Consider the following 121896-nt stretch of genomic DNA (forward strand, 5'->3'; position numbering starts at 1 on the left):
GACGGGGGAGGAGGAGGGGGAGGGAGGGGAGCTACCCTGGGAATCATACTTAAAAAAGCGGCGTCACTGGAAAAAAATGCACTAGATACACGACATGACCGGAGGGAAAAATAAATAAAACACACAAACAACAACCCGAGACCACCGGTCAGTGGGTACATGAACAGGTGAAGGAGACGCCCAGGAGAGAATTTGCCCCACCGAGGGAAGCGGCAGGCGCGGCAGCAGCGCCGAGTCTCCGGAGGTCCATGAACCCAGAAGGGATGGGACGGCTCGGGTCGGCCTGCAGGAGGGCTGCTGACAACTGACGCTGACCAGACCCGAGTGCACACTCTGACTCGGAAAGAGAGAGCTGTATTTCTACAGACTGTCCGTCAATGGGGTTGCACAACATCAGTAACACAATACTGTTAGACTTTCATGAAAACAACAATTTACAGTAAATCTTATCCTTTTATCTCACTGTGGTTTCATATGGTGACTTCAATAGTAGGTAGACGAAAACTACAGGGTGGCGGGCGGAGATTTCATGGTAGGGGAAACACTGGTAAGAATGCAAACTATCATTTAATCTGTTAAAATCAGCTATCAAAAGGGGCAGTTGTGTGTTCCGACTCCATAATCTATATATTATCTATATCTAACCATGCTCATATGGTTTTAATTTATATGAAATCAATCGGCAGTTAGTGATTATTTTAGAAAGTGGGTATTGAGTAATTGTAACGATACAAAAGGTAACTACTTAGTTTATTTTTTGGGCGGTGAAATTAAACTGGTAATAATTAAACCCATTTCTGCTCAGTGTAAACAGTCTGAAATTCTAAATGTTATCCTAAAGTCATAATGCCATATATACCAGCTTTTAGTTATTTATTACAAGCTGCTTCAAGCTAGTGTTAGAAGAACAAACAGTTCTAATCATCCGTATAAAATTTAGCTGAAAAATACATTTTACAAGATTACATTTCAACAAATCATGATAACGTCATTTAAGCTAAGTCGTTAAAAAACAATTTTTTAATGTCAAAATCATCCGAGGACACCACGTCAACGATCTGGTTTCTCTACGGGAGAGAAACCAGAGCGTTGACGTGGTGTCGTCGGAAAAGACCGGGAAAAGTATGACATCATCGAACCTCGAGTAAGTATGTGTTCATACACACAGGCTACAAGGAGAGGAACAGAGACACACACACACACACACATCTGGAGTCAACGCTTTGCAGTGACATGATGGACGGCTTTGTCCTGCATCCACTAACCAAGAGATGCAGAGAGACGTATTCATAAACAGAAGGAGAGATTTTCTGGAAGGAAAAAAGGCGTTTGTAAGTTCTCTAAATGTACAAGTCATTCGATCCAATCTACTTGATGAGCCAAACATTTTATGTCCGTCCTCGCTTATATAAAAAAATGGAAAAAAACACAGGAAATGAACAAATTCAGTTTCCAGTAAAAGGTTGTTTATTATACGTGATGTTGGGTTAATGAGTTGCCGAAACGGGGCGGCAAATGTTGGGAGGAAAAAAAGAAGGAAATCAAATCTGTTGATAGCGTCCATCATCGAGATCCAAAACACCAGGCACGCATGTGGTTCAGCTTCCTGGCTTCAACACAGGTGAGACTTTAATCACCGGTAGCAGCACCAATCTCTGACCTGTCTGACTGACATCTCTCAGTGGATGTCTGCACACCACCTGAAAATCAACCCCGACAAAACTGAACTGGGGAAATGCTCTCCCACCCATGAACAGGCTACCCACGACCTGACTACCCACGACCTGACTACCCACAACCAGGTTACCCACGACCTGACTACCCACGACCAGGCTACCCACGAAGCTGACTACCATGACATCGCTACCCACGACCTGGCTACTAGTTTCAACAACTCTGTTAGCTCCGCCCCCGGCTGCCAGGAACCTCGAGGTGACACTCGACAGTCAACGCTCCCTGGCGGCTGCCGACATTACTGCGACAACACGTTCCTGTAGGTGCATGCTGCACGAGATCAGGAGAATACGTCCCTTTTCTGACTCGGAAGGCGGCACAGGTTCTGGTCCAGGTTCTGGTCCAGGCTTTGGTCTTTGCACGCCTAGACTACTGTAACTCCCTCATGACAGGTCTACCTGCTAAGGCCATCCGACCTCTGCAGCTGATCCAGAATGCAGCAGCTCGACTGGTTTTCAGCCTCCCTAATTTCACCCACACTCCTCGGCTCCCTTCCCTGATTACCACGACTACGACATCGTACCTCTACCCAACACAGGGAAGCAGTGCGAGCCACAGAGAGCATATAGAGGAGTTACCAACACCCCAGTGAGTACCATTAGTAAATATACCCAAACACAGAAGCCAGGCCTCCGCCTGCCTTCCAAAAGATGCTGCCAAGAAAATGCAAGCCAAATGTTACTGTAGTACAGTCATGTTGACATGGACATGTGTGTGTGTGTGTGTGTGTTTGCGTGCAGATGTGTGCAAAGAACTTTATCAAACTGGCATGCAGTGCAGTGAACATGTGTTTTGTCCATTTTCATCCACATGGGAGGGAAACTCGCTGGCAGAGACATAAAAAATATCTGGTTCTCCCAGAGTAGGATTAGTTTCTCTTTTTTTTTTTTAAACAACCATAAAACTGACATAGAACTCAATGTTAACGAAATTAAAAACACACCTGAGAGACTGAGTGACCAACCCACACACACACACACACACACACTGCGTGTCAAGAAACACAACTGTGTTTTCTTTTAACTTATTTACTGCAGTTATTTTACTCTGCTATATTACCATTGTTTCCTATCTATATGATTTGTATATTGTTATGTCTTAACGCTTTGGCTATTACTGTATTTGCAACATTCATGCCAATAAAGCAAATTGAGAGAGGTATAAAGTACAAAATGAACATTAATAATGGGCATTACAATCTCACTCACATGTTGATGCATCATTACTAATACTATAACACTTTGAACAATACTTTGAATGTGTAAATACAGTTTTTCAGGAAAAAAAATATTAAAATACATGTAAACTAGAATGGGCACTCGGTAGAGCGCATACCTTCGCATATCACAAGATTGGGCATTGAATTATGAACATTTTGGCATTAGTTGCATGCCAATTGGACAAAAATGTATCGTGCTATGGTAAAAAAAGAGTTTGACCTTTCCATGACCTTGACCTTTGACCCGATTGATCCCAAAATCTAATCAAATGGTCCCCGGATAATAACCAATCATCCCACCAAATTTCATGCGATTCAAGAACATTTTGACCTGTTCATGACCTTTGACCTTGACCTTTGACCCGATCGATCCCAAAATCTAATCAACTGGTCCCCGGATAATAAACAATCATCCCACCAAATTTCATGCGATTCGGTTCAATACTTTTTGAGTTCTGCGAAACATTTTGACCTGTTCATGACCTTTGACCTTTCACCCGATCGATCCCAAAATCTAATCAACTGGTCCCCGGATAATAAACAATCATCCCACCAAATTTCATGCGATTCGGTTCAATACTTTTTGAGTTTTGCGAATAACACGCATACAAATAAATAAATAAATAAATACACGGCGATCAAAACATAACCTTCCGGCATTTTCAATGCGAAGGTAATAAATAGACAGAAATAAATGATCAAATGATTGTCAAAATGAATGAAATTTGTTCTTCTTTTATATCTTAAAAAAAATCTATGTTTCATATTTCACTCTCTTACCATTTTTGTATTTACTTATTCCTTTATTTATTTATTCTCTCATTCTTTCCCTGATAAATGGCACTTTGACTTATATTGGAGTATTTCTTTTCGTCAGTATTGACACTTTAATGAAAAGCTTTCCACCACTCCGACATCTCTCATGTGACAAATAAAGATGATCTTTGAGCTACAGAAGAAAAAGAAGATCGTCTTGGGGAGTTTCACATGTCATGTTTCATATGAGATTGAAGTGTGTGCTCCCTTGAGGTTCACATGCAGCCACACAGAATACAATAGCTATCTGATGTTCTCCTTAAATGACCTCTAACCCCTGAAAATCATTGTTCCTGGAGAAGCAGCGTAGGAAGCAGGAGTGAAGCTACATTTCATGGAAAGCTGAATTTTGATGCATGCAACGAGCAGTTTTGGACAATTATTGACCCAAAATGAATTTTGATGCCAACTGTGGAGCCGTGTGCCAAAAGGGGCACCAGCGTTTGTCTTGTTTGAGGAAACTGATTTTTTTTTGTCACTTACATTTTTTTATTCTTTTAGACATATTAACATAAAACAAATAAAAAAAATGTCAGACAAACATTACAATATACAGGACTGTCTCAGAAAATTAGAATATTGTGATAAAGTTCTTTATTTTCTGTAATGCAATTTAAAAAACAAAAATGTCATGCATTCTAGATTCATTACAAATCAACTGAAATATTGCAAGCCTTTTATTCTTTTAATATTGCTGATTATGGCTTACAGCTTAAGAAAACTCTAAAATCCTATCTCATAAAATTTTAATATTTCCTCAGACCAAGTAAAAAAAAAGATTTATAACAGCTGAGTGTTTGTCAAGGCTCAGGAAACCCTTGCAGGTGTTTCGAGTTAGACAATTCAAGTGATTTGTTTAATACCCTACTAGTATACTTTTTCATGATATTCTAATATTTAGAGATAGGATATTTGAGTTTTCTTAAACTGTAAGCCATAATCAGCAATAAATCAGAATAAAAGGCTTGCAATATTTCAGTTGATTTGTAATGAATCCAGAATGCATGACATTTTTGTTTTTTTAATTGCATTACAGAAAATAAAGAACTTCATCACAATATTCTAATTTTCTGAGACAGTCCTGTATATATATACATATACAAAGGTGCTATTGACATGACATTTTCACCAGATGTTGGTAAGAACCCAAGTAATCCATACACATAAGAAACCAAAACAAATAAGCTCAGAAATTAAATTACGTGTAATAATGTGAAATGACAGAGAAAAAGTATGAAACACGCTACAGATATTTATTTAATACTTTGTACAAAAACCTTTGTTGGCAATGACGGCTTCAAGACGCCTCCTGTATGGAGAAACTAGTCGCATGCATTGCTCAGGTGTGATTTTGGCCCATTCTTCCACACAAACAGTCTTCAAATCTTGAAGGTTCCGTAGGCCTCTTCTATGAATCTTGATCTTCAGTTCTTTCCAAATATTTTTAATTGGATTCAAGTCAGGTGATAGGCTGGGCCATTCTAGCAGCTTGAATTTCTTTTTATGAAACCAATTGAGAGTTTCCTTGGCTGTGTGCTTGGGATCATTGTCTTGCTGAAATGTCCACCCTCGTTTCATCTTCATCATCCTGGTAGATGGCAGCAGATTTGTATCAAGAATGTCTCGGTACATTTTTCCATTCATCCTTCCTTCAATGATGTGGAGTTTGCCAGTACCGTATGATGAACAGCAGCCCCACACCATGATGTTCCCACCTCCAAACTTCCCTGTTGGTATGGTGTTTTTAGGGCGATGTGCAGTGCCATTTCTCCTCCAAACATGGTATGTATTATGGCATCCAAAGAGTTACATTTTGCTCTCATCTGACCAGACTATATTTTCCCAATATTTCACTGGCTTTTCCAAATGTTTTGCAGCAAACTTTAGATGAGCTTCAACATGCCTTTTCTTCAGCAATGGAGTCTTGCGTGGTGAGCGTGCGTACAGGCCATGGCGGTTGAGTGCATTACTTACTGTTTTCTTCGAAACAATTGTACCTGCTAATTCCAGGTCTTTCTGAAGCTCTCCACAAATGGCCCTTGGCTCATGGACAACTCTTCTGATAATTCGTTTCACTCCGCTGTCAGAAATCTTGCGAGGAGCACCTGGTCGTGTAAAATTTATGCTGAAATGATGATCTTTCCACTTCCTCATTCTGGCCCCAACAGTGCTCACTGGAACATTCATAAGCTTAGAAATGCGTCTGTACCCAATGCCATCAGAATGTTTTGCAACAATTAGCTTGCGAAGGTCTTGAGACAGCTCTTTGCTTTTACCCACCCTCCCTTTCTTCATGTGTTCAATTTCACATTATTACACATAACTTACTTTCTAAACTTATTTGGTTTGGTTTCTTTGTATATATGGATTACTTGGGTTGTTACCAACATCTGGTGAAAATGTCATACAATTCAATTCAGTTTATTTGTATAGCCCAATTTCACAAATTACAAATTTGTCTCGGAGTGCTTTACAATCTGTACACAGACATCCCTGCCCCAAAACCTCGCATCGGACCAGGAAAAACTCCCAAATAACCCTTCAGGGGAAAAAAAAGGGAAGAAACCTTCAGGAGAGCAACAGAGGAGGATCCCTCTCCAGGATGGACAGATGCAATAGATGTCATGTGTACAGAAGGACAGATTTAGAGTTAAAATACATTCAATGAATGTGACAGAGTGTATGAATAGTTCATAGTAGGCATATTCCACGATGGAGACCTCCACGATCCATCAGGCAGATGGCGGTAGAGAGGCGGAGTGGGCGGAGTCTCAACAGTGGGCGGAGTCTCAACAGGACAGTGGCGTAGTCAGGAGCAGGAATTCCACGACCCAGACCTCAATGATCCATCAGGCAGATATGATCTATGCCGTCTCATAGGGTCCGATGACCCCATGAGACGTGAAGTCAAAAGGACTCCGGGGAGAAAGCAGAGTTAGTAACGTGTGATTGAGAGATGAAAATTCATCCTTAAGGAGAGAAAAAAGAGGAGATAGGTACTCAGTGCATCCTAAACGTCCCCCGGCAGCTATAAGCCTATAGCAGCATATCAAGGGGCTGGACCAGGGCAAACCTGATTCAGCCCTAACTATAAGCTCTGTCAAAGAGGAAGGTCTTAAGTCTACTCTTAAACGAGGTGACTGTGTCTGCCTCCCGGACTGAAGGTGGAAGCTGGTTCCATAGAAGAGGAGCTTGATAACAAAAGGCTCTGGCTCCCATTCTACTTTGCAAGACTCTAGGAACTACAAGTAGTCCCGCATTTAGTGAGCGCAGCTCTCTAGTGGGGCAATATGGTACGACAAGCTCCTTAAGATATGATGGAGCATCACCAATCAAGGCTTTGTAGGTTAAGAGAAGAATTTTAAAAGTGATTCTTGATTTTACTGGGAGCCAGTGCAGAGCAGCTAGTGCAGGAGCGATGTGATCTCTTTTCTTAGTTTTAGTGAGAACACGAGCTGCAGCATTCTGGATCAACTGGAGGGATCTAAGAGACTTATTAGAGCAGCCTGATAATAAGGAGTTGCAGTAATCCAGTCTCGAAGTAACGAACGCGTGAACCAATTTTTCTGCATCTTTTTGAGACAAGATGTGCCTGATTTTTGAAATATTACGTAGATGAAAGAATGCAGTCCTTGAGATTTGCTTTACGTGGGAGTTAAAGGACAAGTCCCGATCAAAGATAACGCCAAGATTCTTTACAAGCACAGTACCTTGTGGAACTCCGTGATTAACGTTGGTGGTTATCGAGGCGTCATCGTTTACAAATACAAATTGTGATGTCAATAGCATCTTTGGAAATATATTTACTGAGAAAAATGGTGACGTGTTCAATACTTATTTTACCCGATGTATATATATATATATATACACACACAGATGCACATATATACATATACATAACCCCCCCCCCCCAAAATGATCATGCTTTGATTGAAATCAATCGTATCTTTTTCTTTGGTGTCATGGTTTAGAGGCCTGTCTTTAAAAAAACCAAAAAAAATGTACATCAGATTGTGAAATGGTCCGGCAGGTTGATGGGTGAGTCCCAGCTGAGCCAAGAGTCCCTGAACACCACACAGTTACACCGGATAGCCGGCTCCATCTTAAAGGACGACTCCCACCCTCTGCACAGGGAACCTCAGCTTCCTTCCTGGAGACGGAGGTATTTAGAATAGGGCTGCAACAACGAATCGATAAAAATCGATTATTAAAATAGTTGCCAACGAATTTCATTATCGATTCGTTGTGTCGCGCGATTAATACGGCGCTCAATAAGTCACGGAGTATAAACAAAGTTGAGTTGAGCGCAGAGCGGCGCAGGAGAAACAAGAGCCGAGGGAGAGACGGAGCGCTGCGTTGTGAGAGCCAATCAGCGCTGAGCTGCTGCGCTGTTGATGAATCTAATTGGCTGCTGCTGCTCACGTGGCGCTGGATGCGGAAGTCATTCACGTAGTCGGAGACATTCACGGAGCTAAGTGCGCCTACGGGTGACGTTATGAACCCAGACACCAGGGCGCTACATGTCACGACGTGTGTGGCATTTCCACAAGAGTATAACGTAGAAAACGTGGTTATTTATTCCGTGGCGGATAGCGGAAAATTATTTGTCCACGGAGAAAGGCAACGGAGATAAGCCACAACGCTCTTTGTGAGCGCTGCGCTGCGCATGCAGACAACATTTAACGGAGCGGAGCAGTGCGTGAGCTCTGATCGGGCGCTCTTTTAATTAAGTATCGATACTAAAAATCACATCGTTTTTAACGTACGGGTACTTTGTTAGTATCGCTACACCGTGCAGCGTGACAGCAGCAGATGTAGCGGACTAACATTCAAGCTAACCTAACTTCCCAAACGCTGTCGACATCTGAACGCTGATTGGCCGAGACTCGACACGTCCCATCAAAGATGTTTTATTGCGAGGAGCACCACTTCACATTTTTTCCGCGTCTCACTGCAATCTCAACGGCAGCGGGCCAGGTGAAGAAAATAATAAATCGGAACGCGTCTCTGATATTGTTCAGGGTGCCGGTCCACATGGGGACCACTGCTCAGGAGAGGAAAGCTGTCAGTCTGTTTGTGACGGGTTCCTCCACATGCTGACCAGTGGGTCTCCAGGACCTTTCCATGACTTTAAACCAAATTTCCATGATTAAACATTTTGTGAAAACTCTGTCTATACGTGACAAAGTGAGAAGATGTAGTATTTAAAATAACAATGATAATTCCAAAGTATACCGTATATATACCGTGTAAATTAACATTTGAATGAAACAAATTTGCATTACTTTTCCAAATATTTTGGGATTTTATTTTTTCAATTACTTTTCTCGGCCTGCTAATAGCCATTTAAAAATTCCATGACTTTCCCAGGTTTTCCATGACCCTACGGACCCTGTTTTGAATAAAGGGTTGAAAATCAATGTTTTTTTATCCGATTAATCGATTAAATAATCAACCGATTAATCGATTATCAAAATAATCGTTCGTTGCAGCCCTAATTTAGAACCACGGTGCAGAACAGAGCGCTATAAAAACAGCTTTATTCCAGCGGCCAGGTGAACACGTTAGAACTAGAACACTGATGTGTGGCTCTGTGAACTCTCATCATGTTTGTCTTGTTTTTTGTTGTTGTGTTGACTGTAATGTTTTGTCGAGATGAATGCCTCACTTTCCACTGCGGACCGAGTCTATCCACCTACGGGTACAGATAAAGTAACCTGAACGCACCAGTCCTGGCGGCGCCGGCAGACGTCCGTAGGGGATTGGATGAGGCGGTTCTCCATCTGTGACCGTGAGGTCCAGTTTTCCATCCACGCTGCCTTCCTCAGGTATTACGGCTCTCTCTAATTGACTCGGAGCAACAGGGCTCAGCCTCATAATACACACATTGTGCGCAATGACAACGGTTTCACAGAGCGGTTTGAGTTGTGACGTTGTTCCCGTGGAAACAAAAGAGACTTTCACCAGAATTAAGAACGGCCAAATAGAAATCAGGTCTGCAGTTTTCCAAAACACTGCATCATATGGCCTCCGGGTCCGACTGACTACGCGGGAACGTCTGAGTTTCACACACACACACACACACACACACACACACACACACACACACACACACACACACACACACACACACACACACACACACACACACACACACACACACACACACACACACACACACACACACACACACACACACACACACACACACACACACACACACACACACAAATGGGTTTCCAGGACTTTAAACCAAATTTCCATGAACAGTAGATCACCTTGAATGACACAAATAAATGAGAGACAGTAGTTTGATTAAAAGAATAAACATGGATGACTTTTTCCTCCTTTTTTTTTTTACATATAACCATTCAAAAATGTCAGGACTTTTCCAGGTTTTCCATGACCGTGCGAACCCTGTTTAATATGTTGGTGACCTGCCAACTGCATCCACTAAGCAGGCACACTGGTGCAGCCAGTCAGGAAGGACTAGGCGGTGTGGTGAAGTATGGTGGAACGTATTTGGGGAATTTGGACTTGTCCTGTCCATCATCCTTAAGAAGGTCAACGGGGCACTTGTGTCCTGCGCCATCACCACGCCTCCTTTACAAGATGATATGCTGACTAATGTCATGTGATGTCAAGTAGAAGTTTTAGAAAGAAAGGATTTTAAAAACATTTTCCTTTTTAAATATAATACATACATTATAGACTGTATATAAGAAGTGGACATGGCCTCCATGACATCACCCATTGGTTTGTGAAGCCTTGAGTTTGGAGTTTTGGTTGTACCCCATCTTGGTTTTTCAGGAGTGCCGTGTACAGCTCTGGTAGAGACCTGTCAATCACAAAGTAGCCCCGCTCTAAAGCAAACCCTAACTCTAAATAGACCGAAACTTATTAAATCAACATCATGCTGTATTGACGAATACTTGAAACTAGAAAATTTAGACCACAAACTGTCATTTTTCTCATAGACTTCTATACAACCGGAGGAGTCGCCCCCTGGTGGACGGTAGAGAGAATGCAAGCGTATGGCATTTCTGCATCGGCTTCACTTTACGGAAACAAGTGGGCGCTGCCTGGTGTACATGTGAACGGTGGCGGTTGTCATTCGATTCCAAACTCTCAGTGCGGTGCCGAGATGGACATAGTTGGAACATTGTATGAGGCGGAAACATCCGACACACGTCAGGCTGGTAAATCATTAAAATGGCTCCTGTGCTCTTTCGATCATTTTCAGGGCTTAATATCAGTTTTTTTTCCCAACAGCGGGTAGCAGATATCACAGCGGAACATTACAACATATGTAATTTCATCTTTGTAGTGCGGTTACCACATTGTGCGAGGGTCCAGGGACAGAGGATGTCGTCTGTTGTACAGATTGGGATTTTGGGGCTCTACCAAATAAATTGCATTGGCATTTGATTTGATTTTCTTGCACAACAGATCATATTCAGTACAAGCCATCAGGGCGCAATGCATGCTGCATAGGAAACTAAGAAAACCAATGTTTTTGGTCACAAATAACGGCACTACACCCAACCCATACTGTAATCCTACACATCTACCAACTGCTCAACACATGTGGGGGGGATGCTCCCCGTGGCATGTGCCCCCCCCCCCCCCCCCCCACGGTGCATTTGACGCTCAGTCTCCAACTTCTAAGAATTTCCAATGAATCTGCAAATTTTGTTGGAAACCATTTGAGTGTTGTCCACCTGACCATCAAGTCCAGGGGTCCCCAAACTTTTTCCTGTGAGGGCCACGTAACTTTTCCCTTCTCTGGTGGGGGCCGGGGTCAGTTTGTAACAGAAAAAAGTGTGAAGATCGCATGGGTGCCTAAAAATAATCGTTTGACCACTGCAGGTTAAATACCCTGCCTTCTGAATCTCTTACCTAACCTTTTCGCCATTATTCTGTTCCATTTGACAGCGGCTAGTCTAGGATTTGCGTGGCCAGACTGAAAAAAAAAAATCACAAAGCCTCTCTGGCAGGGCTCCAGACTAACTTTTTTAACTAGGAGCACAGTCGCTCCTAACTTAAAATGTTAGGGGCGCAAGCAGAAAATTTAGGGGCGCACTTTTTCCTCGGTCAAAATGGGTCTTGGGTGGTCCCAAAAAATTTGTTTGCGCGCTATGCGCGCACCTTCTATTCATGCAGTCGAGCTATTGAGTGCGTGATCAGCAGCTGGCCGCTCTGCCGTGATACGCGCACACAGGTGAGCACACCTCCTTGAAACATACTATTGAGAACATGGACATGAACCTGATGAACACAGTTATTTTTTGTTTTTTCAACGCAGACTTTTTTTTTGCCTTAGGCGCTCGGGATTTGTCATAGGCGCTCGGGAAAACGACTTAGGCGCGCGCCCAAATTTTCTCTGCAGGAAAAACCCTGACACACTATAAATCGACTTGCAAAGTTTTCCCATCATTTTTACTGTATTACTGATAAATAATTTGACAATATACAATCTTATGCCTGTTTGCCTTCATGAACTGCAAAACATTCACAACAGAGAACTCTTCAGAAGTTACTGTATTGAGTTTAAACATATTTGAAGAGAAAACATACCTTGAGCATGTGCATGTTGCACCGATGTGGCCAATCAAAACATTTGTTGGTTTCTAGAGATGCACCGATCAGGTTTTGGTGCCGATCACCGATCACTGAAATCAGTATCTGCCGATCCGATAATACCAATCACCGATCACGGTGTTGATTGAAGCATTCTATTTATTGTGTAGCATTATTGCCTAGGACTATGAGGAAATACATATATAAAGCAACTCAAACATTAAAGAAATTACCGATTTCTTTAAACATTTAGAACTTTACTTTGAAAAATTTCCTAATTGATACATTAAAATTGTTTGATTGCTATTGTAGGATTTCAGATATGTATGGAACACATCTGCATCATTCATTTCCTGGAACTCTTGGGGAAATCTATATACAGGACTTTTCTTAACATACAAAAGACTGACTAATTTTTATAAACTCTTCCTTGGTACAGTAAACATTTTTAATGTTAGCATAATTTAAGCTAAATCTCAGAAACTATCTATAAAGATACAACATCAGTTCATTGTTTACTTTTATATGTTAGTGTATGATTTGTCGACATCTTATTTTGATAAACGGATGTTGTTTCACGTGGTTCTTTCTGCTAACTTTGCAAAACCGGATGTTGTCACTTAAATCCTTCCGCTAACGTTATCAAAACCCTCGCGCTCCAGATCGAATGCGTTTACCGTGAACATCAGTCTATAAGGGCTCAGACATGTGAGAGTCGGCTGAGTTGACCCAGAGATTCAACTCGGGGGACGGGACGCCGCTCGGTGGTGAGGATCCCCTCGTGGACCTCTCACTCTGCGGCCCTCGCCCTCGTTGTGTCTCCGCTGCGGTGCGCCTCTTTTCACACATTAGCCCCCCCCCCCACACACACACACAGGCCAGCCTTCTGCTTCGGTTTTCGTCTCCTTTCTTCTTCTTCTGGAGTTAATGTCGGTTAGCAAACCAGTCATTCAGGCATTACCGCTAACTATAGTGGGCTGAAGTGTAGAACAAGTTTGTAAACAACAAAAATATTTAATAACAAAAAAAAGAAATCTGCTAATTTACTGGTCGCGCATGCGCGAGTTGATGAAAAATTTACTCGCACTGTGTCTAATTTTAGGCGCAAAATGCGACCATTTGGTCGCAGTCTGGAGCCCTGCTCTCTGGTATTGTTTAGGGGGCCGGGACAAATGTGGAGGCGGGCCGTATCCGGCACGCGGGCCTTAGTTTGGGTACCACAGATCAAGACTAACCAGACCTGAGCTGGTGTGCAAGACGTACCCTCTACGTATGGCTGAGCCAGCTGGCAGGAGCCACGTCAGTCCATCCGCTGACGGGACATGAGTCCAGCTGTGTGAGCCTCGGTCAATTCAACCCTCAAAGCGGCGAGTGAAAATACGTCCTCACTTTTGTATTCATATTTTGCTTTTTTGTTTTTCCTGTCGTTCTCCCTCCTTTGCCTCTTGGCACACTCTGAACTCTGCCATCTGGAGAGCACAGCTATCAAACATTTCTTTATTGATCTGCTCGTTAACTCCACTGTTTTGTTGTTGTTGTTTTAATCGGAAGAGACAACAAACAGTCATGGAAATCCGATTACTTATCAAGCTAAATGTTTTTTCGTCGGGATGAAAATGGATCGACTGTTTTACGTCTGCTGGCGATCACGAGGCGACTTGTTGAGAGCTGCCGAGGGTCGAGTTACATATTCCATATGTCCACCATTACTCAACGTTGGCTCCCACAGCGGTCCCTATGGGGCGAGCCCTCTGCAACCAGCCAACGCTAATGGGCTGACGGAGAGAAAAGACGTCAGAGCGCCAGCAAACTGATTCTTTCCATGATGTTGTTGATAAGCTCACGCTTACACACTCTTTGTTTTTCGCTCCACCGAGGTGTAGGTGACGCCGTCCATCTGCCCGGCCCAGAGCAACTACAACCTGCCAACGCATTAACTATCCACCTTTCTTTCTTCTTCTTTTTTAAAATCAGATGTCCCTCTCAAACAAGGGTGACAGTGACATCCCGTCAAGCTGAGGCGGTCGAGAGAGGAAGGCGGTGAACACAGCAGCCTCGGGCGGCTGGTCCCAGTGATGGAACGACAGCGTCGCATCGTGATGTAGACCAAACATCAAATTACCAGACTCCTTGACTGACACTTCCGACCCCCTGAAATCTTCCATTGCTAAATTATTAGTCAATTATTTGTCACGACAGCAAATCGCATAAATTACTTTTAGAAGCGTATATATAGATATATATATATATATAAGGCTCGCAGAACCAGTTACTTCTTTTTAATCACTTCTTAAAACCCATTTTTTTATAGAACTGCTTTGAAGTGATATCGTCCTTTTATGCAGTTCTTTGTATCCCCTAATTTAGTTTGTCTGTTGTTCTTTATTCTGTATTTCTACTGTTCTATTCCATTTGTTTTGCCTTGATTCTCTGTAGAGCACTTTGTAAACCCTGTTTTTAAAAAGGTGCTATAAAAATATAGTTATTATTATTATTACTTGCCCAGCGAGTTCTCATTGATGACGCCAGACAGAGCCTCAACATGTACTGATCATGCATGTTGCACTCCTACTAATAATGTATGATATTATCAGAGTACTAAAACTGGAGGTCTCGTGCTCGATGGAAAATGAGGATCTGAATGCGTTTAAGTTTAAGAATATTTAACGGCGAGAAGTTTAACCAACAAATTGAAGCTACGATCGTAGGGCCGGAGGGAATATTACGCCACAGACTAAAAGCAGAGTAGCAGATAGGGAGCTGTCTTGTAACCTTCAGAACGTCTAGAGCACAGGTGTCAAACACAAGGCCCACGGGCCAAATCCGGCCCGCTGCATCGTTTTATGTGGCCCCTGACGGCTTTAAAGACGTGTGATCCCCTTTTCTCAAAGAAATTAAAGAAACATTTCCCGTGCTTTTATTTTTAAGGTTTCAAATTAAATGGATTTATGTTGTAATATAAGAGACATTTTCTTTTGTACAACATTTTACAATCAAATAAACAATAATCTAATGCAAAGACAGTTATTTAACACTATGTTTGAGGAGTTTAGAAAGTGTTTCCGGCCCTTTAAGAGGACGGCCATGATGCTGATGTGGCCCACGGTGAACATGAGTTTGACACCCCTGGTCTAGAGAAAGAAACTCACCTTTTACACGCGCATTTATTAGTAACGGCAACCACACCTCTTAATCTTAAAAGTTAGTTCCATTTGTCAGTCCAGCGCGCTACACTTCTGTTGGCTTACGGCCAGGTAATAAAATAGAAGGGTCAAACGTTGTGACCCCGCGACCGACATTACTTCCGGTCAGTTGTGTGAAAAAGTCCCCTTTCACAATAAAAGTCCCACGTCACTCTCCGGATTCAAGCAACGTCACAGACTTCAACCGGCTGCCAGTTCACGTGACAACATTGAAACAATAAACTAACTTTCATTCTCATGCGGCATGCATATAATTATACACAATACTTCTGCCATTAACATTAATCATCTAATGCAATCAATACAGTGTCCTTCTCCTTTGCTTCATGATGCATTCATAATACATATTAATATCCTCCCTAATATTTCATAGTTATAATATCTTGCTTTATGTATTAATTTAAAGCATAAGTCAAGAGTCAAAATGACCTATTACAACTTAACAATATATAAAAAAAGAAGGTTCTTTCAATAAGCCCCCCCCCCCCCCATTTAAATGTGCACCCCAGCCAAATAAGTACTCAAAGCTCTCTGAGCCTTGGTCACTAAATTAGCACCCTAAGAGCACAGGGTGTGATATTCACTAAACTCTATAAACCCCGTGACATCAACACCCGGCCGCTCGATGTTGCCTCAACAGAGCCGTCCATTTATCAAAACCTTTGCATGCAGGCCTCAGTGCGGAGGAATGGAGGTCGATCCCGGGGGTAACCGAGCCCCTGACCGGGAGCCATGTGAGCCAAATATGATTCGACAAGGCCCGGAGCTCCGGGGTCAGGCCGCATGTGTCCCTCGGAGGGGGAAGGAAGGCCTTGTTGCTCCCTTGGCCCGGTCCAAAATTCCAGAGTTTGTGCAACAAATCTTAATGAGGCTGTTCTCTGTTGGGGGGAACCAGGGCCCTGTCCGAGGGGATTCGTCTGAAGAGCTAAACGACCAGGAACATATTCTGTGAAGCAACCCCACTCGCTCTCTTTGTCACGCTCACACACACACAAAACCGAGAGAAGCCAAACGGAGCTCTGCAGGCCGAGGCACGGCAAAGGAATTCGTAAATGTGTCCACTCCGAAAGTCAAGGCGTGAGATATTAAAACCGGAAAAAGTTCAGGCTGATATGCAAGCGGTGGCCCATGACAAAATATGTGTTTGGTTAAGCTACCGGCGGTAGGTTAGGAAACCATAAGTCCACAAAAGAGAAGTTGGGTACTCCACAACGTAAGCCTGCGGTTTAAGATTTATGTGCACTTCAAATAAGTGGGATTTTACTGCTGCAACAACAAGCAGCGTTGCACTGTCGAGAAAGAGTGACTCAAACTGCAAGGATCATTTCAATGTTTAGTTTTTTTCGTACAGGGTGGTGGACTAACATACTTCATGTCAAGAAATTGGACACAAATGTCAAAAACCAAATATGGAAGTTTCCATCTGCGGCTAGTCTCAAGTCCGAATGAGAGGAGCCGACGGAGCGGAATAAAGGGGTCGATGTTCAAAGGCATTCCCGTGTTTCTGATGCGTCTTTGGGTCAGTCCACCTGAACCACATTAATTCGGTTTCCCTTTCCGTGCCTCTTCTCTTTTCCTCAGGAAACACTGAAGGCGCTGCTTTGTAGCAACGCTCAGTTAAAAAAAAAAAAAGTCAAGATTGCCATAATTACAGTGAAACACTCTGGCAACTGACCACAGTCCACTTTTCAAAATATCCGGGGGGAGGGGGTTTCAGAATAAAATAGTGACACTAATACGCAACACCTGCTCCTTGTCAGTATCCGTCAGTATATCAAATATACAAACAGAGACAGCTGTTGCAGGTAGTGATATGTTAAGATGCAAGGCTCAGAGACGGGAGGGGGGGGGGTGGGTGGGGGGGGGGGGGTTCTCACAGCCCTTCTTCCCACACAGGGAACCTCTCCAGGTCAAATGCCTGAAAGCGAGGAGTGTAGACTGGCCAGCAGAGCCTGTAATATTTCACATGTGCTTTTAGAGGAGCGCCAGGCACCATCGGCGTCTTTAATCTAAAGCCCAGGAACTGAAAGGAGAGCGCTCCGTCGGGCTCGCCTGCTTTCAATTACGAGGTCCGTGAAAGAGACACTGAGATAGGGATTGATTTGACGGATGGCGGGCCGGGGCAATAGGAACCCACGCCTCCGTCTGCCAAGGCTCACGTTCGCCCGGTGGGATCGTCCACATGCCAGAGACACACCCGAGACTTAAGTCTAGCTACAATCAGAGAAGGGGTGTAATCAAGGATTCATTAGAAGGATCTTGCTTGAGCATTAAGTATTTGATTGTATACCCCTTTTTACCTGGGTGGCATTGCAAATACCTCAACGATGAGATCATTAGTCAAAAGGGAGCACCATCCAAACAAGACGAGGATCTACGACGATGCTCGCAGCTCCGTGAGGCTGCTTGACAACAGATATAATATTATGTTCATCGTCTGGATTAATCCAGCCCGTTAGGATGCTATTATTTGCTCTTTAGCACTAAACACAAAATACAGCTGAGGCTCATGGGAATGTCGTTAGCTTTCTATTTAAACATAAACCAGAATATACACTACCGTTCAAAAGTTTGGAGTTACTTAGAAAAAGAAAAGAAAAAAACTTAGAAATGTCCTTATTCTTCAAAGAAAAGCACTGGTTTTTTTAAATACATTGCTAAGGTTTTAAGTGACTATTCTAGGTGCAAATGTCTAGTTTTTAATGAAATATCTACATAGGTGTATAGAGGGACATCTCCAGTGCTCTACATTGTGTTTGCTCATCGCCTTTATTATTATTATTTATTTTGCACAATTCAAGCAATAAAACAAAATAAAAATCACAACAGAGATAAATAAATATCACAGTAATTTCACTTTAAATTAAGTGAACTTCTAAGATTACAGATCCAAATGCTGGTTCACAAGCTGCAAGTTTGTCACTTAAAAGGTTGAAAATGTGAGTTCAGCACAAATTCACCAACTTTCTTGGGTAAAAAGTCACGATCCATGTTGAATGCAATCCTACAAGAGGTTGAGGACCCCAGATTTTTGGATTATTTGCAGAAAAATACGACAATTTGTTCAGCAAGATAATCTCCATCAATAATCCCTTTTTGAGCCTGAAAACAATCAAAGTTTTTTTTTAAAGCTTCAGGTTAGAACAAATGACTCACACAGTCACATGACTTCATGTAACCGTCAAAAAGCTAACGGCGGACTAATTAGCGTTTAGTCATATTTAGCCACTTGTTAGCAACCGCCATTTTTTTTTTAAGACGCATAAAAACTTCAAAGCTCACAAAAGAGGTATTTGCTGACGTATTTTATCTCGTAGAATACAATTCTCATCAGCTGGTGTTAACCACATCTAACCAAAAACACACGCATAAAAAAAATTCAAAGAGATGCCGACTCATTTGCAGGTTTTAAGACTCATTCCCGCAGCACTTCATTTCCCTCAGGATAAAACCAAGCATAAAGAGTCTATGAACATTACTCATCCATTAACCACCTGCTAAGAAACACTCATTTAAATAAACAACAGTTTTTCATATGAACTTAAAAGTTGCCAATGATGTGTTCACAACTCGTTTCTGCTGCCCCCTTGAGGCCAACAAGTTTTTGCAGGTTTAGATATGGACTTAAAACAGTGTTCATACACCTGGTGACCAATGAACAGGTTCATCCACATGTTGACCAATGAACAGGGGTCAAACACATGACCAATGAACAAGTTCATCCACATGTCCAATGAACAGGGTTCATCCACATGACCAATGAACAAGTTCATCCACATGACCAATGAACAGGTTCATCCACATGACCAATGAACAGGTTCATCTACATGACCAATGACAGGATTCATCCACATGACCAATGAACAGGGTTCATCCACATGACCAATGAACAGGTTGATCCACATGACCAATGAACAGGTTCATCCACAAGACCAATGAACAGAGTTCATCCACAAGACCAATGAACATGTTCATCCACATGACCAATGAACAGGTTGATCCACATGACCAATGAACAGGTTGATCCACATGACCAATGAACAGGTTCATCCACATGACCAATGAACAGGTTCATCCACATGATCAATGAACAGGTTCATCCACATGACCAATGAACAGGTTGATCCACATGACCAATGAACAGGTTGATCCACATGACCAATGAACAGGTTCATCCACATGACCAATGAACAGGTTCATCCACATGACCAATGAACAGGTTGATCCACATGACCAATGAACAGGTTGATCCACATGACCAATGAACAGGTTGATCCACATGACCAATGAACAGGTTCATCCACAAGACCAATGAACAGAGTTCATCCACAAGACCAATGAACAGGTTCATCCACATGACCAATGAACAGGTTCATCCTCATGACCAATGAACAGGTTCATCCACATGACCAATGAACAGGTTGATCCACATGACCAATGAACAGGTTGATCCACATGACCAATGAACAGGTTCATCCACATGACCAATGAACAGGTTCATCCACATGACCAATGAACAGGTTCATCCACATGACCAATGAACAGGTTCATCCTCATGACCAATAAACAGGTTCATCCACAAGACCAATGAACAGGTTCATCCACAAGACCAATGAACAGAGTTCATCCACATGACCAATGAACAGAGTTCATCCACAAGACCAATGAACAGGTTCATCCACATGACCAATGAACAGGTTCATCCACAAGACCAATGAACAGGTTCATCCACAAGACCAATGAACAGAGTTCATCCACATGACCAATGAACAGAGTTCATCCACAGGTTGACCAATGTGTTTCCATGACTTTTCCATGACTTTAAACCAAATTTCTATTAAAAAACATTTTGTGAAATCTCGGTGTATTATAAGAGTTCAGAAACTGGGCACTTCGCAGATGATGGAAATCAGGCTCCGGATGCGGTGAATTAAGTTTAACAATATTTAATGGCAAGAAGTTTAAACAAAAGTTGAAAAAACAACCAAAAGCTCACCATCGTTGGGTTTCGTGGTGATACAGACTCAAGACGGAAAGAAAAGAAATGTCCGCACTGACAAAAAACAGATATCAGACGGAGACGAGCTAGCGCGAGCTACGAGCTAGCGTCTGCCACGAGCTGGCGCGAGCTACGAGCTAGCTTAAACATGGTTATAATGCCTAATTTATTATTTGTTGGACTACTTTTATGAATGCAAGTCTTGCAATCAGCGTTACGGTACTTATACAAGTTTGTTGGATTTGCTCCATGTCGCATTGTTACAATCTTTTTTTGAGAAATACAGCTACAATTTTGACCGTTTACCTTTCTAGCTAGCTACTGTATCTAAATAGAGGTTAGGCTGCTGACTAGGGCCATATTGGCATATAGGTACCCAACCCTATTCAACTGTCCTCCCACAAAGGGAACAAAAAAATATTGAAAATTAATTTGGGTTGGATTTCATCCCCACGGAAAGCGACACATTAATCACACGCTAATCTGAAGGCGCGTCCCTGACGGAGCAGAGAGGCTCGGACAACGTCTCTCGTTCTCGGGGGGGGGGGGATCTTCTGTGGAACTGGCTGTCTACACCAACACACACACACACACATCCATGCTGTGTGGCAGTATGAAGAACTCAACAAAAGGCAGACAGAGATTAGGCACGCCGGTGCCACGGGCTCCCCGAGATCTGCCGGCGTCTCCGTCCCCCTCGGCTCAACATCAAAAGAACGCAGTGCAACAGTTTGAATTATGGACGGCAAGTGTGCAGTCATGTCTCCGGTGGCCGGCAGCCACCGATTAACCCCTGTGCCACAAAGATATAAGAAAATGAAGGAAAAACACGGGATACCGACAACTGCACATCAGCAGCAGCACAAGACGTCACCGGGGGTCAGCGGGGAATGTGAGTTCTCCAGTTTGAGGCCATTTATAGAGATAGTTACAGGTTAAGCTTTTCAGACAGCTCCACCAGCAATGACCTCTTTTTCCAGCTCCATCATATATGTTTTAAGTCTGCCTGTTGGTGCATTACGTCACTTCCCTTTATTGCCGTTGCTTGGGGATTTGTTCCCCTCCACTGAATGCCAGAGGGTTTCTACCAGGGAAAAGGTTCCTGCACGTTATCAGCAGGATTGAGACCAGACTGTTACAGCGCAGGCGACCAGCGGACTCATTCGGAGGAAACGGGGATGAATACTGGTGTCAGACAGATGTGGAACGTCACCATTTTGTTCACTTTTACTGGGGGGGGGGCTTAACAGTCATATCAGGTTATAACAGCAAATGGAAGAGTTATAAATACTTCCGACATCAATGCCGTGTCGAACTTGTGGCTTGTGCGCAACGAAGACGGCACAAAGGGCGAGAAACGAGAGAGAGAGAGAGAGAGAGAGGGGACGGCGCTGAGGGAAGAAGTTGCCCAGAGATGGAGATGAGCCAAGAACCAGAGATGGCGAGCAGCTGTTAAACGTCAGCTGTCCGGGGCCAGTTGTTCAGAAGGGGCCGAGAGGCCAGGATGCAGGGATTCAGAGACATTAGGGGAAGGGGATGTGTGGGGTTGGGTGTATAGGCGGGGGGGAGGGAGGGAGTGGAGGGGGGGTATGGATATTATAACAAGCAGACGGGGACAGGGAGTGGGCGCTGGCGGCGAGAGAGAGAGACGAGTGAAAAGAATTCAAAGTAAATGAAAGTGTGGGGCGTTTTGGGAGAAGGAAACGTTCATCTGTGGGAAGACATTTTATCTTCTTCACTGGCCACAGGTCACATGTGGAAATGGGGCCGGCCAGGAATTCCACGTGATCAATCTAAAGTCTGTTTTAGCGGATTCGTGTTGTGATGAAATCATACATCGGGAGATGCACGACGACGTCATCTTAATTGATAATAAAAACCAGCACAGAACTCAAAATGTCTCGGAACATGGGATTATTTGATTAAACTGAGAATGCACTCTGTACGTTTCACTTGTTCAGGGTGTGATCCACACAAGAGCAGTGATGTCACAGGAACGACTTAGAAGGTATCCATTGAACTATCGATGAAGAGAACATGCTTTTTTTGTGAGAAGTGTTATTATTGAGATATTAAAATAACCTTCATCAGGGAAGAAGATTTTGGCCATATCATCCAGTCCTTTATGGAAAAATACTTGTGACAAATTGCATTCCCATGGGCATGTTGACTTGAGGAAGGCAGTGATGAGTGCGCAGACGTATATCTTTCTTTACACATCCAAAACTTCTGTTCAGGGTGGACTACTGGGGTTGAAGTCAGTGTAGTAAGCGCGAGGCCTCCCCCTAGTGGTCGGTTTCTGAGCGCTACATGGAACCGCAAGAGCAGGGATCACCAAACCTTTTCCTGTGAGGGCCACTTAAATTTTTTCTTCTCCGATGGGGGCCGGGGTCAGTTTGTAACAGAAAAAGTGTGACTATGGCAGGGGTGCCTAAATGTAAACATTTATTGTTTTCCAGACAGCCACACATAACCAAATATTAATAACCCTTTCCGGGATCTTCACAGAAAAAAAAGTCAGGAAATAAATAACATTATTTATTCTGTTACCTAACCTTTTCGCCATTATTCCGTTCTATTTGACAGGGGCTGGTCTAGGACTTGCTGCGCGTGTGTGTGTGTGTGGGGGGGGGGGGAACATTCATTCCATTAAATTAAAGTATAGACACACTGACAAATGCATACATCATTTTGCTAATGCTAATGTTGCTCTTCCAATAGAATAGAATAGAATATACACTTTTATTAATCCCCAAGGTATATTAGTGTGTGTGCATTTAACCCATCCAGTTATCGGGAGTGGGCTGCGGTGACGGATGCCGACTGAGCAGGTACTCACAGTGATCCGATTGGCTGAGCTGTGTTCGACTTGCAACTAATGGGGAGACGGATCGAAAGCCTCCGACACCAACTCTGATCGAGGAAAGCATCGACGTCACTTCAAAGAAACGTTCCTGCCAGACGACCCAACATCTCTCAAATTCTCTCACGCCAATGAGAAATGAGAGTAGGTTTCTGCTGACTCAGTAAACTGAATATGTTTAAGTTGTGTACCCCAAAAAATAATGTTTTTGTTTGTTACATTACATAAACCAAACGAGCACGTAATGGATCGATGGGGGGGGGGGCATTGTAAATGGTCCTCTGTTGTCTGGAGGTCACGCAAGTCGTCAATTGCAGTTGAGTGAAATAAAAATACAATTCCTAATTATTTTAACTTGATCAGATCCCCGCCTCAAAAAAACCAACTAAATAAACACTGGTTGACTAGGAAACAAAAAAAACACATAACTGAATGACGAAAGGAGACAAAATAATGGAATAAAAACAAGAAAAGTTAAATTTGTGAATGAATGAATAAATAAATAAGTGACTCATGTAGACTTCAGGTTACGGACAAAAGAGGAGAACGAGATGATGATGTAATGTTTGCAGAGACTGAGAAGACATTAAGAAAGCTGGATTATATATCATGGATGTAATGAAGACACAGGTGTGTCTGATTGAGCCGGTGTTGGAATCAACAAGCCGAGCGTGACCGCTCCACTTTTCAGTGAGCCGACGTTTCTTTCTGCAACACTACAAGCGGACACAGTCAGAGCGCAGGAATGTTTAAAAAGCAGCTTCGACATATACAAATATATATATATAAATAAATATATATAAATATATGTGTATATATACATATACACATCTACATGTATATTTATATATATGAACATATACATATATACAAATAGCTATATATATATATATCTATATATAGATACATATATTTATGTATATATATACACACACACATATATATATATATATACACACATATATATACACATATACATATATCTATATATAGATATTGATATATATGTGCGTTTTATATTATGTATAAATATTTATATTAAAGCGTGACACGTTTTATTCGCACTAGGTTAGTTCTCCAGTTAGCTAGAACCAACCACGCGCTCTGCAGAGGAGGCGCTCCCCCGGGAGTTTCTCCCCTTTGCTCGCGGGCTGTGACCGGTTCTCGTGCCAATTAAGGTGACGTTATCATTATAGCTTCGGCCTTTAATATTACGTCAAATCACGGTGGACTCGCATCACCCCGAGCTACTGTATAATACAACAATAACGTTACCGAAGCGTCACTATGCGAACTACAAAAAAAACCATGCAGGCGCCGTTTCCGATCCCCACTGTCCAAACTCTGGACAGTGGGCATCGCGTTGACGACCCACGCCGCTACACCGGTGCCCCGTTCGCTGCCACCCACAGACTGCGTGGGGCTCAGCCGAGCTAGCTAGCTTAAGTTGGTGTTAGCCGGCTGCTAGCCGCTCCCGGCTAACCTCGCTGACCAAAACAGCTGGCCGGACATCCGCGGGTTTCTCCACGTTGAACCGCACGTTGGAACAACCGAGCCGCCGCAGATACTCACACTCGCACCCTCCGGCCGCGGAAGCAGAGCACGCGCCGAGCGATACGAGGCGATGAGGAAAAGTTTTCCTGGTCACTTGAGGTTTTTTTGCCGGATGCTGATGAATCCAGTTTCCAAAGCATCAGACCATGTTGGGTTAGGCAGCTGCGCACTGAGTGCTTGTTTGCACACGAAAGCCTTTTGGAGGGTTTCTGGGAAAATGTAGGGAACTTCGAAGGGCACTAGGAGGAGGAAACGATATGCCCTAGTTTCTTACGTCCTTATAGTCCATGTCGTATACTTTTATATTATTTTAGAGTGTATCCCTTATAGTATTGGGAGCCTACCCTTCTTGTTATTTTAAAAGGGGCCATATACATGAGTAAACATAAGAGATACATTCCTGGCTATGTGAATATGCCGATTAGATGGGTCAAAACTAATTCAGAAATCACTCTGAATGTCCCTTTTTGCAATTTCATGTTTAGGTTATTTAACAATTATTTTGTGATAAAATAATACATTTCTAAATCATTATATTTTTTAAAATGGAATGGATAGAAGCAAAGTAAAAGAGAGACAGGTGTTTGAAAGTACTGTATATAATAAAGGGATAAGTAAGAGTGACTCAAGAGCACATGACCGCCTTCATAAAGCATGTGTACAGTAGCCGACGTGACATACGAGCACATGTGTTAAAAAATCCAGTTATATTTATGTTTTCATATGTGATGTGTATTCGCAATACCTCCACACCAATGCTGTGTAAAAAGAAAATCTTAAGAAAAACACTTGATAAACACAATGTTAGCATTTTCTTTCATATAATTTTTTTTTAAACTGCCATTGACTATTAAAAAAATTAAAAAATGATACTGTTAGAGTAAACTCGTGCCAAATACCATGATTCCAAGACTTTAGACCAATCAGAACAACAACCTTTTTGTCCTTCTCATTCTGGATATAGTATTTGGTGTACGATTCAGCTGTTAAGAAAAATATGTATATTTATCTTAATTTCTAACAAAAGATAACTTAATTGTGTATATCGGATCAGTCTAATCCTTTACGGAACGATCGAACAACACACAACGTCCAAGTACAAACAAACCTGTTCGATGTTGTCACATGGGGGCAGTGTGATTACCGTGCACTCCTTTACAGAAAGCGTGGGGCTCCATCCTCCTTGGAAGCTGCGATGTGCCTCACATCGCCGCCTGTAAACATGGCATCACTCCCGCCTAATATGATGAGACCATTCTGTATTATTCATGGCCGCCGGGACATGTGCTCTAACAGCAGCACCATTCATCAGTGTGTAGAACAAATGTTTCACACCCCCACTGCGGTCGATCAGGTCGAGACAATTAGCACGGTTCCCCCATGACACTAAAATGTGTTCTCGACCCTCTCTGAACATCACTCTCAATGTGAGCATCGATCTGGACCGTGTCTTTGACACCAGGGTGACGAGGGAAAACCTTTTCACTGAATGGTCTCGCCATGAAACGCGATTAACATCAGTTATTCAATATACCGAAATTAAGACACGTCTTTGGTTTTCACTTACCAGGTTTCCTGATGTGTTGTGAACATTGGATAAAGCTATAGCAAAATTATTTTGTCATTCTGTTGACGTGTTGGAGTCAAAGGTCTTTTACAGAGGGGGCATTTTTAATATCTTTTCTACCACTTTAGAAATCAGAAAATACAGCCAAAACAGCCTAAAACAATCACATTTATCCATGTTCTTGGTCATAAAATGTTGTGTAAAAGAACAAACCCCTCTGTATTATTTAGGAAGTGGAACATTTGGTCGTGACTACTGAAGTGGAGATTTCTAACTATTTAAGATATGTTTTGCTAAACTACAGACATTTTAAAGACACTAAAGGTGAAAGGGTCACCATGAAACTCCCCCATTGGTTCCTCACATTATGACTATTATCTTTTTATTAAGTGTTGTGAAAAGTGATGTTTAAATGAGGTATTATCTAATGGCAGCTGTTGGTGAAATCTAGAAAAGCAAAAAGACAAAGTAATAAAATAATGTTTTTTTTACTAGTCCAAAAGAGGACGTGTTAAATAATTAAAATAGCCTAATATCTTTAAATTAACCAGTGCTTTAAAAACATTTGTTGTTGTTGTTGACTGTAGAGTCTCCCCTTAAAACCCACTCTTCCGGGGGTGGTGGGGTTACTGCAGTGGTTCTCAAAGCGGGGTCTTTCGGGGTGTTCCAGGGGGCCCTTAGGAAAAAAAAGGGAATTTTATATATTCATTGTAATTATACACAAGTAATATAATGAGAAAATGGGTGACTATTTTGGTCATTAATTTTCTACACTTTCTGTAAGAACTGCAAAAACATCATGTTGAGACTCCGCCCACTCCTCCTCTCTACCTCCATCTGCCTGATGGATCGTGGAGGTCTCCATCGTGGAATATGCCTACTATGAACTGCCATATTATTGAATGTGTTTTAACTCTAAATATGTCCTTCTGTACACATGACATCTATTGCACCTGTCCATCCTGGAGAGGGATCCTCCTCTGTTGCTCTCCTGAAGGTTTCTTCCCTTTTTCCCCCCTGAAGGGTTATTTGGGAGTTTTTCCTGATCTGATGTGAGGTTTTGGGGCAGGGATGTCTATGTGTACAGAGTGTAAAGCACTCCGAGACAAATTTGTAATTTGTGAAATTGGGCTATACAAATGAAATGAATTGAATTGAATCATAAAATGCACCAAATTAATGAAGAGACAAATATTTTTTATTGAAATATTTTAAATTAAAAGAAAAATGGCCATCAGCTTGATTTTAAATATGGCCACCCACCACTATTCTGTTTCCAAACTCCAAGTACATATTTGGGAAATGCCTGAACACATTTTCAAACCTTCTGGCAGTTTAGGTGTCTGCTGAGCTGGTACCTGGGTGGTACCTGGGTGGTCCCACCCCCCCACCCCCAGCGGCGGGCCGAGGGGGAGCCGGCGGCCGCATTATAAACTGCATCGCCCTTCGTGACAACTGTAGATCAGGAGCCATCAGCTCCCCGTCTCGCCCTCGTTTCGGGGACTTGTAGTTTTTAGTGTAAAAGAACGCCGCCGCACGGCAGAGGCCCGTCGTGGGAGTAAAACTACAGTTCCCTCGTAGCTCCTCGGAGGTGTTACTTGTCAATATGGCTGTTGTCAGACAGACAAAGCGGAGGAGGCAAATAATTCGCCTCTGATTAGAAATCCTTGGATAGGGGGTCGGGACAGGCCACTCGTCAGACCGCGTTACTGTTCCGCTGCGGTGAAAAGACGCCGCGGGTCTTTGCTCCAGTTGACACAGTTAAATGGTTAAAGTGGACGATTTGAACCGAGGTAAGTCGTGTACTTGTAGAAATAAAACGGTGAAAGTTGTGTTATTAATATTAAACGCCCGCTAGTAAGCGGCAACGGCTGCGGCGGCTAACGTCTGCTAGTGTCGGCGCGGCTAGCATGTTATGCTAATTCGCTCCACAGCGCGAGCGCTACCGAAATAGCAGCCGTTACGTCGCGCGCCGTCTTCCGCGATGTCGCGGGTGTCCAACGGCTCTCCAGAAAGCGATGGGCACCAGCCCGGGTGTCTGCGGTGGGTTGCGAGCCGGGACTCGTGTGAGGCTACGCCGGGGCACACTGCCTGTCCGTCGGCGGCGGAGACCCGCGTGCTAACGCTAGCTCTCGGGCAAAGGGCGTGAGAGCGCCGGCGTCACCCGGCGGCTCTCCCGCAGCGGCGGCCGAACAGCCACCCCGCTGCGGGGCCTGCGGTCTCTGCGGTCCCGAGCAAAACAAAACCGCGTGGACGGGGAAGCGGGGCCAGGAGCTCTGGTCAATGTCGGGACAATTTTAACTGCCAAAGAAACGAGTTAGCTTTACACTGGGAGTGTCTGATGCAGCATGCATGCGCCCTGTAAGACAATATATATATACATATTTTTTGGGGGCGTGATACAAAACCTAACCTGATTTATCGGTTATCTATGATTTTTTTTTTTTTTAAAGCTTTGAAAAGTTCTAGAAGTTGTTTGCACTGTTAATCGCGTGATGATCAGATCCGTGTGCCGTCCGTCAAAGACCCGCACGTGGCTCTTGTCTTCTAATTAGAGAGTAGAAGTAGGGTCACTTATAATTAACTCATCACCCGTGTGTGTTATGTCATGTGACCTCCAGTGTGTGCGTGTGTGTGTGCCAGCCACCTTAAACCGCCCTAAATGGAATAGTTAACTTAGTAAATGCTTGACCCTGGATGGCTAATGAGTCCAAGTGCTCATCTGGTTCAGTGACCCTGCCATTCACAATAACTTCAGAACAACACACGCACGCACACACACGCACGCACATGCTCTCATTTCTCCTTTTGTCCCTGTCCTCTGCTCATCTTGGGCTAACACAGAAGTAGAGCGGAAGAAGAAGGGATAAAAACTGCCGGCGACCTCTTTTTAAACCGTTTATCATCGGGGTCGGTGGTGGTGGTGGGGGGGGGGCGGCGGCACTGGAGATGGAAAAAAATCTGCCGCAGTCTTGATTCCAGTTGCATTGATTTTGAGCAGTGCAAATTGCTTATGTAAAAACACAAAGCGTGGGTGGCACACGCGAGAGCCGGGGATACGTCGTGTCGCGCTTAAAGAATGGCGGTCGGGACGTTAAGATGGCATCAGCTGTCAAGGTGACTCTGCCGGCTGGTTCCCGAAAATAGCAGATTTTTATGCCCGGCCCCTCCCTCTTTCTTTCACACTCTTATCTCCCGCTGCTCCTCCCGTCTTCCTTTTCTTATTTGCTGCCTCTTTATTTTCTTCTTGCCGTTTTCACCATCCCTCTCTTTCCATCTGCCCCCCCCTCTCCCGCTCTGACTCTCCTCCGCTACCTCTCTCTACCTCCCTCCTCCTCTTCCCATCCTTTCCTTCTTTCTGTGACGGCGTTCCCTTTTCACTCATTTCCCACTTAATCTTCTCGTTGCCTCCGCCATCCCTTCACCCGTCTCATTTCTGCGTGACTTTCCTCCTTTTTTTTCCCCTCTCCATCTCGGTTCATTTCTCTTCTTCACTTTCTCGCCGTCTTCAACTTCCCCCTGCATTTCCTGTCCCCCCCCCCCCATCCCCCCCTCTGTCTCACAACCTGTCTGGCTTGTCTCTCGTCCAGCAGCAGGATGTCTGAGTTCAGCGAGGAGCCGCGCTTCACCATCGAGCAGATAGATCTGCTGCAGCGGCTGCGTCGCAGCGGCATGAGCAAGCCGGAGATCCTCCACGCGCTCGACACTCTGGACCGGCTGGACCGGGAGCACGGCGACAAGTTTGGCCGCCGCACCTCTTCCTCCTCCTCTTCCTCGTCCTGCTACGGCGTGGGCGGGGCAAACGGCTGCACCAACAACTCTGCCTCGAACGCCAACAATGGCAACACTGCCTCAGCAAACGCCGCCGCCGCCTCTTCCTCCTCCGCGACGTGCAATGGAGGCGAGGGCGTCGCCGTCGACCAATCGGCGGCGGCCGCCGTCAAGTCCAAAATCTCCACCGCCACACAGACGCAGTTCGTCGGCAGAGGCGGGCTCTCGCCGTCCCACAGCTACGACACGTCCCCGCCTCCGGGTCCGCCGCCGCCGGCCGCCGTCCCGCCCTCGCCGGTGTCGCTGGTCGCGCTGTCGCAGAACGGCCGGGACAGCCTGGCCGCCACGCCCAACGGGAAGCTGTCTCCGCCCAGGTACCCGGTGAACGGCGCGGCGGCGGCGCGAGCGTTTGGGTTCGAGGCCACGGAGGAGGACCTGGACATCGACGACAAGGTGGAGGAGCTGATGAGGTCAGTGGGGGGGAGGGGAGGTGAGCGCCAAACTTTGTTCGGGAAACTTAGTCGTCCAACTAAAAAGACGCAATCTGGTCGAAGATGGTCATCTCACGAGAGCAGATAACATGTGTTTCTTGCAGATGATTAAAAAAAAAAAAAAGTATTACGGTGGCCACTTAGTTGGAGTCGGCGTGATCGTGAATACAACGATGAGGCAGACGGCAGTTTATCTGAGGGGTTAAGTGTGTGTGCGTGTGTGGTTCATTCTTAACGTTGGAAAACGAAGATGAGAAAACAATCTCACCACAAAGTATATTTAGTTCCTGAGCTTTTCATCACATCCCAATTTTTTATTTCTGTCAAAATGTCTTTTTTCTTATTTTTTGCTGATGTTCAGAGTTTATTCTTGACTTTGGAAACAGAAGTTGAGAAAACATTTCTCGCAGCCGTGTTGTTGTGCTGAAGCTTTTTGAGTAAAAAAACAATGGAACACAGACACTAGCTCAAGTGGAAGTCATCATGAAATTATTTGGGTTTCTCTGATTGCAAATAATAAGAATAACTATTTATATAGCACCTTTTAAAAACAATGTGTACAAATAGCTCCACAGAGAGTCAAAGCACAATAAGTGGAATAGCAAGAAACCAATATTACATTTAAAAGTATATTTTAAAAACAGACAAACTAAATTAGGGGAACCGAAGTTCTGCATAAAAAGACTAGATCACTTAAAAGCTGTTCTATAAAAATGGGTTTTAAGAAGTGATTTAAAATTAGTTACTGATTCTGCGAGCCTTATCCCCTCCGGGAAATGCAGCTGGAACATGGTGGGGGGGGGTTACCTTTTTCAAGGTGCAGCGATGGTGTTCCAGTGGTTGTGCCGTGGGAGACTGTCTGTTGTTGTTGATGCCACAACAAAGGCAGAATGGAGCGTTCACTCACTTCCTGTTCACGTCTTTGTTCGGCAACCAGTGAATAATTGCACATGGCCACTAACGGTGCAAACAAATCGAGAAGAAATCGAAAAAGTTGCAAGTTGTTTCGTGCGACGCGTGCCGGATAAACGTGTACATCCTGTGGTGGTATCAGGACAACAGAGACGGGCGCGAAAGGCGTTGTTGTTGTCGTGATTGTTTTATTGCATTAAACATTGGAAGTATTGTTTGGCAAACGTTGAGGGGGGGGAATCCTCCCGGGGTTCACGCTGACCGTTCAGAAGACTTTACAAGTGTGTGCACCTCTGGAAACATTGGAAGCACGTGAGGAACATCCAATAATATTTAGGTTTGGAGGAAACTTGGAAAAGTGGAGACGACGCTGAAGGGACTCCTCCGGTTGTATAGAAGTCGACGAGAGAACGACTCGACTTCTCGCTTGATTTATTCCCCGAGCAAACATTGTAAACGTGAGTTTACGGTCTCAATCTGTAGCTCCATGGTGAGAGCGGTCGTCCTGTAACCACGAGGTGGCCGGTTCGATCCCCGCTCTCCCCATAGCTCCGTGTTGAAGTGTCCTTGAGCAAGGCACTGAACCCCCAGTTGCTCCCCGGGCTGAAGCCCACCGCTCCTCAATAACTGAAGATGGGTAAAATGCAGAGAAGAAGTTCCCCATGGGGATCAATGAAGGATATATTATTATTATTAATAAAGTCTTCAATACTAATATACAATATTAAAGTCAATTCTTCAATCCTGGCAAACTCAGCACTTTACTTCATTTTCCCCCTGTATATTTAGTATTTGTTTTTTTTTGTCTTGTTATTGTGTTTTATATTTATTTTCATTGATGCTCTGATGTGCACCGCTGCTGGGATTTTTTAAATGTCCCCACTGTGGGACGAATAACGGAATATTATATTATATCATAATACAGAATGATGTTGATTTAGTAAATGATCCATTTAGAGTCCAGATATACTGGGATTGACAGGTCGAGTTGTCCCTGTTTTTGTTTCACCCTTTTATTGTTTCTTTCAGTAAGTGACGATAATATTGTAACAGTTAAGTCGCCTAAAAATGTCGCCGTTGGGTTGTACTTTGCGCCGACATTTGCGTCACTTCTGGTTGTAAAGAAACAAGATGGCGACGACCCAAAAAATCTCGTCGGTTACGGCCTCAACGCCGTCTCGATGCTTTTAAAAACCGTCGTCCACCAACCGACGGATTGAGTCCCAGTGACTTCGCCTGCTTCTCATCTACAGTCTACGGGTCCAAATTGAGGAAGAGATGAGCCGGGCATCACATCTTCTTTCCGTCGGCGTTGATGATCAGTCAACGCTCGTCTCCTCCGCTCGTCTCCTCCGCTCGTCTCCTCCGCTCGGCCTCCCAGCTGCCCCGTCTGTCGGAGTAAGAATAGACGTTCTCTGTCCTCGCCATCGCAGGTCTGGACTCGTCTACCTTCAGATTTCTGTCTCTCTGCAGGAGGTTCGGCCTTTTGAGTTGGCCTCCGACGACATCTCCTCCTCCTCCCTCCCGCTCTACCCTCTCCTCCTCCACGGTCTCGTACAGTGGCTCGTGCTCCATTGATTCGGCGGGTGTCGATACAAGCGGCTCTAATTTTAGCTGCGCCGCAAGAGCCCGGCGTGGAGGATATTGACGCAGGATGTCAAGGAGACGTGACGCATTCCCGTTTCAGAAATACATCGCCGGAGCGCTTCGAGCGCCCGAGTCTGGGATACCGACCGGTTCAAAGGATGCTGCAGTCGAGCACCGAGGTTATTAAAAAGAAATACCACAACCATACGTTTGATGATCCGACGTCTATCGGTTGAACAATATACTAAACTCTGTCGTGGTGATGTCACTTTAGTGGATCGATATTGCGATGGGAACCTGGAGAACGTCATTGTTGGATTTCTTCTCGTTTAAATGTTTTCTTTCATGCTGGATGACTGAAACATCTGTTAAACATTTAAAATGATTTGTACAGATGAAATATTTCAGCCAAAAGGAATGTTAGTCAAATAAGTATATATTTTCTTGTCCAGGACAGCCCTAGATTTTGGATTACGTAATATCGTAACGTGTTTATAAGTGTTGTCATTTCCTCACAAAATTCTCATTGTGTAAATATTTGAGGAGACGCCCATGTGACCGATCCCGGTGTGTAATCAATAAGCTGTTTTCCTCAGTGTGAGGAAGGGACTGGGCTCATAATGACACAAATAAATAGTTATACATGTACTGAATTTAATTAATGATCAAAATAATACATCTTACAATTCAACGGAAAGCCTTACGGTTTAGTTTTTAATTGATATTGTATTTAAACACACAAGTGACTAATCCACATTGTCACCGTACACATATTGCACCCTCCAATGGCGTATTAATATCGCTACATATGGTCAAACATGCTGATATTTGATGATTCTGATCCGCAAAATTTAATGAAGCCATACTAAAAATAATACTAACTTTATATATCACCTTTTTAAAAAAAAAATAGGTTAACAAAGAATCAAGGCGAAACATAACGTCAATAAAAGTGAACGTTTCAGAAAATACAGGAGGCAAAAGAGACCATGCCAAACAGGCAATGACCATAATAATAATACATAACATTTCTATAGCGCTTATCAGAATACTCAAAGACGCTTTACAACACATAATTAAAAAATCCTAAAAGCTATGCATTAAAAATAACTCAAATTACAATAAAAACAAACGACAAGAGCGTAGAGAGCACACAATCACACATTAGAAGCAGTTTTGAACAGGTGGGTTTTGATTTGTGATTTGAACGATGGAAGTTCGGTGCGGTCTCGGATGATTTTGGGGAACAAGCATGGCAATAGAAAAATGCAAAATAAAGAAGAACAGACAAACTAAATCACATAAAAGGATGACATCACTTCAAAGCAGTTCCGTTAAAAAAAATGTTGAGATTCTGCGAGCCGTTTCCCCTCCGGCAGGTCGTCCCAAAGTCGAGGGGCTCTGATGTCACCCTTTGATTTAGGCCTCGACTTTCGGAGGATCTGAGGCTGCGAGCCGGCTCATATGTGGAGGCCGGACCCAGGCGTGCTTTAAAAGTGATCATCGAAATCTTAAAATTAATTGTAAGACGAGCCGGTGGAGAGTCGTGTGACGCCGTCTGTTGAAACCAGGCAGAAGCCTAGCTGCTGCTTTCTGGGCCAGTTGGAGGCGGGTGATGGATTATTTTCAGTTTATGCTGGAAAGGAGGGAGTTGCGGCGGTCGAGTCGGGAGAACATGAGCGCATGAATGACTTTTTCAAGGTCCGAGCGTCACCGTACGGGTTTAATTTGTGAGATTACCTACGCGCCGGCGCAGATGACCGAGGACGCAGGCACGCCAGTCGGACTTGACTCGGGCCGTGACTTGTAACGAGCACGAGAAGTTTGGGGCAGATTCGACAAAGTCCAGTTGAGCCAGTAGGTGGCGCTTTGAGTCTGTGAACATATTCATGCATCATGTGTCCCTACATGAAGTGTTGACCACGTCATGTAAATTCAATGTAAAAAAAAAAAATTGATGAAAAAAAGCTGTCTTTTCTTGGAATCGATCACGCATCTCCGGGTCTCCAGTCAAACACTCATCATGCTGAGCTATAGATCTAGCTGGATTACAGGCAGCCGTAGGCGGTCACATTATTTTGGGCACGACGAGGGAGTGAATGTGCACCGTTGATCAGGGGGGCGTAGCCGGAGCGTAGTTCAGCACAGACGTGACATTTTCTCAGGGATTTTGTTCTTTATTTAATGTTTGTTCATTGTTGCGATCGTTGTTCTGTTTATTTGAAAGAAATTCAGTCTTGCAGGGCAAAATAGCGTTTGAAAGTTGAAATTCCGTTTTCGTGCAAAATCGTTGGGGATGGCGCCACGAGTGATTCTCACCTAGGGCGCCAAATGTGCTAGGGCCGCCCCTGTGCGAAAGTATGCGCTCTACCGAGTGCCCGTTCTAGTTCTTAATATATTCATGTTAATAGCGAGAGAATAAAAGCTGAATCTCGACATTTGTTCTGCGCCATGTATCTTTCAGGTATTCTAGATTTTAGTTGGTCTTCTCCTCACCTCACTCCATGTACTTTGTGTCTCCCTGTGCATAATCCCAGCCGGGCTCTGAGCTCAGTGCTGTGTGTGTGTGTGTCTGCAGGAGGGACAGCAGCTTGGTGAAGGAGGAGATCAAGGCGTTCCTGGGCAACAGGAGGATCTCTCAGGCCGTGGTGGCACAAGTTACTGGTGAGTAGCACCGAAACCCGGCCATTCATTTTAAGGGGGATTCCTGTCCCTCGTTTGCATTTGTTTGTTATTTTTCATGCCGTACGATACATAGAAGATCAGATGGGGAACAGCGAGACAATGTGCCTGTGTATAGTTTAAGAGTTGAGCATCACTTCTGGGTCTTTTAATGGCAAATCAGAGGTTTTTGTTAACATTTTAGAATTTGATCAAACCCTATAAATGTCATTTAGGCCACAAAATCGTTAAAAGGTCACATGCTTTGGCCAAATTTCAAGAATTGTGTAGTTTCTTTTGTCCCCTAACAAAAAGAAAACCTTTGAAATGCATTAAAATTGAAAGAAAAAGGGGAAAATGTTCTGCTTTCAGGGCCCCAAAGTATTCGTGTTCTCATACTTCCAGCTACAAATGTAGTATTTGGTTGTTATGCCACAGTTCAGGGGAATTTACATAAACGGAATAAAACGAGCTGCAAAATGTCGCTGTGAGCATTAACACCATGTACACAAGTGTGACATAAGAGTCCATAAATATGGTCTTCATGTTTGAATTTAACAAGATGTGATACTTATTATGCGCTCGATTACTATTTCACAATGCAAAGATTGAAATTCAGAGGTCGAAGTTGGTTTTCTTGTATAACAACAGCATATCCCCCCCTCTAGTCTGTCTGTCCGGAACGCACACTTTGTGTTAATTGGACGTCTGGCTGCTTTCCAGGCATCAGCCAGAGCCGGATCTCCCATTGGCTGCTGCAGCACGGCTCCGACCTGAGCGAGCAGAAGAAGAGGGCCTTCTACCGCTGGTACACGCTGGAGAAGACCACGCCAGGTGGGGCCCAGACCTCAGGACAGTAGCTTCATCTGGATGCTCTGAATCCTTTTAAAGCAGGAGTTGTTGGGCATTTTAAAAGTTGGATCTTAAGATGGCAGAGGAGTTTGCCTCGCTAATCGCATCAGAGGAGGGGGGGGGGGGGGTGCAAAGAGAGGGAGGCACAGTTGGAAAACACTCTGCTGACAGCACTTTTTATCGAGATAAGTAGACGTAGACGGCGTCATGGCCTCTGTGTGCTGCAGTGAGATGAGATGTGCGACGCCTCTGCCTCCTCATGCAGGATGTAAGTAGGAAGCGAATGGGAGGTGGAGACTAAGGAAGATGATGTAACGGCTCTTTGGAGGAGCTGAGTACTTTTTAAGTGTACTTTTATAATGTACTTTATTCTACTTGAACTCCAGCCTTGAGGCTTGGTTGCACCCAGGAGGAAACCTCCATCCTTTCTTCTGATGGCTTTCAGGGGGAGACCTGTACGGAAGTCTCTGAGAAAATACTTTGTAAAATATTGTAAACATGAGTTTATAGTTCAAGTCATCAATACAGCGTGATGTAAATATCAGACCATAAAGCAGGGTATGCTTTAGGTTGTTCCTGTAACCAGATCTACAAAGAGTCTGTCACAACATCAGTCCACAAACCAACGGGTGGCATCACCATGACTACGTCCACCAACGAGGTTCCTTTTTAAGAAGTCAAACAAACTTTAAATCATGTTGCACCAAACTTTAGAACTATCTTAAAATGAAAGATGACATTCAAACCTCTCCTGTAAACTTCAGTTTGAGTTTTTACTGTAAACCTAGATTATATTTTATTCTGTTGCACCGAAACTTTAAATTGTTATTAACCTTTTTTTCTTCTTTAAAAAAAAAATGGTTTCCTTTTTAAATGTTTTTTAATTATCGATAGATTGAGTGAAATGATAAAGTTCCTTGAAGAAAGTGAAGTGACCTAATAGAGTTTTATGATGCTGCTGATCCCGGAGTACAACCGGAAACTCGTTTTTGTTCCCCCGAACTGTTTTGTTGTCTTGTCGTCCGTCATTGGTCCGTCTCGCTGCATCAATCAGTCCAGCCAATTGTCCCTCAAACGTTGTGTTCAGGGACACGTAGGAGCGCCAGAGTTGGCGTGCGGTCGACGCCCCATCAAAAGACGAGCGTTGTCTCTCAAAATCCACGCTTTGCTGCAAATGATAAACGGCGACAAACACAGCGGGCCCCGACGCCGGCATCGGCGCCCCGCTGTGCACGCACCGACCCAAACTCGGGCGCCGCCGCCATCATCCCACACTTTCATCCTCTGCGGCACGTTCCTCAGTTGGAGCCCTGCCAACACCGTTGGCGGTGGAAAGTGCTCGGTGCTATTTCTGGCCAGAGGGAGATGCCCCCCCTGCCACACACACACACACACACCTCCATAGCAGAGGAACGTGACGTCCCGTTCATGCAGCTCTCAATAACCCAGACTGTTGTTACAGGAGTTTTTTAAGTTTTTTTTTTTTACTGCAAATCAAATCTTCTGTGTGCTTTTTTTCTTTTCTGCCGCGGTCGGGATTTCAGACGAGTCGGCACTATTCGGTCGCTCTTGTGATCAGAATGTATCGTGAGATTTGCAGAAGGCGGCGTGCAGAGACGGGCTCCCCGGCCGCCGCCTGCCACCGCGCACAGTCTGACTCCATTGCGTGACTCCGCCTGCCTGCCGTGTGACTCCTCCCCCTCTTTCTAATGCAATGCGCCGCTGCCGCCACCAGGTGCCACGCTGAACATGCGGCTGGCCCCGTTGCCCCTGGAGGAAATGGAGTGGAGGCAAACCCCGCCCCCCATCACTACCGCCCCCGGGACCTTCCGGCTGCGTCGCGGAAGTCGCTTCACGTGGAGAAAAGAGTGCCTGGCAGTGATGGAGAGGTGAGAGGGGGAGGGGGGGAGGGGGGGGAGCGGCAGATGACAGATGATGCATGGACGGTTTTTTTCTTTTCATAACTTCTCGCTTTTTTCCACATGGAGTTAAGGTAACATTGCCTCTCTGCAAATAATAACTTGACCTGTCATCGTTCACCCATTCTCAGCCTGATGGGAGGGGCTACAGCTCCACCTGCACATGAGCAGTAAATAATAGAGATGCACCGATCAGGTTTTTTGGTGCCGATCACCGATCACTGAAATCAGTATCTGCCGATGCGATAATAGCGATCACCGATCACGGTGTCGATTGAAGCATTCTATTTATTGTGTAGCATTATTGCCTAGGACTGAGGAAATACATATATAAAGCACCTCAAACATTAAAGAAATTACCGATTTCCTTAAACATTTAGGACTTTTAATTTGAAAAATCTCTTAATTGCGACAGTAAATATGTTTGATTGCCAGGCTAGGGGAAGTCAGGGACGTCCTGAACACATCTGCATCAGTCGTTGCCTGGGACTCTGAGGGAAAACATATCTAGAGCGCCTCAAACATTTAAACATGACAGATTTCTTTAACCATTTAGGACTTTTACTTTGAAAAATGTCCTAATTGATACATTACAATTGTTTGATTGCTATTGTAGGGGATTTCAGATATGTATGGAACACATCTGCATCATTCATTTCCTGGAACTCTTGGGGAAATTTATATACAGGACTTTTTTTAACATACAAAAGTCTGACTTATTTTTATAAACTCTTCCTTGGTACAGTAAAAATATTTTAATGTTAGCATAATTTAAGCTAAATCTCAAACGATCTATAAAGATACAAATCAGTTAATTGTTTACTTATATATGTTGGTGTATGATTTGTCGACATCTTATTTTGAAAAACGGATGTTTTTTCACGTGGTTCTTTTCGCTAACTTTGCAAAACCGGATGTTGTCACTTAAATCCTTCCGCTAACTTTATCAAAACCCAAAAAAATGTAACCGGAGTGACTCTTCTATCTTTAGCTACTTCAACGACAACCAGTATCCAGATGAGGCCAAGCGGGAGGAGATAGCAAACGCCTGCAACGCTGTTATTCAGAAGCCAGGTAAGCCACCGACACCGGGGACTGTCGGAGCAATCCAACTTCAAAGGGCTTTTTGGGGGCGTTTGTGATGGATGACGGCTTCATTTGGCATATGTAATGTAAACGTTACCACGGAGATTCCCGTATCTACACAGCCCTTGTGATCCGGCAGCCGTGCATCTTTGACCTCTACACACCTTGTGTGTTATACATGCTTATATGTGTGTGTGTTACGAAGCAGAATCGACTAATTAGGTCTAAAATGTATCTAACAATTTAGCAAAAAGAGAATGGGATGTGATTATTTGCTGGGGCTCTTGTGTTAATATTAATCTGATTTATTGAATTCCAGGCTGTTCCTTGTGATCTCACGTTTCTCGGACTTGGGCTGAATTTTTTCATAAACATCTGTGCTCTCTGTGACGGAATATTTTATTTTTATTTTCAACATCCATATTTTGACCATGTTCACTCATGAAACAATCGCGTTGTAAAAGTGGAATTCTCAGCTTGAGTGAGCAGATGGATAAACAAACAAAAAAGTCTGTAACTGTCAAATATTTTTCACATTTTAAAAGGGCGTCATTGTAAATGGCGAAAGTGACGGGATTGTTTTGTGATTTCTGTTTCAGGGAAGAAGCTGTCCGATCTGGAGAGGGTAACCTCCCTGAAAGTTTACAACTGGTTCGCCAACCGTCGCAAAGAAATCAAGAGACGTGCCAACATTGGTAACGTGACTTTGGGGAGGGGCCACAACTATTGAGACCTTTAAAGGCATCCCTTTGTGGTCAACGACTATGTCATGTTTATTAACAGCGGTTATTATGTTTATATATGCATTTTTAGATGCGTTTACAACAGTTCATCATTAATTAATTTCATCATTAGCTCAATATTTGTTAATTGGTCTCCTAATATTTGGAAGGACTTCTGGAAAAGCATCATCATAACCGCTGTGAACCGAGAAGGAAAATAATCCTCTTGCCACCCACATTTACCTACAGACCTCGACAGCAGCGGTTCCCAACCGCCACAGTCCAAAAGATGAGCTTTTTATCCATGACTTTTAACTATCTATTTTAACCATTTATCCATGACCTTTAACTATCTATTTTAACCATTTATCCATGACCGTGAGCTAACTATTTTAACCATTTATCCATGACCTTTAGCTAACTATTTTCACCGTGTATCCATGACTTTTAACTATCTATTTTAAGCATTTATCCTGGACTTTTAGCTAACTATTTTAACTGTGTATTCATGACCTAATGCTAACTATTATAACTCTCTATCAATGACTTTAAGCTAACTATTTTAAGCATTTATTCATGACTTTTAGCACTCACTATTTTAACTGTATTCATGACTTTTAACTAACTACTATCCATGACTTTTAACTTTCTAATTTAAGTATTTATCCATGACTTTTAACCATCTATTTTAACTGTATATTCATGACTTTTAACTAAATATTTCAACCATTAGATTCTTGAATTTTAGCCAACTATTTTAACTGTATCCATGAACATGGGCTAGCGTGTATCCATTACTTTTTGTTAACTATTTCAGCTGTTTATCCGTTTCTGACTAGCTATTCTTTTTAACTGGTTCTCAACATGCCGATCCCGATGTTGTGACGATAGTTACAGCTGAAGAGGTCAATTAACACTCAGTGACCACTTTTTTAAAACTAAAATGAAACTTTGCAATTTTTTACCAGTTAATAAAAAATGTTCAGTTTAAAAAAAATAGAATTTTAGATCCTATTTTTTCCGATGCATTCAGTGACTCATCGTGAATCTAATAATCCATCCTCTTCCTCCAAGAAGCCACAATCCTGGAGAGTCATGGGATAGACGTCCAGAGCCCGGGGGGACACTCCAACAGCGACGACATCGATGGGAACGACTTCTCCGAGCAGGTGAGGAGCGTCTAGGACACATGAAACCACTTTATTGTTACAGGCTGTGACGGGGAAGTCCGATTAAAGAGAGAGAGAGGTCACTTCTTCGTCTGTTACAGATTCAGCATTTTTATCGTCGCATTGAAAATGCGGAAGGTTATGTTTTGATCGCCGTGTATTTGTATGCGTGCGTGCGTGTTATTCGCTAAAGTCAAAAAGTATTAAACCGAATCGCATGAAATTTGGAGGGATGATTGGTTATTATCCGGGGACCATTTGATTAGATTTTAGGATCGATCGGGTCAAAGGTCAAGGAAAAGGTCAAAATCTTCTTTTTACCATAGCACGGTCAATTTGTATCCAATTGGCATGCAACTAATGCCAACATGTTGATAATTCAATGCCCAATCTTGTGATATGCGAAGGTATGCGCTCTACCGAGTGCCCGTTCTAGTTATTTTATATCATGCTGTGGTTTTTATTCATTCATTTCTATTTCATTTAGTTTTTATGGGTCGGCCTCTTGCCAACCGTTCACATCCTCGGCTCACTCTGGTGTCACAAGTCAGATGTTTTAAATGTTCACTCAATGTCTTCCTTCTCTTTGGTTGAAGGTAATAATTGAGATCGGCAGCAAAGAGACATCCAGGAATATTTGAACAGCGTTTTTTCTTCCAAGTGAACACTAAATATATTCACCCCCCCGAGTTTAGAAGGCACCTTAAGTTCTTTTATTTGTTTCCGGTTGAACATTAATAAAGAAATCGCCCTGCTCTTTTTCTCCTTTTCCACAGGAACAATGGAAAGTAGCAACGCTCTGTGTCGTTTAGACGTTTACATTCGGAGGTCGCCGTTCAGTTTGAGCCGCCTCGTTTTACTCTTGCAAAACCCTCCTGTCGACTCCCGGCTGCTGAAAAGAAACATTTTCAGCATTTTTTTTTGCTTTGCTAAATGAAGACCTTTTGTTTCCTGCAGGCATGTGACCTGCCCTATTTTGACAAGAGACCTCTCGGCCGACCTTTTGGCCTTTACCGACTCGAGCCCACCTCGCCAACACAGGTACATCCGCACAGACACACGCCAACCACAACGCTGAATAGGAGGTTCCCCTTCACAATATTAATTATACAGCCCAATAGCACACATTTTCCTCAGAGGGCTTTACAGTCTGTACACATACGGCATCCCTGACCTTTGACCTCACATCGGATCAGGAAAAATTCCCAAGAAATAGAAAACCCTTTATGGGGAAAAAAGTGAAGAAACCTTCAGGAGAGCAACAGGAGGATCCCTCTGCAGGATGGACAGAACAATAGATGTCATGTGACCAGATGAACAATAGATGTCATGTGATCCGAAGGAATCATGACAGAGTAACAAAATATTCAATGAGTATGACAGAGTAGGGTAGAGTATGGTCAAGTAGATTATGGTAGAATAGAGTTGAGTAGGGTAGATAAGATTAGAGTAGGGTAGGGTAGAGGAAAGTAGTGTATGGTAAAGTAGATAAGGGTAGAATAGAGTTGGGTAGATAAGATTAGAGTAGGGTAGAGGAAAGTAGGCTAGGGTAGAGTAGGTTAGGGTAAAGTAGGGGAAGGGTAGACTAGAGTAGGTAAGGGTAAAGTAGGGTATAGTAGAGTACAGTAGGGTTGAACTGCACACATGCTGACCCGCGGGTCCCCCTCTCCCTCCTCCTCCCCCTCTCCCTCTCAGGATGACAGCGAGCACCAGGACCCCATCTCTCTGGCGGTGGAGATGGCCGCCGTCAACCACACCATCCTGGCCCTGTCCCGAACCGGAGGGATCCCCAACGACATCAAGACCGAGTCCCTGGAGGACGAATGACCTGCAACGGGGTCGGTGGGAAACGACACAACGACACAACGACAGTCGAGAGGAGGGGAGTCGGCGGAAAGAGACGAAAAAGAAAAGAGACTGAAATAATGCTACAAACCTCGTGAATCTGTCCCTCAGCCGTCCCCTCCCAGCTGTTCCTGCCCCCCCCCCCCTCATATACAGACAGAGCTGGCAGTCGGATCACCACAACCCAAAAGAAAAATGGTGGCCCTCATCTGGGATTTGTTTCTCTCTTCACAGGATACCTCTTCTCTTCTCTTCCTCTCCCCGTCCAGCCAGGTTGTCTGAGCGACCCTCAGTCTCTCACCTCAGAATAATAACGTGTACTGTGTATATATAATATATATATATCTACATATATATATGGTTCCTCTGGCTCTCAGTCACACTCTATCTACCGACACAGCCCTCGAGGTCCCCCCCCCTCGTCGGCCTCCGAGGGTTCTCCTGCCGCTCTGGGCGGAGCGTCTCATTTCCTGCTGTTGGATGAAAACCTCGATGAAGAAGTAGCCTTAAACCTTGAGGCTGGCCTTAACAACTGCACCTTTTTACGTTTTTGCAGGACACACACAGCAGGTTTTAAGTTTATTTTTCTCTCCCTGACAACAAGGAACAAGATGTTTTTTTAGAATATAAAAAAAGTCAACATGTTAAGGTTTATATCCAACAGCAGCAGCAGTAGCATTTCTTCATCCCCCCCCTCCCCTCCCCCCAGATGGCGACTGGGTAAACAATCATTTTGCCTCGTTGTTTACGAGACTGTTGAGGACTCGAAGATACGAGGATCAGATTTAGGGTCAATGTGATAATCAAGCAAACTATTTAATAATGAGATTTGTGATTATGTCATCATGCCAAAGGAAAAGAGGCCCGTGGCCGAGGCTGACGCCGTTAGTTCACGTCCGTATTAGCAGCCACAAGTATAACGATGAAAAAAAAACACGCTATCTACTACTTGCTGCCTCCTTCATAATCGCCTAAAGAATGTGCTTTCAGGAGATTTTTATTTATTTTTTATATCTGTGGTATCAAATTAGACTAAATTCCACACCGGACATGTTTTAGAATATTTTAACTTCCCAGGTGATTTTTTTTTCCTCTCACTTTCATCAATATTAGCCTCAAAAGGTAAAAGCACCACTTTGGAATCAAAGACATTGAAAATCCCATTTTCAAAATGGGACTTTTCCAAAAGCGTGTTTGAGGACCGATCCTCGTTGCGTCTGTATGTTTAATATGAAGCGAGAGCCGGCAGACCGTTAGCTTAGCTTAGCTACGGTAAGCCCGACTTTGTCCAACGATTGAAAGAAATCTGCCCGCTAGCACCTCTGAAGCGCTCTAATGAACCCTTTTATATCTCGTCTTATTAAAGCCATACAAACAATGAAGTAAAAGAAGTTTTTTCAGGAGGTTATGCCTGGGCAAAGTGACTCGTTGAGCCCCTTTTTTATACTCATACAGACGATGTGACGTGTTCATTAGTGAGCTTTTGAGGTGCTAGTTGAAAGAAATAATCACTTTTGGACAGACTAGCTGCTTTTTCCAGCTTTCAGTTGCTACGCTATGCTAAGCTATGCTAACTGCAGCTATTATTTAGCATACAGGCATGTGGGGTATCAAACTTCTCCGCTCACTCTCGGCAAGAAGGCAAACATAAGCTTAGTTCTCAGAAAGTCCAACTATTGCTTTTAAAGGGATCCGCTGCCTTCGTGACGGTTTCGGAGAACGGTTAGCCGGGGACTCGTGTAACGCCTCGTGTTTTCAAATAGCCAAATACGGACATTAATGGTGTTTCAGATAATCTGGATCCTGCTTATAGAACAGCTCCCAGTCCTGGCTGTAGTCTAGTGAAGCTCTATTTTAATCTTCTGCTTCTGTGTGTGTACGAAGCTGCGAATACAGGGACTCGGTACTGAGGACCGTTTCAAAAAGAAAGGGTTGAAAGATGATAAACTATGTATTTATACTCTTTTTTTTTCTCGCCTTTTTTATTTTTTAATGGTAATGTACAAAAAAACCGATGTTTTTAAATGAATCATGCTTTTATTGTTAAACTAATCATGTTTTAAAAATGTCCATGATCATTTAACCCCCTATTGGCCTGAACAGCAGCCCCACCCCCTCTGTTTGTTTTGTGGACAATGAAAAGTGATGCACCTTATTTAGAATAATAATTACTGATGATGAAGCTTCAAATGTAACCTCCCCTTCCTGTAAAAAAGAAGGAAAAAAAGGCTAATGTCCAGTGTGCTGTGATGGGGCTAATGTAAAATAAACAAAAAACAAGGTACTCCATCAGCCCCAGTATGTCACACCTAATCCAGATTAAACATGGCCCAGAGAAACGGTTACATTTAGAATGAACACTACAATTACATTATTTATCACAGGAGACCGACTCCACGGCCATTTATTTGATCGTTTATTCCTGAAGTCCTCGTCGGTGTTGCAGCGACGCGTCCGCTCGAGATCCGGTCCGCTTCCCGCTCGGCGCCGGGCTTCCTCGGCTCCTCGGCAATACACCCGCCGATTTTATTCAGTATGCCACTCAACGTGACGCGTCCCACTGCATCCGATCACGCGTGTCATGCTGTTCTCATCCCGAGCTCATATGTGAGCCAGAGGGTCTCATTGGGGGTGGTGACGCGATGACCAGGTGTCACGTTCCTATTCTGAGTCCGTGTACCTGAGTGACGGAGGCTGCACCCAACATGCGGCGGCGTGACGGTTAATCTGGGTTCGTACGTCATGGAAAAGTGTATGAACCCTGTTCATTGGTCATGTGGATGAACCTGTTCATTGGTCATGTGGATGAACCTGTTCATTGGTCATGTGGATGAACCTGTTCATTGGTCATGTGGATGAACCTGTTCATTGGTCATGTGGATGAACCTGTTCATTGGTCATGTGGATGAACCTGTTCATTGGTCATGTGGATGAACCTGTTCATTGGTCATGTGGATGAACCTGTTCATTGGTCATGTGGATGAACCTGTTCATTGGTCAGGAGGATGAACCTGTTCATTGGTCATGTGGATGAACCCTGTTCATTGGTCATGTGGATGAACCTGTTCATTGGTCATGTGGATGAACCTGTTCATTGGTCATGAAGATGAACCTGTTCATTGGTCATGAGGATGAACCTGTTCATTGGTCATGAGGATGAACCTGTTCATTGGTCATGTGGATGAACCTGTTCATTGGTCATGTGGATGAACCTGTTCATTGGTCATGTGGATGAACCTGTTCATTGGTCATGAGGATGAACCTGTTCATTGGTCATGAAGATGAACCTGTTCATTGGTCATGAGGATGAACCTGTTCATTGGTCATGAGGATGAACCTGTTCATTGGTCATGAGGATGAACCTGTTCATTGGTCATGAGGATGAACCTGTTCATTGGTCATGAGGATGAACCTGTTCATTGGTCATGTGGATGAACCCTGTTCCCCCAGAGACACTTTTAGAGGGAGCAGTCGTTCTAAACGACGTGGTGGTCGCGTGTCGGGGTCTCCATGCCGACAGCTCCTCCTGTAATTCCGCCCACTTCATCCCAATATCGCTCTGAAGAAGAAGACTGAACTCTGTTGTATCTCAAGATCGTTAAGTTCAACATTTACTGTTTTGCCCATTTCTGAATTTAGTGCCTTTTTTGGACAGTAGACTGTTCTGTAATTAAGATGTAGTATATATACATTTTTTTTGTACAGTTTTTGTTCATTTTATTATGATATATATATATCATATATATATATAATGTACAAGAGAATAAAGCTATATCAATGAGACTTCCTGTGTTTACTGCATCTTCAACAAAGATCACACATTGGAGCAGAATGAGATTTATTTCATATAAAAAGGTGATTTTTGATTTTCACCATTGATATCGTGTCTTCATCATTCAATAAATAAGCATTCAGGCATAGTAACAAAATATCTACTTTACTACACAAATGAATCCTAATTCTTTCCAACATGATCACTCGCCCCCCACGCACACGGCACAATTCAAAACTCGCTTGTGACATTTTTTCTCCATTTAAAGTAAATTAAAATCAATTTTGACACAAGTTGATTAAAAATACTGCAAAGATTTCAGTAGAATGACAGAAAAGTGAGTGCAAGGTTTGTTTTTGGTTGCTAAAACAGTAGACACATTCAAGAGCCCAAAAGAAACTCCAGTTAAAAACAGTTTCCAGCCTGTCAGACGCAGCTCGGGGTTTAACCCGCAGGCACGAAGGCGTCGTTATATTTCAAGGCACGAGAGGTATAAACGCCGTTAGGTCAATCGGAAGCGTCCCGCGTGCAGCTGTGTGATACGTCATGAGTTATTGCTTGGCCAGTGTAATAATACATTTAAAAGAACGTGATGATTTTTGAGACGGCGCTTTTGAAATTAATTACTGAGAAAACGGCGTTCGCTGCATCGACGGGCAATTAAAAAAATAAAAAAACATTTTCCGATAAAACCCCCAAAAAAGCAAACAGGTTTTCTCCCAACCGCCCAGACGTACAGAACTCACGTCGTCCCCATCTCAAAGCGTACCCTGTAACCACGTGGACCAGCTGATGCATGCTGGGAGTCCCGCAGCGGACTCAACTGTTCCACGACTTGCGGTCCTCTCCTTTCTGCCGGCCGCTCGAAGCCCCGCCCCCCTCGCCGCCTTTGGCCAGAGCGGTGAGCGCCGCCAGGTTGGGGCTGGAGCCCGACAGGTTGGCGGTGCGCCGCTTCTGCTGCTGGCGCCGCCACTTGGCGCCCCCGCTGCCGCCGGCCCGGCTGACCCGGTGCGGCCGCACCAGCACGCCGTAACCGGGGTTACAGTGGAAGTAGTGTTTGCCCGCCACCGAGCCGTCGTTCTTTCCTGGGGAAAAGACGGAAGGAGAAAAAACGTGTGAGAGTCGGAGGGGGCGGTGGAGCCCAGTAGAACGCACCGAGAGGTTCTGCTCACCTGCCGGCACCTCCAGCTCCACGCCGACCCAGACGCCGTCGGCAAAATCCGCGGGTCCGACGTAGCGGACGGTGCCGCTCTTGTTGCTCCCCACGGTCACAAACTCTCCTTCTTTCAGCCAGTCGGGGAGAACCGTGTCTCCTTCCTCCGAGTCGGAGATGATTTCCAGGGTTTCCAGCGGCACCGAGAGGTTCAGGTCGGACCCGAGGCTGCTGGCCCGCTCCGGCTCCGCCTCCTGCTCCGCCTCCTGGCCCACAATACGCTGGAAGGACTTGAGGTCCGCAGACTTCACTTTCTGGATCTTGAAGGGGTTTGCCACGGAGGCGTCCGGTTTGAGGGTCTGAACACTGGGAGGAAGAGGAGGAGCTTCCTTCGATGCGCTGGTCGGTGTTTCCTGTTGGACTTCTGTGGTTGAGGATGACGTCGCCGTGGAGACGCCACTCGGGTTTGAGGCCTCGGGAGCGGCTTCCTCTTTAGGCGGAGCTGGAAGAACCAGCTCTTCCGATGGGGTTGGCGCTGGAACCGAGACTTCGGACGCTACCGGGACCGCTACCGGGACCGCTACCACTACTGGGACCGGGACCACTACCGGGACCGCTAATGGGACCGCTACCGGGACCGCTACCACTACTGGGACCGGGGCCGCTACCGCTACCAGGGCCGCTACCACTACCGGGACCGCTACCGGGACCGCTAATGGGACCGGGGCCGCTACCGGGACCACATCTGGAGCGCTGTCGAAGGGCGTTTGGTCCCGTTCGGGCTGCTGTGGGTTGACTGGTTCAGACCCGCTTTGAACTTCTCGCGCAGACGGTTCAACTTGTGGCTCGTCCGTGGCAGCTAGCTGGAGTTCTTCCGTCAGAGGGGGTTCTGGTTCTGGGGCATCCGTTTGTGAACATTCCGGCTGCTCGGTTTCTCTCTCTTGTACCAACACGGACTCTTTAACTGGTTCTGTGTCGTCTAATAGTTCTGGTACCATCCGGCTGATGGTGGAGTCTTGCTTGTGTTTGGTTTGGCACATTAAATCTGATCCCGAGTCCAGATCGGCTCGCTCCATCAACTGGACCGCCGCGGGCCGATCAGGATCTGGACCCCGGTCGGGATCCGACGGCGTACCGTCTGCTTCTGACGAGTCGGACCTCTCTTTGGCCGTCTCGTCGTCAAAGACCGGCTGTGACTCCCGAGGCTCCGATTGGTCCACGCGAAGAAACTCGGAGTAGGAGTCGTATTGCGTCACGTCTTCATCTTCTCCCTCCTCTTCGTCCAGCAGCGCCTCAAAGCCGTTGGTTCTGCCGCCGGACGACGCGGGCAGGTCCCAGCTCAGCGTGTAGATGTCCGACAGCGCCGCCGCCGACAGGCCCGTCGACGCGTAGCCGCTCGCCGGGCCGGGGGCGGAGTCTTCCGTCTCCGGGACGATCGGCGGTGGGAGGGGCTCGGTTTGGAAATCGGGAGGAATGATTTCGTCAATGGGAATCTGGAAGGGGAAACCACGGCGACGAGGGTGGGAATACACTCACATTGATCTGTTCTTTAAATGTCACACATAAATAAATGAAGAAATACGTGTGGACACAGACATAAATAAATGCTTAAATACAGAAATAGATTTATTTAACGATGTCCTGTTGATTTATAACTTATATTTATTCATTCCTGTATTTATACATTTATTTATTTATTCCTGTATTTATTTATTTCTACATTTAGTTAAGCATTCATTCCTGTATTTATTTACACATTTATTTAAGCATTTATTTATTCCTGTATTTATACATTTATTTAAGCATTTATTTATTTACACATTTATTTAAGCATTTATTTATTCCTATATTTATTTATGCATTTATTTATTTATACTTAAGTCATTTTAAGTCCTCCATAGAAGGAGTCAACCAAAAGCTGTAAACGTGGGATTCCGAGCCCAGAGGCAGTAAATATTTTTCTGGGTTTATCATTTTTCGATAACTTCGCCGTTCCTTCACATTAAGTCTCCTGATGCATTGTTCATTTAAACGTATTGATTACGGCACCTTGAGAGATCTCTACTTCCTGTAAAGACGACAGGGAGTCACACTAAAGCTACTTAGAAGAAGAAAAATAGAAAACAATAGAAAACAGTGCTAATAAAAGCGAAGACGAGTGTCTAGTGTTTGCGCTAAAACGCGATGAAGAGCTTCGGGGGACTTACCGTCTGTTTGCTCCGGCCCTCTTTGACGCTGGCCGACTGCACGACGATGCAAGGCACACTCTGCGGCGGGAAGGGAACGCGTCAACGACATTTCAAAATAAAACACGTCGGGAGAGCTTGTCGAGCGCGGCCGCATCATTCGGGTCCGGTTCCACCCGGAGAGTCCAGAACCTGCTCACTGGACGCCAAGCGTGTGAAGGGACGAGGCCGCCGACAGGAAGCGAGAAACACAAACAACTAGAACGGGCACTCGGTAGAGCGCATACCTTCGCATGTCACAAGATTGGGCATTGAATTATGAACATGTTGGCATTAGTTGCATGCCAATTGGATACAAATTGACCGTGCTATGGTAAAAAGAAGATGTTGACCTTTCCATGACCTTGACCTTTGACCCGATCGATCCCAAAATCTAAGCAAATGGTCCCCGGATAATAACCAATCATCCCACCAAATTTCATGCGATTCGGTTTAATACTTTTTGAGTTATACAAATAAATAAATAAATACACGGCGACCAAAACATAACCGGTAAAGATGTCTCCGCCCTGGAGGCTGAACGTCCTCCTGGACCGACCCACAGAATGCCGAACCAGCAGAACTAGAGAGTACCTCCGTGTCGACTCGGGAAGACAAATTTCATTGTTGATGCGAGACGCCGAACGCGCAAACACAAAATATTCATCAAATCACAAAGACGGAGAACAAACAATCAGGGTAATTGCATCGTGATGATGATTACGCCCGCGAGCAGAACCGCCGTCAGAACGCCCGTCGCCGCCGGCTGATTGGACACGATGTGTGATGAGCTTCTCTCGGAGTTGTTCAAGAGGGTCTGACATCTTGAGATACGCTTCAGAAGTTTAATAAATCAAGACGCTCGTTCGGCGGCGAGCTCAGGAACACGACCGCCCGCCAGGTCCACTTCCTGCCGGCGGGGTCACGCGTCGGGGCTTTTTGTTTCTGCGTTGACCTTCACAAACATCCGGGGGAGGCGCGGTGGAGCTCGTTAGCGCGCCGCGAAGAAAAACAATGCGGCGGCGGCGGGGCTTGTCCGACGCCGCGGCGCGAGGCGGCTTCCCTGATTGGCAATCAGCCGAGCCAGATGGCGTGGCGCTCGGCCGCGCCGCGACGACCCGGATCTCAATTGGAGAGCAGTGGCTGCTCCTAACGAGGGGGGGGGGGGGGGTCAGCTTCATGCTCGGATCTCGTATATCAATATTAATCACTTATGGCGTGTGTGGCGTTAGTTCCAGTAGGAATGTGTGTGTGTGTGTGTGTGTGTATGTGTGTGTGTGTGTCAGAGCCTGCACTTCTCTAATTGGATGTTTTCCGGAACATTTGAAATGATCCAAAGCGCCGCGTGGTATTCCTTCCTGCGGTTGGTCGTGATCTCTCACGTGTATCGCCTGTTTACACCTGACGGCGCTTATGTTGCGTTTTTAACGTCGACCAATCGAATGGGTTCTGGTGAAGCTCGGGCGTCACCGTGACGACGGCGAGACGGGAACCGACGGGAAAGGTTCGTGGAACGCGGCGTGAGGTCGGCGCGGTGACGCTCTTCACCTCCGCCGGGGGCAAACTTCTGAAAGGCCCGTCGTCTCGGGCGCCGAGGCGTTCGCACACGTTATCTGTGAAGTGCTCGCGTTTCCGTCTACGTGAGCCCTGTTTCCACGGCAACGAGGGAGAAATAGGACCAGCTGCTGATGAGTAGGGGGGATATTTAGATTGATGAGCCTCTAAATCCCCGAGAAGACGGTGTGTGCGCAGCACGGGCCGAACCGAGTGTGACTGTACCTGCTGATGAGGAGGATGATGATGATGATGATGATGAGCCGTCTGCTCCCGACCGTCTTGCCTCCCACCGGGAAGCAGCTTGGGGTCGGCCTTCACTGGAGGGAGATGAGACACGGCGAAGTCTGAATGCACCGACGGAGATAGCGGAGCGGGGAAGAGAAGAAGAGGAGACGGAGAGGAAGAGCAGGGTGGGGGGGGGGGTTCTATTAGCCATACCCGTCTCTGGGACCGGGTTCAGGTTCTGCCAGAAGGAGCTGGGCAGGGTGCGTCGAGATGAAAGGTCCGGGTGGCTCTCCCAGCCCTGAACGTACAAGAGGGATGACACGCATCCAAGTAGTCTGTGACCTTTGACCTTCAACGGCCTCGATTGGCGACCAGAAAGCACCGGAGACAACACCGATAGATGTATACCAGTGGTCACCAACCTTTTTGAGCCCAAGATCCCTGACCTCCGCCTTCATGACGACAAGATCTACCTATTGAGGCGTTGAGAGAAAACGACGGTCCAGACTGGACTCATGACTTTTTATTTGGCCTAATTGTCATTTTGGTCCAGCGTTCAAATTGATGAGACCAGGTACACAGAATTTAAGTGTAATATAACAAGTCAGATATTTGTTAACCGCACACAATATAAACAAGAAAAAACACATTTGCAATGAGCAGCTGGATGAACTACCAATATAAATGTTGTATTTATTTACATTTCGTTGCTTCTGTACCTGGACTCTAGCAATGACAATAAATTGAATCCAATCCAATTACAGCACAACACTGACAACATGATCAGTCAGTGCAACTCATGTAAGTTCAGCTCTCATCATAATGCCATCAAGTCATGTGACTCCAGTCAGTGTTATGGGAGTGACTGAACTCTGTCTGTGAGCTTGTAGTTAGTTCATAATCACAGACAGACAGTCTGAGGCCGTCTGTCAGCTGTCTGTCATTAATCCAGCTCCTGGTCTTTGATTTGGTGATTTTCTCAACTTCACTGACGAGTTTTTCGGGGCAAAATTGGTATTCATGAAAGTTTTCTCATCTGGGATTGGTTCTGAACTCAGATCTTTGGTGATTACGTTCACATCAGCTCTACAGACATCCTCAGATTTAAAGAATTTTCATAATAATAAATATGAGAATCACCATTTGTGACTCCTGCATCTGTCCCTTTTCAAATAATAGTATAAATGCAATTGCAATCACTTTCAAGTAAACCAGATTGCTCTATGACAAGAAAAAAGCTCAATGTTGAGCTTTTGTTTTGAAGGACAACAGCAGAAAAGCCCAACTCACGGAGGTAAGACCTGGCAAGTCGCCAAGAATCTCGGCTGTCGCGCAGGCGTAACCTGTTAATGCCGTAACGTAAACATGTACACGAAGGTACAGGCATTTCAACATATATTTATTGATGACTTAGTTTTATGTCGGTGTACTTTGAGCTTGTGTAATATGTGAAGTTTTCAGGCGTTCATGAATCAGGCGGAGATCTTTTCTGACGTCAATCTTCCAGTCAGAAAGAAAACATTTCAGAAGACACTTCAGAAAATGTTCTAAAACAAGGAACAATGTGTTTTTGAATTTATTTTCATTTTATTTTGGAGATCGACAGGGAACGTCTCCGAGATCGCGATCGACGGGTTGGCGACCACTGATGTATACATACATATATACATACAAATATAAATCTACATATTTATACATATATGTATATATACGTATATACATCTACATATTTATACATATACGTATATATATACATCTACATATATATACATACATATACATGTATATATATATATATATATACATATACGTATATATACATCTACATATATATACATACATACAGGACTGTCTCAGAAAATTAGAATATTGTGATGAAGTTCTTTATTTTCTGCAATGCAATTAAAAAAACAAAAATGTCATGCATTCTGGATTCATTACAAATCAACTGAAATATTGCAAGCCTTTTATTCTTTTAATATTGCTGATTATGGCTTACAGCTTAAGAAAACTCAAATATCCTATCTCTAAATATTAGAATATCATGAAAAGTATACTAGTAGGGTATTAAACAAATCACTTGAATTGTCTAATAAACTCGAAACACCTGCAAGGGTTTCTGAGCCTTGACAAACACTCAGCTGTTATAAATCTTTTTTTTTACTTGGTCTGAGGAAATCTTAAAATTTTATGAGATAGGATTTTAGAGTTTTCTTAAGCTGTAAGCCATAATCAGCAATATTAAAAGAATAAAAGGCTTGCAATATTTCAGTTGATTTGTAATGAATCCAGAATGCATGACATTTTTGTTTTTTTAATTGCATTACAGAAAATAAAGAACTTCATCACAATATTCTAATTTTCTGAGACAGTCCTGTATACATGTATATATATATATATACATCTACATATTTATACATATATATATATATCCATACATACATATACATGTATATATTAGGGCTGTGAAACGATTACAATTTTTAATCGGATTAATCACAGGTTTTTGTGGATTAATCATGATTAATCACATATTACCGATATTCTCGGTATATTTTGTGAGAACATAGAGATTTATGACAAAAGACGGATATATACATTTATACATTCTTCTATACAATGGTGCTGCAACTCAGCAGTTATTTAGCAGTTTTCTTCCATATGGAACATTAATACATCTTCATCCTAAACAGAATGTTTAACCCTCCTGTTACCTTTCGGGTCCATTTGACCCCATTCAATGTTTAATGTCGTTGTTCTTTGTGGTCAATTTGATCCCAGGCTGTTTCACTGTGTCAAACATATAAGAAATATCAACTTTTTTATTTATTTAAAGGGCTATTTAGGCAGTCAACAAACAAACATAAAGTACTTCACACTTAAACTTGGGAAGCAATATTAATTCTAATAATTTTCTGGAGGTTTTAATTGCTGGGGTCAAATTGACCCGAGGTAAAATATGTTAGTAAATGTAAAGGTAACAGGAGGGTTAAACAGAGCATTTTCTCTTGTTTGTCAACCATTAACTCCACCATGATACAATCTAAGGTGGACAGATTGACAAGTGACTTTTTTTGCTCGGTCGATGCGCGTGCACGGAGCTCTGTGGCGGCGAGGCGGAGATCGATAAGTGTTAACGCAGCGTAGAGACAGAGATGACATGCTGCTGTGGAGATCGATCAACAACAGACGTTTGGTTTAATAAAGAACAAAGGCGTGCTATAGAGAACATGTCAGGGCGGGCCAATCTTTTTAATGTCATGCGATCTACCGACACTACGCGCGATCGACTGGCAGGTCGCGATCGACGTGTTGAGACCCTGATCTACAGGAAGTAGTAGTCGTAACAAGGTTTCCGGAGGTGAACCTGCGGACGGATCATTACCGATGAACAGACCGTCTGCATGAGCGGACAGAGTTCAGATTGAAGTGGTGATTGGAGCTCATTTTGCAAGTGACTTTTTTCGTCGACGACCAACAACAGACGATTGGAAGCTCATTCTGCGCATGCGTTAAAAACCAACTAGTTAAACCTGTAATTGAATTAACTGAGTTAACGCGTTATTTTTCACAGCACTAGTATATATATATATATATACATCTACATATTTATACATATATATATATATGCATACATATACATGTATATATATACGTATACATATATATATACATATATATATATATATATATTAGTGCTGTGAAAAATAACGCGTTAACTCAGTTAATTCAATTACAGGTTTAACTAGTTTTTTTTACGCATTTAACGCATGCGTGAATGAGCTTCCAATCCGTCTGTTGTTGGTCGCGACGAAAAAAGTCACTTGCAAAATGAGCTCAATACACCACTTCAATCTGAACTCTGTCCGCTCATGCAGACGGTCTGTTCATCGGTAATGATCCTTCCACAGGTTCACCTCCGAAACCTTGTTACGACTTTACTCCTGTAGATCAGGTCTCAACACGTCGATCGCGACTGCCAGTCGATCGCGGCGAGTGTCGTAGATCGCATGACATTAAAGAGATTGGCCCGACATGTTCTCTAGAGCACGCCTTTGTTCTTTATTAAACTAACGTCTGTTGATCGATCTCACAGCAGCATGTCATTCTGTCTCTTCGTGCGTTAACACTTATCGATCTCCGTCTCGCGCCACAGAGCTCCGTGCACGCGCATCGACCGAGCAAAAAGTCACTTGTCAATCTGTCCACCTGTCCGGGCCGGTGAGGTTTCAGCTTTGCAGCGGTGTCCCGCCGTCCCTTTCATCACGGCCCAGTTCATGAAGAAAACCCACACAGTCAGTTTGCCTCAGCAGCTGCTAGAGGAAGACTAGAGGCCTTTAGATTGTATCATGGTGGAGTTAATGGTTGACAAACAAGAGAAAATGTTCTGTTTAACCTCCTGTTACCTTTACATTTACTAACATATTTTACCCTCTGGGTCAATTTGACCCCAGCAATTAAAACCTCCAGAAAATTATTAGAATTAATATTGCTTCCCAAGTTTAAGTGTGAGGTACTTTATGTTTGTTTGTTGACTACCTAAATAGCCCTTTAAATAAATAAAAAAGTTGTTATTTCTTATACGTTTGACACAGTGAAAAACAGCCTGGGGTCAAATTGACCCCAAAGAACACCGACATTAAACATTGAATGGGGTCAAATTGACCCGAAAGGTAACAGGAGGGTTAAACATTCTGTTTAGGATGAAGATGTATTAATGTTCCATATGGAAGAAAACTGCTAAATAACTGCTGAGTTGCAGCACCATTGTATAGAAGAATGTATAAATGTATATATCCATCTTTTGTCATAAATCTCTATGTTCTCACAAAATATACCGAGAATATCGGTAATATGTGATTAATCATGATTAATCCACAAAAACCTGTGATTAACCCGATTAAAAATTGTAATCGTTTCACAGCCCTAATATATATACATATATATATATATGAGACAGTCTTGCGAGTGAAAAGCAGAAGACGACATAAACAGAACTTTTACGTGACAAACAGACGAGAGACGAGACGATGGGTGACGTCTCACCTTGAAGTCATTGAGCCGGTGAGAAGAGGAGGAGAGATCCAGACTGCTGGCTGACAGCTGGTTTAGGGGTTAGAGGGGGGGCAGTGAGATGGTTAACACCAGGGGGGGGGGGGGGGCAGTGAGATGGTTAACACCAGGGAAACACGACCAAAACAAAGACCCTGAACGCAACGGAGCTGAAATGATTCGACTCTCTTACCCGGTTGATGTTTGGAGAGCTCAGGCAGCGCCTGGACGCTTTGCCTCTGACGCCCAGCTGTTCCCTCACAGCCACCTCCTACACACACACACACACACACACACACACACACACGAGGTGTTTTGTGCGCATTTCTAATTGCGTCATTTCTGGAAACACAATCACAGCTCCTCTATTTGGAGCCTGTTGTATTTTGTGGATCCATGAGATGAACGTGTTTCTGGCAGGGCGGAAAGTAAACGGCTCTGGATGATATTTTCCCAAACAGTAATAAGCAGCTGGAGAACACGAACATGCTGTACTGCATATCATCCAAAGGAGCACTGTGAAGCGAGAGCGTGGTCAGGTGGGCTGCGTTCCCTGACCTGCCGGAGTCGGTCCAGCGTGAGGATGTTCTCCACGGCCAGAACGCTGCGCAGGTATTTCTCGATGGCCGCCTCGCTTTCGGCCGACTGGTCGTCCTCGGTGCTGGCGGCCAGCCGGGCCAGCATCTCCCTGTCCTCTGGGCCGTGGATGTCCTGTGGGAGCAAATAAATAAATAAATAAATATGTATATTATATATATATTTGTAAATATAAATATATATAAATATATACAAATATATATATATATATAAGTATATAATATATATTTATATATATAAACAATATATATATGTATATATATAAATAATATATATACATATAAATATACTAGGTCTGGTAAACGATTACAATTTTTAATCGCATGATTTCCCTGATTAATCACGATTAATCGCATTTGTATACGCAAAATCCAATAATTAATTCAAAAGTAGTGTATAGCGCACTTCTATTTTAAATGTTCTGCCATATGAATGAAAGTGCCATAACATGTGTTGTCCCTGTTAGAGTGAGACACCAGAAAACACTTTCAGTGCAGTTTGTCAATTCCTAGAACTTGACACTTATTTTAAATGTACTGCCATATGAACTAAAGTGCCAGAAAATCTGTCAGGACATTGTCCAACGCAGTTATGCAGAGACACTGTGACAGAGCGCTGGAGACTGTGCGCGAAGCAGGGACATGATCACAAGGCAGTCGTCTCGCAGCAGCGATCATCTCTGGTGCTCTATCTGGGCTCAGTGTGGTGACTTTATTTGACACATTCCACTGCTGTGCAACTTCAGTAAAGTGTCCCGCGCACGTTTCAGCATCATGTCTCTCCTCTGTTTTCATCAGTCAGTGCATGTGAATGGGGGGGGGGGGGGTGCTGAGATTAAACATCTCTCTTGTTCTGCCTGTTTTGTGATATACATGCCTAAAAGGTGCCTAATATTTCTAGACTGAAATAATATCGGCATTATAATTATTATAACTATGAGGATTTTTTTAGTTGCCTATTTTGTGGAGCCCCCTCAGGACGTGGTGTCCTACGCACAGCGCGTAGTGCGCTATGGGAGCGGCGGCGCTGGTTGTAGTGTATAGCACAAACAACAATGAACTAGTGGAGGCGGCAAGGTGCTCCGTGTTGCCAGATTGGAAATGGTGAATATCGTACCAAAGGCTCAAAATTGTTGTATTTGGAGGATAATTATCATGTATCTGGCAACCCTGAGATCGGTCGACCAATGACTGTTCTCTATACTGGGAGATACCATTTCCAAAACTTGTAAGGGGTAAATCCTAGTTTATGAAAACCCAGAGAAACACAAATATCCGACGAAGCAAAATCCCGGACGTTTTTGGAATCCCTGCCGGACGCATTTTTTAGGTCTCAAAAGCAGGACATGTCCGGGGAAAAGAGGACGTCTGGTCACCCTAACTAACCGGCCTGCAGTAGCGATCCACTTCGCTGTGGCATTGGTTCGCTTCTCTTGGTTGATCTCCTCCCTGCAACGTCGTCTGCCGAAGCCTCGCTCCACTGTGTGGTTGGTTGTATGATTTGCTGGCATCAACAATGTGTTTAGCATTTAAATGATATTTAAAACTGGAAGTACTCCGGTGATAAGACAATTCATCTTGGCAGTGGTTACATATGACTTTGTTTCTGTCGACTCCGCCGTCTTTAAGAACTTTAAATTGAAAATGGCCATTTAAAATCTCCGTACTCTTCTCCATGTTTGTTAAACCGGGAATGACTTTCTTTTCCGGTTCCGCAGCAATCAGTAGCAGACTTTTACAAAATAAAAGCCTGTGAGCAACACACTTTTACAATAATAAAATAAATAACAAAACCTGCGTTAACGCACGATAAAATAATTGTCTGCGTTAATTAATTGATGCGTTAACGCAAGATTAACGCGTTAACGTGCCCAGCCCTAATATATACACATAATATACACTACCGTTCAAAAGTTTGGGATCACTTAGAAATGTCCTTATTTTTCAAAGTAAAGCACTGTTTTTTTCAATGAAGATAACATTAAATCAATCATAAATACCCTCTATACATTGTTAATGTGGTAAATGACTATTCTAGGTGGAAACGTCTGGTTTCTAATGAAATATCTCCAGAGGTGTATAGAGGCCCATTTCCATCAACTATCACTCCAGTGTTCTAATGGTACATTGTGTTTGCTAATCGCCTTAGAAGACTAATGTCTGATTAGAAAACCCTTGAAAACCCTTGTGCAATTATGTTAGCACAGCTGAAAACTGTTTTGCTGATGAGAGAAGCTATAAAACTGGCCTTCCTTTGAGCTAGTTGATTATCTGGAGCATCACATTTGTGGGTTCGATAAGACTCTCAAAATCGCCAGAAAAAAAGAAGTTTCCTGTGAAACTCGCCAGTCTATTCTTGTTCTTAGAAATGAAGGCTATTCCATGCGAAATTGCAAAGAAACTGAAAATTTCCTACAGCGGTGTGTACTACTCCTTCAGAGAACAGCACAAACGGGCTCTAACCAGAGCAGAAAGAGAAGTGGGAGGCCCGGTGCACAACTCAGCAAGAAGACAAGTACATTAGAGTCTCTAGTTTGAGAAATAGGCGCCTCACAGGTCCTCAACTGGCAGCTTCTTTAAATGGTACCCAAAACGCCAGTGTCAACGTCGACAGTGAAGAGGCGACTCCGGGATGCTGGCCTTCTAGGCAGAGTGGCAAAGAAAAGCCATATCTGAGACTGGCCAATAAAAGAAAAGATTGGTATGGGCAAAAGAACACAGGCATTGGACAGAGGAAGATTGGAAAAGGTGTTATGGACAGATGAATCCAAGTTTGAGGTGTTTGGATCACACAGAAGAACATTTGTGAGATGCAGAACAGGTGAAAAGATGCTGGAAGAGTGCCTGACACCATCTGTCAAGCATGGTGGAGGTCATGTGATGGTCTGGGGCTGCTTTGGTGCTGGTAAAGTGGGAGATTTGTACCAGGTAAAAGGGATTTTAAATAAGGAAGGCTATCACTCCATTTTGCAACGCCATGCCATACCCTGTGGGCAGCGCTTGATTGGAGCCAATTTCCTCCTCCAACAGGACAATGACCCAAAGCACACCTCCACATTGTGCAAGAACTATTGAGGGAAGAAGCAGGCAGCTGGTCTGCTGTCTGTAATGGAGTGGCCAGCACAGTCACCAGATATCAACCCCATTGAGCTGTTGTGGGAGCAGCTTGACCGTATGGTCCGCAAGAAGTGCCCATCAAGCCAATCCAACTTGTGGAGGTGCTTCAGGAAGCGTGGGGTGACATTTCAACAGATTACCTCAACAAATTAACAGCTAGAATGACAAAGGTCTGCAATGCTGTAATTGCTGCAAAAGGAGCATTCTTTGACGAAAGCAAAGTTTGAAGAACAAAATTAATACTTCAAATAAACATCATTATTTCTAACCTTGTCAATGTCTTGACTATATTTTCTATACATTTTGCAACTCATTTGATAAATAAAAGTGTGAGTTTTCATGGAAAACACGAAATTGTCTGGGTGATCCCAAACTTTTGAATGGAAGTGTATATGTATATAAATAATATATATACATAATATATATACATATATAAATAATATATATACATACAGGACTGTCTCAGAAAATTAGAATATTGTGATGAAGTTCTTTATTTTCTGTAATGCAATTTAAAAAAAAAATGTCATACATTCTGGATCATTATCAATCAAACTGAAATATGCAAACCTTTTATTCTGATTTATTATTGATTATGGTTTACAGAAAAAACAAAATCCTATTCTAAATATATAATATTAGAATAAAAAAAGAAGACTAGTAGGGTATTAAAACAAATCACTTGAATTGTCTAATTAACTCGAAACACTTGCAGGGTTTCCTGAGCCTTGACAAACACTCTTTTTGTTATAAATCTTTTTTTTTTTTTTCTGAGGAAATATTAAAATTTTATGAGATAGAATTTTAGAGTTTTCTTCTTTTGTAAAATAATAAAAAATAATAAGAAAAATAAAAAAACTGAATCAATTTCAGTTGATGATTTGTGATGAATCGAAATATGTTTTTGTTTTTTTTAATTCTACTTACAGAAATAAAGAACATATATAAATGTATGTATATATATATATTTTGAGTATCTTTCCTTTAAAAAAACATATAAATTAATTTTAAACTTGGCGCAAATGAACATGTGAATATAACAAATGTCTATGTAAAAATGTTTAAGGACATTTCCAGGCCTGTAAATAACCATTAAAAAAATGCCATGACTTTTCCAGGTTTCCCATGACCGTACGAACCCTGTCATTAGAAAGCAAAGACCGCATAATGCAACCAAGCTGCATTAAGTATTCAACAATGCCGGCTAGTGGTGGTCTGAGGTCAATTTCTAGAAGAGATCCTGGTCACTGATGAATAAAGTTGGTAAAAACCAGGTTCACAAAAACCTTTGCGGTGCGGTACTTACCCCCGGGATGTTAGAAACGATCTCGAAGGTGACTCCGCAGCCGGGGATGGTGCTGCGCTGAGACATCCTCTTCAGGAGGCTCTGAGCGAAACCCTGACGCGCAAACACAAACGGAGCTTTCTCTCAATTTGAACACTGACAGGACACGAGATGTTCCGGAGCCACCCACCTGTCTCCCGGTGACGTTGACGCAGACGCGTTTCCGGAGCACCAGCTGCATGTGGGCCGGGTGGCTCAGCTGGACCACGGCGCTGACCGTCAGGTAGACCCGCTGGTCGGCCGACGACACGCGGCTCAGATGGGGGCACTCGTGGACCGTGGAGTCCCAGGAGGCCTCCGCCTTCACCTGGGGGAGCACGGCACGCGAGCGGCATGAAGGACGGCCGCCATCTGGGACTCACGGCTTCTTTTCTTTGTGTTAAACTTTGAAATCTTGTTTAGATAAGTGCAATAGAAATGAAGTTATTTATCTTATTATCACATTACCTCTGGATTCTACCGTTTCACAATATGAAGGTCAAAGAAGTCGTCGTCCTCTCGTCTTTCTGGGCACTTTTATTTCAGTCATTTATCATTATAACTACATTTTGTACAGCTTTTTTCCTTTTATATATATATTTTTTGCGAACCACTTTGTAACCTTCTTTATTTAAGTGCTGCCCGGATGAAGTTATGGACATGTTGGTTCTCGTATTACCTCTGGATCGTAGTGTTTCACGAGATGAAGGTCAAAGAAGTCGTCCTCGTCTTCCTCCCCGCCGAGCAGCGCGTCCAGCCCGCCGGCCAACGGCGCCGACAGGCTGGACTGGAAATCATCAGCTGGAGGGGAAACGAGAGCGAGGAGTGAGACGGACGGACACACGCAGGAGGGGAATCGTTCAGTTATTGAAGAGGAGCGGCGAGGAGCGGCGTACCGCTGAGGTCCAGGAACAGGACCGGAATGTGCGTTTCCATCCCAGGGACCGGAACCCTGTGGAGAAACAGCACAGTCAGCATAAAGATGAACACCCCGGGACTCGTCTCCAGTTTTAATAACTCGCGTCGCGTAGAGCACAGACAGATTCCACCTTCACAAAGCTGCCACGTCCAGCCCGTTATAAAACCTTTACTTTGGACACTCGCGTATATTTTGCTGTTATTATTTATTTACTCTTACTTCGGAAAAATGTTAAGGAGAGCAAGCAAACATAATATATAAAAATATATAAATATATATAAATAAAAAACATAAATATATAAATAAATACATATATATATTTATGTATATGTATTTATTTATATATAAATATATATATATATAAATACATATATTTATTTTTATATATAAATGGATATAAATAAATGTGCATATATATATATATAAATAAATGTGCATATTTATATATATATATATATATATATAAATGGATATATATATATATATAATGTTTGCGTGCTCTCCTTAACATTTTTCTGAAGTAAGAGTAAATAAATAATATCAGCAAAATATACGCGAGTATCCAAAGTAAAAGTGTGATTATGCACGGTAGGAGTTACAGTATTTTATATTGCGATCGCATGATAATGTTATAGCTGGCCGAGGAGCAAATATTAACTACTTTTTAAACTTTTTTGCCACTTTAATCCACAAATATATATCTTATACAAGTAATTCACTTCAGTTCTCTGTAGATCGATAGAAGGTTGTTCCAATGGGTGAACATCGCCCTGTGTCCTTAAAGCAAACATTGGAAATAAAATTTAAAAAAGCAATGTTAATGTTTCCCTTCAAAACACACACACACACACACACACACACACTCACACACACACACCTCTCCACCGGCGCTCCGGGGATCCCGCTGCCCGCCGACGGCACCAGGACAGCGTTGCGTTCTTCGGTTAGCGTGAGGCGACACTCCAGCAGCTGGGACTCCCGCTCTACATCGTCCTCGGACTTATCTACACACACACACACACACACACACACAAAGTCCAAAAAACATACACAAATGCACCCGAGTCTTGCATAAGCCCCAAAAAAATTACAAACATTCTGCTGATCCAATGGATTTATCCTCAGTGTTTATGATTTTAGGCGAACAGGACGAATCCAACTATGAAGACGTTTTGGCCCATTAAATGTTTTTTGGGGTTGGGATCAAATGTTTGTTGTTGTAAAACTCATTTCTTGTTTTCTCTTCCAGCCAAAACAAAGACACGTGATGTCACATGACTTGCCGACACACAACATGTGTGCACGTTGTGTTTAGTCGAGTGCACGGAGAAATGAAAACTCACCTGCAAGTAAACAGTCCCGTTTAGAAGTGGTGGTGCGCCTCTTGTGGCCGAAATGAGTATTACAACAACAAACACTTGTGAAAAAAGGACCGTCTCAATTCTTGGGGTTGCGTTGAGTTCCACCGCTGTACCTGGTTTGCAAACTATCTTCTGCAGATGCTGGTCCAGATACTCCTGCCTCTGGGTGAGCGTGAGCAGCCAGTGTTCCCTCATCCTCTCCAGTTCGACCTCCTGCACGGATGGACAGACGCACAGTCAGTTGGACAGACTATTTGGATCGACCCATCGCCGCCATCTCGCTCTGTGCAATCGATCCACCTACTTGGTAGCTGTCCATGTCTTCATCGCCAGCCTGACATTTGAATTGAGAGAAAAAAAGGAAGAAAAAAAGATGCTATGTAAGTCAGATATAGGGTGTCTGTGTGAGAATGATGAATTTAGATTTCCTCAAACAAATTAAGCGTAAACAAAACAAAAGATTTAGGTCATTTGATTCCCCCTCTCCCAAAATAAATCTTTAGGTCACATATTTCCGAGATTTCCCGCTCTCACCCAATGGGATCCGCTTCTTTTGGAAACCTGCCGGACCTTGACGTCCCCGATGGACACGGAGAGGATGGAGGCGGCGATGAGGGGCATGGTGCCGGAGTCTGGTACCGAGCGGACCTCCACCTGGACCCGACGGGACTGACCCTGGAGGGGCAGAACAGTCGGCTCGGCGGTTAATAGCGGCTGGACGGGCAAACAGGAAGTGGCGATGGAGAACTCCGGCGTGACATTAGAAAATAAACATCAACCAGTGTCCGTGCACAAACGTAGAAACCACAAACACTAAAGGCCCAGTGACCTGTCGGAGCTGGAAGACTCCTCCCGTGCAAACGTCTTTGGCGGGAAGAACCTCAACGGCCGTGAACTCTCCGGCCTCGTTCAGCTCCATCAGCTGCACCCACAGCTCCAGGTGGCGGGTCACCTCGCTCCACCTGCAGAGCGCACAGCACGCCCCCACGTCACGGGATCGCTCCATCGCCAGAGCGTTACGGCATCCAGGGTTCACACACGTGTCGCCCCGCGGGTTTCCAGGACTTTAAACCAAAATTCCATGACCGAGCATTTTGTGAAATCTCGGTGTTTACACGTGAATATAACAAATATAACTACAACTAACCGGAATGTCTCACTTCATAAAAAATGTCTCTTTTAAGGCGGAGTGGCGCCGCCTCACCTTTCTCTGAGGGTTCGGGTCTTGGCCTGGATCACGCCCAGGTCCCACAGCGCCAGGTTCCTGCGATGGTTGGCCAGCTTGTGGCCGTACACTTCGATGGCCACCGCCCCCTCTGCCAAATATTCCATGAAGTCCTCCGACACGGGCACAGACAGCTCCTGAAGAAGTTGTATCACGCTCTTTGTTTATTCGGATCGACATCTTCTTAAATGCTGAAAACCCTTTTTTTGTGTGTGGTTGGTTCCTCGCGGTGCTGGTGAGTCCATTAGTATTGTTTCACTCTCAAATGGTGGCGTATGTGGGATGTTATGTGTGTGTGTGTGTGTGTGTGTCACCTTGGCGCTGTCGAAGACCACGGTGCACTGAGGGTCTCTGGAGGAGGAGGACGAGCTGGCCGGCTGCATCTCTGGGGCGATGAAGACGGACTCCTCCTCCCCCCAGAAGTGGTACTGGCAGAAGACGAAGTTGGACAGGTGGCGAGGCAGCCCGTTGGCGTGGAGGATTTTTACCTGGGGGGGCGGGGGGGGGGGGGAGACCAAACATGAGGATTTTCTCCAGTTTCTGTTTTATTGGATCTCATGGTCCTTCAGAAAAAACCATAATCGGAGCGTTTTGTGTGGTGTGAGTGCTGAACGAGGTCGCTCCAGAAGCGCCTGTGAGATCTCGTGTGTTTCTCCTCCTGGAGTCAGAACTGAAGCCTGAGGCCAAAACGTAAGAATGTGCAGAAAGAGCTCCTGAGTTTTTACATTTCATTCCACAGAGAGGAAGACACAGCAATGTGATCCATTATTTATCTGGAGCCGTCTCCCCCACAGGCAACACAGGCAACGGAGGCAACAAAGGCAACACAGGTAACGAAGGCAACACAGGCAACACAGGCAACACAGGCAACGAAGACAACAAAGGCAACGAAGGCAACACAGGCAACGAAGACAACACAGGCAACGAAGACAACACAGGCAACGGAGGCAACAAAGGCAACACAGGTAACGAAGGCAACACAGGCAACGAAGACAACACGGGCAACGAAGACAACACAGGCAACGAAGACAACGAAGACAACAAAGGTAACGAAGGCAACACAGGCAACGAAGGCAACACGGGCAACACAGGCAACGAAGACAACACGGGCAACGAAAACAACACGGGCAACGAAGACAACACAGGCAACAAAGACAACACAGGCAACGAAGGCAACACGGGCAACGAAGACAACACAGGCAACGAAGACAACACAGGCAACGAAGACAACACAGGCAACGAAGGCAACACAGGCAACGAAGGCAACACGGGCAACACAGGCAACGAAGACAACACGGCAAAACAACACGGGCAACGAAGACAACACAGGCAACAAAGACAACACAGGCAACGAAGGCAACGAAGACAACACAGGCAACACAGGCAACGAAGGCAACACGGGCAACGAAGACAACACAGGCAACGAAGACAACACGGGCAACGAAGACAACACAGGCAACGAAGACAACACAGGCAACGAAGGCAACACAGGCAACGAAGACAACACAGGCAACGAAGACAACACAGGCAACGAAGGCAACACAGGCAACGAAGACAACACGGGCAACGAAAACAACACGGGCAACGAAGACAACACAGGCAACAAAGACAACACAGGCAACGAAGACAACACGGGCAACGAAGACAACACAGGCAACGAAGACAACACGGGCAACGAAGACAACACAGGCAACGAAGACAACACAGGCAACGAAGACAACACGGGCAATGAAGACAACACAGGCACCGAAGACAACACAGGCAACGAAGACAACACAGGCAACGAAGGCAACACGGGCAACACAGGCAACGAAGACAACACAGGCAACGAAGGCAACACAGGCAACGAAGACAACACAGGCAACGAAGGCAACACGGGCAACGAAGGCAACACGGGCAACACAGGCAACGAAGACAACACAGGCAACGAAGGCAACACAGGCAACACGGGCAACGAAGGCAACATGGGCAACACAGGCAACGAAGACAACAAAGGCAACACAGGCAACACGGGCAACGAAGACAATGTCTTGGGGCTCTCATCCTGAACTGAAGTCTCGGCCTTTGTAACGCTGCTCACCACGCAGTGCAGTCGGCGCTCCTGCTGGTCTCCGTCTGCGTCGGCCGGTCCTGGACGCTGCTGGTCCTCGGAGCCCTCCGTCCCCCGCCACACCTCCACGTGGAGCCGCCCTGCCACCTGGCGACACGCACAGCGGCACGTTGGCGCGTCTCTTTAGAAACATTTTAGGATCCCGTGACGTAATTCTAATTCCGTCTTTTGGCCACGACGTCAAGACTCTGCTTCAGAGCCCGCCGCACTTCCTGGAGACTCGAGCGGCGTCGCCTGGGTTTGAGGCCGACGGCTTTGAAGCCTCGAGTTTGGCATTTTGGGCTGCCGCCATCTTTGTTGTTGTTGTTTTTTAAAACCAAAATGGCACGAAATGGTACCGAGACAAAATGTGACGATAAACATTCAGGAACTGAAAACACACACGGGTCATATCAAGTCATCTAAATCGATGTGTGTGTGTGTGTGTGTTTGTGTGGTCCGGCGGGGGGGCCTACCTCGCCCTTCTGGTTGATGATGGGCACGGCGTACTGCAGCTTGACGTCGTGGAAGAGGCACGCCAGGAACACGTTGGCCACCCCGATCAGACTGTGGTTCTCCTGCTCGTCGAAGAACGGGTCGGCGCGTTTGAAATAGGATCGCATCACCTGAGGAAGAGGAAGAGGAAGAACGGGGGTGGGCACGAACACGTCACAACGACATCTAAAGGTCCAACATCGCAAAATGACTTCTCTCTAACTGGAACGCATGCGTACGAATGTTTTATCTCCATATTCTTTGTTCCCTTTTCTCATCCCGTGTCCCTTCTGTCCAATCGGGGATGCAAAATGGCATACGCGAAAAGCAAGCCGGCTAATTCCGACAGATGTAAAGTGACATGTCGACACATTGAAAGCTGAATAAAACCCCTCATTATAATCTCTCTCACTCACAGGGTTGTCTTCGTCAAAGTCCTTCCACTCCTGGTAGAGCTCCCTCATGTCCACCAGTCGGTTCTCCATCTTTTCCAGAGCCCAGATCTGCTTCCCTTTACTTTTACGGCGCAGCTGGATGGCCGGCTCACTCAACACCACATCGCGCTATGGAGAGGAGGAAGAGGGGGCAACAACAAAAGGGATCGTTAGTGTGAGGAGGCAGTTCTGGGACTTAAAAAATAAGAATTAGTGCCTAATTGCAGCAATTCGTGCTCTTTGTTGGAGTCAAAACTCAAATCACACGAACGTGATGCACATATTTTAGATTTGCCTCCTCTTCTCACGACCTGGGCATAACACGACCTCCAGACGGAAAGCTCGTACAACAAATATGTTCTTCACCACCAGGACAGAGAAGTTCCAGTATTTTGTTTTATTCATTTCATCCGTCCACTATTGACTGCTTAGAACACAAAAAACCACAACTAGCATAACATTATTCTCTTTATTTATTTATTTTCTTCAAAAGTTGAAAAATGCTGTATTTGGTTATTTTGAACACCATGAGTAACATAGAAGTTAAATATATGGTTTGTTACTTGAGGAAACTCAAATCCAAAATGTGCCAAAATGTCCATTTTGGAGACTTCGCCTAAATTCTCTGGACTAACACCTCTAACTTTGTTTCACTTTTTGAAAGTCAAACTTTGCAGAGAGAATGTTAACATATTTTAATATGATTTCTTATAGTTTTAAAACTTTAAACTGCCTCATTCCAAACATATAATCATCCTGGAAGTGCTTTTTTTTTCAATTCGGACCTGAAATTGTTAAATTTACCGTCGCATTGAAAATGCGGAAGGTTATGTTTACGTGTTTTTATGTTTACGTGTATTTATTTATTTATTTGTATGCGTGTTACTCGCATAACTCAAAAAGTATTAAACCGAATCGCATGAAATTTGGTGGGATGATTGGTTATTATCCGTGGACCATTTGATTAGATTTTGGGATCAATTGGGTCAAAGGTCAAGGTCATGAAAAGGTCAAAATCTTCTTTTTACCATAGCACGGTAAATGTGTATCCAATTGGCATGGAATTAATGCCAAAATGTTCATAATTCAATGCCCAATCTTGTAATATGCGAAGGTATGCGCTCTACCGAGTGCCCGTTCTAGTTCTTCTGTGTGCCATCTTCATTTACTCTTATCCAGTAAAATATAGACTGATATGTACTCATCTGAACAAAAGAAAAACAAATTTAAAATGTAAAAATGATTAAAGTACAGCCTTTTTAGTTTGGGTGTGCCATTTTCAGAGCAGAGGCCTAAAAAAAGCTTGGTGCTTAAAAGGTTAAATACTTGTTGCTTGTTTACTGCCTGTATACGAGGACTTTTTAACATTTTATAAACACACTATACAACAACTTCTTTTGACTTGGCATTTCTTACTTTTCCCGACCTAGTATACTTTGACTTTTCTTCTTCCTTATGAGTAATATATCTTTGGATTGAATTTGCTTCGTCTCTCCACCGATTGCTCCACTGTTAACAGCCAACTCGGCATATTTTTAAACGGGCCTCTCTCGTCCTCCGGCCGCTCGGAGCGCTTCACGCTCCACTGCTCGGCCTTCACACACACAGCGTCACACACTCGGGAAAATCCATACGACATTATTGAAGTTGCTCCTGAGCTGAACAGCAAGTCAACCACAGAAAGTGTTTCGGTGCTTTGACATCTCGTCCCTGTGGTGGAGTGTTTGTGTTGTGTACTTTGTCTCTCTGACACACACACACACACACACACACACATGTCCTTCCCCCATGGGAAAAAACAACCAATCACAAGGCAAGGTGCGAAATTTTAACCGTGTGTATCAAAATGTGTCTGGACTTTCCACGAAAAAGAACGGGCATGTTATTTACACACTGATAAGGGCTTTGGTTTAGGTGGACCTCGGCATGGCCCGGATAGAACAGAGACGTCCTCAGAATGCTGGTGTGAAATCAACACACACACACACACACACACCTTCCTGTTGGCGTCCAGGTTGGCGGCCGGTATCTGCAGGGTGACCAGGTACTCCGTCCTCTTGCTCAGCTCCTCGGCGATGAAGCCGGCCTCCTGTGCCAGCAGGTTGGCCCGAACGATCTGCTCCCTCAGGCGCCGCAGGCTGCGAGTCATCATCGCCTCTCTGAACCACACACACACACACACATAGAGCTGAAGTGTTACTGGAGCATCTCTTTCTTCCTCCCTTCCAAGACCTGGCTGCCAACAGGGGTCAGTAAGAGTCTCGCATCCTCCATCTTTAGCTCACCTCTCCTCGCTCCAGCGCCGCACTCGCTTTTGGGAGCTGGGCGCCGCCGCCGCACCGGCCGCCACCGGCTCCAGGAGGCGGGAGGGTTTCTCTGGGGTGAGCCTCCGGCGGAGCTGCTGCAGCTCCTGTTCGTACATGTGCCTCTGGCGCTCCAGGGCGCAGCGCTTCTCCTCCTCGTGCTGCCTCTCCAGGGTCTGCAACACCGACTGCAACGGGTCTGAGGAGGAAGTGGAGGAGGAGGAGCCGGAGCATGAAGAGCCAAAGAGGAAGAGAGAGGGTGGAGACTTTTAGAATACACCGTTCTTTCTTATCAGAACTAAATTACCATCCATCAGAACAATCCGTCTTAAAAATCTAAATACCGTCAACAAACTGCTTCACAGGATTTGCGCTCGGATCCAAAAAAAAAAAAAATATTTACCTCGAACATTGTGGAAAATAAGGATGAAAGGGTAAAGTGAACGGCGTGGACACACATTGGTCTAAATATTTGGAGCTGTAGAAATAAACTACCCGGTTACGCCTGTTCACAATTGTATTGCTGTGTGTTTCAAGAGCCTAATGCATGTTCTTCCTCTGCGCCTGTGAGCTCCATTGTTAAAATATTAAATAGCGCCTCGCTGAGTCATAGCTGTTGACTAGTTTCTGTGACCTAATGATTTACATCTTCAGGAACAAATGTGCTTTGGATCCACGGGAGGGAACTAACTGTCAGTTCTGGTCTCGGTTGACATTAGTTCTCTTTAGGCGAGACGTGGAAATGACAAGCCGCACAGATGGAGACGCAGACGGGTGAGGAGGTCAGAGTGAACACTGTCAACATTCACATCTGGCAGTCTTGAGTTTAAGAGGAGTTGAAGATACAAAATACATTCAAACTAGAAGTCCAGAAGTAATATACAGGGTTCTTACACATGTTGACCGATGGATTTCCAGGACTTTAAACCAGATGTCCATGACCAAACTGAAATCTCAGTAAAACATGACAAATGTTGAACATTTTGTGTATTGATTGCGTACGCCGGCTTATATTTTGAGCATCTTTCTTTAAAAAACATATTAATTATTTCAAACTCGGCGTAAATGAACACGTGATTATAACAAATTTCCATGACTTTTCCAAAACTTTGATGATTTAAGTTTTTTCCATGACTTTTCCAGGCCTGGAAATGACCATTTTAAAATTCCATGACCGTACGAACCCTGAATATAAAATGTCTGCACATCTTCTCTTGTCGTGACACGGCGGTGCCGACGCCCCGTCGCCGTGTTCGGTGTGGAAAGTGGGACTCACCGTTGTTGCCCATGCCCTTCATCATGACTTCTGCCTGAGCGAACTCGTAGCCGAAACTCAGGTCGCTCGACGCGTCGCTGGCCGCGTCGAAGTCGGCCTCCAGCCGGTCGGAGCTCAGGCACGTCTTCATCGCCGCGGCGCCGCCCTCCTCGTGGACCATGTGCTTCGGCAGGGTGATCCTGAGCGTCGTGCGCGAGCGGGCGCGGCGGGGCGGATGTGATGCGAGACGGCGAGTGACGGAAAAAAAGAGGAAGAAGTGTGATGTAGCAGAGAGAGAATAAAAAAAAGGAAGAGGCACAATGAAGAGTTTGTGATCAGCGGTCGAGATATTTTTTTCTATTACAAAAATACTTTTTTCAAAGTGACCGACCTGAAGAAGTGGTTGTTTCCCCACAGGATGCGGTCGCCGTGGTGAAGCTGCACTGGACTGGAGACGGCAGCACCGTTCACACAGGTTCTGCAGACGGAAACAAACAAACAAACAAACAAGAAAAGAACATTTGAGATGAGAAATACTGCCGTCACTCGACTGAGAATATGACCAACATCGGGCCCTTAAAGTGACTGAACTACTGAACGACCGAATTACTTTTAATGGTTTTTATTACTTACTTTTATTCGTATGTATTACATATTTTTAATGTGCTGTACTGTAGCTTCACATTGTGTGTATTTTGTTTTCTTCTTGCACATATACTGTTGTGTCTTATCCTGTACTGTTTGTTATTGTTTTATGTTTATTGTTTTACATTTGTTGATGTTTTACTTTTGTAATTGTTTTACTTTTGTTATTGTTTTATGTTTATTATGGTCTGTCAAGGGACTAAATATGCAAATTAGCTGAAGCTACAATCATCTGTTACAGTGCATCAAATGGTGACATTTATGTTTTAACTGGACATGGTCCCTTTAGAAGAAGAAGAAGAATCAAGAGGAAGAAGGAGGAGGATGAAGGAAGAAAGGAAGATGAAGGAGGAAAACAAGGAGGATGAAGAAGAGGGAGAAGGAAGGATGAAAAGAAGCGAGAGGAGGGAAGAAGAAGAAGAAGAATCAAGAGGAAGAGGGGGGAGGAGGAAGGAAGGATGAAGAAGAGGGAGAAGGAAGAAGAAAGATGATGAAGGAAGAGGAGGAAGGATGAGAAGAAGCGAGAGGAGGGAAGAAGAAGAAGAAGAAGAAGAAGAAGAAGAGCGTACCGAGCGTTGCGGTGAGGACTGAGCACCACGCCGTCGTCGTCCTCGCCAATGTCGATGACGCAGTGCTCTGATTGGATGGCCATGCCGCACAGCTGGATGTCCTGTGAGTTGGCCGAGCCCACCAGCGTGTGTTCCTATGGCGACAACACGGGAGGAGACGCGGTCACGGCACCCGTGTGCTTTATCTGGCGGTAAAACGACGGTGTGTGTGTGTGTGTGTGTGTGTGTGTGTGCGCGCGGTACCTTCAGGTAGTAGACCAGCAGCTCGTTGAGGGCGGGGTCAGCGTTGAGGTTGACCAGGAAACACTTGTCATCCACCACTCTGATTCCAGAGGACTGCAGGGAGATGCCCAGGCTCTCCAGCTGCCGCTGCCGCTCCTGCAGGAAACATGTGGCACGCAGGTTTAGGACGTAAAACGATGAGTTGACTTTTTTTGTTCTTTAGCCGCTGCTTGATGGAAGAAATGGAGAGGGTTAAAAAAAAGAGCAACGCCCGAGAACGCTGGAAAAAAAATAACCTCCACACTGAATAAAGCATTGTGGATAACTTAAAGGGTTACTTCTCTATTCTTCAACCTGGACCACACCTGGACTTCCTCTTGTTTAAGTCCAGGTGACCAATTGATCCGCTAAACAGACTGCAACTCATCACAGTCGATGGAGTTCATCTAAAAGCAGCCCTCTTCTTCTTTCCGAGTCTTCCTCTCACATTTCCGCCATCGTCTCGCGGCAACGAGTGACACCTCGCACCGTTTCAGAAATCAACCAGACGGGATCTCATCCTAAAGTGCACTAGTATTGCACTTGAGTCACTTTAAGACACACCGACATGGGGAAATTAAATCCAGGTGGATAAATACAGAAGCTACCCGTTATACTTGAATTAAGTGGCACTGAATAAACAGAAAAAGAAAAAATCAATCGGCGAACGACTCCCATTTCTATTGAATCTCCTCCGTTTTATTGCGAGAAATCGACTGAAATGTGAATAAGGCTGTTTAAGGATAACAAGAATAGGTTTAACTTTATTGTTCTTGAGGCAAGGAGAGACTGATGTAGAGACAGTCAGTGAGTGAGTGAGAGAGTGAGAGTCAGTGAGAGAGTGAGTGAGAGAGAGTGAGTGAGTGAGAGAGTCAGTGAGTGAGAGTCAGTGAGTGAGAGAGTCAGTGAGTGAGTGAGAGAGTCAGTGAGTGAGAGTCAGTGAGTGAGAGTCAGTGAGTGAGAGTCAGTGAGTGAGAGTCAGTGAGTGAGAGTCAGTGAGTGAGAGAGTCAGTGAGTGAGAGTCAGTGAGTGAGAGAGTCAGTGAGTGAGAGAGTCAGTGAGTGAGAGTCAATGAGTGAGTGAGAGAGTCAGTGAGTGAGAGTCAATGAGTGAGAGAGTCAGTGAGTGAGAGAGTCAGTGAGTGAGAGTCAGTGAGTGAGAGAGTCAGTGAGTGAGAGTCAATGAGTGAGAGAGTCAGTGAGTGAGAGAGTCAGAGAGTGAGAGAGTCAGTGAGTGAGAGTCAGTGAGTGAGAGAGTCAGTGAGTGAGTCAGAGAGTGAGAGAGTCAGTGAGTGAGAGTCAGTGAGTGAGTCAGAGAGTGAGAGAGTCAGTGAGTGAGAGTCAGTGAGTGAGAGAGTCAGTGAGTGAGTCAGAGTGAGAGTCAGTGAGTGAGAGAGTCAGTGAGTGAGAGTCAGTGAGTGAGTCAGAGAGTGAGAGAGTCAGTGAGTGAGTCAGAGTGAGAGTCAGTGAGTGAGAGAGTCAGTGAGTGAGAGTCAGTGAGTGAGTCAGAGAGTGAGAGAGTCAGTGAGTGAGAGTCAGTGAGTGAGAGTCAGTGAGTGAGAGAGTCAGTGAGAGAGTCAGTGAGTGAGTCAGTGAGTGAGAGAGTCAGTGAGTGAGTGAGTGAGTGAGTGAGTCAGAGAGTGAGAGAGTCAGTGAGTGAGTGAGTGAGTGAGTGAGTCAGAGAGTGAGAGAGTCAGTGAGTCAGTGAGTGAGAGAGTCAGTGAGTGAGTCAGAGTGAGAGTCAGTGAGTGAGAGAGTCAGTGAGTTGGTCAGAGAGTGAGAGAGTCAGTGAGTTTGAGTCAGTGAGTGAGTCAGAGAGTGAGAGAGTCAGTGAGTGAGAGTCAGTGAGTGAGAGAGTCAGTGAGTGAGTGAGTGAGTGAGTCAGAGAGTGAGAGAGTCAGTGAGTGAGTCAGAGTGAGAGTCAGTGAGTGAGAGAGTCAGTGAGTTGGTCAGAGAGTGAGAGAGTCAGTGAGTGAGTCAGTGAGTGAGTCAGAGAGTGAGAGAGTCAGTGAGTTGGTCAGAGAGTGAGAGAGTCAGTGAGTTTGAGTCAGTGAGTGAGTCAGAGAGTGAGAGAGTCAGTGAGTGAGTGTTACCTGTGCAATGGCCTCCGTCTTGGTGAGCTTATCCTCCCAGGTCACGGTCATCTCTTGGATCAGTTTCTCAGACTCCTCCAGCCGGTCCTTCAGCTCGGGCGCCTTCATGGACTGAGAGAGGGCGAGAAGAGAGGAGAGAGAGAGAGAGAGAGAGCTCCATCAACACGTTCCACAACCAGACCGCGTCCTTCCTTGGACCTTCGCGACGCGTTGCCGCGGCGATCCCAACCTCGGCCTCCATGAGCTGCTCCTTCAGCTTCTCCACCTCCTCCCGGAGCTCTCGGATGATCCTGGCGTTGGGGTCCTCGTTGACCACGGCGTGGTTGACGATGCTCTTGGCCCGGTCGGCGTAGCGCAGCGTGGAAAGCGTCTCGTCGTAGTTGTCGGCCGAGGGGCTGATGGTGGCCAACATGGCCGTGCGGCTGTTCCCCCCCAGGCTGTCCTGCAGGTAGCAACAAACAAACACACTTCAGACACCTGGGAGCAAAAATAAAGAAAGGCCGCCGCTTTGGTTTGGAGGAGGAAATTACTGAGAAGTCTGATGGCTTTGATTACAAATTAGAGGAGAGCTCAAATACTCAGGTTTGGGTTTTGAGGGAAATGCAAATATAGATGCAGGGTGGTGTGTCCACACTTAGAACTAAAAGATCATTAAGGGGGTGCCGGGGTTGCTTTTTTTTTACTGTTGTTTTTTTGGAGGGGTGTGTGTATGTGTATATGTATGTGTATGTGTGTGTGTGTGTATGGGTGTATGTATATATGTGTGTGTATGTGTATGTATATGTGTGTATATGTATGTATGTGTGTGTGTATATATGTATGTATGTGTGTGTATATATGTATGTGTGTGTATATGGGTGTATGTATATGTGTGTATGTATGTGTATGTGTGTGTATGTATATGTGTGTATATGTATGTATGTGTGTGTGTGTGTGTATGTATGTGTGTATATGTATGTATGTGTGTGTGTATGTAAATGTGTATATGTATGTATGTGTGTGTATGGGTGTATGTGTATGTATACGTGTGTATATGAATGTACAGGACTGTCTCAGAAAATTAGAATATTGTGATAAAGTTCTTTATTTTCTGTAATGCAATTAAAAAAACAAAAATGTCATGCATTCTGGATTCATTACAAATCAACTGAAATATTGCAAGCCTTTTATTCTTTTAATATTGCTGATTATGGCTTACAGCTTAAGAAAACTCAAATATCCTATCTCTAAATATTAGAATATCATGAAAAAGTATACTAGTAGGGTATTAAACAAATCACTTGAATCGTCTAATTAACTCGAAACACCTGGAAACATATTTTCAAATGTTTGATTTTGTTTTGCTGTTATAAATCTTTTTTTTTACTTGGTCTGAGGAAATATTCAAATTTTATGAGATAGGATTTTAGAGTTTTCTTAAGCTGTAAGCCATAATCAGCAATATTAAAAGAATAAAAGGCTTGCAATATTTCAGTTGATTTGTAATGAATCCAGAATGCATGACATTTTTGTTTTTTTAATTGCATTACAGAAAATAAAGAACTTTATCACAATATTCTAATTTTCTGAGACAGTCCTGTATGTGTGTGTGTGTATGTATATATGTGTGTATATGTATGTATGTATGTGTGTACGTGTATGCAGGCACGTGCACAGATAGAGCCCTAGTGGTGCTCAAGCACCAGCCCCTTTGCCCTGGATGAGTAAAGTGCCCTTTTTGCTGGAGAAACATTTTTTTTATTCATCCGTATTTAAGAATAAAAGTTACTCTCTCTGTCATCAAGTCCCCCCAAATGTGTTTTATCATCCGGCGGGGCATTTATTTGAGTTCTTGTGAGAATTTCGCCCCGACATGCTCCGCGGTGCTCACGAGCCCCCCCCTCTCCCTCCCCCCGCCGCGCCCCTCCCTCCTCCACTTCCTCCTCCGCGCAGGTCTCCTCGCGCCACCAAACGGGTGCACCTCCTTTTCCTCTGACCCGCAGCAGCAGACACACAGGTCATGACGGTGTTTGTCCCCTGACGTTGTTCTGTGATCAACCACAACATTAGCGCTGCTGAAAACATGACGTCACAACTGGTCCGACGTTTCCTAAAAAAAAATGTTTTTAAACTCTGTGATTTCAAAGCCTCGTCCAGCTGTTTACTGACGTTAGTTATGTTAAGAGAATAGAGAGAGGGAGAGAGAGAAGTGAGATAAGAGAGAGAGGAGAGAGAGAGAAAAGAGAGAGAGAGGGAGAGAGAGAAGAGAGAAGAGAAAGAGGGAGAGAGAAGAGAGAGGAGAGGAGAGAGAAAAGAGAGAGAATTCTTATTCCGTTCTATTTAACAGGGGCTAGTCTAGGATTTGCGTGGCCAGACTGAAAAAATAATCATATTGTTCAATCTGGTATTGTTCACAGGGCCAAATGTGGAGGCGGCCGTATCCGGCCCGCGGGCCTTAGTTTGAGGACCACTGCTCTTGGCTGTTGATGTCTATCAATATCGCTCATTTTGAAAATGACGTAAGAGGGCAATACGGATCCGTATCAGACCAGGAGGGCGATACGTGGCTGGCATGACGACCCATTAGCCAATCAGAACGCTTGTACTGTTGTTGCTATATAATAATTCATCTTTATTCATAAAGAAAATGTAAGCTAGCGGTCTGATGCTGCCAGAGGAGACGCAGGTCGAGGATGTATTGCATCATCAGTGTATTGCTGCTAATGCTTCAACTCTGTCAGAATTTTTTTTAGCATTGGGTGCCCTTTTTTTGGGTTTGAGCACCTGCCCCCCATAATGTCTGTGCACGTGCCTGCGTGTATGTATATGTCTGTATATGTCTGTATGTGTGTGTGTGTGTATGTATATGTGTGTATATATATGTATGTGTGTGTATATGGGTGTATGTGTATGTATATGTGTGTATATATGTGTATATGTATATGTGTGTATATGTATGTATGTTTGTGTGTGTGTGTATGTATGTGTGTATATGTATGTATGTGTGTGTGTATGTAAATGTGTATATGTATGTATGTGTGTGTGTGTATGGGTGTATGTGTGTATATGTATGTATGTATGTGTGTATGTATATGTCTGTATATGTATGTATGTGTGTGTGTATGTATATGTGTGTATATGTATGTACAGGACTGTCTCAGAAAATTAGAATATTGTGATGAAGTTCTTTATTTTCTGAAATGCAATTAAAAAAACAAAAATGTCATGCATTCTGGATTCATTACAAATCAACTGAAATATTGCAAGCCTTTTATTCTGATTTATTGCTGATTATGGCTTACAGCTTAAGAAAACTCAAATATCCTATCTCTAAATATTAGAATATCATGAAAAAGTATACTAGTAGGGTATTAAACAAATCACTTGAATCGTCTAATTAACTCGAAACACCTGGAAACACATTTTCAAATGTTTGATTTTGTTTTGCTGTTATAAATCTTTTTTTTTACTTGGTCTGAGGAAATATTAAAATTTTATGAGATAGGATTTTAGAGTTTTCTTAAGCTGTAAGCCATAATCAGCAATATTAAAAGAATAAAAGGCTTGCAATATTTCAGTTGATTTGTAATGAATCCAGAATGCAAGACATTTTTGTTTTTTTAATTGCATTACAGAAAATAAAGAACTTTATCACAATATTCTAATTTTCTGAGACAGTCCTGTATGTGTGTGTGTGTGTGTGTATGGGTGTATGTGTATGTATATGTGTATATATATATGTTTATGTCTGACATTTTTGTCCTTGTTTTATGATACTTATGATTACTAAACGAATACAAAATGTAAGTGACTGAGAAGCAAAATGATTTATGAGCGCACGGTGTTCATTTAACTTTTAGAAATCTACTTTCTTTTCTTAAGCCTTGAATTAAAGACTCAACACCAAATTGAGCATCATTTATTTAAATAACCGGCACGGCCTTGAAACTTAATGGGCAAAACAACAAAAAGCACACTTGATAATTAATCACTTTAAAGTCCATTTTCTTTAGTTTAAAAAACAACGACTAATGAATCGACTCCGCGGTGCGTTAAAGGTGAAGAGGGTGTGGAGGTGTGTTCTCTGCGCACCTTGAGCAGCCAGGTGAGCACAGAGTCTCTGTAGGGAACAAACTTGCTCTTGTACTTCCCCGCTCCCTGGTCGGCCAAGGCAGAGATCACTAAACCCAGAGTACTGAGGGACCTGGAGGGAGGAGAGGAGGAGGGGGAGAGAGAGATGGAGGGAGAGATGGAGAGAGAGAGAGAGAGGGAGAGGGAGATGGAGGGAGAAAGAGAGAGATGGACAGATGGAGGGAGAGAGAGAGACAGACAGATGGAGGGAGAGGGAGAGAGAGAGAAAGACAGATGGAGGGAGAGAGAGAGAGAGAGGGACGGACAGATGGAGGGGAAGGGAGAGAGAGAGAGGGATAGGTGTAGGGACAGAGAGAGGGACGGACAGATGGAGGGAGAGGGAGAGAGTGAGAGAGAGAGAGAGAGATAGATGTAGGGACAGAGAGAGAGAGGGGGACGGACAAATGGAGGGGGAGAGAGAGAGAGGGGGACAAATGGAGGGGAGAGAGAGAGAGAGAGAGAGAGAGAGAGAGGACGGACAGATGGAGGGAGAGAGAGGGAGAGAGTGAGGGACAGAGAGAGAGGGAGAGAGAGATGAGGGAGAGAAAGGGACGGACAAATGGAGAGAGGGAGAGATAGATGTAGGGACAGAGAGAGAGCGGGGGACGGACAAATGGAGGGGGAGAGAGAGAGAGAGAGGGGGGGGACGGACAAATGGAGGGGAGAGAGAGAGAGGGGGGGACGGACAAATGGAGGGAGAGAGAGAGATTGAGAGGGACATACAGAGAGAGAGAGAGAGGGGGACGGACAAATGGAGGGAGAGAGAGAGAGATATTGAGAGGGACATAGAGAGAGAGAGAGAGAGAGAGAGGGGGGGGGGGGTATTTAGTGGACAGGATGGCACAGACAGGAACAAAACAACCCCAAAAGAATCATCAAAGCATTGTATAAATCAATAGACCTAAATAAAAAAATGGAGGAATCCAGCCGGTCTCTCCGTTTAGCTCGTGGTCGAAGACTTTGTTGTTGTGTCGTATACATACATCCATACATATATACATATATATATTGTTGTTGTTGACTCACTTATTTATGTTGCTCCCTTCCTTCAGACGCTCCCCCACCGCTCCGGTCTTCCCCGCCCGCTCGCTGCCGGCCAGATCCACCAAACTCAGCTTGCTGACCTTCTCTCCGCTCGTCTGGACACCAACAAGTGGACACGCGGTCAAACGTCTAGTTGATCGGTTCAAAAGGGATTTGGGAAGTTCTCCCTCTGGAAAACACGACCCACACCCTCCGTGACACCGTCACGGGATTTGTCAAGATATGGAAACGGGTCTTAGACGTGGTGGACTGAAAAACACTGGGGCCGATGCCGACTTGATGATGTAACCGTAAAGATGTACTGATGTCAGACTGGTGATGTCTTTAAAATGCTGTAACTTTGCATTGTGTGTATTTATCCTGTATTTATATTTATCCTAACTGTCTGTTATTGTTTTATATTGTTTGGTCCGTCAAGGGACTACAGATGAAAGATAGCTGTATAGCTACAGTCTGGAACATCAAATGGGGACATTTATGTTTTAACCGTACATGGTCCCTTTTAAATATAATAATAATAATAATAATAATAATGTGTTATTTCTAAGTATATATATATTTTTAAAAAGTGTCTGTTTTTTGTTGTTATTTACCTTTTTCTTCCTCCTTTCCCTTTGTATTGTATCCTTAAAGTCCTGTCTTGTTAACTTGTAAAATCAAAATTTCTATACATATATATATATTTAACAAAGAGTCAAGTCTCGTTTCTACAAGCCCTTCATCTTAAAAATAAATCACTAAAGGCCGGCCACAAATCTGGAGATGTGAAGGCGACGTTAATAAAGGAGATAGAGCTCAATATTAATATCAATTCTAGTGTTCACTGTATTTGAAATATTTCCACTGAACTCCTTTGACGACTAACTCTGCTTTTACCTCGCAGAACACCGGAGCTGCTGGTCTACAGCTTCCTCCATCGCTTAGTGTGTTGGTGTTGACTTATTAAGACGGCAACACTCACTAACTAACCGGTGGAGGCAGCGGTAGGCGTGTTCTACCATGGTCTCAGAAGGAGTCGGGTGATTCTCGAGAAAACATAAACAACCATCAGAGAGTCTGACAGCAAGATGAGATACGATAACGCCCCGACAACATTGGGACTAGAGCGTGCGCTCACACCGGTATCGATTTGTTTTAGCTGTCGACAAAACGATATCATGACCTCAGCATTGCTGGAGAAGCTGCTGTGTAAAAGGTAAAACCCTGTAATAGTGAACAACAGAACAACAGAAGCAAGGAAACAACAATACAAGGAACCGACTCAACAGGAAATGTGTTGCATGCTTTAACCCACGAGCAGAAGTGCCAAACATAATTTGTTTTTTGGTTCACACACGTGATAATTTGCTGCTCGTCTCAGTTTTCTGTCATAGCTAATTGCTAATTGGTCATAAAAAAAACAAGCTGCCCCGTTTCTTGGGCTCATTATGTGTCGTCGCCTGCACAATTAGAATAGAGGCCGTCAAAAGACATCGCACACGAGAGGACTGTTGTGCTTCTGTTCCACATCACTAGCTGATGCTGTGTGTGTGTGTGTGTGAAAAGACATCGCACACGAGAGGACTGTTGTGCTTCTGTTCCATATCACTAGCTGATGCTGTGTGTGTGTGTGTGTGTATATGTGTGTGTGTATATGTGTGTGTGTGAAAAGACATCGCACACGAGAGGACTGTTATGATTCTGTTCCATCACTAGCTGATGCTGTGTGTGTGTGTGTGTGTGTGTATATGTGTGTATATGTGTGTGTGTGAAAAGACATCGCACACAAGAGGACTGTTGTGCTTCTGTTCCATATCACTAGCTGATGCTCTGTGTGTGTGTGTGTGTGTATATATGTGTGTGTGTGTGTGTGTGAAAAGACATCGCACACGAGAGGACTGTTATGATTCCGTTCCATATCACTAGCTGATGCTCTGCGTGTGTGAATGTGAGTGTGAGTGTGAGTGTGAGTGTGTGTGTGTGTGTGTGTGTGTGTGTACCTCAGACCGCAGGTCCATGAGTGTGTGTGTGAGGATGATGTTGAACACCGCGTGGGACCTGCTGCTCTCCTCATTCATATTCGTGGCGGCCACCGTGCGAGATTTGTTTCCCTCCGACATCAGCGACTCGATGTCCTGTGGAGAGACGCGAGCAGAGGCACACGTCTGGCGTCTGTCCTCAGACGTCATGACATAACCTGTGACGGACCTAGTTCACGAAGTACCTTGTAGCAGGCCACGGCCAGGCGGGACAGGCCGTCGACGTAAGGACCCAAGACTTTGTGCTCTCTCACTCTCAGCGCTTGCCGGTTTCTACAGAGAAGAGACGGTTATTAATGTTATGAATGCTTCATCTTCGGTCCTGTCCTCCATCCTCTATTCTTAAACATGAGATAAACAGCCGTGTTCCTCTTTTCCCAAACAAACAGATGCAGTTCAGTCCAAATAAGAACTACATTTCTTTTACGAGATTTACCTCTTCCTGTGATGTTCAAAGCGGGACAAATAAATAAATACATCCAAAAAAGTCAGCAGCATTTGGTCATTACTAAATTATTAATAAACACCCGCTGACTTGAGATCAGTGTTGAACACTGTTAATTAAAACTATGATGAACGATGTACGTCAACAAGCTTTTTCCCACCGCGAGACGACGGCGAGGCTAAAATAACCAAATTCTTTCTGTTCTTCCCGTCTCTCCATCACTCTCTCCGTGTCTCACCCTCAGAGGACTCAGAGGGACCGAGTCATTCAACCGGCCTTCTCCATCACAGAAGGATAAGATGAACAACATTACTAAAATGACTAAACTGGTTTTTCCCAGACTGGATTGAATGTGAAATATTCCATATAATGATGACTATAAAAAGGACATTTCACAAAAGGACTTAAGACTAAAATAAATACTTGTTGTTAGACTATGAAAGATTAAAAAAATACTACATCACGCCGTCACAAGCTTCAGACTTTCTTCAGACTCAAATATACTCTTGTTTTCTTAAAGAATGTAGAATAACACATGTGATGCTCTCACATCAGCTGAACCAGTGGTTCTCAAACTGTGAGGCGCGCCCCTCTAGTGGGGCGTATTGGTACTACAGGTGGAGCGCAGGAAGAAATGCAGAAAGACATGTTTTGAGAACTTCACAAGTTCAAAGTACACGGACAGAAAATGAAGCCATTAATAAATACATGTTGTAATGCCTGTACCTTCGTGTACATGTTGACGTGAAGCCGTCAACAGGTTACGAGTGCTGAGGATTAGTTTCTTCTTGCCAAAAGCCAATCTACATGAGATAAGGTTCTCTGCTGTTGCCCTTCAAAACAAAAGCTCAACATAAATTAAGAGTGGCTTTAGCCTGCAACCCTGTTTTAAAAAGATTTGTAGTGGAAAGCAGGTTCATTGCAGCCACTAATACAAATACAACTTGACACACATATCTGCACTTATTTAGTTTTGCACAGGTTGCACATTGTGTTTTGAAAATCTATGCAGTGTAAAACTCTTTATTGCCAACTATTTGAACTTGTTTTGTTTAGTTTTTCACAGGTTGCACTTATTGTTAGTATCTTGAAAAGATATCCAGGTTAATTACAGCCACAATAAGCTTTTTATTTGCCAGTGTGCTTGTTTGAACATATCCATCCATCCATCCATCCATTATCAATACCGCTTATCCTCATTAGGGTCGCGGGGGCGCTGGAGCCGATCCCAGCTGACATAGTTTGACATGTTTGAACATATACACCTGTATATTTAGTATTAGTATTAGTATTTAGTTTTTAGTATTTAGTTTTGTGTTTTATATTTATTTTTCATTGATGCTCTGATGTGCACCGCTGCTGTGATTTTTGAAATTTCCCCACTGTGGGACGAATAAAGAAATATCATATCATAAACAAAGTGATTGCACATTTAGTGCAATATCTTTTTCTTTATTCAATTTTCGTTATTCTATTATTTGAAAAAGCACAGATTCACAAAAAAGTTATTTCAATAAACAGTCAGCATAGGTCATTTTGTTGGGGCATGAACATTTTTCTTCCTCCAAAGTGGGCGTGACAGAAACAGTTTGAGAACCACTGAGCTAGAGCAAACAGTTCCTCACCCTTTGGGGTCGAGCAGGTCTCGGACCTTCTCGTTGTAAATCTCCATGAAGGAGACCTCCACGGTGAAGCACTCCCCCTCCCGCGCCTCCTTCACGGTCCTGCTGAACAGGGAGCTGCAGAGCCGAGGGATCAGACCGGGTTGCTCCGCCGAGCCCATCATGGTGTACGACTTCCCAGAGCCTGGAGTCCACAAGTCCAAACATCAGGCAGGAAAAAGAAGGGAGAGGCCTCATTTAACAACAAACATATATATATATATATATATATATATATATATAAATAGATAGTATCTACTGTATATATATATATTTAAATAATATATATATGTGTGTATACAGTCGTATGCAAAAGTTTGGGCACCCCTGATAATCTCCATTACTTTCATCTATAAATTGTTGGGCATTTGGATCAGGAACTTCTGTCATATATCTAATACTTCATGGACACAGTGATATTTTAGCAGTGAAATAAGGTTTATTTGAGAAACAGAAAATATGCCATATGCATCATAAGAGAATTAGACAGGTGCATAAATTTGGGCACCCCAACAGAAAAATCACATTAATATTTAGTAGAGCCTCCTTTTGCAAAAATAACAGCCTCTAGACGCTTCTTATAGCCTCTGATGAGTGTCTGAATTCTGGATGAAGGTATTTTGGACCATTCTTCCTTACAATACATCTCCAGTTCAGTAAGGTTGGATGGGTGCCGACCGTGGACAGCCCGCTTCAAGTCAACCCATAGATTTTAAATTATATTCAAGTCTGGCGACTGGGATGGCCATTCCAGAACATTGTAGTTGTTCCTCTGCATAAATGCCTTAGTCGATTTGGAGCGATGTTTCGGGTCGTTGTCCTGCTGGAACACCCAACTCCGCCGTAACTTCAGCTTTGTTACAGATTCTAGAACATTATTGTCAAGAATTTGCTGGTACTGAGTTGAATCCATGCGACCCTCAACTTTAACTAGATTCCCAGTACCTGCACTAGCCACACAGCCCCACAGCATGATGGACCCCCCACCAAATGTTACTGTGGGCAGAAAGTGTTTTTCTAGGAATGCTGTGTTCTTTTGCCTCCATGCGTAACGCCTCTTGTTGTGACCAAATAGCTCTAGCTTTGTCTCATCAGTCCCCAGCACTTTGTTCCAAAATGAGCCTGGCTTGTTCAAATGTAGTTTTGCAGACCTCAAGCGAGCCTGTTTGTGGCGTGTGTGCAGAAAAGGCTTCTTCCGCATCACTCTCCCATATAGCTGTTCTCTGTGCAATGTGCGCTGAATGGTGGAGCAATGCACAGTGACACCATCTGCAGCAAGATGCCCTTGCAGGTCTTTGGAGGTGGTCTGAGGGTTGTCCTTGACCATTCCGACCATTCTTCGCCTTTGCCTCTCCGATATTTGTCTTGGCCTGCCACTTCTGGCCTTAACAAGAACTGTGCCTGTTGCCTTCCATTTCTTAATAACATTCCTCACAGTGGAAACTGATAGCTGAAACCTCCGGGATAACTTTTTGTAGCCTTACCCTAAACCATACTGCTGGACAATCTTTGTTTTTAGATCATTCGATAGCTGTTTTGATGCCCCCATTTTGCCACTGTTCAGAGGAGAATCAAAGAGAAGCACAACTTGCAATTGGCTACCTTAAATACCTTTTCTAATGATTGGATGCACCTTTCTATTGAATTGAAGGCTTAACGAGTTAATCAGACTAATTATGTGTTGCAGTTAATCAGCATTTAGTAGGTACAGGTATTAAAATCAACAAAATGATAAGGGTGCCCAAACTTTAGCACAGCCTATTTTTCACGTTTGATTTAATTTCACACAACTAAATACTGCTACATTAAATATCTTTGTCTGGAAAACACCCCAGCACTCAGTGTTAACTAGAAAATGAATATTACACAACTGTGATCTTTTTTTGGTGAAGACGGAGTAAATTATCATGCAGCCTCAGAGGGGTGCCTAAACTTTTGCATACGACTATATATAAATAATATATGTATACACATATATATAAATACATAATATATATATATTACTTATATGTATATATATAAATAGATAGTATCTAGATATATATATATAAATAATATATATATAGATATATATCAATTATATACAGGACTGTCTCAGAAAATTAGAATATTGTGATGAAGTTCTTTATTTTCTGCAATGCAATTAAAAAAACAAAAATGTCACGCATTCTGGATTCATTACAAATCAACTGAAATATTGCAAGCCTTTTATTCTTTTAATATTGCTGATTATGGCTTACAGCTTAAGAAAACTCAAATATCCCATCTCTAAATATTAGAATATCATGAAAAAGTATACTAGTAGGGTATTAAACAAATCACTTGAATTGTCTAATTAACTCAAACACCTGCAAGGGTTTCCTGAGCCTTGACAAACACTCAGCTGTTATAAATCTTTTTTTTTACTTGGCCTGAGGAAATATTAAAATTTTATGAGATAGGATTTTAGAGTTTTCAGACTGTAAGCCATAATCAGCAATATTAAAAGAATAAAAGGCTTGCAATATTTCAGTTGATTTGTAATGAATCCAGAATGCGTGACATTTTTTTTTAATTATTGCATAAATAAAGAACTTCATCACAATATTCTAATTTTCTGAGACAGTCCTGTATACACTACCGTTCAAAAGTTTGGGATCACCCAGACAATTTCGTGTTTTCCATGAAATCTCACACTTTTATTTATCAAATGAGTTGCAAAATGTATAGAAAATATAGTCAAGACATTGACAAGGTTAGAAATAATGATTTGTATTTGAAGTAATAATTTTTTTCTTCAAACTTTGCTTTCGTCAAAGAATGCTCCTTTTGCAGCAATTACAGCATTGCAGACCTTTGGCATTCTAGCTGTTAATTTGTTGAGGTAATCTGTTGAGATGTCACCCCACGCTTCCTGAAGCACCTCCACAAGTTAGATTGGCTTGATGGGCACTTCTTGCGGACCATACGGTCAAGCTGCTCCCACAACAGCTCAATGGGGTTGAGAGCTGGTGACTGGCCACTCCATTACAGACAGCATACCAGCTGCCTGCTTCTTCCCTCAATAGTTCTTGCACAATGTGGAGGTGTGCTTTGGGTCATTGTCCTGTTGGAGGAGGAAATAGCCTCCAATCAAGCGCTGCCCACAGGGTATGGCATGGCGTTGCAAAATGGAGTGATAGCCTTCCTTATTTAAAATCCCTTTTACCTGGTACAAATCTCCCACTTTACCAGCACCAAAGCAGCCCCAGACCATCACATGACCTCCACCATGCTTGCCAGATGGTGTCAGGCACTCTTCCAGCATCTTTTCACCTGTTCTGCGTCTCACAAATGTTCTTCTGTGTGATCCAAACACCTCAAACTTGGATTAATCTGTCCGTAATACCTTTTTCCAATCTTCCTCTGTCCAATGCCTGTGTTCTTTTGCCCATACCAATCTTTTCTTTTTATTGGCCAGTCTCAGATATGGCTTTTTCTTTGCCACTCTGCCTAGAAGGCCAGCATCCCGGAGTCGCCTCTTCACTGTCGACGTTGACACTGGCGTTTTGCGGGTACCATTTAAAGAAGCTGCCAGTTGAGGACCTGTGAGGCGTCTATTTCTCAAACTAGAGACTCTAATGTACTTGTCTTCTTGCTGAGTTGTGCACCGGGCCTCCCACTTCTCTTTCTGCTCTGGTTAGAGCCCGTTTGTGCTGGGAGTAGTACACACCGCTGTAGGAAATTTTCAGTTTCTTTGCAATTTCTCGCATGGAATAGCCTTCATTTCTAAGAACAAGAATAGACTGGCGAGTTTCACAGGAAACTTCTTTTTTCTGGCCATTTTGAGAGTCTTATCGAACCCACAAATGTGATGCTCCAGATAATCAACTAGCTCAAAGGAAGGCCAGTTTTATAGCTTCTCTCATCAGCAAAACAGTTTTCAGCTGTGCTAACATAATTGCACAAGGGTTTTCAAGGGTTTTCTAATCATCCATTAGTCTTCTAAGGCGATTAGCAAACACAATGTACCATTAGAACACTGGAGTGATAGTTGATGGAAATGGGCCTCGATAAACCTATGGAGATATTTCATTAGAAACCAGACGTTTCCACCTAGAATAGTCATTTACCACATTAACAATGTATAGAGTGTATTTCTGATTGATTTAATGTTATCTTCATTGAAAAAAACAATGCTTTTCTTTGAAAAATAAGGACATTTCTAAGTGATCACAAACTTTTGAACGGTAGTGTATATATAGTATATATATACATAATATATCTATAAATAATGTATATATAAATTATATATATACATATATAAATTATATATATATATAAATAGATAGTATCTATATATATATTATATAATATATATATACATATATAACTAACTGGTCTTTATGTACATTGTCAAGACATGACAGAGCTTATTGTTAGAGTCAGAATTAAAAAATAAATACTGATCTGTTCAGACTATTGATTCTGAAAAAATAAAAGAATTTAATGATTAATCTAATGTACCAGCTTCAGGATGAGATATAAACAATGTGTGCCTGAGAGGCAGAGATTTTGACGAGTCAGCGTTGCATAATGAAACACGCTCGAATGAAAGAAGCCGTATGAAATGTATTTTTGAGTTAACGTGAGGACAGTGAAGCGAATCCAGAGTCAGAGAAACACCCCCACGAACAAATAAATGCCCATGAAGGTAATCAATATGAAGATAGAGATTCTGTCATAGATCCATGATCCATGTATTGACATTAGTAAGGGCCCGGACATCTGAATATCAGCAGGTTTAAAGTGAATTACCCGTCTGTCCGTAAGCAAAGATGCAGGCATTGTAGCCCATGAAGGCGTTGTCCAGCAGACTCTCCCCGAGGCTCTGGAACACGACGTCCTGACCTGAAAACACACGCCAACACCTCAGAGACCAGCGTGCAGCAGAGCTATACGTTCAATACGTTCAGTAACCAAGGAGACAAGACGCCATTAAGGAAACAAAATGCACACGGCGGGCATTTTTGTTCGACTCAATCCCCTTTCTTCCACTCTATAAATAGTATGAGAACACATCGCGTCAGGAGATGAATTTAAGAAGTGAGTCAGCGAGCAGCGGAGTCTCACTCGAAGCTAAAAACAGAAGCAAAAAGAAAAAGGTCAAAACGCAGAGAGAGACGCTGCGGATGTGAACCGACCTGCAAACTTGTCCTTCTGAGATTCATCTATCGACCAGAAGCAGTGGTCAAAGGCAAACACCTGAGGAGAACACACACACTTCAAAACAACTCCTTTATGAACTGCTTTTTAAACGTATTCATGAGTTTAGTTGAATACTCACCTTTGGCTGATTTCTGAAGGGCAACGAAGAGAAGAAGAAAAAACAAAACAGTATCACTTGACAGCGGTTTGTTGACACACACACACACACAAACAGAACCACACACGTCAAAATATTGGTGACACAAGCAACATACAGTCGTCTGACACTGTGGGTCCTGGTCAGATTCCCTTTTTTAGGATTCATAGCAAAGGAAAAGCCATTGAGGCCTTTTATAAAATGTTTGTTTCTTAAAGTCAGCCGAGTCCTGGTCCACAGTCCCATCAGATAGTCGTCGTGACTTCATCTTTCCCACCAACATTCTCCCAGCCGGTCTGGGGAGTCTCGGCCCATCGACCCTGAGACTGCTTCTCTGACCTGGAGGCCAGAGGTTCCCACTCGGGGTCGAGAGTTCATTTTACTCGGTTGTCTGAGGTCTCTGAGAAAAAAACAACCACTCAACTTCTGATGTCCACTTTCCATATTCATATCCATCCTTTTTTTCCAAATAGCTTCCTGCCTCTAGTTATTCTCTCATAATTAATTCATTTAAATGAAGCGGTGTGAGTGTTCCCCACTCTGCAGAGGCAGCATGTCCTGAGGACCGCAGTGAGGCAGCACTTTCCATAGACGATGAACAACTACTCTCCCAAACTCGTCATGTTGCAGTTTACAGCCACGTCTCTCAAAGAAATGTAATTGCGGCATTATTTTATGCTGTTAGACATTGGTTTGAAACACAGGACATCTCGAGTTGAGCATTCCTCCCACGCTGAACGCTGTGCACCAAATAAATCAGTTCATCCTGGAGCGTGTGCAAAATGTTGGGGAAATTCCATCCGGGTGTTCCCGAAGTAGCGTGATCACGAGAGTGGGCCGGACTATGGAAAAAAACCTTCAATAAATGAATGCGTGCAGCTGGGTGTCGTGGGGGTCAGCTGTGGAGGTGTGTGGGGGAGTGGCTCGGGGACAGGTGTCGCAAAGGGGCCTAATTGGCCCCAGATGTGGGGGATCTGTTTGATTGGCCCTCAGCAATAGAAGCTGGAGGGGCAACGGAGGGGGTGGTGAGCAGAAACGGTCCGAAACGAATACAGACGTTACCAAATATCCCTTGTGTGGCTGATCTTGGGTGCTTAGGGGGGAAAACCTACTGGTGACGGCATGAATCCTGTCACAATGAATACATTAAAGGGCCAGCAAATGCAAATAAAAATCAGTTCTTATCTGCATGAGTGTGTTACACTTGTAAAGAGAAATGTAATTGTCAAAAATATGGTAGTTTAATTTGAAAATGAACCTTTTTAGCTCCTGCATTTCAAAACCTAAACGCTAACAAGCAAATGTGATGCCTTTCAAAAGAATCAAAATAATTTTAATCTTGCAGAAAAAACGTAGGGCATTATCACTTTAATGACGTTATAAGGATGAAGAAAGACATGAGAGAAATTATATCCCCCCCCCCACCCCCACGCCCCCCGCTGCTGGAGTAAGACCGGAGATTTTAAAAAACACAAAGTTTTAATGGAATGCAAATGTGATTTAATCTGTCACGGTGGAGTGATCCTCGTTGGCTCATTGAGAATCAAGTGGAGAACGTGACCTCAGAGCCTATCAGTGTCGCCGAGACACGACAGGCTCCTCCCCCTCACCGGAGCGCTGCAGCTATATTACATATTCAAGATATGCAAAAAGCTGTCTGTATTAAGCCGTTTACTTCCTCTCTGCTCGTTACATTCATTATTTTTCGGCAAGCCATACTTTAGAAAGTTGCCCGCAGAGGACGTCAAGCATCCAGGGTGATGCTGGTTGACAGTTGAGCAAGGCATGTGGCATCCGACCGCCACATTACATCGCATGTCATTCAGCTGACGCGTTTATATTTACTTACAATCAAACGCCGGAGACACGGCTACAGGGAGCAACTCGGGGTCAAGCGTCTTGCTCAAGGACGCATCGACTAAGGCGGGGATTGAACCGCCGACCCCCTGATTGAAAGATGGACCTGCTGACCCCACGGTGGTATAAGAACGCCGCCCCCTACAGATGAGTTTAAAACTAGAATAAAACGCAAATATTACAGCATAAACTGTATTTAATGATTACCTTCGCATTGAAAATGCGGAAGGTAATGTTTTGATCGCCGTGTATTTATTTATTTGTATGCGTGTTACTCGCATAACTCAAAAAGTATTCAACCGAATCGCATGAAATTTGGTGGGATGATTGGTTATTATCCGGGGAGCATTTGATTAGATTTTGGGATCGATCGGGTCAAAGGTCAAGGTCATGAAAAGGTCAAAATCTTCTTTTTACCCTAGCGCGGTCAATTTTTATCCAATTGGCATCCAACTAATGCCAAAATGTTCATAATGCAATGCCCAATCTTGTGATATGTGAAGGTATGCGCTCTACCGAGTGCCCATTCTAGTTACTCCTGTAATAATCCACGCTTCCTCCGAGTTGTGAATGTATTTGTGGGTGTTGCCACACGAAGAACTTTGGGGCTACAAACAGATTTTCCACATTGTTGTTGTGGTCAAATCTATCGGTCTCCCTCTTGAAGTGCCCTAGCACACACGACTCAAAACACACTGTGTTCACTCAGGCAGAAATATCAATTTGGGGTTAAAAAAAAGAAAAAAAACAGCCTGTAAATTAAGCCAAGGCCACCCCCACACACACACACACACACACACACACACTGGGGGCTGTAATGAAACAAGGCCTCCCTATGTGAGACTTGACCGGTCCATAAAGGAGTAACACTAAGTCCTGTCCTCTCCTGGGCTGGCAGGGACATTCCTGAGATAACTGGCAGAGCCTCGCAGCTCCCAGGAGTCATGGGGGGGGGGGGGGGGGCGAGGGGTTGATAAGGTGCAGCCCTTCTGGAGGTGGATTCACTACATCTTACACATTCTGCACATCAACGTTTTCCAGGGTTTTAAAAACCAGAAACTTTGGTGACGCCGTGAGCGGATTTTAAAAAAAAGCCTCTTCAAAGCGGGGCTTTTATCGGAGATAAGAGAGGCTCAGAGTTTGTGTTTTACTTTCTAAACATTATTCTGCTTCCTGACACACACTCCAGCCACGACTCCAGGTCTGCTTACAACATGAGCAGTAAACTATGCCTGTAGGCGCAGCCCCCGAGGCTCGATTAGTTATTAATCGCTACCATCGTGAGGGTCTAACAAGCCACCGCTGCACCCCGGCCTGGTTGCTGCAGCTACCCAGGGTGCGGTTACATATTAACACCCCCAAATGAGCAAATGAGCTGACTCAGCACAAACCGTGTTGGGATTTGGCTGGCGAGTGACTCTGCCCCCCCCCCCAAACCAGTAAAAAATAAAAACATCTCTGTAAAACACAATCTACTGGGAAACAAATCAGGAATGCATTGATGCAGAAACCGGCTACACCGAGCCTGTAAAACCTGTTCGCGGTGAGCCCCAAAGGGGAAGAAGCATGTCAGAGGACACACACACACACACACACACACACACACACACACACACACACACACACACACACACACACACACACACACACACACACACACACACACACACACACACACACACACACACACACACACACACACACACACACACACACACACACACACACACACACACACACACACCTCGTTTCTGGCCTGAGGCATTTTTATTGAACGAGGTAACCTGAGAAGGGGGGGGGAGCATCTACCTGCAAGGAGATCAGACGAGGACGGGATTGCCTCTTCGTCAACAGCAGAACCCTGAGGCCAGCGGCACATTTTTTGTATGCATCACAATCAGTGCACATGTTGCACCTTGAATGCATCACACAGACGGGAGCTCTGAGGTCATAATATATGACCTGAGGTCAGATGCATCCGGACTGGATGTACACATTCTGACCTGATCGAACCAGAGCCTCAGATAGGGTTCTGTGAGCGTGGGTTACAGTCGCTATCTGAGCTGGAACAGACCCGCCCTTTGTGAAGAGAAGGAATGGTTCAGGAAGGACACTGAGGGAGGAGGAAGAATGGAAAGGAGCAACAGAGGGAGGATGGGTGGGGTGAGGTCGGGAGCTGAGCTTCTCTCAAGCAGCTGGGTGCCAACTCGCCGGGCCGCTTACAGCCCAGAAACCCTCTGCCAGCAAGCCGGAGGGAAGTAAGCGAGTAGAACCCAAACACTGGCTTTAATGGATGTGTTCACACTTGAATGAGGCAGAACAGCTGCGACGCTCACATGTCAACAGAGCCATCTGACTTCTGATCACTTGGTGAAGACTGTGTGACGGCGTGGAAAGAAAAGGCCAGAAGCTGGATCCTGATTTAATGTTTTGTCTAAATAAAATAAAAAAAGGGGGGGAAAAAAGAGTCGAAAGCTCTAAAACTATTTTAGTACCGAGGCAAGACCAACAAGTCCTGAGTCAAGTCCAGCGTAAAGATCAAGTCCTGAGTCAAGTCCAGGGTAAAGACCAAGTCCTGAGTCAAGTCCAGTGTAAAGACCAAGTACCAGGTCAAGTCCCCAGTCAAGACCAACAAGTCTCAAGTAGGGCTGCAACAACGAATCGATAAAATCGATAAAAATCGATTATTAAAATAGTTGGCAACGAATTTCATTATCGATTCGTTGTGTCGCGCGATTATTACGGCGCTCAATAAGTCACGGAGTATAAACAAAGTTGATTTGAGCGCAGAGCCGCGCAGGAGAAACAAGAGTGTAGCAGAGGCAGAGGAGAGAAGGAACGCTGCGTTGTGAGAGCCAATCAGCGCTGAGCTGCTCCTCTGTTGATGAATCTAATTGGCTGCTGCTGCTGCTCACGTGGCGCTGGATGCGGAAGTCATTCACGTAGTCGGAGACATTCACGGAGCTAAGTGCGCCTCCGGGTGACGTTATGACCCCAGACACCAGGGCGCTACATGTCACGACGTGTGTGGCATTTCCACAAGAGTAGAACGGTGGTTATTTATTCCGTGGCGGATAGCGGAAAATATTTTTCCACGGAGAAAGGCAACGGAGATAAACCACGACGCTACTCGCTGTGTGCGCTGCGCTGCGCGTGCAGATATTTAACGGAGCGGAGCAGCGCGTGCGCTCTGATAGGGACACGTCTCATCAAAGATGTTCTATTGCGAAGAGCACCACTTCACATGTTTTCCGCGTCTCACTGCAATCTCAACGGCAGCGGGCCAGGTGAAAAAAAAAAAATATCTGAACGCGTCTCTGATATTGTTCAGGGTGCCGGTCCACATGGGGACCACTGCTCAGGAGAGGAAAGCTGTCAGTCTGTTTATGACGGGTTCATCCACATGACCAGTGGATCTCCAGGACCTTTCCATGACTTTAAACCAAATTTCCATGATTAAACATTTTGTGAAAACTGTCTATACGTGACAAAGTGAAAAGATATAGTATTTAAACTAACAATGAGAATTCCAAAGCATACCGTATATATAGCGTGTAAATTAACATCTGAATAAAACAAATTTGCATTACTTTTCCAAATATTTTGGGATTTTATTTTTTTCAATTACTTTTCTAGGCCTGCTAATAGCCATTTAAAAATGCCATGACTTTTCCAGGTTTTCCATGACCGTACGGACCCTGTTTTGAATATAGGGTTGAAAATTAAAGTGTTTTTGTTTTTTTATCCGATTAATCGATAAAATAATCAACAGATTAATCGATTATCAAAATAATCGTTAGTTGCAGCCCTAGTCTCAAGTCAAGAACAGCAAGTCCCCAGTTAAGAACACGTCTTCAGTCAAAACCAACAAGTCCTAAACCTCAACAAAAAAAAATACTTGTTCGCTGATCCCTGTCGCTATATTGTGCACATTCTCTAATAAAGTATATTAAAAAAAAGAAAAGAAAAAAAGATTCTTTATTTTGTCAAGTCTCGTCTAAAGTCATCAGATTCTTGACTCGAGTCGGACTTAAATCCAAATGATGCGACTTTAGCCCAAAATGTTTTTTGTGACAATCACAAGAAAAGAGAAAAGAGACTCGTCGTGGCGACCTTGCTGTGGATCGTCACACACCAAAGTGAATGCAAAGTAACCACGGCTTTCCGAAGAGGAGTGGTTTATATTGAACTGATGCCGACGTGTGTCTGCTGTGTGACGCGCTCACCGGGGGTCTCCTTTGCTGATGCTGGTGATGGCTGGATTCAGGACTGTCTGGTTCCCCTCCATCTCCACCACGCACTTTGTCTTTAGGTCTTTTTCTGGATTGAAACAGAAATCAAAGAGAAGAAAAAAAGATGCATTATCAACGATAAACATGACATTTATTTCATTTTTCTGCAGTACTAACAACCATAATGTTGACAATTAAATGGGCCAACAACAACAAAAAAGATGTGAAATGTAAAGTGTGCAAAGTCGTTTTTGCTAAACTTCTTCAATCCCCAACATTTACTCTTCAAACTAAAATAAATACATTTAACAAGTAAATTTGAATAAACTGGTGATTGTAACTTTCCCTACGACAGCAGTCATCACAGGGTAACAGGCCCTTGTGATTGTAACACAAACAATACACCACGGAGAGGCAGGAAATAGTTTGATTGATGGTGATTCATTCCAGGACTTGCCTGTGCAAACACTGCAACCACTTTACTACTCCGAGAGCAGATAGTGAAGAACAGCAGGGTCAGCGCTACTCTTCCTCATTCCTACCTGCCTTACAAGGATTTTAAAAAGGCGGAGTCAGCGCTGGCACTTCCTGTCAGAGCAGGATTTGATACAAGTGTGTTGCAAGATGTTCTGCTGTTACACCTAAAAGAACCGGTGTGTCATGTATGGGGTATATTGGCAGGAATTGAATGTAATATTATGTATTTAATTAAATTCAGTTTTTTGTGCATAGCCCAAAGTCACAAATTAGCCTCAGAGGGCTTAACAATCTTAAAATCAGCAGGGCCATGGCAGGGGGCAGGGCCACCAGGCAGGAGGCAGGGCCACCAGGCAGGAGGCAGGGCCACGGAGGCAGGAGGCAGGGCCACCAGGTAGGAGGCATAGTGGAGGCCGGACCAATGAGGCCAGGCCTTTGAGACAGGAGGCACACAGAAGGATGCCAGATCCAGGATGCAGGAATATGGGCAAGGGGTCAGGACCCAGGACCAGCTTCAGACAATATGTTTTTGTTGTTGTTTACAATCAGCTAAAAACCTCCAGTTTTGAAGAGCGAAGTCAATGCATAAGTGTCTTAAAGCTGCATTATCTCTACTGACCAGCAGGGGTCGACCCCTGATAGTATCGGAGTCTATGAGGAAATTATTCTTCTTCTCTCTTGATTTATTCCCTCAGTAAACATTGTAAACATGAGTTTATGGTCTCAATCTCTAGTTTAAAGTCTTCTTCAACACATCATGATGTTCATTTAGTACATTATCGGAGTAATACGAGTAAAGCGGAGCATGCTTTTGGGCGGGTCTACCTCATGATTCACTGTTTGCTACCCTATCAGAGCCATATATACGATGTCTTCATGTCAATATTGTCACTTCCCTTCACCGTTTGCAGCCCCAGAAAAAATGGTGACGCCAGTTATTAAAGATGGCGAAAACCAAAACATCGAAGCTGTGACTTCAAAGCGGCGGTCCACAAACCATCACGATGGCCACTTTGTATATACTGTACGGTCTACAGTCGGCCACCATAGTTCTGTGTGCTGCGTTCGCCAACATTACCCCTCGATGCTGCCAAATGTTACACCTATGAATTGGCATATTTGTAGTTTTAAAAGCTTTTGCAGTGGTTTATTACATGCAATTAAAAAAAGGTAAGTTAAAGGATGTAGCTGCTATTCAGCAACGCGACACGTGTGTCAGCTGGCATGTCAATCTTCAGCATTGAACAATGGCACTGTATAGTATACTGTACATGCATTATGCTGCCCTGTCTGACCGGAAGTGATGTCACTGTCCCTTCCAGATTTTTCCATTTCTACTCCCATAGCACTGCAGCCAAAACTTGTATTTTTTTCTTCCAAAAGGAGGGACAGAATGGACCTTTTCAGAGCTCTGGCCTGGAGAGACACACTGTGTAAAACTTAATAACCCTTCACAAACCAAGAAAAGAGCTCCCTTTGAAGCTGCGGCAGGGCTGTTGAAAAGGCTTTTGTTTGTCCCGTGGAAAAACAGACTCATAAGTGGCCGTGCAGACCAACTCACACCCGATACAAGCGTCACAAGGTTCCCCTGACATTACACTCACCTCTCCGGTTCATTGGACGCACGCGAACAGCGACCTTTACGTTGGAGTCATTCAGGCTGTTGTCATCCATGGTGCCACCTGATGCGCGGGCGAGAAACGAATATAAGTGATATACTTACTGTGTGCAGAGTTACTTCAAACATACTTGTAACATGCATTGTCACCAGCGCGACATGGGAATATCTATAAATAAACCCAATAAACGGGTAACTCTCGCTACTTGTAACACTAGTAACACTTATAACAAACTTATAATAACGTCAGAGGACAAAGTATATTGCAAAGAGAAGTGCACAAACCAGAGTGAAAACGAGGAGTGCGCAGTAGCTCCGCTGTCCGACTCTCCCGCAGGCACCTTGAAGAACACACGGCAGCTAGCCCGGGACGCTACCGAGAGCTGGAGAACAGCAAACACGTAAAGAAGGGTCAAAGGCGTTCATAATGACCGCCGATACATGAACCGTAACCCCGATATAGTGTACTGTGAACCCCTGGGTTTAATTTATAAGTCCACGAATGGCACTCACGACAGTACGCGGTTCATTCCCGCGGCTCCTCCACCTGTTGCATTTCCTGAAACTTCCTTCGGAGATCAGTCAAGTCATGTCAACTCGAGCTGAAGGGATTTGCGGTGCGGTTTAGTGATCCCAGGGGCGCTCCGCTCCGCACGCGCTCGACCGTTGGCTTGAGCGGGGATTCAGCGCCGCGGTGTGGCCCCCCGCGCGCACTGCAAAGTCTGTGCTTTTCGTTCAAGTATATCTTTATGTAAAAACACAACAAGTCAAATGTATTCTCAGTTAATGCTATTAAACCAGATACAACACAGTGGGGGGAACCTTGAAACTGTTTCCCCCTCAAAACACAAGGGGGGTTTTACGATATTTTACGACAGTTTCGCCTGCCGTACGACAGAAGCTGTGTTTAGACTCAACGTGGTGTTGTTTACTATTTCTGACAGCCCCCCATCGGTTAAAACAGGTTGGAAACCAGCAGCCACTCGTTTTAATTTTCACTGTGTGCTTAAAGGAAGAAATGGGAAAGCCAAAGAAAAAGAGTGAGTCTGTTCAAATGTGTTAAAAATGATCAGAAGTTACTTTCTCCACCGAGGTTCGGCTTTATCTTGTTGCTAAAGCTAGCTTGTCTTGCTAAGTCTCAAAACACGGTGACAGCGATATAACTCGAGCTTCTAGTTAAAACAGCGAGTCGTACGTGTTTTTATAAAACCATTTGTGCTTAAGCCTGAATTCACACAGTCCCTCGGAAGGGTTTTGTACAAACCGTACGAGATAAGAAGAGCGGTAGTAAGAGCTTGTAACGTTACTAAAGACGTCGTGGTCACGCTGTATCGATTATCTTTGATAGGTGATCTCAGCCGAGCTGAGCTGATGATGATGACCATTGCTGATGTCATCAAACAGCTGGTCGAAGCCCACGAAGAGGGAATAGACATCAATCTCAACAAGTAAGTCGTAACCCTCGGTCGACACAACTACTGTACACACCACATCCGCCTTCTATTCCAGTGTGGGTGGAAGCCTGTGACGTGTGCAGCCTGCAGGAGGTTTATGTTTTTCCACATATTTTTTAATCATTAACTTTTTTTCCTGTGTTTTTAAATCTCAGTGCTGAAGGATATGAAACGGGGCCCGTCTAAAGGCTGGCGTCAGCTCTAAAAAGCAACCAGTCAAATATTGTTCTTACTTTTGAGAGCAACACTTGTTGTTTTCTTCTTCCTGGTTTGACAAAAACAACTGTTTAATTAACAACTCAATTGATGTGTCATTGTCTTTTTTAGAAAGCCCCATGTGCATTTCTACAAATGCTTAAATGTTTTGTTCTGATTTCTCTTTTCAAAAGAGTGAAGACCAAGACTTCGGCGAAATATGGACTCGAAGCCCTCCCTCGATTGGTCGACATCATTGCCGCCGTTCCACAACAGTACCGCCGCACTCTGGTGCCCAAACTGAAGGCCAAACCCATCCGCACCGCCAGCGGGGTAAGTATACCCTGCAAGTTCGCCCTGACCTGGGGTCAGCAGTACCCTGCAATGTCGCCCTGGCCCGGGGTCAGCAGTACCCTGCATGGTCGCCCTGACCTGGGGTCAGCAGTACCCTGCAATGTCGCCCTGACCCAGGGTCAGCAGTACCCTGCATGGTCGCCCTGACCTGGGGTCAGCAGTACCCTGAAATGTCGCCCTGACCCAGGGTCAGCAGTACCCTGCATGGTCGCCCTGACCTGGGGTCAGCAGTACCCTGCAATGTCGCCCTGACCCAGGGTCAGCAGTACCCTGCATGGTCGCCCTGACCTGGGGTCAGCAGTACCCTGAAATGTCGCCCTGACCCAGGGTCAGCAGTACCCTGCATGGTCGCTCTGACCTGGGGTCAGCAGTATCCTGCATGGTCGCCCTGACCTGGGGTCAGCAGTACCCTGAAATGTCGCCCTGACCCAGGGTCAGCAGTACCCTGCATGGTCGCCCTGACCTGGGGTCAGCAGTATCCTGCAAGGTTGCCCTGACCAGGGGTCAGCAGTACCCTGCATGGACGCCCTGACCTGGGGTCAGCAGTAAGGCCGCCCTGACATAGGGTCAGCAGTATCCTGCAAGGTCGCCCTGATCCGGGGTCAGCAGCTTAACGCAGAGCTCCGTCAGGCTGGAAACAAACAGTATAAGATGCAGTGCGGTGCATTTAGAAATAAAACTTGTTACAGACGATGCAACATCACTGCAATATGTCAGACCGGTGTTAGACATCGGACTAAATACATATTCAAAAGGATGAGATGTATTAATTGTTTTACACGGTCGGCTCGGGCCGATGGAGCTCAGCTTTTAAGCAACTCGAAGGTGCTCTGATCTGGGAAAATAAGAAACAATTAATATTCAGAAAGATAATGGTTAAAAGTCCAGCCGCGGTGATCATACATGTTTTTACAGTATTTCTGTCCCCTCTCCAGATCGCGGTGGTGGCTGTGATGTGCAAACCGCATCGATGTCCGCACATCAGCTTCACGGGCAACATCTGTATGTGAGTAGCAGGGGTCCGCCTCACGGACATTTCATGATTCACTTAGTTCTGTTGCAGAGCTTTTTAACTTTAAAAATCACATATTTTATATAGCATACCAAAATCCACATTTCCCCTCGAACCTGTGGTGCTGTTTAATATGAACTGTTGTGTGTGAATTTTAGAAGTCGTCCTCCTCTACAATATAATAAATATATCTCAGAATGGCGCTCGGCTTATGGTGCTCAAAAAATTGCTTTAAAGGATTAAAGAGCAACGTTACGTCTCTATCTATCCAGAAACCATGATTTCTGTTATCTGACGTTTAGGCAACTTGCATTAAATCAATATACTTTGATGAATAGTGCCACAGGGTAAGAGGATGAATATGTAGTCTTTTTTTGGGGGGTAAATTGTCCCTTTTTTAAAAGTCATCCCTTAATCTTTCCTCTGGCAGCTACTGTCCCGGTGGCCCAGACTCCGACTTTGAGTACTCCACACAGTCCTACACCGGCTACGAGGTAAGGGAGCTTCTTTCTGCCACAGTAATCTGCTGCAAGTCACATGTTCTTTGACTTTAAGATATTCATTTTGGAATGTTTTTAAAAATGTTATATGTGTGTTACTCTCTCTCTCCGATAGCCAACGTCGATGAGAGCGATCCGAGCCCGTTACGACCCGTACCTTCAGGCCAGACACCGGGTGGAGCAGGTCAGTGGAACCCTGCAGGGTCTTTTCAATCCAGGCTCGGCTATAACCTTTTACACAAGTGAGACACTTCACGTATATATATATATACGTGAAGTGATATGTACGAACCCTGTGTATATATATATATATATATATATACAGGGTTCGTACAGTTATGGAAAACCTGGGAAAGTCATGGTATTGTAAAATGCAAATTTCCAGGCCTGGAAAAGTCCTGAATAAAACAAATCCCCAAAATTTGAGAAAAGTAATAGACATTTGTTATATTCATATGTTTATTTACACTGAGTTTTGAATAAGTAATATGCTTTTACGCTCAAAATTTAAGCCGGCATACGCTCTCATAAGTGAACGCACCATAACTGAAAAGACAAATGTTTATTCTTTTAATCTAAACTATTGTCTCATTAATTTGTGTCATTTAAGGTTATATACTGTATGCTTTGGAATTCTCGTTGTTAGTTTAAATCCGAAATGTTATCACTTATTCATGTTTGCACAGAGATAAAAATAAAAAATCTCACGTCGCCACAGTGCTCGTCTGTTTCACATGAGATCTCCATTAAAAAGTCTATTTTTCAGTTTATCTCCTCAAATCCTAGTAACTGTTGCTGTAGTGGCGATATTTGACCGCGAGAGCCCCGAGAAGCGTCTCAATGCTACAGAGCGGTGTGTAGTAGCGGTGTGTACTAGCTGTGCGTTTGCCCTGCAGCTGAAGCAGCTGGGCCACAGCGTGGACAAGGTGGAGTTCATCGTGATGGGCGGGACCTTCATGGCTCTGGCCGAGGAGTACAGGGACTACTTCATCAGGAACCTGCACGACGCCCTGTCGGGACACACCTCCAACAACGTGGCCGAGGCCGTCAGGTAACCCGGGCAACCGTGTTTGATGCCAGTCACTCGCCTGTCGGTGACTACGATCACAGTTCTGGAGTTCTGCGGCTGGCATGTTTGACAGTATTTCGATATTTGTACATCCTCTCTGTAAAAGGTCAACCCCCCCATTCTGTATTTATGGAGTATGTGAGAATAATTCACAGCAGTCTCCACCAGAGGGCGCTTCTCTACCATTTGTAGAATTTGCCCCACAGTTATTCATTTAGCTTTCCTGTCTCACTGACAGAAACTTCGACTATATATATATATTAGGGCTGTGAATCGATTAAAAAAAATTTACTAATTAATCGCACATTTTGAAATTCATTAATCGCGATAAAAAGTTTTTTTTTTCTTCTAAAGACTAAATCTTCTAAATGAACGAGTAATCCCTTCAGACAGCATGTATTTTAGACACTTGTTTAATTGTATTCTTTTATAATGACAAAACTTCACAGAGCTGTGTTTTCAAAGAGGCTCCTACCTATAAAGTGCCAGCGAGGTATTTAATATCGTGGATGATAAATTGTTTCTTCAGTGAAACATCAGATTAGTAAACAAAGGTGTATTAGAGACCCCATTGGTCCTGTCATCTTTAACACTGAACAGCAGAACCAGTGGCCTTGGTGACTGACAAATATGTAATGTTAACCCTCTGGAGGCTGGGCTCATTTTCTCGATTTTACAAAACAATGTAAATTCACCTTTTAAAGACGTTTGCATGTGACACATCCCAGTGTTTCCTCCACCATTCTATCAGGGTGAGGCCCCGCCCCCCTGTAATGTTCTCTATAGCGACAGATTACAGCAGAAGTAATGTCAGGTTATTTTCTTAAAGACGTCTTTGTTCTTTTATTAAACTAAACGTCTGTTGTTGATCGTCTCTACAGCAGCATGTCATTCTGTCTCGACGTGTCATTAAACACTTCTCCGTTCTCCGTCTCGCGCGCCGCAGAGCTCCATGCCGGCGTGTCTGCGCGCGCATCGAGCGGAGCAACAACAAAAAAGTCACCTGCACCTTCCGCCCGCGTCACCGACACGTCGCCCTCTGCTTCTCTGTGAATATCGAGGAGCAGACGGGAGGAAGGAGGCGGACTGCCGCGGCTCGACACTCAGAGGAGTGCAACAACTTCAACGACACCGGAAGTAAACAAAGTTGCGTTAATTGCGTAAAAATATTTTAGTGCGTTAATCGCGGCCAAATTAATCGCATAGATTAACGCGTTAACGCCGACAGCCCTAATATATATATATATATAAACTAAATCCCCCAAGTCACTTATTAATTGATATTGAATTTGCACTGATGGAATCAGAAAGTATTCAATTTATTTTCCTAAACAAATCACAGACACTTTCATGTAATTTCCTGTCTTTTCATATAATCCATAATTCCACTTTTTTTATCATGAAGTTCCCGTTCAAGAATTTTTATTTTCCAACATAAATAAGAAAACAGAGACTACAATTAAGAATACGCACTACATCCCTTTCCTTTCCGACCGTTCCCAATGCAAAAAGAAGCCCCCCCCCCCCCCCCGTGTGTGTGTGTGTGTGTGTGTGTTTCCGTGTTTCTGAGCATTCGATCCACTCGGTCCCTCCCATCAGAGCGAAGCCGCTCTGAGTGATTCCTCTTCGGTGTCCTCCAATCCATCCCTCACTATGGATGAGAAGCAAACTTTCTTTTTTAAATGAAGTAGAAAAAAAGTAGAAATACCCATTCGTTTAAAAAAAGATGTCATACAGACTGCAACGGATCCCCGTCTATGATTTGGCGTGAAGATTTACTGCTGGTGAAACTCCTTTAATTTCTCTACATTAATTAAAACTATTGAACTATCACCACCGTAAGAGCGTTAGCCTCATACGGGTCCATTAAAATATGAAACTTTTACTTTTACGTACCGTCAAGCTCGATTTTAAAACAAATGTGCGCTTCCTCTTAACCTTTCAAAATAAAAGTCTGATTTATCTCTAAGAGCGAGTAGATTAAAACGCCTATGAATTATTCAAACAATACAATATCAGAAGGCAAACATCAAAACCAATCGGGCAGATACAAAAACACAAGACGATAAAGCTTTCATGGGGTTATTTGCACAGATCATTTGGCCAAATAATAGCTTGTGCGTGTGCGTGTGCACGTGCGCTCGTGCTCGTAGGGGTCTGCTATCGGCAGTCTTCGTTAAGATGCTGTGATTGGGGTAATTGCGGCGGTTGCTGCTCAGCTTGTGAAGGAGGAAACTTGGTTCAGTTGGCGTGTGTGTGAAACAAAGTCAGACAAAGTACACAAAAAAGAACATCTCTGAAGTGTGTGTGTGTGTGTGAGATTTCCGCCCCCCCGACCTGAACGCAACAGCGAGCTACCACGAGATAATCGTCCGAGATAATAGACTTTTTATTGATTCATCCAGCGTGATCCGATCGCCCTCTCCGGAGCACAGGCGTGGTGTAAATCAGCCGGCGGACTGTGAGAGATGGACATTTATTGCCGGCAGATGCAGAATTTGGGAGGAATATGCGCCGGCATGAGGGGGGCTAATGAACATTGGAGCAGCTGGAGTGGAGAAAATGACAAGTGGCTGGAGCGTGTTGAGACGAGATGCGTCTGTGTGTGTGTGTGTGGGGGGGTCAGTGACTCAGATGAGTTCAGAGGTAGCAGGTGAGTCACGATGCAGCTCCGAGAAGTATCTGTACTTTCTGCACCTTGAGAACCGTCGTCACTTTTTCCACATCCGGCTGTTTCTTTTCCTGCTTTTTAACGAGCGGACCTGCAGTCATGGAAAACCTGGGAGAGTTATGGAATTTTTTTATTGGTTATTTCCAGGCCTGTAAAAGTCCTCTACATTTCCTTTACGGTGTACTCGCGTATACGCCGAGATTTGACTAAATGTTTGGTGATGGAAATTTGGTTTAAGTCGTGGAAACTCATTGGTCAACATGTATGACCCCTGTTCATTGGTCATGTGTATAGAATAGAATAGAATATACACTTTTATTAATCCCCAAGGGGAAATTAGTTCTCTGCATTTAACCCATCCTTAGTTATTAAGGAGCAGTGGGCTGCGGTGAAGCGCCCGGGAAGCAACTGGGGGTTCAGTGCCTTGCTCAAGGACACTTTGACTTGCAACTAATGGGGAGAGCGGGGATCGAACCCACAACCCTGCGGTTGCAGGACGGCCCTCTTACCCCACTGAGCTAAAGCCGCCTTTAAGACTAAATGTTTGGTGATGGAAATTTGGTTTAAGTCGTGGAAACCCATTGGTCACCATGTATGAACTCTGTTCATTGGTCATGTGAATGAACCTGTTCATTGGTCACCATGTATGAACCCTGTTCATTAGTCATGTGAATGAACCCTGTTCATTGGTCATGTGAATGAACCTGTTCATTGGTCATGTGTATGAACCCTGTTCATTGGTCATGTGTATGAACCTGTTCATTGGTCATGTGAATGAACCTGTTCATTGGTCACCATGTATGAACCCTGTTCATTGGTCACCATGTATGAACCCTGTTCATTGGTCATGTGAATGAACCTGTTCATTGGTCAACATGTGTATGACCCTGTTCATTGGTCATGTGTATGACCCCTGTTCATTGGTCAACATGTGTATGACCCCTGTTCATTGGTCATGTGAATGAACCTGTTCATTGGTCAACATGTATGAACCCTGTTCATTGGTCATGTGAATGAACCTGTTCATTGGTCATGTGTATGAACCTGTTCATTGGTCACCATGTATGAACCCTGTTCATTGGTCATGTGAATGAACCTGTTCATTGGTCAACATGTGTATGACCCTGTTCATTGGTCATGTGTATGACCCCTGTTCATTGGTCAACATGTGTATGACCCCTGTTCATTGGTCATGTGAATGAACCTGTTCATTGGTCAACATGTATGAACCCTGTTCATTGGTCATGTGAATGAACCTGTTCATTGGTCAACATGTGTATGACCCCTGTTCATTGGTCAACATGTGTATGACCCCTGTTCATTGGTCATGTGAATGAACCTGTTCATTGGTCAACATGTATGAACCCTGTTCATTGGTCATGTGTATGACCCTGTTCATTGGTCAACATGTGTATGACCCCTGTTCATTGGTCATGTGTATGAACCTGTTCATTGGTCATGTGAATGAACCTGTTCATTGGTCAACATGTATGAACCCTGTTCATTGGTCATGTGTATGAACCTGTTCATTGGTCACCATGTATGAACCCTGTTCATTGGTCATGTGAATGAACCTGTTCATTGGTCAACATGTGTATGACCCCTGTTCATTGGTCATGTGTATGACCCCTGTTCATTGGTCAACATGTGTATGACCCCTGTTCATTGGTCACCATGTATGAACCCTGTTCATTGGTCATGTGAATGAACCTGTTCATTGGTCAACATGTATGAACCCTGTTCATTGGTCAACATGTATGAACCCTGTTCATTGGTCATGTGTATGAACCTGTTCATTGGTCACCATGTATGAACCCTGTTCATTGGTCATGTGTATGAACCTGTTCATTGGTCACCATGTATGAACCCTGTTCATTGGTCATGTGAATGAACCTGTTCATTGGTCAACATGTGTATGACCCCTGTTCATTGGTCATGTGTATGACCCCTGTTCATTGGTCATGTGTATGACCCCTGTTCATTGGTCAACATGTGTATGACCCCTGTTCATTGGTCATGTGAATGAACCTGTTCATTGGTCAACATGTATGAACCCTGTTCATTGGTCATGTGTATGAACCTGTTCATTGGTCACCATGTATGAACCCTGTTTATTGGTCATGTGAATGAACCTGTTCATTGGTCATGTGTATGACCCCTGTTCATTGGTCATGTGTATGACCCCTGTTCATTGGTCAACATGTGTATGACCCCTGTTCATTGGTCATGTGAATGAACCTGTTCATTGGTCAACATGTATGAACCCTGTTCATTGGTCAACATGTGTATGACTAGGGTTGGGTACCGGGCACCGGTTCCAATACAACCGGTGCTACCCGGACCGAAACGCAACGCACATTTCGGTGCTTCCTTCCGGTGCCTGAGCCGATTAAAATTGAAAAAAACTATTGTTGTGAACTTCTGTGGTGACTCCGCCCTGTCAGCAGGTTACGATAGCCTATCATTTAACTTTGAGAGCGGAGGCATGCGCCGTGTGTGACGGCGTGAACCCGTGTCGAGCACACCAGCGTCAGGCTGGGCACGATGGGGAGACCGTCACCGGTCCCCCTGAACACGTGGAGACCGATGATGACGAGCATCCGTAACTCAGATTAGTACCGGAACGTTTATTGCAAGTCTTGGATTCATAAAAGTAGGCCAAGAAATAATAAATTAGCCATTATAACCATGTTTAAGCTAGCTCGTAGCTAGCGCTAGCTACGAGCTACGAGCGTGACAGTCTGTCACAGGGCTCTCAAGTGTCACGCATTGAGCGTGAGACTCAATCATTTCGGTCTTAAGTCACGCACTCCCGCCACACATCGTATTTCTCACGCTGAAAAAAACTCTCGGCTATTTAATGTTGTAATGTGCCGCAGCGCGCCAACATGAGCTGGCCGCGCTGCCCTCACCGTGGAGGAATCAAGCGCTCCCCTGGAGTTCTGCTGTGAGGAGCCACTTATCAGCCAATCAAATATAATGACGGAGGAATAAAGACCGTGGGGCGTCACTTTGTTTCAGTGGACCTCTCGCTATCAGAAGCAAAACTCATCTTCAGTACCTCTAATTGGTTGTTCTCTTTGCCCATCAAAACAGTGACAGGATTAACCCTATAAATATACATTCATAAATACATATATATGCACATACATAAGTACATATTTACATATGTGGCACCCTGGACATTTTAAGGGCAAATCTGGTCAGAATTGTTATTGTATTGTGTTAGTATCTTGCCCCCATCATCCTTATTTTCTTGTTATTATCATTTTAAACGCTTTGTGTTAACTTAAAACTCGCCTGCTTTCACCTGAAGCAGCTGAAGGGCGATACTCGTGTTCGCCAGTAGGGGGCAGTAGCGAGTTTTGCCATGACTGGCGCCGTAATTCTTGTTTCAACAAGTTAGACCAGCATATTCAGTGTTGCCAGGTCCGCGGAATTGGGCTACTTTTGAAGTGTTGCCGCGGGTTGAATTTTTTGTCCGCTGGTTCGGGTAGACCTATTTTGCATGCAAATTACATGAATATCTTTAAATAAAAATCCATATTTTAAATGAAATAATTTATTTATACCCAAATCCTACCAAACTGACTCCAGATCAGCACGTACACACATGGACATGGGACACGCCCACATACACACACTTTAAAAGCAGTGTATATAGTTTGGCACAGGCATATTTTGAGTTCTGATATTGGGCTGGTTTTTGGGCTGGTTTTATTGGGCTGGTTTTGTCACACAGACCTGGCAACCCTGAGCATATCACAGACAGTGACGCAGCTATTAATGCAGGTCTGTCTTGGTGTTTACAGATGAGAAGCGTACACAAGCGCCATATATATATTAATGTTATGTTCGCTCGCTCGCTTTGGCGGTGCTATATTTTGATAGTTATTAAGTGTGTAGTAGTTAAAGAAAAGACGGTTAATTAAGGCTAGCACTGTTTATCTAGCGGATGCTAATCGCGTTTTAGCATCAGTAACCTGGCCTGAGAATTCCATTCCATTGTCTCTGACGTATGTCTGTGTTCTGGTTCCGTGACGTCGCTCGTGACGTCACGGAGCACCGAACAAGAGTCTATAACTAGATGTAATTTCCAGCAGGCTACAACAGCCCTTCTGCTAGGTATGAAACGGCTGACACAAGTGCGCTAGCAGTACCACTAGCGGTAGCAGTCATGCGGGAGTGAGGGTTAGAGGCGTGGCCTCCCTGGGAAAAAAAACATTCTCAATGTTTGAAATAAGATAAAAAAGAATATATACTTTACTTCTTTTTAAATATATATTATTATTTGTTTAATAATATTTAAATTAAGTATAAACAGGTTTCCTGGTGGAAGTCACTTGTCAGTGCCTTTCATCTTCGTGACGTCACTGACAAGGTCGCCATGGAAACATTGTTACTGACAAATTGTGTTATTCGCATAAGTAAAAAAGTATTAAACCGAATCGCATGAAATTTGGTGGGATGATTGGTTATTATCCGGGGACCATTTGATTAGATTTTGGGATCGATCGGGTCAAAGGTCAAGGTCATGAAAAGGTAAAACTCTTCTTGAATCGCATGAAATTTGGTGGGATGATTGGTTATTATCCGGGGACCATTTGATTAGATTTTGGGATCGATCGGGTCAAAGGTCAAGGTCATGAAAAGGTCAAAATCTTCTTTTTACCATAGCGCGGTCAATTTTTATCCAATTGGCATGCAACTAATGCCAACATGTTCATAATTCAATGCCCAATCTTGTGATATGCGAAGGTATGCGCTCTACCGAGTGCCCGTTTTAGTTTTAATATATTTTCTATATCAAAATGGCACAAATTGTTTAATTGTTTACGAATGAAAAACTGATGTGGGAGACAACGATTAAAGTGTGCGGTGAAGAAATATAATATTTACATTTTGTCTGTAACTAATAGATCAATGCCTAAAATCGTCAAAAGATTGCGTATAGTCAGTCTCTCTCACACGCACACAGACACACAGCGAATAATGCTGTCCGTCATCTCTCTCACTGTCGAAGGCTTCAGTCCAAAAATCAAAAAGCATTGGAAAAGATGTCTTCATGTACAACATATAGAGAATATATACGACAGAATATTTATATTGGTTATTACAGCAAACGTACACACAATGTTTTTCTTCAAAGTTGTATGAGGAAAGTATCGATGCTTACCGAGAGCGGAAGAACAACTCCGAATCCCTTCAGGACTTCTCGATGACTTCTCAGTTTAAGTATTAAACTAATTTGCTTTTGACACAAAGTAAACACTCATTAACGTCTCATTTCACATGTGCATTACAAACATTTGTATTTATTTATTTCCCATCCCCTTGTTTCCTTTTTATTGCATTTTAGCGTGTCCATAATGCGAGGCCAGAGTCTGGATAATGAGCCGTGCAAACTCCCAGCTTGTAAATTGATGTTGCTTAATGATCCCAGCGTTAAAAAAAACACACTCGGCAGGACTCGATAGAGAAAAATAAAGGGGAACAAATAATAATTATATGATACAAGACTATTATGAGCAGAAATAATGTGCAGCGTGAACGACTGGGACGGTTTCCTCGTGCAGGTACTCGGAGCGCAGTAACACCAAGTGTGTGGGCATCACCATCGAGACGCGGCCCGACTACTGCCTGAAGAGGCACCTCAGCGACATGCTGGGCTACGGCTGCACCCGCCTGGAGATCGGAGTCCAGAGCGTGTATGAAGACGTGGCCCGGGACACCAACAGGTCAGGGGGGTCAGGATGGATGCAGATCAAAGAGCAGGCCTGGCCATTATGGCAGCCGTGTGTGTGTGTGCGAGTGTGTGTGTCTTTCTTTCCTTAACTCTGCCGCTCGCTCGTTCCTTCCAGAGGCCACACGGTGCGGGCCGTCTGCGAGTCCTTCCACCTCTCGAAGGACGCCGGCTTCAAGGTGGTCGCCCACATGATGCCAGACCTGCCCAACGTGGGCATAGAGAGGGACGTGGAGCAGTTTATCGTAAGCGCTCATTAATCACATTTTTATTTTTAACAGATTTATACAGAATTGTACCTTCACCCTGTCTTGGTTTTGAATTCAGATTAATACCATGGCTTCATTTGAGCCGACAGACATGATGTGTGTGACTACAGTCATTTGGTTCAGCTGGACTTTAGGGAGTTTAACATTGAGTTCACTCGCTTGACTATTTGTGGCTTATTTGCGTCATTCGCTTCACTCGTGCATTAGAGGGGGCGGGGCTTAGAGGGGCGGGGCTTATCTCCGTGGCTTTACTCTGTGGAAAGGGTTATCATTTCCTTCATCCACCACGGAAGAACTCACCACTAGTTCTGCTTCATACTTGTTGAGGACGTCCCACAAACGTCTGAACATCTAACGCCCTCGAGTTTGGATTCATAACATTAATATAATATATATATATATTTATACATGACATCACCCGTAGGCTCACACAGCTCCGTGACTTCCACCTCTACGTCTGAATAACTTCTGCTTCCAGCTCCACTAGAGCAGCAGTTAGATTCACCAACGGCGGAGCAGCTCAACGCTGATTGGCTTTCGCAACTCGCCGTTGGGCCAATTTTTTGCCGACGTTGAAATGTTTCAACTTGAATTTTTCATTTCGCATCATTCGCTCTGCCGGCCGAAAATTCTCATCAATCGCTTCTGTACGTCGACTTTGCATCGGGACCTACTGGTGCGAAACATTTTCAGCGCTTTTGGTGCGAACGCAGCATAAGCGCTCGTATCTGCTTCCTTCGCCCTGCGGCGGCGGCCGTGGCGCAACACATAGCGTCTTGAAAGTAGCAAAACCGGAAACTGCGGCGCCTCCACGGAGGATCTCCCCCCCCCCCCCCCCCCCACAGTCAGACGCATCTCGACAGCGGGCTCCCTTTCCAGCTCTGATTGGAAACGCCGCTGTAATGTGAGGGGGGGGGGGGGGGGACAGACGCCGCTTCGCCGGAGGATGTAGATGAACACTCAGCTTGAGGGGGTGCGGTATTTAATCTTTTCACACCGATGAAAACAGAAATCAAGTGATTAGCGACGCCGAGAAGGAAAAAGAAAAAAAATGATTTCTTTACTAATTGCTACAGGCGGGAATCGTGACGCACGCCGGTGACTTCCTCCCAAAAGCATGTCACTCATTGTCTTGGATACAACAATAGAAACCGCTCCCCCCTCTCTCTATTTGAGTTAAACTGTTTTCTCTGTTTTTGCTTTTATTTTTGGGATTTTGGGGTTTCTTCGTGAGAGTAAAGTTTAAAATGCAGTAAGCTGGAGGTAAGAGGAGAAGATCAATATCCGAGTCCGTGAATCGAGTATGAAGAGACGTTAGCTTAGCATAACAACTTGAAGCTAGAAAGGTCTTAGGCGCCATCACACCAGACGCCACTTTTAAGAGAGCAGCCGCTCCAAAAACGCCTTGGCAAAAAATGCGCCGGGCAAAACAGCGCGGTGCGCCTGAGGAGCGGACCTGCGTGCGCAACCGACGTTCACGATATTTAAAAAAAGAAAGGAAAGAGTACGGCGAATACCACCATCTATTCCGTGAGTTGTGTCTCGATGGCGAGCGCTTTCAGTTGCACTTCCGACCGAGCAGGAGTCAGTTGAGTCGTGTTTCCATTTAGAATTATAAAGCTCCTCGTCATTAAATACCACTGATATGAGGTTCTCATCGGGAAAACATCAAGGAAAGCCTCTCGCTTGATCCTATTGGCTGCCTTGGGCCTCTTGCTTGATCCTATTGGCTGCCTTGGGCCTCTTGCTTGATCCTATTGGCTGACTTGGGCCTCTTTCTTGATCCTATTGGCTGCCTTGGGCCTCTCGCTTGATCCTATTGGCCTCTTGCTTGATCCGATTAGCTGCCTTGGGCCTCTTGCTTGATCCTATTGGCTGACTTGGGCCTCTTGCTTGATCCTATTGGCTGCCTTGGGCCTCTCGCTTGATCCTATTGGCCTCTTGCTTGATCCGATTGGCTGCCTTGGGCCTCTCGCTTGATCCTATTGGCTGCCTTGGGCCTCTCGCTTGATCCTATTGGCTGCCTTGGGCCTCTTGCTTGATCCTATTGGCCTCTTGCTTGATCCTATTGGCTGCCTTGGGCCTCCTGCTTGATCCTATTGGCTGTCTTCCTATTGGCCTCTTGCTTGATCTGATTGGCTGCCTTGGGCCTCCTGCTTGATCCGATTGGCTGCCTTGGCCGAGTGTGACGTTGATGAGCGGCGCGCCTCCGCGCCCCGCGCTTAAAGTTGAGAATTTGTTAACTTTTAAGCGCGCCTGAAAAACGATAGAAAAACGCGCCGCGCTGCATTCAAAAGGCGCGTCTGAAAGGCGCCGTACCGTAGGGAATCAACGGTTTTGCTAGCGACGCGTTTTTGAGAGGCGCGTCAGGTGTGATCGAGCCCTTAGGGTTCATCCATCCAGTGAAGGAACGACCGGCGGTCAGATTGTTTTCTAACTATTTCTAAACCGAATTGTCAAACTATTAAAGTCTTTAAGTATTGGTAGAGAATCCTAAATAACCCGAGCCGTGGCAATTCTACGCTTACGGTTTCTCGCTGCTTATCGGCCGACACAGATGCTGATCTACGATAAGATCGGTTTCCGGTCGTGGCTGTAACTAAAGCGATCTTAGTCGTGAGAAAACAAAGCAACATTTACATTTTTCTTTTGGGTGTGTCGCGAACGCCGAATGAGGAAATCGGGAATATTCAAGATAGCGATAAAGGCACTCTACCTCCGTCACTTCTCTACACTTCATTTCCTCCTTCTCTCGTCCCCTGTGCTTCTCCTCTCGTCTCCATTATCTTCCGCTTCATCTTTCCCCCCCCGACTCTCCTCTCCAGTCGTAACTTTTCGACTCGACACTTCCCTGACGGTCTCTCGTCCCCCCCTCCCCCATCTCACCCTATCGCCTCATCCGTGTCCGTCCTCGTCCGGTCACGCCGTCGCGCTCCCCATCCTCTCGTCACGCTGACACTTTCGGCTCGTAAAGCCGGTGTGTGGCCCCCGCCTTTTGCTCTTCCTCGTCACATCTAATCTCCCGCGACACGCTCCGGGGTCCTCGACTTCTCCGCTCCGGTGTCCAAAACGAAGTATCTCAGGGTTGTGGTTTTTTTATACTTCACTTGCTGCACTATGAACACGGGTTGATACTGTGAAGGGACTCGAGTTGTAATAAAGCATCCCCTGCTTTATGGATCATAATTTACTAAATGAACATCACGCTGTATTGAAGAAGACTTGGCACTAGAGATTGAGACCATACACTCATGTTTACTGAGGGGATAAATCAAGAGAGAAGTGGAGTAATTTTCTCATAGACTTCTATACAACCAGAGTCGCCCCCCTGGTGGTCAGTAGAGAGAATGCACGTCTTAAGGCACTTCACTTTTTCAGACCTGGATGCAGGACTGGACAGGGGACTACAGAATGGAATTAATAATTTAATAATTATTCTCCTCAGGTCGAAATAAGGCAACATAAACGTGATGATTCTTCGTTTTCATCCACTAGTGAAAACATAGAGACACCTAAATCACAAATGCTGTTTCGGGGGAATAAAACATTTTTTGGATCAATATTTTTCTTTTAATCTCAAGAACAATTTATTAATGGTGATAAATTTAGCTATAATGGTGAAGCCCGTCTTCCGGTGAGAATCCAGCTGCCCCATTGACCCTTAAAAGGATTATGCAGGAAAATTACAAAAACGGATGAATGAATGAAGAATCCAGCTCGAAGGTTTTGTTTACTCGCTGCATCCAATTTAGTGAGGAAGTGAAGCTAATGCTGCAAACATGATGCAAGTAGCAGCTGAGGTTTCACTGGAGGGATGTTTTCTTCATATATTATCAATAATGAATCCATCGCGACGCAGAGCTCTCTAGTGCCGGTCGTCTTCATTGTATCTTCTATTTGCCTTCATCTCATTGGTCCATTACCTCTGTGGCGAGCGCTGTTCTGACCGTGTCCCGACTGCGTTCCTCGCGGCGGCCTGGACAACGGAGTGTCCATAAGGAGATAGGAGAGGAGAGAGGAGCTCAGTGTATCCTAAGCGTCCATAAGGAGAGAGGAGAGAGGAGGTCAGTGTATCCTAAGCGTCCATAAGGAGAGAGGAGAGGAGAGAGGAGCTCAGTGTATCCTAAGCGTCCATAAGGAGAGGAGAGAGGAGGTCAGTGTATCCTAAGTGTCCATAAGGAGAGAGGAGAGGAGAGAGGAGCTCAGTGTATCCTAAGCGTCCATAAGGAGAGAGGAGGAGAGAGGTGCTCAGTGTATCCTAAGCGTCCATAAGGAGAGAGGAGAGGAGAGAGGTGCTCAATGTATCCTAAGCGTCCATAAGGAGAGAGGAGAGGAGAGAGGAGCTCAGTGTATCCTAAGCGTCCATAAGGAGAGAGGAGAGGAGAGAGGAGCTCAGTGTATCCTAAGCGTCCATAAGGAGAGAGGAGAGGAGAGAGGTGCTCAGTGTATCCTAACCGTCCATAAGGAGAGAGGAGAGGAGAGAGGAGGTCAGTGTATCCTAAGCGTCCATAAGGAGAGAGGAGAGGAGAGGTGCTCAGTGTATCCTAAACGTCCATAAGGAGAGAGGAGGAGAGAGGAGCTCAGTGTATCCTAAGCGTCCATAAGGAGAGAGGAGAGGAGAGGAGCTCAGTGTATCCTAAGCGTCCATAAGGAGAGAGGAGAGAGGTGCTCAGTGTATCCTAAGCGTCCATAAGGAGAGAGGAGAGGAGAGAGGAGCTCAGTGTATCCTAACGTCCATAAGGAGAGAGGAGAGAGGTGCTCAGTGTATCCTAAGCGTCCATAAGGAGAGGAGAAAGGTGCTCAGTGTATCCTAAGCGTCCATAAGGAGAGAGGAGAGGAGAGAGGAGCTCAGTGTATCCTCTCGTCCCCCTCAGCCTCTCAGCCTCTAGCAGCATCTCTAGGTCTCTCCAGGTGAACCTGGTTCAGGTCTCACTATAAGACCATCAAGAGGAACGTCTTCAGTCTGCATGAGGGGGTGGAGTCTCCAGGACTGAAGGTGAAGCTGGTGTCATAAAAGAGGAGGAGCTTGATAACATCTCCACTATGGATGCAGAGAAATGCCTTCATTTTTTCCTCGCTTCCCGCCCTGCGTTTTGTCTTGCAGGAGTTTTTCGAGAACCCGGCGTTCAGGCCCGACGGCTTGAAGCTGTACCCGACGCTGGTGATCCGAGGAACGGGCCTGTACGAGCTGTGGAAGACGGGCCGGTACAAGAGCTACACGCCCAGCGCCCTGGTGGACCTGGTGGCCCGCATCCTGGCGCTGGTGCCGCCCTGGACCCGAGTCTACCGGGTGCAGAGGTGAGACGGCGGAGACGCGAGCGACCGTAGACGAAAGAAGAGGAAGAGACGCTCCGCACGCGCTGCTCTTGGTGACGGGAGTCCTCTTTTTAAACACACGTCTTCAAGCGGCTGTTTCTTTGACGCAGAAATGCAACAAACGGACAGAATCATAACGTACACCTTTTACAACACGGAGGCTCTGCAGTCTGAAACCAAGACGACGGACCTTATTCCTCCTTCCGATCTTTCCAAGCACAGACCAGAGTGTGTGTGAACACGTTTTAGTTGAAATCCCGAATAACATGCAGTGTGAACCTGAAAATGAACATTTATATCTCCCCAGGGATGCGTTCACGTACGTGGGACGAAGAATATAACTTCAAAGCTTTTCTCCCGTCGTTTATTCTTGTGTGTCTTGGCTCCGCCCATCAGGGACATCCCCATGCCGCTGGTGAGCTCCGGCGTGGAGCACGGCAACCTGAGAGAGTTGGCCCTGGCCCGGATGAAAGACATGGGCACCGAGGTGAGACTCCGGTGTGGGGGGGGGGAGACGTAACCGGCCGGGCCGCGATCCAGAACCGCTTCACACGCGACGGTTGAGGCGACCGAGTGTCAGAACTGTTGGAGCGGAGGATTGGAGCGCCCTCTCTCCTGCCCCCCGAGAGGGTATTGACTTTATGTTAAAGTGGAAAACAGAGGACACATGGGGGGGGAGGGGAGGAGGGGAGGAGGAAGAGAGGGGGGCATCGAGCCATGCAACTGACCCTGGGGCAACTCCCATCAGAAACAATGTTGGGGGTGGGTGGGGGAGGGAGAGAGAGAGAGGGAAGGGGAGGGAAGGGGAGAGGGAGAGAGAGAGAGAGAGAGAGAGGGAAGGGGAGGGAGAGAGAGGGAAGGAAGGGGAGGGAGAGAGAGAGGGAGGGAGAGAGAGGGAAGGAAGGGGAGGGAGAGGGGGAGAGAGAGGGAGGGAGGAGAGAGAGAGGGAAGGGGAGGGAGAGAGGGAAGGGGAGAGAGAGGGAAGAAGAGAGCGAGGGAGAGAGAACGAAATTCTGCTCTTCTATTTTGTGTTGTTTTTTTAAAGTTATTGCAGTTCAGCCTTTAAATAATTTAAGCTCTGTGTATGACACGCCCCCTTCTTCAGACTCCGCCCCCCCCCCCCCCCCCACTAACCACACTGCGTTGAGAAACTTTGACCAGTTATTGCTGAAAAATAACCCCAAGTAAATCGCATTGGATTAATTACCGGGATGTTTCAGGACATCCAGATATACAGTATTTACATATATTCTGTATATGTCGTGCTGGTTTGACCTGTGTGTGTGTGTGTGTGTGTGTGTGTGTGTGTGTGTGTGTATATATATAGTGTCGAGACGTGAGAACACGAGAGGTCGGCATCCAGGAGATCCACCACAAAGTCCGCCCCTACCAGGTAACGCCCTGGAGGCGGAGTCTTATCGGCCGACATTTACCGAATGCCGGGCGCTGTGCGAGATGAAATTGTCCGTGTGTGTGTGTGTCCAGGTGGAGCTGGTGCGCCGGGACTACGTGGCCAACGGCGGCTGGGAGACCTTCCTCTCCTACGAGGACCCGGAGCAGGACATCCTGATCGGCCTGCTGCGCCTGCGCCGCTGCTCGCCACAGTCCTTCCGGCCGGAGCTGAAGGGCGGAGCCTCCGTCGTCCGCGAGCTGCACGTCTACGGCAGCGTGGTCCCCGTCAGCAGCCGGGACCCCAGCAAGTTCCAGCACCAGGTACGACCCCTCCCCCAACCCCACCCCTAAATGAGGCACGAGCGGCTCAAATGATCCAGAGTCTCTTCATCTGCCCCCCTCAGGGTTTCGGCACGATGCTGATGGAGGAGGCGGAGAGGATCGCCAGAGACGAACACGGCTCCAGCCGATTGGCCGTCATCTCGGGTAAGAAGAGCTTGTGTTGTCGCGAGTCTCCCATTGGCCCAGTGGCGTCATCACCGACGGCGTGGGCAAAAGATTCCACAATGACCAAAAAAGTGTGTGCGTGTGTGTGCGTGTGTGTGTGTGTGTGTGTGTGTGTGTAGGCGTAGGAACGAGGAACTACTACAGGAAATTGGGCTACGAGTTGGAGGGGCCATACATGATGAAGGACCTCTACGGACCCGGAACCGACTGAACCTGGACAGCAACTCTCATCATCTTCATCATCTTCATCCAGACGATATTCTACGGACACGGTTGCCGCAGTTTTTTATTCTTGGTTTCCTCGTCCCCTCTGACGCCGCGGACGTCTCGCGAAAAATCCCCGAAATACTTCAAAAGACTCGTAAACGGCCGATGACGAGCGGACACGCGTTGTATAATCACGCCTGTTTTTTTATTTTTATTTTACACGTCAGGAGTTTGAATATGAGGTCGTCCTGTCGCGGTTCTGTGTTCTCGGTGTTTTGGGTTCTCTTCGGTGGAGACGGGTTAGGAATAAAGTGTGTTCCAGAAGCTTCTGTCCTGCTTTGTGAAGACGTTCGGCTCAACGGCGGGAGAGGAGGTCGGAGCCCCCCCCCCCCCCCCCCGGAAAGGTTGCGTGGGCACGGAGGCTCCTTTAAGGTGTTGACCTGGAGGTCGAGGGTGCCCCCCCCCACACACACACAGATGATTGCCCTATGAGAGTGTTTTACTGGCTCTCACGTCTCCATCGGTTACCGTCTCCAGAACAATGACGGAACGCTATCAAAGCAGCGAGCGGCCCGGGGGGGGGTGACCTGTGTCAGTTATGGATTACAAACTGTGTGGGGTGGGGGGGTGGGGGAGGGGGGGCTGAAGCTGAACGGCCACGCGTAATTTCCTGGATGCCCCCACCCCGTGTCGTGGCTGCGCTGTGTGTTGCTGTTGCAGTCCTGACGCATTGTGGAACGGTCCACATTTAGTCTCTCTCTCCCCACCACACACTCTCTCTCTCTCTCCACCACACACTCTCTCTCTCTCTCTCTCTCCCTCCACCACACTCTCTCTCTCTCTCTCTCCCCACCACACTCTCTCTCTCTCCCCCACCACACTCTCTCTCTCCCCCACCACACTCTCTCTCTCCCCCCACACACACTCTCTCTCTCTCCCCACACCACACACTCTCTCTCTCTCCCCCCCCACCCACACTCTCTCTCTCTCCCCCCCACCCACCCTCTCCCCCTCCCTCCCCACCACACTCTCTCTCTCTCTCCCCACCACACTCTCTCTCTCTCTCCCACCACACTCTCTCTCTCTCTCCCCACCACCCACTCTCTCTCTCTCTCCCTCCACCTCACACTCTCTCTCTCTCCCCCCACCACACACTCTCTCTCTCCCTCCACCACACTCTCTCTCTCTCTCCCCCACCACACACTCTCTCTCTCTCTCCCCCCACCACACTCTCTCTCTCTCCACACACACATTCTCTCTCTCCCCCCACCACACTCTCTCTCTCTCCCCCACCACACACTCTCTCTCTCTCTCCCCCACCACACACTCTCTCTCCCCCCACCACACTCTCTCTCTCTCTCTCTCCCCCCACCACACACTCTCTCTCTCTCCCCCACCACACACTCTCTCTCTCCCCCCACCACACTCTCTCTCTCCCCCCACCACACGCTCTTTCTCTCTCTCTCTCTCCCCAGACAAACTCTCTCTCTTTCTCTCCCCACCACTCTCTCTCTCTAGACACACTCTCTCTCTCTCTCTCTCTCTCTCCACACACACACTCTCTCTCTCTCTCTCTCCCCCCCACGACACTCTCTCTCTCTCTCTCCCCCCACCACACTCTCTTTCTCCCTCCCTCTCCTGCGATCAGCTGTGAAATGTGAAAGGACTCCCAGCCCCCACACACACACACTCTATCTTCCAAGCTTGATTTGTGCAGTCGAGGAGGAAGAGTTCGGTCTAATCTTCACGGCAACAGAAGTCCAGCGAGGTCACTGAAACTCGACCGGCCTCCAAACAACGACACCTCGAGGAGGAGGAGGCGGAGCCACAGGCTCCTCCCCATGGGCATCAGCTCATGAATCATGTCGTGTTATCAGCGCTCCTGGTTTACACTTAATGTTTGTGAAAGAGTGAAACGGTGGCCGGACGTCACCGCTCGGTACTATCGGGTCCGTCGTGGTGACCGTTCCGTTGGGTTCGTGTCTGGTAGACGACGTTTCGTCGCCGGGGGAAACGATAACGACCGTTACCGTCTGTCGATGGAGCGTTGAGTGTGAGAGGAAGCAGATCCTGAAGTGGTTTCAGCACGCGGTCGACCGCTCAACCCCTCCAGCCCGGCTCTACGTCAACCACAGGGAAAGGAAGGGGGGGCTTTGACAGATTTTTTCGGGGGCCATTTTTCCCCCACTGACTAAAATCCAGC

At 44.7% G+C, this 121896-nt stretch overlaps 4 protein-coding genes across 8 annotated transcripts in view; 2 read left to right on the top strand and 2 right to left on the bottom strand.

Moving 5' to 3' along the window:
- Positions 1-25004, bottom strand: part of disp1 (dispatched homolog 1 (Drosophila)) — a 106058-nt gene extending 81054 nt beyond the window's left edge. Inside the window, exon 1 of one of the 2 annotated variants that reach the window (XM_056428291.1) lies at positions 24987-25004. The gene's annotated coding sequence lies outside the window, so the exon portion shown is untranslated. Of the gene's footprint in view, positions 1-23390; positions 23419-24986 lie in introns of those variants that run through there. The other variant, XM_056428289.1, reaches the window with a different exon arrangement.
- Positions 25005-27973: 2969 nt separating this feature from the next.
- hmbox1b (homeobox containing 1 b) lies at positions 27974-43546 on the top strand. 3 transcript variants are annotated; one of them, XM_056428294.1, is made up of 10 exons: positions 27974-28328; positions 30126-30776; positions 35875-35960; positions 36681-36791; positions 38545-38698; positions 39720-39802; positions 40414-40509; positions 41611-41705; positions 42663-42746; positions 43401-43546. In XM_056428294.1, the coding sequence occupies exons 2-10, from the start codon at positions 30133-30135 to the stop codon at positions 43530-43532; spliced, it is 1485 nt and encodes a 494-aa protein (XP_056284269.1). In that variant the 5' UTR covers positions 27974-28328; positions 30126-30132; the 3' UTR covers positions 43533-43546. The 3 variants fall into 3 exon arrangements, with proteins under 3 accessions (XP_056284269.1, XP_056284271.1, XP_056284270.1); XM_056428296.1 differs by having other exon boundaries at positions 41614-41705; XM_056428295.1 differs by having other exon boundaries at positions 30129-30776.
- A 3825-nt stretch (positions 43547-47371) lies between these two features.
- LOC130202612 (kinesin-like protein KIF13B) lies at positions 47372-99606 on the bottom strand. 2 transcript variants are annotated; one of them, XM_056428287.1, is made up of 42 exons: positions 99518-99606; positions 99290-99387; positions 98991-99068; positions 96904-96997; positions 90803-90815; positions 90660-90720; positions 90274-90366; positions 85462-85642; positions 83577-83664; positions 83353-83487; positions 81356-81468; positions 80291-80402; positions 76449-76661; positions 76220-76330; positions 74110-74244; positions 73867-74000; positions 73044-73130; positions 72674-72852; positions 71380-71596; positions 71091-71253; positions 69077-69223; positions 68642-68791; positions 68157-68273; positions 66391-66564; positions 66056-66213; positions 65681-65813; positions 65386-65526; positions 65156-65185; positions 64965-65064; positions 64368-64494; positions 63468-63523; positions 63251-63372; positions 62723-62899; positions 62554-62646; positions 58093-58245; positions 57728-57805; positions 57529-57585; positions 52696-52780; positions 52480-52574; positions 50683-50742; positions 48495-49968; positions 47372-48407 (listed from the first exon to the last, which is right to left on the bottom strand). In XM_056428287.1, exons 3-42 carry the CDS (start codon positions 99058-99060, stop codon positions 48142-48144), a joined length of 6192 nt encoding a protein of 2063 aa, XP_056284262.1. In that variant the 5' UTR covers positions 99061-99068; positions 99290-99387; positions 99518-99606; the 3' UTR covers positions 47372-48141. The 2 variants fall into 2 exon arrangements, with proteins under 2 accessions (XP_056284262.1, XP_056284263.1); XM_056428288.1 differs by lacking the exon at positions 50683-50742.
- A 135-nt stretch (positions 99607-99741) lies between these two features.
- On the top strand, positions 99742-120017 carry elp3 (elongator acetyltransferase complex subunit 3). Its single transcript, XM_056428293.1, has 15 exons — positions 99742-100044; positions 100353-100452; positions 100848-100986; positions 101943-102013; positions 102450-102513; positions 102635-102703; positions 103416-103570; positions 111836-111997; positions 112121-112247; positions 117376-117569; positions 117984-118074; positions 118915-118980; positions 119073-119300; positions 119384-119465; positions 119606-120017. Exons 1-15 carry the CDS (start codon positions 100023-100025, stop codon positions 119695-119697), a joined length of 1662 nt encoding a protein of 553 aa, XP_056284268.1. The 5' UTR covers positions 99742-100022; the 3' UTR covers positions 119698-120017.
- The last annotated feature ends 1879 nt before the right edge of the window (positions 120018-121896 follow it).

The sequence above is a fragment of the Pseudoliparis swirei genome, chromosome 12 (genome assembly GCF_029220125.1).
Source record: "Pseudoliparis swirei isolate HS2019 ecotype Mariana Trench chromosome 12, NWPU_hadal_v1, whole genome shotgun sequence".
Taxonomy (NCBI): Eukaryota; Metazoa; Chordata; class Actinopteri; order Perciformes; family Liparidae; genus Pseudoliparis; species Pseudoliparis swirei.

What these genes read in the sequence shown, in the direction of transcription:
- LOC130202612 (XM_056428287.1), bottom strand. Translation starts at nt 99,060, where the DNA reads ATGGATGACAACAGCCTGAATGACTCCAACGTAAAGGTCGCTGTTCGC. An exon ending in TCAGAAGGACAAGTTTGCAG is followed by an intron (nt 90,367 to 90,659) that starts GTCGGTTCACAT and finishes GTGTGTTTTCAG; the next exon opens with GTCAGGACGTCGTGTTCCAG. An exon ending in AAAGAAGCGGATCCCATTGG is followed by an intron (nt 65,186 to 65,385) that starts GTGAGAGCGGGA and finishes TTCAAATGTCAG; the next exon opens with GCTGGCGATGAAGACATGGA.
- hmbox1b (XM_056428294.1), top strand. Translation starts at nt 30,133, where the DNA reads ATGTCTGAGTTCAGCGAGGAGCCGCGCTTCACCATCGAGCAGATAGAT. An exon ending in AAGGTGGAGGAGCTGATGAG is followed by an intron (nt 30,777 to 35,874) that starts GTCAGTGGGGGG and finishes GTGTGTCTGCAG; the next exon opens with GAGGGACAGCAGCTTGGTGA. An exon ending in CGTGGTGGCACAAGTTACTG is followed by an intron (nt 35,961 to 36,680) that starts GTGAGTAGCACC and finishes GCTGCTTTCCAG; the next exon opens with GCATCAGCCAGAGCCGGATC.
- elp3 (XM_056428293.1), top strand. Translation starts at nt 100,023, where the DNA reads ATGGGAAAGCCAAAGAAAAAGA. An exon ending in GGGAAAGCCAAAGAAAAAGA is followed by an intron (nt 100,045 to 100,352) that starts GTGAGTCTGTTC and finishes TATCTTTGATAG; the next exon opens with GTGATCTCAGCCGAGCTGAG. An exon ending in GGGACGTGGAGCAGTTTATC is followed by an intron (nt 112,248 to 117,375) that starts GTAAGCGCTCAT and finishes TTTGTCTTGCAG; the next exon opens with GAGTTTTTCGAGAACCCGGC.